This window comes from Paroedura picta, chromosome 9 (assembly GCF_049243985.1).
Source record: "Paroedura picta isolate Pp20150507F chromosome 9, Ppicta_v3.0, whole genome shotgun sequence".
In the NCBI taxonomy this organism is placed as follows: Eukaryota; Metazoa; Chordata; class Lepidosauria; order Squamata; family Gekkonidae; genus Paroedura; species Paroedura picta.
In genome coordinates, this window is record NC_135377.1 from 4,194,988 (window position 1) to 4,333,304 (window position 138,317).

Here is a 138,317-nt window from a genome sequence, read left to right on the forward strand (position 1 = left end):
TAACATCACTACTCTATTTTATAGCTTACAAACTACAAGGCCGGGGCAAGCAGGCGCCAGGCCCAATCAAGCAATATAACTGACATGGAGGAACTCAGGCTAATTTATGACAGAGATTCTACAATCCTGACAGGGGAGAGGAAAGGGAAGGCGAATGGAAGCCGCTTTGAGACTCCTTCGGGTAGAGAAAAGCGGCATCTAAGAACCAACTCCTCTTCTTCTTCAGTCATATCAGGGCTCTCTCAGCCTCCCCTCCCTCACAGGGTGTCTGTTGTGGGGAGAGGAAAGGGAAGGCGAATGGAAGCCGCTTTGAGACTCCTTCGGGTAGAGAAAAGCAGCATCTAAGAACCAACTCTTCTTCTTCAGTAATATCAGCGCTCTCTCAGCCTCACCCACCTCACAGGGTGTCTGTTGTGGGGAGAGGAAAGGGAAGGCGAATGGAAGCCGCTTTGAGACTCCTTCGGGTAGAGAAAAGCAGCATCTAAGAACCAACTCTTCTTCTTCAGTAATATCAGCGCTCTCTCAGCCTCACCCACCTCACAGGGTGTCTGTTGTGGGGAGAGGAAAGGGAAGGCGAATGGAAGCCGCTTTGAGACTCCTTCGGGTAGAGAAAAGCGGCATCTAAGAACCAACTCCTCTTCTTCTTCAGTCATATCAGGGCTCTCTCAGCATCCCCTCCCTCACAGGGTGTCTGTTGTGGGGAGAGGAAAGGGAAGGCGAATGGAAGCCGCTTTGAGACTCCTTCGGGTAGAGAAAAGCAGCATCTAAGAACCAACTCTTCTTCTTCAGTAATATCAGCGCTCTCTCAGCCTCACCCACCTCACAGGGTGTCTGTTGTGGGGAGAGGAAAGGGAAGGAGATTGTAAGCTACTTTGAGACTTCTTTGGGTAGAGAAAACAAAACAAGTTTTCTTTTTTTACTCACTCAGAAGTCCTCCATTTCACTGGATCCCATTTGGTTTCTGAGCCCACTCCAGTGCTGGTTTCGACCTACGAAACCTACCTAGGAGAAGCAGAGAGCTTCTGCCATTTGGGACGGATGGACGAGAACATGTTGAAAAAGCTTTCTCGGTGGCGGCATCAAGACCTCCCAACCCGTCCTATCCCCCACAAGGGCAAACCTTCCCCTCACGGCGGCCATTTCTCTGCTGGACGCAGAGAGGGAAGGTAGGCCTGCGCCTCCCCATCCCTTCCCCTGACTGTGGGACCAAAAAGGCTTCTGCGGGGCCAGCCCCGCAGAAGCCCACCCCACTAACGCCCGCTGTATTTTGGGTGCAGCGGGCTTTATTTCTAGTATACAATATAAAAGACGTAGGCCAAGCAGGTTATGGATAGGGCTGATTCCATCACTGCTGCATGACTATCTGGCAGGCACTCACCTTTCTCCCTGCAATTCTCAGGACAGACATCGGGGGGCAGCAACGCCTAATATTTCATATTTTCCAACTCTCTCCAAGCTGTTTTCCCAAGGCGTCTCTCTCCTGGCCTAGGATAAAAATGTGCCCTGAATAGTCAGACCAGCTGCACGACGAGGTGACCCAAGGCACTTGCCTCAAGCAGTGGGTTCTGTGGAGAGGCAAGCTCCTTGGTTGCCAGCCTCCAGGCAGGACATGGAGATCTGGAATGACGATTGCTTTCCAGTCTACAAGGCGGCTAGCGCCCTGTCTGTCCACACCTGGCCACAGTGATCCATGGATAGACTTCTCCAGAATGTATTTCTGTAACTCGCACTATGTGGGCGTCCCCTTGTCTTTGACCTGGAAACTGCAGCTGGTACAAAAGGCAGCAACTAGGGTTACCACTAGAGCCTATATCAGGGGCAGTCAAACTGCGGCCCTCCAGATGTCCATGGACTACAATTCCCATGAGCCCCTGCCAGCGAATGCTGGCAGGGGCTCATGGGAATTGCAGTCCATGGACATCTGGAGGGCCGCAGTTTGACTACCCCTGGCCTATATCTAGCTGAGGCTGAGGCAGCTGCATGGGCTTCCAGTTGTTTACTGAAAACTAAAATTACACTTTTGCACTCTTCCATGGAGCCCAACTGCCTGTTGCTATTTCAAATGCGAACAGATGTTTCTGCTTACACTTCCCTTCTGGTCTGGACCTTTTGCACCCCTGATTCTAAGCCCCTTAAGGGAACTCCAGAAGTTGTTTATTTCGGGCCATGACGACAAAGGTCTCTACATCTAAAACAAGAACGATCCCGTTAGTGCTCCCCGCCAAAACTTTGCTTCCGGAAATCCAGAGAACGCGACGCTCGGGCGATTCTGGCCCAGCAGGGGTCTGGCCCTTTTCACCGAGATCCGGAGCACACTTAGTTAAGGTCTCCCTGCATGCTCCCAGGCCTCTGATTCCCACGCCTCCTTGCTTGCCCTGCTTAGCTTGAAATCTGGATGTGCCAACGCCAAGGCGTTCCAAAGGTAAGTTGTACAAAATCTTCCCAGGACCGACGGAACACGTTTCTCAGTGGAACAGGCTTCCTCGGGAGGTGGTGGGTTCTCCATCTTTGGAGATTTTTAAGCAGAAGCTGGACAGCCATCTGACGGAGAGGCTGATTCTGTGAAGGTTCAAGGGGGTGGCAGGTGACAGTGGAGGAGCGAGAGGGTTGTGGGTGTCCTGCATGGTGCAGGGGGTTGGACTAGATGACCCTGGAAGTTCCTTTCAACTCTAGGATTCTGTGATTCTAAGCAGAGAAATTGAGCTTTGAAGAAGTGTGAAGAAATGTATTCGTTCCCCCGCAAAAAGGACTTGGGACAAGCAATTCTCTGCATATGACCATTACACTTTGTGATTCCAGATTCAAGTGAATAGCCGTGTTGGTCTGAGGCAGCACAACAAAGCAAAATCAGAGTCCAGTGGCATCTTTAAGACCAACAAAGATTTATTCAAGGCATGAGCTTTCGAGTGCTTGCACTCGAAAGCTCACACCTTGAATAAATCTTTGTTGGTCTTAAAGATGCCACTGGACTCTGATTTTGTTTTATTGTTCAGAGATATTTTGCAAACCGGCATTGTGGGTGCATGAAGAAGACATTATGACTCATTTAAAGCAGTGAAAACATTTTTTTTTTAATCTGGTCAACGTTTTGATGTTATGTGTTAGCTGGAATTGAAGACATTTCTTCTTCACACTTCATCGTAGCCAATCTGTCAGTTTCTCCGCTTACCCACACGGAGGCTGGCATCCTTCTTGTCAATCCTATGCATAGGATCCTACAAAAGTTTTCCATCACATCTACATGAGCTCAGCGGTGGGGTGTTGTGTATACAGAGCTTAGATCCTAGCGCTAGCATCGGAGATGCAGAATTACCATTGGCGAGCTCGCTATTGGCTGTTGCAGTTACCCAATCAGGGAGCTCCGCTTAGGGCCAATCACAGGCTTCGGCAGGAACCTCAGACCTGTATATAAGTTCCAGTGGTGGGCTGTTGTTTTAGTTCAGTTGTGTGCGATCAATAAAGAGATGGTGGTTTGTCACACACCTTCTTAAGCCCACTACTCAATAGAGGGCATCTCTTTCGAATTCTCATAGTCCAGGAAAAAAGAGAATTGTCACCGATGTGGGTTGTGTTTCCTAGCACAGGGTTTAAATTCCTGGGAATCTCGTATTTCCATTTTCGGCATGTGCCAATCTCTTGTGGAGATACCTGGCTGAAAACATGCAGGTAAAGTCAGCTAAGGTTTTCCTAAGGCAATGGGTCTTCTGTATGCTGGCAGAGCTGAATAATACCCTGTTTCTCCACCATGCCTTCAAGCTGCACCTCCCGTAGCCATTAAATTCCACCTGCCCTTATCTCTTCTGCTGTTCGCATATCAGCCCTGTCTCCAATTTCAACCTGTGACAATGGAAAGATCCGATTTCGAAGAATCTGCACAAAGATCATCCGAGGACCTCCGTTGACGCATGCAAAGAGTTTGACCTTTTTTGGATCAGTAATTCCTAAACATAAATTATGAGTACTTTGGCGACAATTACCAGCAGGCCTGGCTGGGCAAAATATAAACGTTTTAGTGGGACTTTACCTGGACCAGCCAGGCTAACCTGATCTTGTGAGATCTCAGAAGCTAAGCCCTGGGCAGCATTTGGAGGGGAGACCATCAAAGTATATCATAGAATCCTAGAGTGGGAAGGGGCCACACAAGTCATCTAGTCCCACCCCCCTGCTCAGTGCAGGATTAGCCTCAAGCATCCAGGAGAAGGATCTGTCCAGCCGCTGCTTGAAGACGGCCAGTGAGGGGGAGCTCCCCACCTCCTGAGGCAGCCCATTCCACTGCTGAACTAGACTCCTAGAATCCTAGAGTGGGAAGGGGTCACAGAGGCCATCTAGTCCCACCCCCTGCTCAGTGCAGGATCAGCCTAAGGCATCCAGGAGAAGGATCTGTCCAGCCGCTGCTTGAAGACCGCCAGTGATCAAGTTTTCACAGGACAAATTCCCATCTCACCCTTTTGTGGTATTTACAGGCCAAACGTCAACTTTCTAAGTATAGGAGAAAGGAAAAGGTTGGTCAGATGTGCTGGTGGTGGGGTTTGCTTTAGTCTTCCTCTGTGCAGCGGTCACACAAATTCTGGCACCTGGTAAACCGCATGAGTAGCAGACATGTTCAGTTCCCGTTACGGACTGGGAGCACTAGTCCTAAATGTTTTTAGCAATCCCATCTCCTTGACGGAAGCGCCTTCTCTGAATACAAACACTGGCTGTTTGGAAAACTAGGACCCTGTTACTACCAAAGTCATCTTTGGCTCACTGGGGGTCATACTTAACTAGCTTATATACAAGAGTATAAACCTCAAGTCCTAATCCAAGTGAGTTTGCAGACCACATTGCGCTGTGCAGCCTGATTTGGGCTGCTGGGTCTTTCGGAACAGCCAGTGAGGGATGGGACGGGGGGGGGCTTACAGGGACCGGGGAGGGGGGAGGAAGAAACATCTTGGCTGATTCCGCACCAGCTGTGCCACTGCAGGCCGCCATCAGTGCATTGCAGCTGAGCACCATGCTTTGCTGCTTCCTGTGTCCCCCACCTTTTACCGCAACGGACCCAGTCCACTCCGGATGTGTGTCCCAAGGATGCAGCCAGGGTGGATAGGTTCTGCAACATGGTGGGGGCAGGAGGATTACTTGAAGTAAGGTGGGATTGCCAGCTTGGCATAGTGGTTAGGAGCGCAGACTACTAATCTGGCAAGGCGGGTTTGATGCTCACGTCTCCTCCACATGCAGCCAGCTGGGTGACCTTGGGCTTGCCACAGCACTCATAAAGCTGTTCTGACCGAGCAGGAATGGCAGGGCTGTCTCAGCCTCACCCACATCACAGGGAGATGTGGGGAGAGGAAAGGGAAGGCGAGCGTAAGCCGCTCAGAGACTGCTTCGGGTAGAGAAAAGTGGCATAGAATAACCAACTCTCCTCCTTCTTCTATGTTCCTGCAAAATGCCCCATTCAGCCCTGTGGTGCTGCAAAGCACCACAGAGCCCACTGGGCACTTTTTATCCCTGATGGCATACCAACGGTGTAAAGGAGCTGGCCCTCAAAGCCCGGGCACTTCGGCATCCTCACGGGCCTGCCCATGGCTAGGCCCTGTTGACCCCCGCGGCAGCTAAGGGAATGCAGAAAATATCTGCATTCCTTTAACGTGGGGCAATGCAGCCCTAAAGCGTGCCTGGCCCTGGACGGGGCCAGGCCAGCGGCACTGCCATGTGGAAACAGGGATTAGCCTTGCTGCCATATGATTGCCTACCAGGCCTCCCCCCCTCCCCAATGCAGAATTGGCCCTTGACTGGATACCCAATCTCATCAGATCTTGGAAGCTAAGCTAACCTTAGCTATGCTATGCAGGGGGAGATGCAAGCAGTGGCATACCTGCTCTGAATGCCTCGGGCCTTGGAACCCCTACAACATGGATTCCCAACCAGGGGTCCACAGGAGCTCCAGAGGGGGTCCACGACCTTTCCCCTCCAGCCTTAATGGACTCATCCACAAGCGAAGGAACTGGACTCCCCCCCCCTCTCCCGGCAGAGCATGCATGACTAAAGGTAAAGGTATCCCCCTGTGCAAGCACCGAGTCATGTCTGCCCCTTGGGGTGACGCCCTCTAGCGTTTTCATGGCAGACTCAATACAGGGTGGTTTGCCAGTGCCTTCCCCAGTCATTACCGTTTACCCCCCAGCAAGCTGGGTACTCATTTTACCGACCTCGGAAGGATGGAAGGCTGAGTCAACCTTGAGCCGGCTGCTGGGATCGAACTCCCAGCCTCATGGGCAGAGCTTTCATACTGCATGTCTGCTGCCTTACCACTCTGCGCCACAAGAGGCTCTTAACATGACTACTCCTGGCTTTAAGTACTTCCTGCTTCTCCCCTCCCCAGTTCTGCCTGTTCACCCAGGTGGTAGCATCCCTTCAAGTGACATGTCTTTTCCTGGGAATGTGGCAGGGTGGTGTGGCCAGTTGACATGACTTTTGGGGCTCCTTGAAACCCGCACAATTTTTTCCGGGGCACTTCCATGGTCAGAAGGTCGGCTGCCCTCCAGGGTCACCATAAATCAGCTGTCACCTGACAGCACATTCTACCACCGAGGTAGCAGGAGAGGAACACAGACCTTGTGTCTTACTGGTGTCTGCACTCTGCAGTGTGCCTCCTCTCTCCTGCAGTCCCTGTTTTCGGAAGGACGGCCGCGCTCCCCTGTCCTGCCAGGCTTGGTAAAATACGTCACTTATCTCGTCTTCGTTCCACCAGTCTGACATTTGCTGGGAGTTGCACCCCCTCCTTTCCCATGAGACTTTCCCTGCCAAGAAGAAGGAATATTTGAGAAAACAGCACCACGCAGATGTGTTGATAATGGGTGAAGGGGAGCATGAATTTTTCACCGTCTGTGTTCGTACCACCTCGTCCTTCCCTACGCGGAACTTTACTATAAATATACAAGCCTGAGTGTATTCATGGGGTCCTTATAAGCATCTTCAGTCCCACTTGGCTGCGCTTTTAAAAAATTGCTCTTGTCAGAACCTGGTTTCTTAAATAAACCATTGGGCAGTTGCCAAGGAAACAACACCCTTCCCCTTCCCCTTCTCCCTCCACTTCGTCTTCAGAATTGTGTTGTTTAAAGGGGTTTTTTATTTTTAGGTGGTCTGTAGGACTCTTGTCAGGCTTAATACTGGTGTAGGTTAATACTGACATAGAAACCCTGGGTATCTAATGAGCTTGTCTCTATTAGATCATTTAATTCTTGGCAAGACGAAGAGCTGGGTTTTGTACCCCGCTTTTTATTACACAAAAGGAGTCTCAAAGCGGTTTACAATGGCCGTCCCTTCCTCTTCCCACAACAGACACCCTGTGAGAGAGCTCTTAGAGAACTGTTCCTGGCCCAAGGTCACCCAGCTGCCTGCGAGGAGGAGTGGGGAATCAAACCCAGGTCTCCCGATTAGCCAACGCACCATGCTGCCTTGCAAGAGGTACACTGCAACCATGTTTTTCGATTTGTCATGGGTACGGTACACGAGCAATGCTGTCAGAGAACCTCAGCTTCCATTTTATCATTTCATTCCACCAAAAGTGTTTGCATCTTTAACGCTGACTCACGCAAAAGAAAATTGCATGACCCCTTACTATTACGTAGAAAATGAAAGGAGAGCTATTAGACAAGTGCATTAAAATACCCTACCCAAAGTTAAGCAAGTCAAAAGCAAGGAGCCTCTTCTAAGAATAAATTCCTAATGGACCTAGACAAGGGATGGGTGTGAAGCAGGAGAATGTGGTTCAGTTCATGGTTCGTGGCATGTCTGGTTCGTGATCCATGAACCATGATGAAGAAGAAGAGGAGTTGATTCTTAGATGCCCCTTTTCTCTGCCCGAAGGAGTCTCAAAGCGGCTTCCATTTGCCTTCCCTTTCCTCTCCCCACAACAGACACCCTGTGAGGGAGGGGAGGCTGAGAGAGCCCTGAGATTACTGAAGAAGAAGAAGAGTTGGTTCTTTTATGCCGCTTTTCTCTACCCGAAGGAGTCTCAAAGCGGCTTCCAATCCCCTTCCCTTTCCTCTCCCCACAACAGACACCCTGTGAGGGAGGGGAGGCTGAGAGAGCCCTGAGATTACTGAAGAAGAAGAAGAGTTGGTTCTTTTATGCCGCTTTTCTCTACCCAAAGGAGTCTCAAAGCGGCTTCCAATCCCCTTCCCTTTCCTCTCCCCACAACAGACACCCTGTGAGGGAGGGGAGGCTGAGAGAGACCTGAGATTACTGAAGAAAAAGAAGAGTTGGTTCTTACATGCCGCTTTTCTCTACCCGAAGGAGGCTCAAAGCGGCTTCCAATCCCCTTCCCTTTCCTCTCCACACAACAGACACCCTGTGAGGGAGGGGAGGCTGAGAGAGCCCTGAGATTACTGAAGAAGAAGAAGAGTTGGTTCTTTTATGCCGCTTTTCTCTACCCAAAGGAGTCTCAAAGCGGCTTCCAATCCCCTTCCCTTTCCTCTCCCCACAACAGACACCCTGTGAGGGAGGGGAGGCTGAGAGAGACCTGAGATTACTGAAGAAAAAGAAGAGTTGGTTCTTACATGCCGCTTTTCTCTACCCGAAGGAGGCTCAAAGCGGCTTCCAATCCCCTTCCCTTTCCTCTCCCCACAACAGACACCCTGTGAGGGAGGGGAGGCTGAGAGAGCCCTGAGATTACTGAAGAAGAAGAAGAGTTGGTTCTTTTATGCCGCTTTTCTCTACCCAAAGGAGTCTCAAAGCGGCTTCCAATCCCCTTCCCTTTCCTCTCCCCACAACAGACACCCTGTGAGGGAGGGGAGGCTGAGAGAGACCTGAGATTACTGAAGAAAAAGAAGAGTTGGTTCTTACATGCCGCTTTTCTCTACCCGAAGGAGGCTCAAAGCGGCTTCCAATCCCCTTCCCTTTCCTCTCCCCACAACAGACACCCTGTGAGGTGGGTGAGGCTGAGAGAGCCCTGAGATTACTGAAGAAGAAGAAGAGTTGGTTCTTAGATGCCGCTTTTCCCTACCCGAAGGAGGCTCAAAGGGGTTTACAGTCGCCTTCCCTTTCCTCTCCCCACAACAGACACCCTGTGAGGGAGGGGAGGCTGAGAGAGCCCTGAAATTACTGAAGAAGAAGAGTTGGTTCTTATATGCCGCTTTTCCATGTTGGTCCATGGTCATCCCTGTATCGGCTTTGATCGTGTTGAGCCAGTGGATCCTTTGGTGACCACGTTTCCTTTTGCCATTGACCATGCCGAGCATTAATGATTCTTCTAGTGAGTTTGATCGCAGGATGTGTCCAAAATAAGTGAGCTTGAGCCGTAATATCTTCCCTCTAATGACAGAGTTGGTTTGCTCCTCTCTAAAACCATCTTGTTGGTAACTTTGGCCGTCCATGGGATTCGCAGCCTTCATCTCCAACACCCTAATTTGAAAGCCTCTATTCTCCTCCTGTCTTCCTTCTTCAGGGTTCAGTTTTCGCATCCAGAGGTTGTTATGGGGAAGACAACGGCGTTGACTAGCCGGTACTTTGTATTAAGGCTGATATCTTTACTTTTCCATATTCAGTTCGTGCCTAACATTGTGTTCCGGCCCAGTGTTATTCGCCGTTTGATTTCACGGCTGCATCCACCCCTCTGAGTGATCATAGAGTTAAGGGTTAGGGCAGAACAAATCTGTGCTAAACAATGTGGAATTATCACCCTGGCTTATGAAAATCTCTTCTGGATCGGACTGAGGTCCAATGACTTCTGCAGGAAGCCCGACCACCTTCCTCTGCCGGAGGGGACTTTGGTCCCCTGCAGCCTGCAGCCAACAGAAGGTTTTAAGAGGTTCAGACTTGGAGAAGCGACAATGAACCATCTCCTGGACCGCCTTGTAAATCAAGTCTAAATTGAGCGGGACAGCTTAATGCTGTGAGCGAGGTGGCCCACACTCACTTTTTTGACTTTGTTGTGTCTGTTTGTATCGAGTTGTAGACGCGCGGAGTGATTTATAGGCTCAGGGACGGGCTGGGACAAGGCCTCTGCCTGGCAAAGGGGAGTGTTCCCGGCTTGTAAATCTCTCTTCCCTCCAGGGTGGTGACCCCTATTGCCGAATTGGGCTCATGCAGGCACTGCTGTGATGTATTCAGATTTATTGTTTTATAGATCATTAGAAAATCACCTAGCCTTTTTTTAAAAAGAGGATTCTTATTTGGCCCACCCCTTACACCCTAATACTTTTACACCGGATCCCATATACAATTGTTCTTATTTCTTCGTTTTTTTATCCATTCATAATTGATTTTACATCTGCAATTTTATATTTTCAACTGGTTGGTCTATGACCGTAAATAATAACTGTTGGGGTTTGATCCGCCCACAAGCACCCAATTAGGGGTTTGACATAACCCAAGAGGGAATGCAAGAATCGTCTTCAGAATTCAAGAGATATTGGCCAAGCTTGGATAACCTGAGAGGGAGGGGCGGGGTAGAGCCAGCCTGCCCGGAGGGCAGTCTAAAAATCTAAGAAATAAATACATAAAATAGAAGGGTTTAAATATGTAAAGGAGCACGGCACTGGCTGCTTAAAGAATAGCCTTATTGTGTAAAGAAGCAACTTTGTAAAGAAAGAGGACAGGAAACAGTAACTGTTGTTCTTTCTGTTCATTCTATCTGTTGTGGAGGCAAGCAGAGAGGAAGTGTGCTCAGAGGCACAGGAAGTCTCCAACTGAGCCAATTAGGATGCTGGGGGCAGTGGTGTTTCTAGCCTATTCGGCACCTGGGGCAGATAACTTTTTAACACCCCTGTCAATTCACAGCTGACTTATGGTGATCCTCTAGGGCAGGGATAGTCAACTTGTGGTCTTCCAGATGTCCATGGACTACAATTCTCATGAGCCCCTGCCAGCAAATGCTGGCAGGGGCTCATGGGAATTGTAGTCCATGGACATCTGGAGGACCACAGGTTGACTACCCCTGCTCTAGGGTTTTCCAGACAAGAGATGTTCGGAGTTGGTTTGCCATTGCCTGCCTCCATGTTGACTTTGCTTAGCTTCTGAGGTCAGGCTAGGCTCGGGCTGTGTACAGTGCTCAGCAAACCCAGCGCCATTTTGGCAACGCCAGCTGACGTCAAGCACAAAATCACAGTCCAAGCAACAGTCACTTCCGGCTCCAACCTCCAAACCTCCAGGCCAGTGTCAAGACCCCTACAACCTGCCCCCCAAATCCTGGAGCAGCAGGCCAGTATGTTCCACTCTTTATGATTTTTCCCAATTGAACCTCCTGGAGGGAAGGCCGGGGGGGGGGACAGCAAAATTAATTTTCCTTTTCCTCCAGGCAGCCTTATTAAGCTGTTAGGCCGATCACAAATGACAAATGCTTCCATATGTTCCTTCGAACACTCTCTTTTAGAGCGTAAATGATCGAAATGGCACAGATCCACATTTTTTTCCCCTTTGATTTTTTTTGTTTTAAGTTTTCCTCCCTGAATTCTTCACCCAAAGGGACTGGACTTTTTGAGCAGCAGCAAATCCAAAATTCCGCAGGGAAAGTTTCGATTAAGAAAATCAGCACTGGGAACAGGTGCCCAAGGAGGCGCAGGATGATTCACAGATCTCCACGGGGAGTTCCCTGGTCCTTGTCGTCTTTTTAAAATATTGTGCTGCTCCTCTGCCTTAAACATCCCAGAAACAGGCAAGGGAAGCTTCTCGAGAAATTGTTCGCCTGCTGAATTCTGTGATTATGGACACAGGCAGTACAAAGAGAAGAAAAGAGTGACAGCAAATGGTGAATCAGTGACATGGTTTTATTTCTCCTTTGTTTTTGTGAACTGCAACTGAATTCCAGGGGATCGTTTGGCTGTTTTGACAAAGAATTATCATTGGCTGCATTTGGATGTGTGACACAGTTTACTAATTTAACAGAATTATTTTTTGCTATATATTCCCGCTGTCATGTAGGGAGTTCTTAGTCTGACAAAGAGTGCTTGTACTTGAAAGCTCACGCCTTGAATAAATCTTTGTTGGTTTTAAAGGTGCTAGTGGACTCTGAGAGAGCCTCTTGTGGCGCAGGGTGTTAAGGCAGCAGACATGCAGTCTGAAGCTGTCTGCCCATGAGGCTGGGAGTTCAATCCCAGCAACCAGCTCAAGGTTGACTCAGCCTTCCATCCTTCTGAGGTCGGTAAAATGAGTACCCAGCTTGCTGGGGGGTAAACGGTAATGACTGGGGAAGGCACTGGCAAACCACCCCGTATTGAGTCTGCCATGAAAACGCTAGAGGGCGTCACCCCAAGGGTCAGACATGACCCGGTGCTTGCACAGGGGACCTTTACTGGACTCTGATTTTATTGTGCTACTTCAGACCAACATGGCTACCCATTTGGATCTTCCCTGAATTTATTTTGAGGGGGTGGGGGACAACCTCTGAGTTAGGTCTTTTCTCCTCCTCGCCTGGTCCCAAGTTTTCTAACCGCTTTCTCACTCCTCCCACCTTAAAAGGCCCTTAGTCCCCCCACCCCCCTCCACCCCATCAGAACTTGTTTATGGCATCCCTGTAGAATTGTCAATAAAAGAGATGTGCAGAGATGGTTTGCCACTGGCTGCCCCTGTGGTTGCAATCCTAGCCTTCTTTTTCAGGTGGTCAGAAGCCATTGCTAGGCATGCCAACAACTGCAGGGGGGGGGGCATGTTACCCGACATGGCTCAGGTGTGAACGCAGCAGCTGAAGTTTTCATGGCAAGGAAGTCAATCATGCATGTATTGCATAAATGTCAGTGGAATCGGCTGCCCAGGGAGGTGATGAACTGGAGAGATACTTATCATGGTATGTTTTAGGCCGATCCTTCATTGAGCAGGGTGTGGGACTAGATGGCCTCTATAGTCCCTTCCAACTCTCTGATTCTATAATTCATGCTTCTTGGTCAATAACAGCCCCCTATGCCTCTGTTATTTATTTTTATTTATATCTTTTCCCCCAGTGGCGACCCAAAGCAGCTCACGTCATGCTCGTCTCCATTTTAATCTTCACAACAACCCTGTGCAGTAGGTTGGGCAAAGAGGGTGTAACTTGTCCAAGGTCAACCACCTTTCATTGTACAAGTGAGGATTAGAACTTCGGTCTCCAAGATGCTGAATCATCACTCTAAACACCACAACTTGCTAAGTGAAGGGGGGCATTTCCCCCCATTCCAGGTAGCTGACAACTCTAGAATGACTGAGGATGAGAGGCAGGTGACCACCAGGGCTGTTCTGCCTTCAGCTCCTAGGGTCTGTCTTGTAGGGGCAGGCAGAAGTCCAACTGATGAAGCTACCTCCTGTTTCCCCCATCCAATGCTGGTGTGGCAAAGGAGACAAACTGTATTATTATTAAAGTAAGTTATCTGTACCATTTCTGTTTTATGTGAACCGTCCTGAGCCTTCAGGGAGGGTGGTATATTATTATTATTATTATTATTATTATTATTATTATTATTATTATTATTATTATTAATAATAATAATAATAATAATAATAATAATAATAATAATAATAATAATAATAACAACAACCAAGGAAGTTTTGATTCTCGAATGCTCATGCTCGGAAAATCCTGTTGATCTCTAAGGTGCTACTGGATTTTTTTTTTAAGAGCTCGACCTGTTGAATGTCCGCCTGAGATGTCCCCCGCCCTGCCGAGTCCCCCTCAGCCTCCTCCCTCCCGCGCCTTCTCCCGTCTCACTGCCCATTGGCTCCTCCTCCTCACGTGACAGCCCTCCCTCCGCGAGGCCCGGGGAGGGGAGGCGTGGCCCGAGCCTCGCCCGCAAGCGGGTGGGCGGAGCCGCCCCGAAAAGGAGGCGGGAACGGGGCGCGAGAAACCCCGCGCTCGGATTGGCTTCCCGAGCCCCCTTTCCCCGGGCGCGCGCGCGCATGCGGCCTCCTCTCCCTCCGCTCTCCGGGCGAGCCGCCGCTGAGCCTCCCCTCGCCGCCGTCGCCGCTCCCTCCGAACGTTCGGGCGCGCGCATGCGCGTCGCCGTCCGTCCACTCTCTCTCGCCCGGCACGCGGAGCTCGCGCGGCTGCCCGGCTGGCGGCGGACGGAGGGACCAGGTCAGTGGGCGCGGCGCTTCCCGTGCAAGGGGCGATTGCGGGAGACCCCCGGGCACGCGCTCGCTGCGGCAGAGAGCGGAGGGGAGGGGGGGTGGGGTGGGGTGGGGTGGGGTGGGGGGAGCGCCGGCTGCAGAGGCGGGGGCGGCGGGGAGGGGCTCGCGGGGAGGGGCCGCCTGCGGAGGGTCGCGCCAGTCTCCCCCCGGGGGCTGCGGGGCGCATCTCCCGGGCATGCGGAGAGACAATGCGCGCGGGTGCGCTCGGTGGGCGGATGGAGACGGCTGCCCGTGAAGGGGGGTCTCCTCTGCAAAGCGGGTTCCGCCGGCATGGCTGGGGAGGGCGCAGGTGGATGCAGCCCGGGTGCCGGCCGGGCGGCGTGGCGCATTCCTCAGGCTGCCGTTGTCCAGAGGCGTTGCCAAGGAGAGCGGAGCATCGCTGCGTGCGTGCCAGAGGTGGGCAAGGGAGCTCTGAGAGAACGGCGGTTTCCTTGGGAGGTGGAAGCGATGGACCCCATTGGGAATGCCTGGTGGCTCCCTGCGGTTCGCCGGTCAGTTGTGGGTGGACGTGGGGACTCCCAAGGACTCCCACCCTGAATGGGATGGGGCAGGTGAGCCTGGTTGGCCCAGATCTGAGACCGCCAAGGGTGGCTAGGCAGGGACGGGCGATGGCAGACCGCCTCTGCCAGTTCCCTGCCGGGGTGGAAGATGTAGTGGCTGAGGAAGAGTGCCTGCACTCAAAAGCTCACGCCTTGAACCAATCTTTGTTGGTCGTCAAGGTGCTATTGGATTCTGTCTGTGTTGTGGTGACCTTGTGGGGCAGGGATTCCCAACTAGGTCCCCTTGAGAGCTCCCCAAGAACTCCCTGGCCTTTCCCCTGTCAGAGATGGCTCTCCAGATGTTCATGGACTATGGTGGCCCGGACTCATGGTCACTGTTCTCGTCCATGGACATCTGGAGAGCCACAGTTTGGCCATCCCTGTGCTTTAATGCAGGGGTAGTCACCTGTGGCCCTCCAGATGTCCATGGACTACAATTCCCATGAGCCCCTGCCAGCAACCTGGCAGGGGCTCATGGGAATTGTGGTCCATGGACATCTGGAGGGCCACAGGTAGACTACCCCTGCCATGTTTCTGGCCCGGTTCCGGGGCTCATCGAAGCCTGAAAAATATTTGGGGGGCTCCTCCACAGTCAGAAGGCTGAACAAGACCCCTGGTTGGGAATCCCTGCTTTGAAGACTGGTGTTGAATCCATTTTTCTTTGAGGATCCTTCGGGTGCGTGCTTGCCACAAGAGATCTGTTGTGGAGAGCCGGGACTGTGGGTCAGGAGTGGAATCTAAGTGGAAGTAGAATCTTCTTTACTGAGTCAGACCTAGTATTGTCTGCTCTCACAGGCAGCTGCCCTCTGCAATCTCGGAGAAAGGGCCCTGCAGACGGTGATTTTATATTTATTTATTTATTGTGCTGGAAATGCCTGATATTGAACCTGGAGTCGTGTTGGTGGCTACTGTGCCGTAACTGCTTCCTTGGCAGGAGAGGTCTTGAGAGCCAGTTTCAGATAGCCGTGAAGAGCTGAAGCCTCTAATATGGAAAAACCAGGTGCAGTTCTTCACCCTTGTGCATGCAGCCAGCAGGGTGACCTTGAGCTAGTCACAGTTCTCTCAGAGCTTTCAGCCCCACCTCCCTCTCTGCTGTGGGAAGGGAATGCAATTGTAAGCCACTTGGAGACTCCTTTGGGTAGTGAAAAGCAAAATACAAAAAGGCAGCTCTTCTCCTTGGTGAGTTTGGGGGGGGCAACAATGTCCTAGCCCAGAGGTCCCTAAACTTTGCGACTCAGGGGGCATCTTTGGGATTCTAGTTCAGGATCATGAACAAAGACAACTACACAGAAGAAGCTTCAGGTCTACTAAGACTCCTAGATCCTTTTGGCACACGCTACTGTCAAGATGAGTCTCCCCCATCTTTTATTGGTGTATTTGGCTTTTCCTACCTAAATGCAGAACTTTACATTTGTCCCTATTGAACTTCATTGTATTCAGTTTAGCCCACTTCTCGAGCCTATCAAGTTCATCCTGTATTCTGTTGCTGTCTTCAGTTGTGTTTGCCACCCCTCCCAGTTTAGTATCATCTGCACATTTAATAAGTATCCCCTCTAATCCCTCATCCACATCATTTATAAATATGTTGAACTACACAGGCCCCAGGACAGATCCTTGGGGAACTCCACTTGTCACTCTTCTCCAAGAAGATGCTGAACCATTAAGAAGTGCCCTTTGGTTACGATCTGTCAACCAGATCCATGCCAAAATTAGAATCCATGCCACATTTTACCAACAAGAATATCATGGGGAATCACGAACGTTTACAACTTTCTCATTTATTTGTGCATAGTGATTTGCTAGACGTGTCCAGTGTTGAACTGACGGAAGGGGTTGTGCTCTCTTTCAGCCGTCTGCATCTTGGGCTTGACTTTCCACATTACTGAGATGTTTTAAGCGTTCCGCTACAATGCCACGCATTATGCTAGGGATCTTTGGCTTGGAGAAATGACATTTGAGGGTTGACGTGATAGAAGTTTTCAAAATTAGGCATGGGATCAAGAAGTCCTATTCTCCCTTACCCACAATACAAGAACTCTGGGGCACTCTAGGAAACTCACGCGTGGTTAGCTTGGAACAGATCAAAGGAAGTGCTTCTTCTTGAAAAAGAATAAGCAACACATGGAATTCAGTGATGCAGGAAGTATGGACGGCTAGAGGTGTAGGCAGGTCCACAGGGGGACTGGGTAAACATATGGGGCAGATGCCCACCAGTGGCTCTGAGCCCCAAGGTACAGAGGGAACACTCATCTGGGGCAGTGATACTCTGTTTTCTTGGTGCGTGGGGGTCAACAGTGGGTGGGCTTCTGGAGTTCTAGCCTCACTGGTGGGCCTCCTGGTGGCTGCTGGGTTTTGGCCACTGGGTGACCCAGAGTGTTGGACTGGAGTAACCATTGGCCTGATCCAACATGTACTGCAGCCACTCTGTGTCTCCAGGATGTCAGCAGAGGTCTTTCCCATCACCTACTGCCTGGTCCTTTTTATTGGAGATGCTGGAGATTGAACCTTCTACATGCCAAGCAGGCACTCTGCCATTCACCCGTGGGCCTTCTCTTGCGGTAGCTGTGACGTTACGAACTTTTCCCTGCTGGTCGTGAAAGCTAACTGAGCGTTAAACCACCGCTCGGCTTCTCAGTGAACTGTTTGCTCAAAATTAACTTTTGTCCAGGCTATTTTGTTGAAACAGTTACCAAAAAGTTACACCAATTGCTTTTTAATAGCGGTTAAGACCTGAGAGCTGCTTATCCCGCTGTATCCGATGTAACTCATAGGCCCTTGCTGATGGAATCATTTGCGTGGTTATCTCATTTTTAGTCAAGATCCGAATTTGCCCCCTACATATTATCGGTTTTAAAGATTTAGCCTCTGGTAAATGGATCCTGGAGAAATCTGCTCATAGGAAAAGCCTTTTTGAAATAGTTTTGTCCAGATTCTGTACTTGGATGCAGAAGTTGCCTCTGATCACACCTTGCCTACACATTATGGAGATGCCAAGATTTGACTGGGAGGGGAGTTTTCTATGGCAGCTCTCATATCTCTGGAAACGCATCGTTTCACCCTTAGGAGATGGAACTTGTCATTCTAGTGGAGGCTTACAGTTGTGGTTATTAGGATAAATGAAATATTAGGATAAATAAATACATAGAAAATGCTGTGTCCACAGACTGTGCTGTGTCCACAGAGTCCCAGCTTATCAGGGTATTGGTTCTTTGGTCCCCGAAGAGTTATTAGCTCCTGATTGTTAAATCTCCTGTTTCTTGTGGGTTAAATCAATAAAATTAGCATCTGGCAGGGTAATCCCCCCTCCTCCCCCGTCTCTGAAGCAGGAAATCCTGTGCTGAAGTCCTTGGTGGCAGAATTCCCAGTGGAATCCGTTAAGAGATTGGCATAAACTGGGCAGCATCCAGCTAACTTCCCGTCCGTGTCAAGGGAAGCTGGATTTTCCATTCAGCGTGAATGACAAGAGTTAAAGGGATTTGCACATCTGGCTTAGGCACTTCATCCTGCTTTTGCTAATCCTGGGCAAAATATGGCCACCGAGTGCCTTAACTCTTCTGGAAGGCTCCAGAGTTAGATCTGCAGATGTGGACCTCATCTGGAATGTGGAGGTCTTGTGGGGGGGGGGGGGCGGTTTCTAACAATTACCAGCAATATTAAAGAACTGTGCATGCTAAAAGCGCTACCTAAAAGCTAGCAATAATTGCAGTGCTGGACAGAATTTCCCAGGGCTGATGGCTGGAAATTTGATTCAGTCTTCAAGTTTTAGAAGTTTCACTGGACGTTGCCTGACGCATTTTCACCCATGTCTTTGCAGCCTTGGAACTGGAAAACTGACTTTCTCGTTAAAAAAAAAAAAAAGATCGGGAAAGCTCAGAAATTTATTTGTTTGTTTATTATTTGAATTTATAAACTGTGTTTATATATTTAGTGTTTTTTCCCCCTGCACTTCTGTGACATTGTCATACGCACATTGCCCTGAGCATAGAATCTGGGATGTGCATCTTTGACGCTCATAAAATATAGGTGGAGGTTTTTCTTCCTTTGCTTAAGAGCAAGAATTGAGCCAGTGGCACCACGGAGACACCAAATTGTTTGGGGTACAAGCTTTTGAGATAATTCTTTTCATCAGATACCTTTCTAATTTTATATTTAGGTTTCATAGAATCATAAAATCTTAGAGTTGGAAGGGGCCATACAGGCCATCAAGTCCAACCGCCTGCTCAACCCAGGATCAGCCCTAAGCATCCTAAAGCATCCAAGAAAAGTGTGTATCCAGCCTTTGCTTGAAGACTGCCAGAGAGGGGGAGCTCACCACCTCCTTAGGCAGCCTATTCCACTGCTGAACTACTCTGACCATGAAAATTTTTTCCTGATATCTAGCCTCTATCGTTATACTTGTAGTTTAAACCCATTACTGCGTGTCCTCTCCTCTGCAGCCAACGGGAACAGCATCCTGCCCTCCTCCAAGTGACAACCTTTCAAATACCTAAAGAGGACTGTCATGTCCCCTCTCATACCTCCCCTTTCAGGGTTTATTTATTTATTTAGATTTATATACCGCCCTTCCATAGGGCTCTGGGCGGTTTACATATAACATCAAGGGGTGATGACGTAGAACATTGCAACAAATGCAGCAAATATAACAATCATAGCATAACGTGACAACCAGAACAGGAACACGGACGTTGACACAGCTTTGAGTTCGTCAGATTCTTTGGTCATGGGAGGGGGTGTCTGGGGGGGGCAGTGGGTGTTTTGGGGGCCGGTCAGCCTCAAGCACATGCCTGGTGGAGGAGCTCCCTTTTGCAGGCCCTGCAGAATTGTGAGAGTTCAGACAGGGCCCTGATAGCTTCAGGGACCTTGTTCCACCAGGTGGGCCCTGGTTGAGGTCTGACGTGCTTCTCTGGGGCCAAGGATCCGCAGCCAATTGGAGGTGGCAGAGCGTAAGGCTCTTTGGAAGTATAGGCAGGGAGGCGGTCTCTCAGATACACTAGGCCCAGACCGCGTTACTGACTCGGGACGGGTCACAATAGGTTAAAAGTTGCAGTCGTAATCACAACAGCTAAAACCACTGGGTCGGATCTTTTGGCTTGAGCTTTCAGAAAAGCAAAGCCCTAAAAATATAATAAAATCAGAGTCTAGTAGCACCTTTAAGACCAACAAAGATTTAATCAAGGCGTGAGCTTTCGGGTGCAAGCACCCTTCGTCAGAAGGGTGCTTGCACCCGAAAGCTCACGCCTTGATTAAATCTTTGTTGGCCTTAAAGGTGCTGCCGGACTCTGATTTTATTGTGCTACTTCAGACCAACACGGCGACTCATTTGGATCTATCCTAAAAATATAGTTAGTCTTCCAGGTGCTTCTGGACCCAAGTCGAGCTGTTCTACTGCAGACCACCCTGTAGTGCTCAGGGACCACCTTCCCTAGAATAGCTCCTGGCGTTCAGATCCTCCACGCCATTCGTTCACCTCTGCCAGCGGTTCCGGTAAGCGCCATTCGTGCACCGTGGGAGGGTGACAGACGGGTATCGTCACATGACTGTCTGAGCGGCAGAAGAGGGGTTGGGGAGTGGGCTTTGAAGTTCAAGAGCCTCTTGACAGCTGCCGTCTCTGTGCGCGGCCCCTTCCTCCGAATTCCTGGCGTGAGCCTATAGAAACGGCATTCCTGGCCGTTGGGTCGGCAGCTGCACGCTGTTTGTACTCCGAATGGTTCCCAGAAAGGCATGATTGGCCTGATGGGGCGGAGGGGGCAGCAAGAAGAGACCAGATCTGCCTCCCATGGCTACATCACTGACCTGGTTGGGCCTTCCAGTTTATTCGTTGTCACCCCGTCGGTATTCTCACACGTTGGTTTGGACAGGAAGCAGCTCTGGGTTTCTTCCAGACTTTTCTTTGTTTAGGCCCAGAGTTTGGAAACTGAGCAGGGGTCGGCCCCGGTGATAGCTTGGGCAGGAGACCACCAAGGAAGACCGGGGCCGCTGTACAGAAGGAGGCAAGGACAAATCACCTCTGCCAGTTTGGTGTAGTGGTTAGGAGTGCGGACTTCTAATCTGGCATGCCAGGTTCGATTCTGCACTCCCCCACATGCAGCCAGCAGGGTGGCCTTGGGCTCGCCACGGCATTGATAAAACTGTTCTGACCGAGCAGGAATATCAGGGCTCTCTCAGCCTCACCCACCTCTGTTGTGGGGAGAGGGAAGGGAAGGTGACTGTAAGCCGCTTTGAGGCTCCTTCGGGTAGAGAAAAGCGGCATATAAGAACCAACTCTTCTTCTTCTTCTTCTTCTTCTTCTTCTTCTTCTTCTTCTTCTTCTTCTTCTTCTTCTTCTTCTTCTTCTTCTTCTTCTAGTGGGATAAGAATCCTAATTTTATGCCCCTGGGTGTTTCCCTTCTACTCTAATGAAGCTGCTTATGACATGCATTGTACTTTTGCTTCATTCAGAAGCATTCTTTGCATCCCTCCCACCTTCTACTAGGATAGAAGGACTCGGAGATCTCCATTTTTACATACCTGGTGAAGAAAGATTTGACAGGTAAAACCGTGAAACTCTGAGAGCCAGTGTAGTGGAGGGGTAGTCAACCTGTGGTCCTGCAGATGTTCATGGACTACAATTCCCATGAGCCCCTGCCAGCAAATGCTGGCAGGGGCTCATGGGTACTGTAGTCCATGAACATCTGGAGGACCACAGGTTGACTACCCCTGCTGTAGTGGTTAAGAGCAACACCCTCTAATTTGGAGAACGATGTTTGATTCCCCTCCCCTTCACATGCAGCCAGCTGAGGGACCTTGGGGCAGTCCCGGTTCTCTCAGAACTCTCTCAGCTTCACCTACCACACAGGGTGTCTGTTCTGGGGACAGGGAGGAAAAGGTGTTTGTGGGCCGCTTTGGGGCTCTTTTTGGTGGTTAAAAGTGGAGTCCAAAACCCCCCAGCTCTTCTTCTTGATCTCTTAAGGTGCTGCTGGACTTGACTCTAGCTATTGTACTGCAAACCACCATGACTAGGAACTCTCTACCCTAAACTCAGAATACTTCCTGTAAGGTCAGAGATCCTGCGGCTTAGCCACTTAGCCAAGGACACAGAAATGCTCTTATAAAGTATAAATGCTTTTAAATAACTCTCCCCTCTTCTCCGTTTCCTTCAATGTTATCATCCTCTTAGATCACAAGGCTTCATTTGTTGCGTTGTCCAGATCTACAAGTATTACATTTCCGTAGGTGGCTCCGGATTAGAATCTAGGTTCTCAGGTAAAGACTGCTGAGTGTGACGGAAAAAAGAAGAGAAAAGGAATGGAAGTATCAGATCTCCAGAGTCTTGCTTCAGCCAATATTTTCTCGCATGGTTGCTGCCGGCCACATCCCAGGACTGGCACTTCTAGGAAGCAGGCTTGCTTGGTGATGCTCGTCCCCTCCTTGTTCACAGTGCAGTGGCTTCCCATGATGTGGTGCCGTCATGGTGTGATGCTCCCTTGCAGCTCTGCATGCAGATGAGCTCTTACCTCTGCAATATGCGAGGCCTGGTTTCTGCAGGGGCTTTGGCTCTCACTGGGCTTTTGAAAGCTGCATCTGTAAAAGCAGAGAAGATATTCTCCCCCCCCCCAAGAGGAGAGTCTGCCCCCACTCCCATCTAGGGTGGATCTAGGGCAAACTGCGGCCCTCCAGACGTCCATGGACTACAATTCCCAGGAGCATTCGCTGGCAGGGGCTCCTGGGAATTGTAGTCCATGGACATCTGGAGGGCCGCAGTTTGACTACCCCTGATCTAGGGTGTTTATCCCCCACTGAGAATGGCAGAGCCCAGCTGTCGGTTATAGCAGTCCGCCCGTTCGTTCCCGCTATGTGCAGTGGGTTAAATAGTCTACTTCTCTCTTGCCTCGGAGGAACAGACAGGAACCAATGGGATGAAATTAATGCAAAATAAATTCCCTCTAAACATCCGGAAGAAGTTTCTGACAGTTAGAGTGGTTTCTCAGTGGAACAGGCTTCCTCGGGAGGCGGTGGGTTCTCCATCTTTGGAAATGTTTAAACAGAGGCTGGAGAGCCATCTGATGGAGAGGCTGATTCTGTGAAGGTTCAAGAGAGTGGCAGGTGACAGTGGATGAGCGATTGGGATGTGAGTGTCCTGCATAGTGCGGGGGGTTGGACTAGATGACCCAGGAGGTCCCTTCGAACTCTAGGATTCTATGATTTTAATGTATGACGTCGTCCACATCCAGTATATCAACAAAAGGAGAAATAGTCAAAACAACGGCTGCTGGAAAAGATTCTGAGAGGTCTGGAGACCACGTCCCATCTTCATGTACTTGAAGGGCTGTCATGTAAAAGGGTGAGGTAGAGTTGTTTTGTGCTGCCGTAGAAAGTCAGTCCTGGACCAAATAGTGAAATTAATTCAAGAGTCTTTGGCGAAACATTAGGAAGAACTGATAAAGTGGTTTTTCAGTGGAGCAAACTTCTTCAGGGGGTGGTGTGGGTCTCCCCCCTTCTTTGGAAGTTTTTAAGCAGAGGCCAGACAGCCAACTGACAGAAATGCTTTTCTGTGTGAATTTAGCTAGATTGTGAGATGGCAGACAGGGCGTTACCTTTTCTTATATGCCTCGGATTTCACCGATCATCACTTCCGGGTCAGAAAGGAATTTCCATCCAGGCGAAACTGGTGAGGAATCCTGGAGGTTTTCTGCCTTCCTCTGAGAGTAGAGCAGAGGTCACTGGGAGAGCACATGAGGAAGTAACTGTGAATCTCATCCATTGAACTAGAATCAGGGGTAGTCAACCTGTGGTCCTCCAGATGTCCATGGACTACAATTCCCATGAGCCCCTGCCAGCATTTGCTGGCAGGGGCTCATGAGAATTGTAGTCCATGGACATCTGGAGGACCATGGGTTGACTTACCCCTGCACTAGATGACCCTTTAGATTCCTTCCAGCTCTGTGTTTCTCTGTCTCTACTCCTAGAGCGGGATGGCCAAACTGCAGCTCTCCAAATATCCATGGACTACAATTCCCGTGAGCCCCTGCCAGGGTATTGCAGAGAGCGAGCGAGAGTGAACGCAATAGATGGAACAGGTGGATCGATACAACCCACAGCTGGGCTCGGCCACTCTCAGTCCTAGAGATTCCTTGCGTTCTCAGGGTGCAAAGAGAGAGAGATGCTCTATTCTTTTCACAATTGAAATCGCCATTTGCAATAAGGTTGTGGGGGTGGTGGAATTGACCAGGAGAAAGAGGAAGTTGCTGGCCTTGCGCAGGAAGTGATGAAATTACACCAACAATTTCTTGTCGGCACTCTGATACTTGGACAAAACTAGCGTGATGGCGTCACTTCCTGTGTGAAGTCGCCGACGTGATGTCACTTCCTGCGCAAGGCCAGCAACGTGGCCTTGGCCTTCCTCTTTCCACTGGCCAGCTGATTAGCCAGGGGAGGGGTGGAGGGGGGGGCAGGGTCTGGCGGCAGGAGGCTCCCCCACCTCCCCTGGGGGGATCTGGCAACCCAAATTGGAAGTAATCACATGATGGAACCTTTGAAGCCGTCTCCGTCACTGACTATCTGAGAGGGTCTTTTGGGAAGCCTGAAATTTTTTTCTTCTTCCTCTTGCAGGGCTGGGCTAGGAAGAGGTGGAGAGGTCATTCCCTAAGGAAAAATAGCATGTTCGGATAAAGCGGTGCCTCTTTCGCATTCAGGCAGCTTTTTAAAGACGTCTCCCTGTGGGCCTATTATTTTTAAATTTTTGGGTTGGTTTTATTTATCTCCCCCACCCCTAATGCATTCTAATTCCCTGCTGGTTTTGCAGGGACTGTGATTGAGAGCAGCCTTGCATGTGGTGGGCGCATAATGTTCTTTTCGGAGCAACAGGCCATGGGTCCTGCTTGGGTTTTTGTGTGCGGCTCATGTGGTTTCCCCACCCTGAGGATAGCCTTGCAGTAGCTTGTTGTTATGCATAATAGTTTCCTCGCTCTCTAAATACCGTTTGTCCCACAAGCCTCCCACCGTTTTCCAATTGCACGCTTTTCAGTGTTGAATTGAATTTCATCTTCTGTTCCGTGTTCCATCTTTTTTCTTCCCCTTACAGCCTGGCTTGGTTTGCTTCTCGCACGCCTCCCTAATTTTTCATGGGTAGCTTTCAGGTGTTTTGTTAATGCTAAATAGTCAAGCAGGGCAGATAGCTTTGTCTGAGAGATCTATGCCCGGAATGCTTTCTAGGGTTTCTCCCAGCTCCCTTTAGGGCAGGGCTAGTCAACCTGTGGTCCTCCAGATGTCCATGGACTACAATTCCCATGAGCCCCTGCCAGCGAACGCTGGCAGGGGCTCATGGGAATTGTAGTCCGTGGACATCTGGAGGACCACAGGTTGACTACCCCTGCTTTAGGGTATTCTTTTCCTCTCCTCCTCTCTCTTGAGAATAAATTCCCACAGTGTCATTGCTGGCTGCTCATAATGAGATCTGAAGGTTTTATGCAGGATTTGGTATTTCCAAGTTGGGGGGGGGGGGCGGTATTGGAACAACCCATGTTGAATCAGACCACCAGTCTATTAGGGTCTACTCAGACCGATTGCGGTTGTCCAAGGGACCTTATGAGATCTTCCACATCAGCCCAAGCAAGCCCGATCTCTTGCTAGGACTTGGATGGGAGACCTCCAAGTATTTGGGTGGTAGGGGTCATGACACAGAGGCAAGCAATGGCAAATTACCTCCGAATGTCCCTTGCCAGTCCTTGGAGCATCTGACTACGCCTACCCAAATGCCATACAATAAATGAATACATGTGGCCAGGAGGTTGAACTTGGGTCCTTCTGCATGCTAGGCCAATGTTCGGCCTCTGAGGCATAGCCCCTTCCCAGAGTGGTGAATTCCAGAGATCTTCTAGAACTACTTTCCTTGTACATATGCTGAGAAGCGAGGTCACTCAAGTTGTGGAGGCAACTTTTCTGTGGGTTCTGACCCATGGCTTCTTCCTTTTTATGGCATGCCTCCACATGCTTTCCCTGCCATCCACAGTCCTGGTGTTAATTGCCAGTGACATCATAACCCCGCTCTCTCTTCCTGTCACATGACTCTGGGGTCAGGTGACTTCCTGTTATGCACTTGCAAATAAGGGCGTCCTGGGTCTGCTCCCAGGGCAAACACAGAACTCAGCCATCTTGTCACATAATAGCATCATATGTTCATGTTTGAGGATTTCGGTGCCAAAATGCAGCTCTAGTTGGTGGCGGCCATTTTCTTTCACATGTTAGTCAGCTGTTTAGTTTGGGCTTCCCATGCATAGCGCATCATGGACTTGGGAGGGGAAAAAAACATTTATTTTTGCATTTTTTGATGTGAGCGGGTTCTTAGAATCATAGAATCATAGAGTTGGAAGGTGCCTACAAGGTCATCTAGTCCAACCCCCCTGCACAATGCAAGTTATGCAGGTGAATAGCATTGTGGGTGCAGACCCAAAATGGCCACTGCAGTCACAAAATGGCTGCCGCATCTTACATTCAGTCCCACGATGAAGATCCCTACACTGTGACAGCGGTTGCCACCAAAGTGATGTTTTTAAAAATCTGCACAGCCAATCAGAAATCTGGCTGAGCGGGAGCTACATCTGGGCTCGCCCGTTTGCTTAAAACCCTTAGGATCCAGGAAAAGTCTTGGAAGATAACGTGGTACTCATGAACACCTCACTGGGGAGCCTTGTTCTGTACAGCTCGGAGCAAGGAGTGCCTGGGGTGGGGGGAGACCTGGCTTGAGCGGAAAAACAGCTTGAAAATGTCCTAAATCGGCAGGGGGAGTGCTCCAGGTGGGCCTTTGTGACTTCACCCCTTGCGTGCGGGCTAGCGAGGCCTAATTCTCTGCCTGCTTTTTTGAGGCCAGCCGTGTGGGAGGCCTGAGCATCTGCTAATGAGCTCAACTGATTAGGGGGCTCTGGGTGGGGAGGACGTGTTGGAAGCCCACAGACTCCCATTGAACTAGAAGAACCAGAGAGAGAGAGAGAGGTGGGGGGAGAACTGCAACTGATTCCTCGCCTCCTCGACTGGGAAGAGCTGCCACTGTGTTGGGAGAGGGAGGGCCAGGCGGTGGCCGCTTGTAGTTAGCTTGTATGTTTCCGGAACAGTAGAAAGAACGTGTTGAAATTTCTGAGCGGTCCCTGTGCTCCTCTTCCCCCGAAATTACTTGCTAACTCCAGCTTCTTACAGCTTCTTGGTCTCTGGAGCATAGAGTCCAGAGTGTGCTTGCATGGTTGGGACCCAGGGGTAGTCAGCGAAACTTGCATCTGAGTATTTTGTCTATTTAATTGGCAATCTCCAGTCCGCCTTTCTCACTGGGATTCAAAACGGTTGACGCTGAGATGCGCAATGGGCAGGGCAGCAAATTTAACTTTTTGAGCCAACCCGCCATCTAAAAAGAAGTTGCAAGGAGCAGACTGTCGTGTAAGGCAGGGGTAGTCAACCCGTGGTCCTCCAGATGTCCGTGGACTACAATTCCCATGAGCCCCTGCCAGCGAACGCTGGCAGGGGCTCATGGGAATTGTAGTCCACGGACATCTGGAGGACCACAGGTTGACTACCCCTGGTGTAAGGTGCATCTAAAAACATCCAGCAGCAAAACACGGCAATTTTTGGATGTTGTTGTTGTTGTTTTTAGAATTTTTATTTTTCATGCCGGATTGGTGTGTCCAATTAAAGGCCACGATAAGATGAGTTTTTAAAGTTCTTGAAATCGTCCAGTAAATAACAGAGCCACCAGGGAAGCTGATATATAAATATAATAAATTAAAAAAAAGATATCGCACTGCAACGCTGCAGTGATACATGTGCTGTCTCTGGCTGTATCGTACAGAATATGGCTCGTTAGGGAAGTGCGCACCTTCGAGCTCAGCCTCCGAGACGCTCATGGCTCATGTCTCTGTGTCCTTTAAATTTTGCCGGCCGACGATGACTTCCTTAATGGATTTATGTTGCGTAACTTTAAAATTTCACCATGGCTGCTGCATAAGATGTTTTTGCACCAAAAGCAGAATTGAAGCAAAACGTAAGTATTTACACAACACACCCAGTGATGCAAAATTAGAGTTGGTTCCTGCTTATAGCCCAGCTGTGCACAGCAGTATAGATACTAGTCCCTATTGATTTATCCAAGTATCTTTGCAAAACATTTACTCTGTTGCCCGCTTTAAAAAGTTCTGAATCATTCAGTGTTGCATGGCTTACAGAAACTAGGGGTGCCAGCCTCCAGGTGGGACATGGGGATCTCCTGGAATTCCAGCTCATCTCCAGGCTACAGAGATCCATTCCCCTGGAGAAAATGGATGTTTTGAAGGGTAGACTCTGTGGCCTGGGACCTCACAGAAGCCCCCAGGCTCCACCTCTGGAGGTTTCCCAACCTAAATCTGTCACCCCTAACCACCCTATCTCTCGCTAGTGGCTAGGCCATTCCACAAAGTGGTCACCATGATGGTGCAGAAGGCAATGCTTAGATGAGCCAAGCTCTCAGGGTAGACAGTAGGGAGAGAAGGAGTCCTACCACTATGGAGAACCAAGCTCATGAAGGGTTTTATATGCCATAGCCAATACTTTAAATTAAGCTCCCTAATGTGTGGAGAGACTGCAGTATGGGAGTAAAATGCACAGTCCATCTAGATCTTGTACAAACTCGCATGAAAAAGAAGAGTTGGTTCTTATATGCCGCTTTTCTCTCCCCGAAGGCGTCTCAAAGCGGTTTCCAATCACCTTCCCTTTCCTTTCCCCACAACAGTCACCCTGGGAGGTGGGTGAGGCTGAGAGAGCCCTGATATTACTGGTCGGTCAGAACAGTTTTATCAGTGCCATGGTGAGCCCAAGGTCACCCAGCTGGTTGCATGTGGGGGAGTGGGGAATCAAACCTGGCTCGCCAGATTAGAAGTTCGCACTCCTAACCACTACACCAAGCATGCCTATGGTCTTTTCCTTTCCTCAGTGACTGAGGCTATATTGATATTTCTCTTTGGCATAGGCATGATTTGGCATAGCCAGTTAGAAGGCAGACCTTGTGCTTTTTCTGGTTCTTTCTGGCCATAAGAAGAAGGACCAACTAGAATGTCCTTTTGAGTCCAGTGCAGCTCCCCACTTGTGCCTTCGCTGGAATGCATATGTTACTTGCTGTCAGTGAGTCAAATTATAAGTCATGCACTAATACAGCCAGCATGGTATACTGGTCCTCTAATCTGGAGAACCATGTTTGATTCCCCACTCCTCCACCTCACGCAGCCAGCTGGGCGACCTGGGGCTAGCCATAGTTCTCTTAGAGCTGTTCTTGCAGTTCTAACTGAGTTTTCCCAGCCCCACCTACTTGACAGGGTGCCTGTTGTGGGGAGAGGAGGGGAAAGGTGCTTGTGAGCCATTTTCGGACTCCTTCAGGAAGTGAAAAGTGGGGTAAAAACACCTAGCTTTTCTCCTTCTAATGCGTGTTCCGTGCTCTGAACCTACATTCATGCCTTTGGCCACTGCTAGCCGTAGATTTTGCCAGTGCAGTGGGGAGCATAGCAGAATCTCCCACCTTCACCAAATAGCATCTTATTTGGATTTCGGATCTGCGAGAACTCAGTGCGTCTTATTCGGGGCCAGTTTCTTCACAGGCTGTAGTTTCTCCAAATGGAGATGTATTTTTGGTTTGTAAAGTAAATAAAACCCTTTGGCTCTCTGTAAATCTCGAGAGGTTCAAAAGAGGCCAGACCTTTGAATGTGCTGCTTTGTTTGTCAGTAGGATTTTTATTTTATTTTATTTTGCTTTGCGGGACCTGACTGTCCCCCCCCCCCCCCGGGGTGACTGCAATATTTTTGGGTTCTGTGTGAACACTCCAAGCCAGGGGTAGTCAACCTGTGGTCCTCCAGATGTCCATGGACTACAATTCCCATGAGCCCCCTGCCAGCAAACCAAGTTTTATTCAAGGTATAAGCTTTCATGTGCATGCGCACTTGGTCAGATGCACTGAAATGGAAATTGCCAGTCTATATGTGTAGGTAGAGGATGAATGGCAAATTAGCATGCAACACAGTGGAGATGTGTAACAGACGCAAGGACCAAACTGGAATAACAAGTAGAAGAAGAGTTGGTTGTTATACCCCGCCTTTCACTGCCCAAAGGAGTCTCATCCTCTCCCCATAACAGATAACCTGTGAGGTAGGAGAGGCTGTGTGAGAACAGCATTATCAGGGCTGTGACAAGCCCAAGGTCACCCAGCTGACTGGAGGCGGAGGAATCAAACCCAGCTCACCGCTCTTAAGGACTACATTATGCTAGCTTATTTTATATAGTCATTTGTTTGGGTTTAATTCCAGGGAGAAACATAACGAAGGAAATAAATATATCAAAATTGGAGATTGATGGGCAGACATAGTCCATGGATTTCTGGAGAGCCACAGTTTGGCTACCCATGGAGTGCACCTTCCTGAAATGGCCATTATATCAAGAATGGGAAAGAACAGGGTTGGAAGGGGTTAAATTTCCATTACGTTCTAACCTTAAAGAAAATGCTTACTGAATGCTTTATAGGTGAGTTGATGCCAGATAAATAGTGTAACATTTATAAGACTCCATCAGGTAAATCCTGAAAGTATGAACAATATAAAGGAACTGCTTATCATATGTGGTGGACTTGTAGTCAAGAAAAGAAATTTTGGATACAGATGCATGCATGCATAGGATCGTGTAGCATTGAAATGAGTTCAGAAGCATTTTTTAGGTGTAACAGATAAAAATTTGGAAAATAGCTAAGGGACGTTTTTATATATAATAACAGCTGCAAAATTTGTATATGCTCAGAAATGGAAGGCTACAAGTATACCTGCAACAGGATTGGCTTTTAAAGACAATAGAATTCGTAGAGATGGCTAAACTGTTTGAGAGACAAGACAATTGCTTCCTTTATGACTAATTAGAAACCCCATATAGACTTGCATGGGGAAAAAAAGAAAACTGATGACTTTTGGTTTCACGGGCTAAAGAAAGTAATTTTTGAAATAATCTTAACCTTAATTTAAGTAAACCATCATCATCCTTCATCATATATAATAAATATCATTATCTATCTATCTATCTATCTATCTATCTATCTATCTATCTATCTATCTATCTATCTATCTATCTATCTATCTATCTATCTATCTATCTATCATGATGGGTACTTCCAATTATATGCCAGCCCTCTGATTGGCCCTGGAGGGGAGAGCCCTCCCCCTCCTAAGGGCCATCCTCAGGATCTGACACACTGTTGGGAAGTATCCCAGGGCCTCTGATTGGCCCTCAATGGGAGGGCTCTCCACAGCAGCTTTTCCCTCTATCCCTCTGCCACATCTCACATGCCACCATGCCATGGGCAGTGAACGGCGGTAGCCTCTTCTGCGGGAGCCCGCCCTCCTCGCTGGCCTCCCCACCTCTGCAGGGGGCGGAAAGCACCAGTGGCCTCCACCACAGGGCCCGCCTTTCTTGCCAGCCTCCCCGCCTCTGCTTTGAAGAACGGACTGTATGGCATTGCACCCGAATGAGGAGTCTCCCCTCTCCAGGTTCTGCCTTCTAAATCTCCAGGTATCCCCCAACCCAAGGCTGGCAGCCCTAGGGGCACGCGCTTTCTTCAGCATGTCTACCTTGCACAAAGTAGTGGCGGCCACTTCTGCTTGCTCGGTCTAAACACCTGCTGATTCTCATCGGAGGAGTTTTTGGAGCTTCGTAGGTGCAAAATAAATATTTTGGAGTGCTGACAGAAGAAGGGCATGAGTTCTGGGTTTCGGGGCGGGTGAGCTTCCCTGGAGCTACAGACTCATCCAGCCGGGATTCTTGAAGAACCTGCCGGCCCTGGTGAACGCAACTTCGGTCAGGTTTGCAAGCACGCTCGCCTGGCTTCTTTTCGTTTCGGCTTCTTCCGGCCCGAGGTGTCGCGGAATCGTGCATAAGCCTTCCCCCCGGGCCGTTGGAAGCATTGGCCGAGACCGTGGCCTCTTGGAGCGATAGTTCACGCCCGACTGATTCATGCCCGGCTCTCGTAGATGTGAAACTGCGCAATTGTGCTTGGAAACACAAACACACCTGTTGACCAACTGTGTCTTAGGGTTACGCGGTTCAGCTTCAAGCGGAAAGAGGATCTTGATTCTTTCCCAGCTGCCAGTTCTGTGATTAATCCGCTGGGTGAACTGTTTGCATGTCTCAACTGCTGACAACCCCAGTGCTGCGTCTCACACACACACTCACACACCCCACACCACATTTGGAAACTTTGGTTCTGTTAGTACTCAGGTTTTAAAAGAAGTGTACATCACAACGTGCTTCCCAAGAACTGGTAACCTCACAGGTGCTAAAATCCCGTCCCTAAATGTTTTCCACTGTAAATATCTCTTTTTCTAGCGGCAGAAGCAGATGCTGGTTTTCTAGACATCAGTTTTCATTACCTGAAGGAGTCCTCAAGCAGCTTACGAACATCTTTTCCTTCCTCTCCCAACAACCGGGACCCTGTGAGGTTGGTGGTGCTGAGAGAGCTCTAAGAGAACTTCTGTGAGAACAGCTGTGAGGGAACTCTGTGAGAGCAGCTTTAAGAGAACTGTGACTAACCCAAGGCCAATGCTGACCGCATGTGGAAGAGTAGGGAATAGAAACCAGTTCTCCAGATTACAGTCCACTGCTCTAACCCAGGGGTAGTCAAACTGCGGCCCTCCAGATGTCCATGGACTACAATTCCCATGAGCCCCTGCCAGCGAACGCTGGCAGGGGCTCATGGGAATTGGAGTCCATGGACATCTGGAGGGCCGCAGTTTGACCATCCCTGCTCTAACCACTAAACCGCTCTGCCTCTCTGTGTGTTTGGAGAGAACTCTTTAGGAGGGATGAAGATGGCAGACTTTGGTGATTGAAACCGTAGAGTGGATACCAGTAACTCTCTGAAACCCCAGTTGCTTAGGACGAAACGCCAGGGAGAATCTTCGACAGGTAGCTCTAGGAATCAGTGGTCCATCTAGTCTAGCATCCCATCTGGTGCAGCAGCCAGCCAGCTCTTCTGGCGGTTCAGCAACTGGGCACAGATGCTGCCTCTTGGCACTGGGATTCAGAGGTGGACTGCCCCTGAATGGGGAGGATCTCTTTAACCCCCATGGCTAGTGGTCATTTTATGCCCCTTGCCAGATGCCGCTGTTCTGGTACAGACGTCCTCGACATTTTTACCACCGAGAAACCCTTGAAACATTCTTCAGGCTTTGAGAAACCCCACAAGTGGCACCCCAGTGAAGACCCCTTCCCACCCCCTCCAGGCCCATCATTGGCCATTTTGGGAGGGGGGAATGGGTCGAGATGACCCTATGTGGGCAAATCAGCAATAAATATTTAAGAACAATTTAAAATATATAAAAATGAATTACTTCCCATCCATTCCGGCAACCCTAGCAGGGCCGTCAAGGAACCCCCAAGGTTTCACGAAACTCAAGAAAGCCAGTTGTAGGGCGTAGAACAGCTGCATGTTGACGCTTTTCTTAAGCTGTTGTTGAGGTTGCCCGTGTGTTGCAGCAGGAAACATCTGGCATGCCTTCCGTGTCTGTGGTGCTGCTACATGGCCCCAAGGCAGCCTCGCTTGGTCTAGCCAGGAATCTGACCTTCTACCTTGGCAACGAAGGTTGGTCCCTTGCCCCGGCTGGTGGCCGGGGTTGCCACCTCTCCTTAAAGTCATGCAGGCACACAGTAGCTGTGCAACCAGGTGCACAGAAAGTAGCAGTTGGCAGGAAGGGCCGGGAGGCATCGGTTGGCAAGGTTGCATCGCGCCTTGTCCTTTCCACGGGTTTGTCTTTTGGAAGAGGCTCCCTGATCAGGAACATCTGAGCTCTTGGCCTGAGCACCTCTGTGTGATGAGGTTAATGGTTTGTCTCATAAAATGTCTACATGCATGCATTTATTTTTTCTTCCTTTAACATGCAATGCAACTACGGTCTTGAATTCCCTGGAATCCTTATCATCCTATGGGAGTAGAGTGATGTGGAAATCCAGTCAGAAATATAAATAAATAATTAAATCTGGGGGTTTCTGCAGGGAGTTGTAGAATCATAGAGTTCTAAGGCACCTCCAGGGTCATCTAGTCTAACCTCCTGCAAAACGCAGGAAATTCACAACTAACTGCCCACCCGCAGTGAACCCCAATTTTGAACCCCAGTCTGGCCTGGGAGAAATGTGCCTTCTGATTCTAAAATGGAGATGAGCATTTCCCTGGGCATGCAAGAAAGGGGCACAAGAGCCAGTCCCTTCTGCCCACCCACTTACAATCTGCCCAAGTTCATAAAAATCAGCATTTCTGTCAGATGGCTCTCCAGCCTCTGCTTAAAAACTTCCAAGGAAGGAGAGCCCACCACCTCCCGAGGAAACCTGTTCCACTGATGAACTGTCAGGAACGTCTTTTGGATATTTAGCCAAAAGTTCTTTTGAACTAATTTCCACCCATTGGTTCTGGTCCGTCCCGCTGGGGCAACAGAAAACAACTCTGCTCCATCTTCTAAAAGACAACCCTTTGAGTACTTGAAGATGGCAATCCTATCACTCCAAGCTAGAGGGACCAGGCTCCCTCCTGGGTTGCTGACATCACTTCCTGGTACCCGGAAGCCTGAGAAATATGGCCAAAAGGTTGGAAAAGGCTGGTCTAACGAACATGCATCCATCCGGTGAAAGCGATCTCAGGGTGTGTAAATGTGACAACCGGCATGTTTTCTGTGTGTGCTGCTTCCTCAGCTGAAGACCATTTGAGAAACTTCTGTTAGCCAGCCTGTTTCCAGGGGATGGAAGCATGCATCCGCCCTGGCATGACACTTGAAAGACGCAAGCAGGCGCTGGGATATTGGTGGCATCTGTCATGCGCTCAAAGGAAGCCAGGCGTGCGTGCCTTACAATGAGGGTCGTCAAGGGAACAGACTCAGAAGGGACTACCCTGGCTTTGCCTGGTGATTTGAATTTCAAAAAGAGCCTTCCAACCACATCAGAAATGCCGTTCCAATAGCAGATGGGGGAGGGAAAGCAGGCAAGGCCCAGCAGCAAACTGGAATCTACTTTTGAAGAACGGTGGAGACCAAGGCAGGAATGAGGCCTTTGGGTGACTTTTAATCTTAAATACTTCCACATGAACTCGGTTGCTGGCTGATTAAGAGAGCTTCTTTCCGCTTTGCAGCTTCCCCAAGCCTGAACGCTCCCCAGAAGCTGAAAATGACTAAACAAAGACTGCTGCACGTCGGTCACATTCGGAGAAAGACGACAACGCTCAGGAAAGAGGAAGACCAAGCAGGCAATGGATTGGAGACAAGAAAGGAAGCCAGGACTGTCCTGTTTGCAAGACCTGAGCAAGAGTATTAATCATAGAATATGGAGGAGTTAATTCATTCACAAGGCCGCCATGGATTGGATATAGCTTGACGGCATGGAATGAACACACAAACACACACACGGTATTGCATGTTGGGAGGCAACCCTCCAGTGAGAAAGCTAAAACCATCAGGTGTTCATCTAGTTTTTCAAGATCTGTGGGTACCTATCCAGACTCACCTTTGTGTTTGTGGTTCGCCCCTCCATGTGGAAAAGTGTGGGGGGACTTGATGGAGCTAAGGCTTGTCATCTGCATGGAGCTTTAGTGCAGCCTTTCTCAACTTCTTTGCCGTGGAGAAACTCCAGAAACATTCCTCAGGATGTAAAACAGCTTCATGTGTTCGTGTGAATTTCTGGACGTTACAGGCAAGCTGTAAACTGCAAACGTTCTGCTGGAATAAAATCTGTGCTCTTTAAAATGCCGTGGGGTTCTGTGACTGCCACTCCTGTGGCTTCCCCGTTAGAATTACTGCCTTCAAGGCTGATGATTGGCGTAAAATGGCTAAGGAAGGGGGAAACTGTACATGGTGGTGCATTCCGTACAGGAAGCCTGTGACTGTGGTGTGCATTTTCTGACTTAAACATGTGGACGCAATCCTTGAATTTGCAACATATTTGACTATGTAGAATCGGCGGTGGCCAAACTGAGTCTCCAGACGTCTATGAACTACAATTCCCATGAGCCCCTGTCAGCACATTCAGGGGTGGCCAAACTAGCTCTCCAGCTGTTCATGGGCTACAATTCCTATGAGCCCATGCTGGCAGGAGCTCATGGGAATTGTAGCCCATGGACAGCAGGAGAGCCACAGTTTGGTCACCCCTGACGTAGAATTTGCTATCATGAGATGTGTTGGTGAGACTCGGAAGGTCAGGTAGCTTTTTAAAGGGGACAAGAAGACTTCTAGGAAAGGGTTAGAATTGTCAGTGGTAAACTTCAATGAGCGCGAAACCCTCAGAAGTACCCCCCTCCCTCAGTTAGTGCGGGCAATTAAAGATGCAGAGACACCCAAGAAATGCAGAGACTCCGGTGATCTTGGCCATTCCAAGAAGCTCTGTCCACCAAGGTATCACAGCAGTTCTTTTGTTTGCAGCCAGATATCTGCTCTTTTCAGGGCTGTCTCAGTTCAGAGCAGAAGAGCTTTCGAAATACATTGACCTGCAAAATTTAGAAACGCCACTGTCAGCGTAGTTGGTTTGATTTTGTTTTAATTTGTCTTCCATGTGACGTTAGCCTTCCTTTGGCCTTCAAGGCGGACCCTCCGTTAAGTTGTTTTGTGACTGTCAGCACGGCCAGGGATCAGAGGGCTCAGGATCTTTGGGCTGATCTTGTGTTGAGCAGGGGTTGGACTAGATGGCCTACAGGGTCCCTTCCCACTCTGGGATTCTGTGATCAAAGCATCATGTCTCCCAGCCTGACACGCAGGCATGTCCATACTCCGATGGGAAGCTGCTGGGGCAGAGCTTATGCTTGGAATCTGCCCGGGGACGCCCCGCTTGCGGTGAAGGCCCTGGCTTCTTGCCTCTGCTGACAATGCAGGACTTGCACCAGTGACCTCTTTTTCCCACATTTCTCTTTGCAGGTGGCAAGCAAATGACCTCCCAGATAAGGATCCTATTAGCATGGAGTCCTTCCCTATCTCTCTCATGCGCTGGGCCTTGTCGGTCTCCCACAGCAGCTGGAAGAACAGCAAGGCGCCAATCAGGAAGTTCTGGTTTCCCTGCCAGAGATGTCTTCAGGCAGTTAGGGGGGGAACCTTCCTTTCCCCCTGAGAATTGTGCCCTTCCAAGCCTCCCGTTTCCAGGCTGCTGTGAGTCTGTTGGTAAGTTAGAAAGGCTGGAGAGTTTGCCAGCTTGTCGGGAGAGTTGTCAGAGAAGCATCCTTCAGTAGCTACGTAGAGTTCAGCCACTTAGTTTTTTAGCTTCTCAGCATGCGTCACTGGACTGTTCAGGTGCTAAAACATTAGCTGATTTTTGTCCCTCCCCCTTAACTCCCTTGGGCAATAGACCAAGAGTGCTCTATAAAAACAGAGAAGAAGCCGTGTGAGATTCTCAGATCTGATGCCATGTGAGATTCTCAGATCTCTTGCTCGGTGAGATTCTCGCTTCTGATGCCACGTGAGATTCTCAGATCTCTTGCTCGGTGAGATTCTCGCTTCTGATGCCGCGTGAGATTCTCAGATCTCTTGCTCGGTGAGATTCTCACATCTGTTGCTGTGTGTGGTTTTCAGACCTGCCGTTTCCTGGTACTCTGGAATGCAAATGTTGACTTTCACAAGGTTTATACAACGCTGTGTTTTCTGGGCAACTGAAGAAACTTGACATTACCAAGCCCCACGGGTTACAGGAAGTGCATGAAATCATTGTGAAAAACGAGAGCTTGCCCACCGCTTTCTCAGGAGAGCCTGTCACCTATTTGCATCTTCCAAGGATTTTTTTTGCATGCAAATGGCCACAAAAATGCAAGCAGATGCTTGCTCACCTGCAAGGCTTCTAATATTCCAGGAGGGAAGGCGGGTAACTGATATCTCCCCCCTAGAGGTTTATGATAAAAATGGGGGAAAAGGGTTTAAAGGGGGGTGGTCTCCAAACTTGACAAAACTATGAATTGTTATATGCACGTTCCTTTGAGCGAGACAACTTGGGGTAGTGGTACAGAGTGGCAGCCTTTCATGTTGTCTGCCCATTGAGGCCATCGAACATAGCGGATTAGCACCTTAACATCCCAGACGCCAACAAATAAACAGACTATATTTATATGCATAGAGTGAAAGATTTCGGACAGATTCCCCCCCTCCCCTCCCAAGGATACCCGGCTTGGTCCCGTCAGATCTTTTGAGCTAAGTAGGGTCAGCCTCCTTGGAGGGGTGGCGTCCAAGGAATACCAGGGTCATGACACGGGAACAAGCTACTGCACGGCACCTCCGAACATCTCTTGCTTGGCAAGCTGAGGATCGCCTGGCCGCATCACACACGAGCCATACGATAAATACATGAAATTCCCAAGGAGAAAACCTAGCATTGGGAAGTTTTCAGGCGAATTCTCCATCCCTCATCACTGGAGGATTAAGAGGATGTGCCGATTCAGTGTGTGCTGCTAAAATTGGCGCATGGAGCGTGATTTGTGTGGCGCGCGAGGTAAAAGGTCAGCCGTTCGTGCTCTCCACTGGTGGTGATCTAAATGGTTGCTTAATCTTCTGGATTCCCCCGCCGGTTCAGTGTCGGAGCTTGCTTCCTGAACGTCAATTCATCTCCTGCTCTTTTTAAAATGCTCCCCCCCCCACACACATACACACACAAACTCCCCGCTGTGCATAGTAGGAAGCCCTTAAAAGGTTCTGCAGGAAGGCTTGGCTGCAAGGGAAGGCCAAAGAAACCCCAGGCTGCATGTTTTGTGGCTTCGTATTCTCACTCGGGCTGTTTGTGTCGTCTCCGCTGCTTCACAAAAAAGGCATTTCGGAAGAGGCAGGGAGCTCAGGCCACTGAGACAGTAACCTATTTTCTTTTTTCTGGTCGGCAGCCCAGATGGAGACCAGAAAATCTGCAAGCAGCCAGCGGTGGGTGAGCCGCAGCCAGTGACCCACCCCTTCTCTCCCCGTTTCCGATTGCAGGGAATTTCCCATTGGGCAGCAGGGAGGTGGTTTCAGTGCATAGCGCATTCCTTGCATGCGTCCGGAATGCGGTGGAGCTTGGAGCGAAATGCCACCGGGGTTTGACAAAAGGGGAGAGAGACACTTTGGCCTCATTAGCAAGGAGCTGGAATTCTGTCCAGGCTGCACGTCACCCGCCTGGCCTGCCTGGTGTAGTGGTTAAGAGTGGTGGCCTGTGACCTTGAGAACAGGGTTTGATTCCTGACTCCTCCTCCCTCTCATGTATCCAGCTGGTTGACCTCGGGCCAGTCACAGTTCTCTCAGAGCTCACTCAGACCCGCCTACCTTACAGGGTGACTTTTGCGGGGAGAAGAAGGGTAGGCAGTTTTGAGGGTAGTTAAAAGAGGAGTACACAATAGTAAGCTCTTCTTCTTCTTGGTAAACAGTGTTGGCGTCCCTCAAGCCAGAAATGCAGCGTGTTTGTAACAGCTTTTGTCCATTTGGCCTATGTCGGTGGGGTGAAGACACTCAATCCACTGTCAACACGCTTTCTCCCCGTACCCTTTTCTGGAGCAAATGCAAGCAATTGGGGAAGCAGGTATAAAGTATGTTTTTTAAAATAACCAATGGCCCACTCACCCCGTCTGAAAGTCTCAGCTGTTGGTGGGTAAAGTGCCCTTTAGTGGCCACCGACTGACCGTGACCCTGTAGGATTTTCCAGGCAAGAGATGCTTTGTTATGCAGAAGGTCCCAGGTTCAATCCCCAGCGTCTCCAGTTAAAAGTACCGGGAAGCAGGTGATGGGAAACACCCCTGCCTGACACCCTGGGGGGCCGCTGCCAATCGGAGTGGGCGATCCTGCCCTCGAAGGACTGGGGGTCCGGCCTAAGCTGATCCAAGATGCTGAACCAGCCTTTAAGAACCAGTTCTCAAAATTGCTGCTGCTGCTGCTTCCTCTGCCATTAACCCCAGGGAAATGTGCCGTGTAAGCTGAGAATTTTGAAGCAAGGGGTTTTCTTTTTAATTTGTTTTTTTATAGATTGTGCTGAAGTTCTGTCTGTTTTTTGTTTTTTTTAATGGTGTCACCATCCATCACTTGGATTTGCACAGTGGGGGGGGGGGCAGGAGAAAGCAGAACGTAACCTAAAGTCTAAAGGTTTACATGAAACAAGAACGAGGCAGGTCTTCACAACGAGCCTGCGAGGTAGATTAGGCTTCTGTGACTCACTCCACGCTGGCCTACCCTTGCACCAAACGCAGCAGCGAGGGTCCTCGCCGGTTCATCTTGGAGGACCCATATCCAGCCTCTGCTTTCTATGGCTTTGGGCCCCAGTTGGGGTCATTGGTCCTCCCCGGGCTCTACCTCCGAATCTCCAGGAGTTTCTCAACCTGCATCTGGCAATCTTATTCTCTCCCCCCCACCCAAATCCCCTGCTAGTGGCCAAGGGGCTTCTCGGATCCAACCCAACCCTCAGACCTCTCCACCACAAATTCCCTCGCGTTCGTACAAACAGCAGGGACATAGGCCCTTCTTGAGAACTTTCTTAAGCAGAGCCAAGCTGTCCAGTCCGCAGGTCCTTCAGGACACGGGCCCAGCCCCTCTTGCACTGCCCAGCCCCTCTTGCACTGCGTTTGACCTTCCACCTTGTTTCCCTTGGCGTGCCGAGCCAGCACATCCAGAGGGCGTGTTTGTGTGTGCTCCTCTCTGGTTTTATTTAATAGCCTGAGCGCACAGTTCTCTTCCCACCGCAGAGCAAGACGCCAGCGTTCTTTACCTCGCCTGACCCCTGGCATCCCTTCGGAGGGCTGCTCCGTTTAATAGAAAGCAGGGCTCGTGAATCTTTTAACGGCTGCATCGACTGGAGAACTCTGAGTTGGGGAGGAAGGGGCAGCAAGGGGAGACCACCTCTGGCCTCCTCAGCGGCCCGTGAGAGGGTGGGACATCGGCACCAAACGCATCGTCTCCAGAGCTGTTAGGAGCATTGAGCTGGGTTGAAATGGGCCAGCTGCAAGCTTGGCCACGGGTGGAGAGGTGACAGCTTCCCTTCCCCGGTTCCCTCCGTCCAGATTGGTGGGTGGTGCTGGAGGAACCAGGGGTAGGGTAAAGCCTTTGAATCGCCCTTTTCATATATTTAAAAATAAAACCTCCAATTAAAGGTGTAGCTAAGTTTGCAGTGCTGACCTGCAAAAGGTATAATTTAATTATACGTTCTTGGGTGCTAAGATATCATTTAAAAACCACATTCCCATAGTTCGGCAAAGAAGTACCTCTGCCTTATTCGAAGGCAAATGTCTAAACATAAATACAGGTTAAAAGGAATGTTTTTAAAAAGACAACAATACATTATAATATTTTTTTTTATTTCTATCCTGCCTTTCCATATCACTCGGGGAGGGTAATAACAATAAAACAATATAACAACGTTAAAAACAAAACAGAAGAAGAAGAGTCGGTTCTTATATGCTGCTTTTCCCTACCCGAAGGAGGCTCAAAGCGGCTTACAGTCGCCTTCCCATTCCTCTCCCCACAACAGACACCCTGTAGGGTGGGTGAGGCTGAGAGAGCGCTGATATCGCTACCCGGTCAGAACAGTTTTATCAGTGCCGTGGCGAGCCCAAGGTCACCCAGCTGGCTGCATGTGGGGGAGCGCAGAATCGAACCCGGCATGCCAGATTAGAAGTCCGCACTCCTAACCACTACACCAAACTGGCTCTCTTAATGCCCCCCCCCCCAACTAAAATTCCCAGACAGGGTTATCGGGCAGGGGCTGGTCTTCCTGCTTTCCTCCTCATCCCAGTGGGGACACCAGCATACTTGGTGGATGTTACCTTAGGCCTCGACCATGAGCCTGGTAGATTAACTTCATCCTGCTGGCCCCGTGGGACAGATTTAGGTCCCACAGGACCCTGATCTCCCCTGGTCACTCATTCCCCCAGACTGGGGCCAGGACCAAAAGGGATGTCCTGGCAGGGAGTCGTAAATGGACCAAGGCTCGGATTCATTAGAAAGCAGTTTCACGTGTAAACAAACCCCCTTAGTTCTGAGGCTCCCCGTGGTGAAAGGAAGTCAGGAAGAGGCACTGTGCGTATCGGGTTTTCTTGGGAGTCCATCAGCCTTACACTGCTTTGAGGGTCTCGGTTAATGAGGGGGCAGGATCAGCAAGCAGACTCCAACCCAATACGCCCCCTTTCCTCGCCAGCCTGCGACCCAACTTGGGTGCCTTTTAAGCTTCGGGTTCGTGGGCTGTGCCAGATACGTTTCGAAGCTGCGAAGCTTCGAGGGAGGCGGAGGAGGGTGGCTTGGCAAATATAGCTTGGCAGATGGCGAAGCAGAGCGGCCAGAAACGTTTTCGGTGTGTTTGCGTTGGCGCAAGCCGCGCTTGTCTGGAAAACAGAGCACTTGGCGTCCGGAGGGCTGGAATCGTTACGTGGCGTGTTGGAACACCAGTGCATGTATCGAGAGGCTGGGGTGAGGTGAGCGGGCGGGGGCGAAGGGAGTCGGGGGCTGGTGCCAAGGATTTTAAATGTCCAAGGTGGGATGTCCGGCTTTTGACTGGCGTTCAGGTCTCGCCCCAGCCTTGGATGCCGTGGAAGGAAACCCTGGAGACCGTGCCTCGGCAAATGTCAGAGGAGCCCTGCTGGATCAGGCCAGGAAGGGTCCATCTAGTCCAGCATCCTGTCTCACACAGGGGCCAGCCAGTTCCTCTGGAGGGTCAACAACAGGGCAGAGACGCTGAGACCTTTCCCTAATCTGTTCCACATAATATAGTTCTGGTAAGGCCTTAGAGCGTGTCTCATGGCTCAAGTGCCACTCGGCACTTAACACCCACTCAGGGCGGCTGTCCCGCCCCTGAGTGCCTCCTCCTCTAACTGGCTTGCCTGTCTGTCCAGGGGCCAGCCAATCGCCTTCTGTCCCCCACCCCTGACCACCTCCTCCTCCTTCCACTTCCCTCTGAGGCTCGGAGGCTGCAGATCCCTGCTGTGTGAGAGCTGCCCCTGCCGGTGAGTTCCCTGACAGCTGCCTGCACCCTTTCCAGGTCCTGGGGGGACGGAGAGGCCATCCGCAGAATTCTTTCTCCCCAACCTCCCAATCTAGCCCCCATTGTATTCCTGAATGCAACGGGCTTGGCCCCAGTACAAACATCAGAAGAGCCCTGCTGGGTCAGACCAGGTGTCTATCTAGTCCAGCATCCTGTCTCACACAGTGGCCACCCAGTTTGCCTGGAGGACCAACAACAAGACAGAAAAGTCAAGGCCTTTCCATAATAAATCTAAATAAATAAATAATAAAAACTTAAGAAGAGCCCTGCAGGATCACACCAGTGGACCCTTCAGGAGCCTGTCTCACACAGTGGCCAACCAGTTCCTCTGGAGGGCCAGCCACAGGGCATAGAGATCAAGCTTTTCCACTAATGTTGCCTCCTAGCTCTAGGCTTCAGAGATAGACTGCCTCAGAACATGGAAGTTCCATGGCCAGTAGTCACTGATAGACCTCTGTGAATCGGGGCAAGCTCCTTTTAAAGCTTTTAATGCTTGTGTCCATCACAAAAAAAACACTGGCAGTGAATTGATTATACAAAAAAAATTATAACTAGAATACCACTCTGTCCCACATTGGTTAATCTTCATTTGGAATATGGCGTCCCGTTTTGGACGCTACAGGTTAAGAAAAATCTTGAGAAGTTAGAACATGCTTAGGATGACTGGGATGGTTGAGGGGCTGAGAGAGTTGGGGGGGTGTTGCTTGGAGCAGTGGTCCCCAACCTTTTTATCACCGGGGACCACTCAACGCCTTTTACTGAGGCCCGGTGTGTGTGGGGGGGTAGTTTACTCTTCTACTCTCAACCACTGCCCTGACGCTCTCTGATCGCTATGGTAATGTTTAAACATCCCTTCAAAATAAGAGACAGACACGCCACAACAATGAACCTAAGGAACATTTTATTTTCATGGAAATTCTAACTCATGACAAGGACAAATCAATGGGAACCCTGAGCTTGTTTCTCTGCAATGAGATGGTCCCATCTGGGAGTGATGGGAGACAAGGACACCCAAAGTGTGTTGTAAAGGGCCGGGGGGGTGAAGTAAAGGGCCGGGGGGGGGAGAGAGAAGGTGTCCTTCAGGGCCCACCTCCAATTAGTCGACGGACCACCTGTGGTCCGCGGCCCACAGGTTGGGGATCGCTAGCTTGGAGGACAACTGTGTTGAATTGCACCAAGAACCTTGATTCTTCGTGTCTTCGTAGTCTTCAGGCACGGGAAGGGTTCCTCTGTGGGAAACTGGCATTGGGCCATTCTCTGCCTCTGTTGTTGCTGCCCAACGGATCCAGCCCGCGTTATGGGTGTCGTGTTTCGAGGAATGCTCTTGAGCGTTCCAGGTAAAGGCGTCAGCTGGGTGCGATGACTCAAGCACAGATCTCCACGTTTGCTTTGGTGGTTGCAACACAGGAAGGCCCAGAGGGAGAATTCCAGCCCATTCTCTTTTGGAGGGACTACGTCACCTGAGGCAGGCCCAAAGCCTACCCAGGTGGTTCTTGGCTTCTGGGTTGAAAACCCAGTTGGTGCTTTCTCCTTTCCATCTCCCAAGCTAAATGACTAATGCCAGCCCTGGCTCACCAAGAGCAGCTATGGGGAGTTTCTCCAAAGGGTCAGTGTGTGATCGGAGACAAGTCCCATATTCCTGGCGATAAGGCAAGCTGGAAGCTGTGGGTTCCTGAAACACCAAGTTGTGTGAACGCAGTCCCTTGAACCTAGAGCAGAGTTTCCCAGCCTGTGGGTCAAGACCCAAAAGTAGGTTGCAAATGAGTTGTGGGTTTGTTGTTGTTAGGTGCAAAGTCGTGTCCGACCCATCGCGACCCCATGGACAATGATCCTCCAGGCCTTCCTGCCCTCTACCATTCCCCGTAGTCCATTTAAGTTTGCACCTACTGCTTCAGTGACTCCATCCATCCACCTCAATCTCTGTCGTCCCCTTCTTCTTTTGCCCTCGATCGCTCCCAGCATTAGGCTCTTCTCCAGGGAGTCCTTCCTTCTCATGAGGTGGCCAAAGTATTTGAGTTTCATCTTCAGAGTTGTGGGTTAGCCCTCCTTAATGGCCACTCCGGTCCTTTCCGTTGCTTTCCTTTGTATTTTGGAAACCACGTTTTGATCCTGGAGATAGAATCGTCCTTGCTATACATTAGCTGGTATTTTTTCTTCCCTGCGTGTACATGCCGATCCTGATGGTTACTAGAGGGACTTTGCTAGGAATTTAGGTGGGATTAGAGGGCATAATGGAGAAGCAGGGGGTCAGAGGCTAGAATGTCATCTTCATATGCAAAGAAGTGAGCCGTGACTCACAAAAGCACCTAACGTCACAAATTTGTAAGGTACTCCTGGACTCAGACAGACTAACATGGCCATCGTTTTGGCCCATATGCAAAGGCTGCGTATGTCAGAATATCACTTGCCTGGGATTCACATTAGAATCATAGAGATGGAAGGGACCTAAAGGCCATCTAGTCCAACCCCTTGCCCTCACGGTAATGTCTATTGATTTCTCAAAAACATCTGAATAGCCACCATAGAAAATGTCACGTGAACGCGGGTGCTCAAGTCATAATTTGCCTGAGGTGCCAAAAAAAACCTTGGGCTGGTCCTGGATGGCTCGTCATGTCAATTAAATTCATTCTTGTGGGCTGCCGTACCAATAAGGACAGTATCGCTGACCTGGAGGTGGCTCTTTCACCTCCCTTTCGATCCTCCTTGACTGTGTAGGAAATATCTCGGGATCCCGACTCGTGTGTGCAAATCCGCAGCGGATGCCCGTTCCTGTTTTCCGCTTGGACGCTAGGCGCATGTAATCTGTTTTCCTTTGTGGTCGTCAGGATCGGCTGCCTACCTTCTGCCTCCCTCCAATTTGAGTCCGGTGAAGCCCCCAGCCCCCCATGCTTCGCACCCCGGTCCCCTCCGTCTGCCTCCTTCACTCCCGGCTCCTTTCTGCTCCAGGCCCTGGCCCTGTTCCCACCGGAGCTGGAAGTCCTCGGCTTTGTGAAGCTGCCAGTTGAAGTGATTATATTACGATTCCCCGTAGAGTCGGCCTCCCCCACCCCTCTCTTCTCTGGCTGTCCTTCTCTGAACTGGTACCGGAGGCTGCTGGTTGAAGGCAGACAAAACGGCTGGGGACAGGAGGGGACACACGAAATTGCCTACGCTCAGGTTGTGCAGCTACCTCTCTCACACGCACGCACACAAGAAGACAAACACATTTGCAGCCGCTTTCCAGGAGATAAACGTGGGACTGACTTGCTGCTTGAAGGTAGGTCTGGAACAGGGCTAGTCAAACTGCGGCCCTCCAGATGTCCATGGACTACAATTCCCATGAGTGAGTGCTGGCTGGGGCTCATGGGAATTGTAGTCCCTGGGCATCTGGAGGGCCGCAGTTTGACTAGCCCTGCACATTTGGAACAGGCAAGACGTCAGAGCCGTTCTTGGCCAGTCAGGATAGGTTTTCTCTAGAGGAGCTGAAGCTCGCTGCCTTTCTATCGCTGTCTCCCCTCCCTCCTGGAACCCCCCCCCCCACGCTTTTGGCCACTGCCATGATTTTCAGAGTTGAGGGAGTTTCTTCTGAGGACAACCTGAGACGTCGCAGCTGTTTCGCTTGGGGCAGCAGCGGGTGGGGGTGGAAATGGAGGGGATGTCCCAGGAAATCTCTTCCTCCTCTTTCACTCAGCCCCCCCCTCCCCATAATGAAGGGGGAAGGGATAGCATGAAGGCAGAGGAGCTCTACGCTGAAGGAGAGAGCTGCAGAGGAACCGAGGGCAAGAAAAGAAGCACCTTATCTGATTTCAAAGGGGAACTCCCCCCCCCCCAGTGCTTTGTCCTGCCTGATTGGATTTTAATTCTTGCAAGCTGTTGCAGTGGAAGGCGCTGTGGGGAGAACAGATCGTGCGAGGCAGAGAAGCCCTTCTCAAAAAAAAGGACCCCGATTTAAGCAGCGTGCCGGCTTCCACAATGTTCTGAGTTGTGTTCGTGGCATGTTGGGGGGCTACACAGAGCACAGATTGCTGCAGCTTTGCTCCAGCGAGTATCCTCTTCCCCTGGATGCCGTGAAAAGTGTCTGAGTTGATCGGTAGAGGGTCGTGTCATGGGGTTGCAAAGACAGGGTTGAGGGAGAGCTCCTGGGGGGGGGGAAGGGTCTCCCCACTGGGCTTCTTGGGAAGGAGAGGGGGTCACACATTTGATGCATCCTCATCACCAACTTTAATCTTCTGACCCACCCTTCCCTTAGGCTGAGGAAGGGTTACATCAATCATACTTAACACTTTCTTGGAGCTGTATTTACAGTCGCTTTGGCGACCTTGCAAGCTGCTCATTCGGGTCGGTTCTGTGAAACTAAGCAGGGTTAGTATTTCGATGGGAGACCACCAAGGAAGGCTCTGCAGAGGAAGGCCATGGCAAACCGCCTCTGTTCTCACTTGGCTTAAAAGCCCCTTGCAGGGGTCCCCATAAGTCTTGGGCAGGAGATCACCAAGGAAGGCTCTGCAGAGGAAGGGCAATAGCAAAGCACCCCTCGTTCTCACTTGCCTTGAAAGCCCCTTGCTGGGATCATCATAAGCCTTGGATGGGAGACCACCCAGGAAGACTCTGCAGAGGAAGGCCATGGCCAACCACTTCTGCTTCTCCCTTGCCTTGAAAGCCCCTCGCTGGGGTCAGCATAAGTCTTGGAAGGGAGACCACCAAGGAAGGCTCTACAGAGGAAGGCCATGGCCAACCACTTCTGCTTCTCCCTTGTCTTGAAACCCCTCGCTGGAAGGGAGACCACCAAGGAAGGCTCTGCAGAGGAAGGCTATGGCAAACCACTTCTGTTTCTCCCTTGCTGGGGGTCACCATAAGTCTTGGATTGGAGACCATCCCTTCCTCTTGGGATCTCAGAACAGCTTATTTGATTCTGTCATCCTCCCTTCACTCCTCACAACAACCCTATGAGGGTGTCATAGCAGAGCAGGAATTTGAACATACATCTCCAAGACGATGCCCAAACCTGGATCATTCAGACTGGCCCACTCCAGTCAGATCTCTGAAGCTAAGAAAGTTCAGCCCACCTAATATTTGGAGGGGGAACCTCTGAGGAATAACTAGGTGGTGACGCAGAGGCAGGCAATGGCAAACCACCTCGAATCATAGACTCATAGAGTTGGAAGGGGCCTCCTGGGTCATCTAGTCCAACCCCCTGCACCATGCAGGACACTCACATCCCATTCGCTCATCCACTGTCACCTGCCACCCCCTTGAGCTTTCGCAGAATCAGCCTCTCCGTCAGATGTCTCTCCAGCCTCTGTTTAAACATTTCCAAAGATGGAGAACCCACCACCTCCCGAGGAAGCCTGTTCCACTGAGGAACCGCTCTGACTGTCAGGAACTTCTTCCGGATGTTGAGATTGAATGTCTCTTGCCTGCAGAGTCACCATAAGTCATCTGTGACTTCAAGGCGACAACAACACCTCCAAGAGCATAGTCTGTCCCTCTTAACCACTCTGCACACTGACTCTTCACTCCCCCGTGCCCCATGGCCCCATATGTTGCTCGTCTACCAAGGAAATGTGTTTATTTCCCGTCCTTCTGTGCAAGGACTTCAGCCAAATCACGTATAGACCACCCATTAGCCAGAGGAAGTGAGGTGAGCAGTGGTGCGATGGGGGAAGGAGGGAGGAAAATGGCCAAACGTCCAGGGGCTTTTGACCGTCTGTCCTTTTTATAGCACCAACTGTTTCCTCTGGCTTCCAAATGCAGAAGCCCTGGACAGGGGGGCCTCTGTTATCCCTCCGGGGTGTTTCCTGTCCGGGCTGCAGATGGCTGAGCCTCTCAGTGGCTTTTGTTCATTGAGAAGAAAACTGTCCGTCTGGCCAGCGTGGCCGGACTTCCTCCACCCACCGTCTTCCCCATTTCCAGCAAAAGCCGCAGGCATGCAGTTGGTGGGTGGCTGTGTCTCCCCCCCCCCTTCCCTTCCACTGAGATCTTCCTGCTTTCCACACCCTTCCACCCACTGGGAATTGGGTGAACTTTGGATTTCCTGTTGCTCTTCTTTCTTGGGCAGCTTAGAATCAGTTTTTTGGGGGGGTTTTCTGGTGGTTGTTTTCAAGAAAGGCTCTTCCAGATAACCAGCGTAAATACCTGGGCATTTGGGGGATGGAGCTTGAGGAGGCAAAGTTTAGGGAGGGGAGGGGAAGGACGTGTGAAGGGTACAGCACCATCGAGCCCCCCTTCCTGTGGCCATTTTCTCCAGGGGAACTGTTGTCTCTTGTGTGCAGTTCAGTTGTAATCTTGGGAGACCTTCAGCCAGCACCTGGAGGCTTGCTCCTAAGAAGGGGCAAAAATTCTATTGTAATGTTGTAATGATTGTTTCAAGAGGCTTATCAATGTTGTTGTTGTTGTTGTTGTTGTTGTTATTGACTGCCCCTCTCTGCAAACTGGTTCGGGCAGTTTACAACATATCAAAATTCAATTTAAAGTACAATTAAAACAATAAATCTCTATGCTCAGTTTTCTCGCTTCTCCTCCATGTATTCAGTGGTGGGAAGCTCTGGAGAGGCAAGGTGGGGAGGCCGGTATGATTTTATTTGACCTCTACCATAGAGTTTTTGCCCGTATACCAGAGTGTCACCGTGACACGATGATGTCACTTCCAGGTCACATGTGCTATAAAGTAGGCGCACCACTACACCTCTGCAGAGCCCTCCCTCTTTTGAGGGGTATGATCCTCTTGCCAGCTGGGTGGTGGGGCTTCTCAGCGGAGGTCTCCGGCCTCCCCTAGTGGGTATGGCAACCCTCAGTACTGGATGCGAATTCAGATGTTTTACACGTGACCAGCACAGCTACCCAGCTGTGAGTCGTGTTTCATGAGAGGAGCAGTATGCTAGAGCAGAAGTAGTCAACCTGTGGTCCTTCAGATGTTCATGGACTACAATTCCCATGAGCCCCTGCCAGCAAACACTGGCAGGGGCTCATGGGAATTGTTATCCATGAACATCTGGAGGACCACAGGTTGACTACCCCTGTGCTAGATCATTTGGGGGGGGGGGATGTGTCTTGGTTAGCATCAGGCTAGAATCTGGCAGATTCTTGGTCAGAATCTTTTGTGGGGTCACCCCCGTTTCAATAGATCACCTTGGTGATAGATTCAGGGAGGTAGCTGAGTTGGACAGAAGCAATGGAACAAAATGTCAGTTAAGTGGCTCCTTTAAGGCCCACCAAGTTGTTTTCAGGGTCTACGCTTTCTTTGAGCCTCCTGGATGTATGACACACGATGACAGCAGCTCCATTGTATGGCGTTTCCCATTTGGAGCAGCAGACTGGGTTACTGGCTGTAAAGCGATGCAATGAATAGTAGATCGTAATGTAATTTGGAAGGGTAGGTTGGAATGTATTTCTCTGGTCCGGGGACAGAGGAGATCTAACGCTGCAGAACCAGTCACCCCACATTAAACACAAGGAGGATGTTAGTTATCTCCTTGCTTGACAAGGGAGGGCTGGAGCATAACAGCAGGGCTTCCGTTAATTACTCTCAGCATTCGGCAATTCATTTGCATGTCGGTCTGCAACGTAGATATATTTATTTGCTTCACTAAGTTTTCACCGGGAATTAAGCCCAAACAAATGGTGACCACATAACTAAGCTTGTTACTCCCATACGGTCCTTGCATATGTTAAAAGTCTTCACTCTGTTGTATGCTAATTTGCTGCTCACCCTCTACCTACATGTACGGATTGGTAACTTCCATCTCAGTGGATCCGAAGTATGCATGCACGTGAAAACTTATACCTCGACTAAAACTTGGTAGGTCTTACAGGGGCCAGTGACCTTGAGTTTACAGGAGATTGACCCTGGCTAGTGACTCTCCCCGTGTACTGACCTCACAGAGTTGTTTGTGGATAAAATGGGAGGGAGAAAGATGCAAATCACTTTGGGTCCCTCTTGCTGGGAAAAGCAGGGTATAAATGAAGTCGATAAATGATTGAATGCCCTTGAATTCCTTGGGGAATGGAATAGAAAAATGAGCCCATGAGTTCATCCATCTTAAATTAGATTCCATTAGCACCTTAAGGTAAAGGTAAAGGTATCTCCTGTGCAAGCACCGAGTCATGTCTGACCCTTGGGGTGACGCCCTCTAGCGTTTTCATGGCAGACTCAATACGGGTGGTTTGCCAGTGCCTTCCCCAGTCATTACCGTTTACCCCCCAGCAAGCTGGGTACTCATTTTACCAACCTCGGAAGGATGGAAGGCTGAGTCAACCTTGAGCCGGCTGCTGGGATAGAACTCCCAGCCTCATGGGCCGAGCTTTCAGACAACATTTCTGCTGCCTTACCACTCTGCGCCACAAGGGGCTCTTACTATTAGCACCTTACAGCAGCCCTTGTCAATTTTTTGGCCACGGGGATACCGCTAAAAGCCTTTGATGTACTAGGAAGTGATGTCAGCTGGCCACCCCTTCCTGCCACACACATACATGGAAGTGGGTGGCACAGGCTGTCCAGGGGTCCTCCCCTTCCCACCCACCCAAAGTCCATCATTGGCCACGTTGGGAGGGGGCGGGTCAGCCTGCCCAAATAAGTGTTGACATTTAAAAAAAATTAAAAATCCTTTTACTTTCACAGGGCGGGAGGGCTCTCGCCGCCATTTTGAACCCCCCCCTGCCCACACACACACACACACTGTGGTACTATTGAGGGGCCTTAGTGTATCATACAGTATCATAGGATCATAGAATCATAGGGTTGGAAGGGGCCATACAGGCCATCTAGTCCAACCCCCTGCTCAACGCCCTAAGCATCCTAAAGCATCCAAGAAAAGTGTGCATCCAACCTTTGCTTGAAGACTGCCAGTGAGGGGGAGCTCACCACCTCCTTAGGCAGCCTATTCCACTGCTGAACTACTCTGACTGTGAAAAACCTTTTCCTGATATCTAGCCTATATCGTAGTACTTGTAGTTTAAACCCATTACTGCGTGTCACAGTATCCTGGTTGAAAAACCCTACCTTAGAGACTTGCACAATGTCCAGGGTGCGGGTTTTCAAGAGTCAAAGTTTCCTTTGTCGGATGAAGTTGCCTTTATGCTCTCCCCAAATTTCGTTCATCTCAAAGGGGCCGTTGCCACATCCCTTTCTGCAGCCCGGCTCAGGAGGGCGTTGGCAGCGTAGGAGTGGGAATGTGACTCCTTGAGGGAGTTTGTCCAGATGCCGCAAATATGCACACCTGCTGCGGTAAGGGGTATCTGATAGAAGGAGGCATGAGGACACGTGCCCTGACTCACAGCTCGTATCTCTCCGGAGCAATCTGAGATTCTCGGATTTTGGTTAATTCCTCTCCATACATGGGCGAGGCCTGGCACGGACCGGTGTGGCAGCCCCTCCCTTCTCCACACCTTTTTGTTTTTGTAGCAGACTGTGGTTCTGCTCACCTGGATGGCACGTCATCTGGTTTGATCTGCGGGTTTACATTCCTGCTAAGGGCTTATATGTCCGTGCGTGTCGGCCTCTCCTTCCCCAAGCTGTTGTTACTGCAGGTTTAATATTGAGGCATCAGACCAAAAGTCCCTCTGCACCCCAGCTATGGGGTCATGAGCCCCTATGGAGCACCTTTGTGTGGAAGGGGGCTCATGGTAATTGTAGTCCAAGGACATCCAGAGAGCCGCGGTTTCGCCACCCCTGCCCTACCTCATGCTAGCTGTCAACATGCAGCTGGAAATGAAGCGTGTTCTGCCTTAGATTTCAGGAAGGCCTACTCAGCGGGTGAACCTGGAAATCTGTTTTCAGCCAGGCTGGTTGCAAAAGCAGGAGATGCTATGCTTTGGTCCCTGCGCATGCTGTTACTAAATCATGCAGGACTCCCCAGTGTGTTGCCCAGGTCCCACCTGGCGGCCAGCATCCCTGGACCTCCGCATGATACGATGCCCCCAAGCCCACCAAAGCAGCCCTGTTCTCCAGGGGGACTGATCTCTGTAGTCTGGAGATGAGCTATAATCCCAGGAGATCCCCAGATCCCACCTGGAGGCTGGCATCCCAGGTGGGGGTCTCTTGCCTAGCACAAGTTTAGGATGCTTTGGGCTGATCCTGCGCTGAGCAGGAGGTTGGACTAGATGGCCTGCATGGCCCCCTCCAAATCTATGATTCTGTGAAGTTCTGATTGGCCATTGGTGATGTGAACACCTGTGCAGGTTAAAAACAACCCTGATTTGGCAGCGTCCACCATTGCTCAGTAACACTCCGAAGAACCCTGCCAAGTGGGTCATATAGCCGCAGATTGGGGCAGGGGGGACGGGATGTCTTCCCTGCCAGTGTCTTGGCAAGGGTGAGATTAGAACTATGGGCTTCGCGCTCTTAGCAACTCCGCGTTGGAGCTGGGAAACCCTGGCTTTTCCTCGTTAAGATGAGTCACCAGGATCTTTCAGTGGTGGTTCTTCTTGTTCCGGCCACCGCTGAAGTCCGGGGAAGTCGTCTTCTTTGTTGGCGGCTCATGGTGTGTGGTCCTTAAATCTTTTTGGAGCTTTAAGCAAATCGGCTTAAGGCTTAGTTAGGCTGCAGGCCTGTGACCAGTCTTCCGTGCTGATCTGCATGATCTCATCTCTCTTTTTCTGCTGTTCTGACCGTCCTGTCCTCCTTCCTGGAGTGGTTTGTTAAGCCCCTTTCCGGGATGGGGTGAGCGAGTTTCTTGTGTGGCTGAGACAGGGAATTTCTTGGAACTTCTGTGATCCTGGAGTTGGAAGGGAGGGGAGCATACATCCAGGATTATTGTATACTAGGGGCAAAGCCCGTCGTATCCCAAAATAGGCGCTAGAGCATGGGGGTGGGAAAAGTAAGTGGAGACGTGTCCAGTCTGGAAGGACATGTGCCTGCAGGGGTGTGTTGTGTGGGTTATGGTGGCGTGGCCGGGAATGAGCGGAGGTTGGACAGGGTTGTTGTGCAGAAGAAACGTTTAAGGCATCCCATGCAGGTTGTTGTGGAGTTGAAACACTTGAGGCCTACTGCAGAAGGTTGTTGTACAGATGAAACAGGAGGCAAAAGAACCTCCGCAACAGCATCCATTTTCATCTACATAACAACCCTGTGTGGTAGGCCTCAAATCTACAGAGAGTTACGAAGAAGAAATCCACACGGCGTGGCTGTGTCTTTCCTCCAGTAGCGAGGCTGGCCACAGCGGCATGTAAGTGAGAAGGTGCTTTTCTGTAGAGAAAAGTGGCATCTAAGAACCATCTCTTCTTCTTCTTCAGTAATCTCAGGGCTCTCTCAGCCCCCCCTCCCTCACAGGGTGTCTGTTGTGGGGAGAGGAAAGGGAAGGCAATTGGAAGCCGCTTTGAGACTCCTTCAGGTAGAGAAAAGCAGGATCTAAGAACCAACCCTTCTTCTTCAGTGATATCAGGGCTCTCTCAGTCTCACCTCCCTCACAGGGTGTCTGTGGTGGGGAGAGGAAAGGGAAGGCAATTGGAAGCCGCTTTGAGACACCTTCGGGTAGAGAAAAGTGGCATATAAGAGCCAACTCTTCTTCTTCCTCAGTAATCTCAGGGCTCTCTCAGCCTCCCCTCCCTCACAGGGTGTCTGTTGTCGGGAGAGGAAGGGAAGGTGACTGTAAGCCGCTTTGAGACTCCTTTGGGTAGAGAAAAGTGGCATATAAGAGCCAACTCTTCTTCTTCCTCAGTAATCTCAGGGCTCTCTCAGCCTCCCCTCCCTCACAGGGTGTCTGTTGTCGGGAGAGGAAGGGAAGGTGACTGTAAGCCGCTTTGAGACTCCTTTGGGTAGAGAAAAGTGGCATATAAGAGCCAACTCTTCTTCTTCCTCAGTAATCTCAGGGCTCTCTCAGCCTCCCCTCCCTCACAGGGTGTCTGTTGTCGGGAGAGGAAGGGAAGGTGACTGTAAGCCGCTTTGAGACTCCTTTGGGTAGAGAAAAGTGGCATATAAGAGCCAACTCTTCTTCTTCCTCAGTAATCTCAGGGCTCTCTCAGCCTCCCCTCCCTCACAGGGTGTCTGTTGTCGGGAGAGGAAGGGAAGGTGACTGTAAGCCGCTTTGAGCCTCCTTCAGGTAGGGAAAAGTGGCATATAAGAACCAACTCTTCTTCTTCTTCAGTAATCTCAGGGCTCTCTCAGCCTCACCTCTCTCCGACCAAAGCTTTTGGGGGAACCTCAATGTGTGGGCTTTGCTTCGAAGAGGGCTTCAACTAAAGTGTGAGCTTTTGAGACACTGCAAGAAGGGCCGACTGCAAATTAACTAGCACCTGAATTCATCTGGAACGCCTGAAGCTAGGAGTAGCTGCTGTTATAACGACCTTATACTCTGTCTAAGAGACATATCTTTACTTATATGAAGTTTGTCTGAAACACTAATAATTTAATGTCCCTTGACAAAGCCAGTGGGCGAAACGTGGGACTGCTTTGTACAATAAACAATAAGGAAATAATAGAAGATTCAAGACTCTGCAGAAGTGTACTTTGGATATTGTGCTTGCCACCTTGGTATCCCAGTGCCTCTATACTTGTATTTGATCCTTCACTGGGTCCTACCCCTCTTAATTCACATCAAAATCACATCAGTATCACAAGATGTCATAGTCCCATTGTATACGGCACTGGTCAGACCACACCTGGAGTACTGTGTGCAGTTCTGGAGGCCTCACTTCAAGAAGGACGTCGATAAAATTGAAAGGGTACAGAGGAGAGCGACGAAGATGATCTGGGGCCAAGGGACCAAGTCCTATGAAGATAGGTTGAGGGACTTGGGAATGTTCAGCCTGGAGAAAAGGAGGTTGAGAGGGGACATGATAGCCCTCTTTAAGTATTTGAAAGGTTGTCACTTGGAGGAGGGCAGGATGCTGTTCCCGTTGGCTGCAGAGGAGAGGACACGCAGTAATGGGTTTAAACTACAAGTACAACGATATAGGCTAGATATCAGGAAGAAATTTTCACAGTCAGAGTAGTTCAGCAGTGGAATAGGCTGCCTAAGGAGGTGGTGAGCTCCCCCTCACTGGCAGTCTTCAAGCAAAGGTTGGATACACACTTTTCTTGGATGCTTTAGGGTGCTTAGGGCTGATCCTGCGTTGAGCAGGGGGTTGGACTAGATGGCCTCTATGGCCCCTTCTAACTCTATGATTCTATGATCATTTTTGTTCATGAGCGGTTGAAGCACCTTCCCTAGGAGGAAAGGCAGGAGCTCTATGATTCTATAACCATTTGGGGCCCTTGCACCAGTCCTGTCTGTCTGGCAGCAGCCCACGTCAACCTCTGGAAACACCATTGGCCAGGAGGTACCGGCGGCGGAACCAGCGACCTTGGGGCCGATGCAGCCAGTGTTCTGCCCCAGAGCCCACTGGGGCCACAGGGAAGCCCCGCTTCCGTGGCTGGCGAGTCGTGACCTTGGCTCCCAGGAGCATTTTCGTAATCAGGAGCAGACGTGCGCTGCTTCACATTCCTGGCAGGAGAGGCAAAAGCGGTCTGTGCAACTTGCAGCCCTGCAGGGCTTCCTTACCAACCAAGGTATGCCACCTGTGGGTTAATGAACTTCTGTTGCTCCATACCTGCTCGCCATGCCAAAAGGTGGAGAATCGTTTTGTCGGGAATTGTTCTGGAGCGGTGGAGCTGATGCCTCCATTTTTGTCTGACGTAACAGCTTTGCTTAGCATGCATGCAGGGCGCTTTAAGGACTTCATGCAAACAGGGTTGGATCCCCCAAATCCGTTCAAGAGCCGGAGGCCCCTTCATCCGACCTCCCATGCTTTGTTTCCCTGTGGCATCACTGCTTTCTGCCCTATGAGTGGACTCCATCTACTTAACATTGGTTCTTAACTACAAACGCCCAACACTCATGCAGCTCAAGCCCCCCCTACTCCGTTTCGGCTTCCGGGAATCTTCCCCAGTGGGAATCTTCAGGCGAGTCTCGCCTTGCAGTTATGCCCCTGGAGCTGTTTATTTGCACGGTGGCATGAAGACAGTTCTGCGGCACCTGTGGACTTGCGTGCCAGTTCCTTTGGGAGTGAAGTCATCTGCCCCACTTCAGTTTTTCACTGCTGTTCTCATCATGGCAGCGTATCATTGTGTCACGGGGAGTCTTCCACTGACTCTGGTCCCACTACTGAGTCCCCTTGGGGAGGAGCTGTGGCTCAGTGCAAGAGCCTCTGCTTTCCTGGCAGAAGGTCCCTGGTTCAATCCCCATCATTTCCCGTTAAAAGGGACCAGGCAGGTGGTGCTTCGAAAGACCTCCGATTGAGACGAGGATGATCTGGTGCCTTGGGGGCCAAGCCCTGTGAGGGATTTGGGAATGTTCAGCCTGGAGAAGAGGAGGTTGAGGTAGTCACTCGGAGGAGGACAGGGAGTGGTTCTTGTTGGCAAGAGAGCAGAGGACCCGTAGCAGTGGCTTTATAATACGTGTTAGAACGGTACCGGCTAGATATCAGGGGAAATTTTTCATTGCCAGATTCAGTAGCGGAATGGGCTGCCTCAGGAGGTGGGGAGCTCCCCCTCACTGGCCGTCTTCAAGCAGCGGCTGGAGAGATCCTTCTCCTGGATTCTTGAGGCTGATCCTGCATTGAACAGGGGGTGGGACTAGATGGCCTGCATGGCCCCTTCCCACTCTAGGATTCCATGAGTCTAGTTCAGCGGTGGAAGGGGCTGCCTCAGGAGGTGGGGAGCTCCCCCTCACTGGCCGTCTTCAAGCAGCGGCTGGATAGATCCTTCTCATGGATGCTTGAGGCTGCATTGAGCAGGGGGTGGGACTAGATGGCCTGCGTGGCCCCTTCCCACTCTAGGATTCTAGGATAGCTCAGCAGCGGAAGGGGCTGCCTCAGGAGGTGGGGAGCTCCCCCTCACTGGACGTCTTCAAGCAGCGGCTGGATAGATCCTTCTCATGGATGCTTGAGGCTGCATTGAGCAGGGGGTGGGACTAGATGGCCTGCGTGGCCCCTTCCCACTCTAGGATTCTAGGATAGCTCAGCAGCGGAAGGGGCTGCCTCAGGAGGTGGGGAGCTCCCCCTCACTGGACGTCTTCAAGCAGCGGCTGGAGAGATCCTTCTCCTGGATTCTTGAGGCTGATCCTGCATTGAACAGGGGGTGGGACTAGATGGCCTGCATGGCCCCTTCCCACTCTAGGATTCCATGAGTCTAGTTCAGCAGTGGAAGGGGCTGCCTCAGGAGGTGGGGAGCTCCCCCTCACTGGCCGTCTTCAAGCAGCGGCTGGATAGATCCTTCTCATGGATGCTTGAGGCTGCATTGAGCAGGGGGTGGACCTAGATGGCTTCTGTGATCCTTTCCAACTCGATGAGTCTGTGATTCCAAACCCTGGAAAATCATTGCCAAACTGGGCCAGCAATACCAGCTCTCATGGACTATGAGTCTGATTAAGTATAAGGCAGCTTCATGGAGTGTGTTCATGAGCAGGATCCAAATCGCCGTTGGGCCCCCGATAATATGGCAGATGTTGCCTGATACCATTAACACTGGGAATTTAGCTGATGACGTTCAAACATGAGAACCAGAAGAAGAGTTGGTTTTCATACCCTGCTTTCCGCTATCTGAAAGAGTCTCAAAGTGGCTTACAGTCGCCTTCCCTTTCCTCTCCCCACAACAGACAGAGGTAGGTGGATCTGAGGGAGCTCTGACAGAACAGCTCTGTGAGAACAGCTCTCTCAATACTGCAACTGGCCCATCATCACCCAGCTGGTTGCATGTGGAAGAGGGGGGGAGAATCAAAACCAGCTCTCCAGATTAGAGGCTGCTGTTTTTATCCACTACACCCCGCTGACTCTGGGGGCGTACAGAGTCAAAGTACACAATACAAAGTCATCATTAAAAAAAAATAGTCTGATAACACGAAATGAAGACTTTACAGCCCAGAAATTGCAAAGGACAAGTGACCCAGAGGTGTGCAGTTACGGATTGGACAGAGTCTGTTCAGCTCAGCCCATCACCTTTTCATCCTTTATGACAGGGGTAGTCAAACTGCGGCCCTCCAGATGTCCATGGACTACAATTCCCAGAAGCCCCTGCCAGCATTCGCTGGCAGGGGCTCCTGGGAATTGTAGTCCATGGACATCTGGAGGGCCGCAGTTTGACTACCCCTGCTTTATGATTACGGCTTGTGCCAAGGAGTTCCAGGAGTCCCGCTCCCCGTGGGGGTGAAGTAGCTTTTCCTTTGGCCCAAGGGCCACTGTGGTGGAATGTGTCGGGTCTCAGACTAGGATACAGGAAATCCAAGTTCGCATCGTTACCCTGCCAGGTCGTTTCGCCAGGTGGCCCCGGGCCAATGCTGTTTTGTCATCCTAGCCTACTTTGCAGCTCCCAGACACGTTTCCAAAATTCTGGAGAGCTCTCACAAGTCCTGCAAGAGAGGTCAGCTAACCCCCCCCCCCTCCAAAAAAAGATGTGGCATCTGTTATCAATTGCAAACCCAACAGAGTCTTTAAGAGCTGTAATTTTTAAAGAAATGGGTAGAACTCTGGTATTTTGAGAGCCAGCATGGTGTGGTGGTTCAAAGAGGCGGCCTCTAATCTGGAGAACTGGGTTTTGATTTCTCCACTCCTTCGCATGGGTGACCTTGGGTTATACCCAGTTTTAAACGATTGGGGCCTGCCTCGGACAGGCCATGCTCACTCTCCGCCCACTTAGCCCTTAGCATGTTATTATAACAAGAGCCCACTGTTACAGATTGCTGTATTTTTGTTCTTGGTTTGTAAACCGCCGCGAGCCAGTTTCTGGGAGCAGCAGTATAAAAATATAATAATAAATAAACAATAAAGTTCTTCAAAGACGAAGGCCACTAATGGCGCTTTCAAAGTAACGAGGAAGCTACAACGTTCAGTCCAATCAACCAGCCTCCCCAGCATGTGCCAAAGGCTGGGCAGAAATCCTGTGAGAATTCTTAGATGCTTCCTGCCTATACATCCCTCATTCTGCCTTTCCCTTTCGGATGCTGCCTTGTGTGCTGACAGTCTCCTGCCCCACTTGGCCCCCTCCTAAAGCTTTCTTCCGATCCGCACCCCATCCGTTGGATCCCTTTTTCCTCCGTGGGATCTTCCGCTGAGTATTCTGTTGGGGGGGGGATGTTCTTGGGGCGAGGAGCAGGCGGAAAGTTCCAAAGGGGGCGTTTTAATTGATGGCGACGTTCCTCGCGTCTCCCACTGGCAGCAGCTGTTTTGGCTGGGCCACCGTCCGTCCCAGGATCCCACATCTGGTGCCTCCTGGCATTCCGCCAGGAATTTTAAACACTTTGTAAAAGGCTTGAAATCCACACCAGCTTCAGTTCCTGGTCCCCCGTGCCTGTCGCTTCTGCCGGATTTCCTCCCCTCCCCTCCCATCCCCTCCCCTCCTATTTTCCGGTCTTCTTGCTCTCCCACATGGCCCCTCTGTTTGCCTAGCCATCCTGCTTCTGTAAGAGCAGCAAGCTCTAATCTGGAAAATCAGGTTCGATTCCCTGCACGAACATGCAGCCAGCTAGGTGACCTTGGACCAGTTACAGTTCCTTTAGGGTCATTATTGCAGAGCAGTTCTCTTAGAGCTCTCACAGGGTGTCTGTTGTGGGGGGAGGAAGTGAAAAGTATCTGTAAGCCACTTTGGGACTCCGCCTCTTTTCCTACTCCTTTTCCTTCTTCTCTTCCTCCTCCTCCTCCTTTTCCTTCCCCTCCTCTCCAAGGGGGTGGGACTAGATGGCTTGTTTGGCCCCTTCCAACTCTATGATTCTGGGATTCTGTAACAGGCCTTTGTTAGAACACTAGAGGAGCCCTGCTGGATCAGACCAGTGGTCCATCCAGTCCTACATCCCATCTGTCACATCTCCAGACATGGCCCGGGAGTGGCATCCTGCCAAGCAGCTGGTTTCAAGGGGAAAAAAACACACAAATTCAGAACACAAGCTGTAGGTCAGAGCCGAAATTGTCACTCCTCCCCCTCCTCTTGCTTCCTCCTCTTCCTCCATCTTGCCTTCTCTCATTAGAAGTTAGGACTCAGCCACACACTTGGGTCTTCCTTCCCCAGAATGTCTGCGCAGTTGCATCATAAGCTAAGTGGGCCCATCTGGGTGGTCCCCCTTCTTCCCACTGACCATCTTCCCAGGGTTTTTTTTTTATGGAGAGGAGTGGAATCAGGAGAAAGAGGGACCTAGCAATTTGCAGAATGTGAGGTTCAGGGAAAGAGGTGCACTATTTTCCGGACCTCTTATCTATTGAATAGAGAACATGATTTTTTTGAGCACCATATATCCATTTTCATTTTTGTTGTTGTTGTCGTCCTTGTGCACTCTGAATGTCCTCTCCTGGGGTTCTGTGGGCAGCTGCACCAGTGACGTCTCCTCACCCTCTTGCACTTCAGTAGCTTTCAAGTTGTCCGAAGCGAGGATCAAGTCAGTCAAGAGCTTGGCCTCTCTGTGTTCGTGAAATCCTTAACGCTCCCTTTGTCTGTGCTGTGCGGAGAGAGCTGCCAGAAGGATAACAGCTTGGCAGGTGGTGAGCTCATGTCACCTCTGGTTCTGTGTCTTCGCCCACGTGCACGGTCAGTTTTCTGGCGGTGCTGATTGGTCAAGATGGCACTGCTTTGGAATGTTTGTGGATATTCCGTAATTGTTCAGGGAGCAATCTGTCAGCAGTGCAACAGGTGCTTGGCCGGTCTGGCTGTGGTTAAAACTTTGCACAGGCTCTGTGGAAGGAGGGAACGGGTGTCAAGTAGGGTATCGGCTGGTGCCTTGGTGCCCACCAGCACCACATTGGGGACCCCTGTACTCGACAAGTTTGGGGACCCCGTTCTGGTTTATGTCTTCATGTTCTCCGTCCGTTTCCTGTTGTATGTAATGTAAAATAACCCAGTGCGCATTATTTAAGGTCCTCATCCTCTCTTCCCCAGTACTGATGTTGGCACACTGAGTGCATCTCTGCCTGTATCCTCACTACGTGCCATTTGCAATGTCTTCCGGTGAACTGCGCATGCCACAAGTATGTGTGATTCCCTCACGTGGCTCTCCACATCCGACTTGGCTGCACTCTTCCCTTCCTGCACAGAAGTGTTTTTCCTTGTTGGAAATTAGGCCCATTTTCGACGGCTTGGGTGTGGTTGTGCTTGCTCTTCCTCTTCGTGTGTCTTTGCTCATGCCAAAGAAGCTTGTGTTTAGGACACCAAACCACCCGGGAACGGCCGTGGCTCAACGGGAGAGCATCAGTTGGCAGGAAGAAGGCTCCAGGTTCAACCCCCAGCATCTTCAGTTTAAAAGGACCAGGCAGTCAGCAGTGGGAAAGCCTGAGGCCCTGGCCAGCTGCTGACAGCCAGAGGAGACAACACTGACTTGAAGGGACAGAGAGGGCCTGATTCAGTATAAGACAGTTCCAAGTGTGTTTATGTGTGTACCGGCTCACAGTTAACTCTGCATAAGCCAAAAAGTTGCGAGAATGGGATTGTTTTGTAAGAAGTATGCGGAAAACATCAAACATTAAGTATTTGAAAGGTTGTCACTTGGAGGAGGACAGGATGCTGTTTCTGCTGGCTGCAGAGGAGAGGACACGCAGCAATGGGTTTAAACTACAAGTACAACGATATAGGCTAGATATCAGGAAAAGGTTTTTCACAGTCAGAGTAGTTCAGCAGTGGAATAGGCTGCCTAAGGAGGTGGGGAGCTCCCCCTCACTGGAAGTCTTCAAGCAAAGGCTGGATACACACTTTTCTTGGATGCTTTAGGATGCTTAGGGCTGACCCTGCGTTGAGCAGGGGGTTGGACTAGATGGCCTGTATGGCCCCTTCCAACTCTATGATTCTATTATTCTAGTTCAGCAGTGGAATAGGCTGCCTAAGGAGGTGGTGAGCTCCCAGTCACTGGCAGTCTTCAAGCAAAGGTTGGATGCACACTTTTCTTGGATGCTTTAGGATTCTCTGGGCTGATCCTGCATTGATCAGGGGGTTGGACTAGATGGCCTGTATGGCCCCTTCCAACTCTATGGTTCTGTGGTTCTATGATTCTATTAAAACTCCGTACTTTCCCAACATTTTTAATTCAGTTTTTTTTAATGTCAGATTAAAGATTTCAACAAAACCATTGTTTTTTAAAGTTTGGAAATTGTCCAAAAAAACCCAGTGATATCCCAAAGCAGTGCTTGGAACATGATGCTTGCTGCCTGCAGCAGTAGCATACAAGTTCCGGCTCACGAGGGAAGTATGCATCTCATGCTGGCCTCCTGGATGTTTAAATTTTGCCGGTTGACGATTACTTCTGTAACAGATCTCCGTTGCATTTTTCATGGTGCTTCTTACAGATTTACCCTGTGGCTGCCGCATAAGATGTTTCCACATAAAAAGAAATGGATTAACCTGTCATTCAGCTTGTGTCATCACCTGTTCTTCAGTAACTGATGTGGAAATTCTGTATTTTTGTCCAAGGGCTAGTCAAAACTATTTTTTACTAACGTCTGGACAAAAATACAGAACTCCTAGGCTATGTTTGTTCACCCAAGAGGCTATTGTTGCTATAATGATGACCCAATATTTTTCCTCACACATTTAGCCTATGAATCCGTCCAAGCTTAGAATCATAAAACTATAGAGTTGGAAGGGGCTATACAGGCCATCTAGTCCAACCCCCTGCTCAACGCAGGATCAGCCCTAAGCATCCTAAAGCAAATGGGTAAATGGGTAGAATATTTTTTTGCGAGCCAGCATGGTATAGTGTTTAGGGCAGGGATTCCAAACCAAGGGTCTGTGGACCCCTGGGGGTCCGCAGTAGCTCTGGAGGGGATCCCTCTTCTGCCTTGATGGCCACAAACTAGAGAACTGCCCATCTCCACCCAGAGGGCTCCGTGGGTAGACCGTGGAGGAGTCATTTGTGGCAAGGCATGGGGGGGTGTCCGGGCTCTCTTCTCAACACCTGGCCTTCATTCTGGCCTACATTAGTCAGAGCCTCAGTAATAGTAAGTAGTAAAGGGGGAAGAGGAAGTGAAAGGAGGGTTTGGATGGTGATATCACTTCCGCTGATGTCACTTCCAGGGGGTGTGACATGGAGGCGTGGCCAGCTGACATCACTTCCGGGGGTCCTCAAAGCCTGCACATTTGTTTCAGGGGTTCTTCCACAGTCAAAAGGTTGAAAAAGGCTGGGTTAGGGTGTTGGGTCTAGGATCTGGGAGACCCAGGTTCGAATCCCCACCTATGCTGTGGAAGCTTGCTGGGAGGACCGTGGTGGGCCCGTTATACTTCTCAGCCTAACCAGCGTCGCAGGGTCATCGTGCTGATAAAATGGAGGAGGGGAGGAGGATGTAAGCCGCTTTGGCCCCCCACTGAGGAGAAAGGCAGGGCCCGATCCGATAAATGAACGGATTTGTGCGCTCCGTTCGGGTCGCTCTCGGCTCACTGCAGCAGGAGCACATCCAGGAAAGAAGTCACCTTCTTCTCCTCCCCCCTCTCCCCAGTCGGCTTGCTATTTTAAAACTCCCCTCTCAAAAACAAAAGCCAGATGCATTCACAGCAGTTGCTAGGCAGGTGTCTGTTCGAAAAACGGAGGCTGCTCCATTCGTCTCACGGTCAAGAGAGCTTCTCAGGGGGATGCGCCTTCCAAAGCCCCCCCCCCCTCCACTGAGCGGCTGCATCCTGGCTGTGTTAATGTGATTTGGGGGCTATAAATACACCTCCAACCAGCCGCCCTCGATCCCAAGAGGATACTCTGACTTCTCTTTAACGGCTGCTTCCTCCAGGAGAGAGGAGGTACTTTATCATGCCGGTGTTGGCAACGGGACAAGGGATGAAAACATCCCTTTTAAGTTACAAAGTAGAAATAACACTCAGAGCTATGGGTCAGTGTCCTGGTTATGGGGGAAGCAGCAACTTGTACACTGGCAGTCTTCAAGCAAAGGTTGGATGCAGACTTTTCTTGGATGCTTTAGGATGCTCTGGGCTGATCCTGCGTTGAGCAGGGGGTTGGACTAGATGGCCTGTATGGCCCCTTCCAACTATTTGATTCTATGATTCTATGAAGCCGGTGATACAAATTGGAGCTGGGTGCATGGTCGCTTAATTAGGGTCGGCAGCCCTAGGTTGGGTAATTTTTGGTGCTTCTCATGTACTATTATGCTATGCTTCCTCCAAGACATTCAGGGCAGCATCTGTGATTCCCCTGTGCTTGTTTTTATCATCAAAAGAACCTTGCAAGGTAGGTGAAAGCAGCTGACTACACAGAGAGACCTAGTGGTCTGATTTAGTATAAAGCTGCTTCATGCGATTGGTGTGAGGTCACCCAATGCGGTCCATCTGAAGTCTCCCACATCCAAGATTGGCACTAACCTCTGCCCCACACAGGCTGGCCATCTGGAATCATAGAGTTGGACGGGGCCTCCTGGGTCATCTAGTCCAACCCCCTGCACTATGCAGGACACTCACAACCCTCTTGCTCATCCACTGTCACCTGCCACCCCCTTGAACCTTCACAGTATCGGCCTCTCTGTCAGATGGCTATCCAGCCTCTGCTTAAAAATCTCCAAAGATGGAGAACCCACCACCTCCCGAGGAAGCCTGTTCCACTGAGAAACCGCTCTGACTGTCAGGAACTTCTTCCGGATGTTTAGATGGAATTTCTTTTGAATTAATTTCATCCCATTCGTTCTGGTCTGTCCCTCTTGGGCAAGAGAGAACAATTGCTGCTCCATCCTCCACATGGCAGCCTTTTAAATACTTGAAGATGGTTATCAGATCCCCTCTCCGTTGCCTCCTCTCCAGGCTAAACAGACCAAGCTCCCCCAACCTTTCTTCATACGTCTTGGTCTCCAAACCCCTCACCATCTTTGTTGCCCTCCTCTGGACACGTTCTAGTTTGTCAACATCCCTCTTCAATTGGGATGTTGACCAAAACTGAACACAGTACTCCAAAGCAGTAAAGCAGTACCATCACCTCCCAGGATCTGGGCATGATACTCTGTTTGATACAGCCCAAAATCCCATCTGCCTTTTTAGCCACTGAGTCACATTGCTGACTCATGTTCAATGTATGGTCTACTAAGACTCCTAGATCCTTTTCGCACATGCTCCTGCCAAGACCAGTCTCCCCCGTCCCCATCCGAATAGCACCCACTGAAATAAAGCGTTTCCCTGGGCAGAAAGCCTGTACCCATGGGCTGAAAACGTTTGGGTTTTTTTTTGGGGGGGGGGGTTGCTGTCTCTGCAGTTTCAGAGAGGGGGAAGAAAGTGGCTGGCAAGGATCCCCCCCCCTTCTCTTTGCCCTGCTTAGTTGGTTCCTCGTTTCAGTTTACTTATGTGCTTATGTTCTATTTTGAGTCTTTGGCCACGCGGATGCTAAGCAGTCCGTGACCCTGCCGAAGGTAAGCGTTGCAAAACAAGTTCGGCAGATAACGCTGACAGCTTTGCCGTTTGGGGAGCGGGGAGCTGGGCAGAAGAGCTAAAATTTGCCTGCTGGAGGTACTTTGCCATCCTTAGGAGGCCGTTCCTCAAGAAGGTAAGCCTGCACGTCGCATCTTAAGCGATCGTCAGAAGGAATGGAATCCATAAGCCCCTTTTTTTTCTGGCAAGGAAGAGTAGGGGCTTCAACGGGGCTTGTGTTGCTGGTTTTCTTTCTCCACTGCTCTAGCTGGAATATCAGGGGGGGAAATTTTCACAGTCAGAGTAGTTCAGCCGTGGAATAGGCTGCCTAAGGAGGTGGTGAGCTCCCCCTCACTGGCAGTCTTCAAGCAAAGGTTGGATACACACTTTTCTTGGATGCTTTAGGATGCTCTGGGCTGATCCTGCGTTGAGCAGGGGGTTGGACTAGATAGCCTCTATGCCCCCTTCCAACTCTAGGATTCTATGATTCTATAACCCCCTGCTCAACGCAGGATCAGCCCTAAGCATCCTAAAGCATCCAAGAAAAGTGTGTATCCAACCTTTGCTTGAAGACTGCCAGTGAGGACGGGCTCACCACCTCCTTAGGCAGCCTATTCCACTGCTGAACTACTCTGACTGTTAAAAATTTTTTCCTGATATCTAGCCTATATCGTTGTACTTGTAGTTTAAACCCATTACTGCATGTTTAAACCCATTACTGCAGGTTGGACTAGATGGCCTGTATGGCCTTCCAACTCTATGATTCTGTGATTCTATGATTCTATAACGTTGCATTCCATGGCTCTCTTTTTGCAATTAGTAGCCAAATCAATGTGCTGGCTTACTTTCTGTGCATTGCATGGGTAGGAGGTGCCCCGTGCGAATCCAGTCGCACCTCACAGAGTCCTTGTATCTCCGTCAGAAGGTGGGAGAGGGCTGTTGCAAAGAAGGAATTCAAGATGCAGAGGCACCATAAACAATAATAAGTTTGACTGAAGCAGAGAGGAAAAGCCGAGGGGCGGAAAATTAGCCTCTGTCTCTGAGATGATAATCCTTTGTGTCCCTTTCCAGGTGTGGGAAGGGGGTCCCTAGTTCCTAATTTGTGAATGAACTCGAATTCTGCATTATCACAGTGTAATCTCCCCTTGAAGCTCTGTTCAAGGACCGAAACTGTAACGCAGCTGATTTCAGTTCACCTCTCTGACTCACACAGGTAGTTAACTCTCTCACAGAAACATCCAACTGAGTAGCCGTGTTGGTCTGAAGTAGCACAATGAAATCAGAGTCCAGTGGCATCTTTAAGACCAACAAAGATTTATTCAAGGCGTGAGCTTTCGAGTGCAAGCACTCTTCCTCAGACTATGAACTTCCATCATGACAGGGGGGATATAAAGCAAAAATTAATTTTGTTAAATTAGTAAACTGTGTCACACATCCAAATGCAGCCATAGGATAATTCTTTGCCAAAACAGCCAATCCGTCTTACAGAAAGGATGTGGAAAGACATTTCTGAGCGGGTTCAAAAGAGAAGGGCCACAGGAGGGGGGGGGGCTTTTGGAGCATCAAGCTGACCTTGGCAGTGCATTTGTTCCAGTGCCACAATCCTAAAAACCATCGAGCTAAACTACCCCACAATCAAAATGTCTCTGCGTCATCAGGAACAGACGTCTTTGCAGCCCCACATGTTGACTAGCTGGAGAGCTCAGAAGGCGAGCAGCCGTTCCCTGGACTGCTGCCCAACACACCGCGTGGTGTCGGCCCTGAGAGACTGGAGGCACACCTCCACGGATGCCTCGTGGTGCCCGACCTTGGCCGCCCAAGCCAACTTGTGGCGCTGGCAGCGATCCCACTGAGTTTCCGACTTGGCGTGTTTTGAGTCGGCGGATGCGTGTCTCAGCTCAGCAGTGCTGGGAAGGGGAGGAAATAGTTAGTGACGAATGGCCTGCCGCAGCCAGCCCCTCTGCAGGAAGGATATGCAAACCTGATGTTTTGCCTCTGGTTTTTTCTTGCTACGTCGCGAGCGTGGTGTTCTCCGTCGCTGCGGGAGGGGGGTGCGCACACGCAGGCGTGCGCTCCTGGAGGGCAGTTCTTGCGCCACGAACTTGCTGGCGAACTGGCCGCATCTTCCGAAAGAAGAAGCAGAGACCGGGGAGGAGAAATGCTCCTGAGAAAGTGGGAGAAGCTATTCCGCACCAAGCGAAAGTGACGGTGGAATATTTCGAGCCTCTCTCTCTTCGAGGGTAAAACTCTTGGCAGTCCACGTCGTAAGGATTTGAGAGTTCGGATCTACGGATCTCGAGTCTTGTTGGTTATTCAGAAATCGAAGGTGGCTTGGTGTTGCATTTCGGGGGATTAACCCAGCCGTGCGTTTTGGGGGGTTCCGGACTGAAAAGGTGAGTCTGCCGCTTCCACCGTTGTTGGCATAATGCGTTTGCTCACATTTGGTGCAACTTGTTGCGCCAGGTGACTGGTTGCTGTGAGAATAAATGGCTGGGGAGCCCTTAACGCCGTGGGAGTTTTCTCAAAGTGAATCTTAAGCAAAAAGAGCTCGGTTTTTAGCTGATTTCTCAAAACTCTAGGGAGCTCACTCTTTCCCACTTAAGCTTTTATCATTCCTATGCCGCCTCGGAGTTGTTGTTGTTGTTTCTTTTGGGGGGGGGGGTATCAGATCGATTTGAGTGCGGTAGCCCCTTAGACAGCCACAACAGATGGAGAACAAGAAGAGCTGGTTTTTATACCCCACTTTTCTCTCCCCTAAGGAGTCCCCAAACGGCTTACAAACAGCTTTCCCTTCCTCTCCCCATCACAGACACCCATGAAGTAGGTGGGGCTGGGAGAGCTCAGATAGAACTGATCTGCAAGAGCAGCTCTAAGAGAACTGTAACTAGCCCAAGGTCGCCCAGCTGGCTGCATGTGGAGGAGGAGAGGGGAATCAAACCTGGTTCTCCAGATTAGAGGCCACCACCTTTTACCACGACATGGAATTGGCTGTCTACGGTGGGGCAGGGAATATGGGCTAGGGATGCCAGCCTCCAGGTGGGACCTGGGGCTCCCCTAGAATTGCAGCTCATTTTCAGACTACAGAGGTCAGTTCCCCCAGAGAAACTTTGGGGGGAGGGGGGACTCTGGGCCCCACTGAGGTCCCTGTCCTCCCCAGGCTCCATCCCCAAATCTCTAGGGCTTTCCTAACCAGAATCTGACAACCTTCCCTCTAACCCCACCCCCCCTCCAGTGGCAATCGGGGACCTGCCAACCTTAGTATGTCAACCTTTGGAGAGTCAAAACTCATCCATGGTCCAAACTTGACTCTCCAAGTTTCATCTTCTGGAACATCTTGTGGGTCTCTTAAGGAGCTACTGCTCTGACCAGGATCCCGTCATAACTTAGGATTTCGGCAGGGCTGGCTCTGGTTATATCCCCAAGGACACCCAGGGTCGTGACACGGAAGCAGGCAGCAGCTAACCACCTCCCAGCGTCCTACTGGGCTTGACTCTAGCTCTTCTGCTCCAGACCAACAGGCCTACCCTCCCTCCCGAGATATCTTCAGGTCAGTCACGAACGTATGGGTTAATTCCTGATTGGGCCGCCCCATCTGGCCAATGTCCAGCAATCCATGTGCTCAGTGCCAAATCCCTCGCACGCGGACACCATAAGTTTAGTCGGATGACGCTACTGTGGAGGGAGGAACGGGCTTTCCGATGAGGATTCGGCCTGCACTAACAAGAGGCAGGACGATTCTGCTGAAGGTCATTTGAAAGCCGCAGAGGGTACGGGAGAGAGAGGAAGGTCCGTGATTGCACCTATTCCCATCCGCTGGAAGCCTTTGCAGTTGGCCAACGTTGGTGTAAACCAGTGGCTCTCAACCTTCCTAATGCCGCGACCCTTTGATACAGTTCCTCATGTTGTGGTGATTCCCCAACCATATACCGTATTTGTCGGCGTATAAGGCGACTGGGCGTATAAGACGACCCCCCAACATTTCTTCTCAAAGCCGTGAGCCCAGTGGGGGGGGGGAGCCGCCGCCCGCCGCCGCTCGCCGCTCGCCGCTCGCCCAGTGGGGGGGGGAGCTACCGCCGCCGCTGCTTGCCGCCGCCGCTCACCCAGTGGGGGGGAGCTACCGCCGCCGCCGCTCACCGCCGCTCGCCCAGTGGGGAGGGGAGCTACCGCCGCCGCTGCTTGCCGCCACCGCTCGCCCAGTGGGGGGGAGCTACCGCCGCCGCTCGCCGCCGCCGCTCGCCCAGTGGGGAGGGAGCTACCACCGCCGCCGCTCACCGCCGCTTGCCCAGTGGGGGGGGGGGAGCTACCGCCGCCGTTGCTCGCCGCCGCCACTCGCCCAGACTGAAGTGCACCCGGCGTATAAGACGGCCCCCCCATTTGGAGGCATGTTTTTTAGAGGAAAAAAGCCGTCTTATACGCCGGCAAATACGGTAATTATAATCACTCCAATGTAGGCTATACGATCAATTCAGGGGAGAACTTATATCTTCCCTACAGAATAACCCCAACTCAGAGGCAATCACAGACATGTTGTCAGACAAAAGCACAGAAATAACTTCTGTTGTGGCCAGATTTGCTTGGAGAGCAATCAAAACAAGGAAGAGCTGGTTGGATTCGGAGCAACTTGGGTAGAGATAGTCTCAATTGCTTGAGATAACGCTTGTGAGTTTTGAAACCAGAATGATTCTTATAGCTGGAATGTTTTTATCTTTTATAATATTTAAGTCGTCAATGATTCTTTTATCTTGTTAATGCCAGATGTTTTTATGTACCTTGTAATTTGACTACTGGTCTAGTACCGTAATAATAAAGACGTGACTTGACATATAATTCTGCAAGTGTTCTTTCACAGAAATGAAATGGAAACTGACCAATGGCATGATGATTGTATATAAATTGTTTTTTCCCGGGGTTTCTCAGTTCAGTTCTGCCTCTTGTCCCACCATGCCGATTTCGCTCTTTTCCGCTGCTCCAGACAGACGAATGCTCTATCTCGATCTACCCCCCAAAGCCGTGTGCAGGCCCCCTCCCTGGCCAAGTGGCTCGCCCTGTGCAAGGGTCATTCGACCCCCAAAGGGGTCCCGACCCTCAGGTTGAGAACCACTGGTGTAGACCAGGGGTAGTCAAACTGCAGCCCTCCAGATGTCCATGGACTACAATTCCCACAAGCCCCTGCCAGCATTCGCTGGCAGGGGCTTCTGGGAATTGTAGTCCATGGACATCTGGAGGGCCGCAGTTTGACTACCCCTGGTGTAGACTCTGATTCTTCCTTGGCCGTTACCAGCCACGTTCGCACTCAGACAGAAGAAAAGCAGCGTTTGGCATACCGGAGGAGGGAAAGAGACGGGGCTTGGGAAACAGTTGTTCATCAAAGCGCCCGAAACAAGGGCCCCTCGGCTCATTCGTCTCCCATGAAAACAGCAAACATCGGCGTTGCCCTTAGAAACGGTTGCATCTGGTTCTCGTTGCCTGCTTCCTTCCCAGGGAAATCTGGGTGCCTTCTATTAGAGGCAGGACTCTGGGTCAAAGGACAGCCATCCCTGTTTTATTAAAACGTAAGTGAAACCATATCCGTACGTGGTCTAACGGAGCCGTGGCCAAAACCCTGCGCTGTAAGGCAGCGAGCCAGTTGCCTCCCTTCACGATCCAGAAGGCTTGTCACGGAAAATGCCACGTGTGCCCCTGGTCACCCCAATTCAAGCCCACCCTTCCGATCCCCTGGCAGTGGAAAAACCTACTCCCAGCCCTTCCATCCCATCAACAGCCCCCAAAAGCCTGGTGGGAAAGCTCCATCCTGCAGACCCTGCAGAACTGTACAAACTCCAGCAGGGTCCTCAGCTCTTCGGGAGCTCGTTCCACCAGGTTGGGCCCAAGATCAAAAAGGCCCTGGCCCTGCTTAAGACCAGCTACACTTCTCATGGGCCGGGAACCACCAACAGGTTTTCATCCTCAGAACAAAGAGCCCTGCGAGGGGCATGGCTGAGAAAAGGGCATTTGCTTCCTCAAGATAATACATAGTTCAGGATCCATTCATGCTATCAGATTTATTACCGGATAACATTGCTTGCTGGACACTCCAGGGATGTGAAAATGGTTTGCTGGTTCACCTGCTTTTTCAGGCAGAAGGTCCCTTCACTTCATTGCCCAACACTTCCTTGGCAGATGCTAGAAAAGACCTCGCTCTGCCTGAGACCATGGAGATCTGTTGCCAAGCAGAATAACTAAAACTGAGCTCTATGGTCTGCTAGAGCAGGGGAATTGTAGTCCATGAACATCTGGAGCACCACAGGTTGACTACCCCTGTGCTAGAAGGCAGCTTTGTTGTGTTAAAAGCCTTTTCTCCACACCAAGCTATCCCTCAGCTCTCGATCCCTTCTACGATTGTGTTTTATATCAGACCATTGTTCTTTCCAGGACAGGCTCCAGGGTCTAGTGCCAGGTCCTTTTAACAGGAGATGCTAGGGATTGAACCTGGGACCTTCTACACACCAAGCAGATGCTCTACCCCTGAGCCATTGCACCTTCCCTTCTCACAATCTTGCTCAGCCCTGACTAGTTAAGAGGGTGGCCTCCCCCCTATTGTGACCTCATTGCCTCCCTTATTGTGACAGTCACTTTGTCTGGGCCACTTCAAGCTACCGGTAGCCAGCTCTTTTAAAACAGGCCTCTACTGAAGAAGCAAGGAGAGGAAGGTACTAGAATAGGATGCACGTGGCCCACTTTGCAATGCTTTACAATGGAAGTCAAGGTGGCCGCCATTTTGTTGTGTGTTGTTCTGTGACCCTGGCTGTCCAGTCCCATCCGATCAGAAGCTGAGCATGGTCAGCCCTGGTTAGTAGTCGTATCGGTGACTGCCAGGGAAGTCCAGGGTTGCTATGCAGAGGCGGGAAATGGCCAACCACCTCAATGTTTCTTGCTTTGAAAACCCTACTGAGTGGCCATAAGTCAGGGGTGGCCAAACTGTGTCTCTCCAGATGTCCATGAACTACAATTCCCATGAGCCCATGGGGCTCATGGGAATTGTAGTCCATGGACATCTGGAGAGACACATTGACCACCCTACGTTGTCTATGATTTGGCCACCATTCATCTTACACCACCTTTAATGTCAGTTTCAGGCTACTCCTTCTATATTTACTTCGGTTGCAATGTGATGTCAGGTAGTAACCGTTAAGGTGGAAAGATCAGCCAGTCTGCAGAACCCGTGACAAAGAGATCGATTCCTGCTGCTAGTTCAAAGTTGGAATCAAGATGCCAGCGGGCTGTTATGGATTTTCTGGGCTGGGTGGCCATGGTTTGTTCGGTTTAGTCCCTGCTGTTTCGCCAGGAATTGTGGCTGGCATCTTCCAAGGGACGACACAGCAATATGGGAATTGCTCTGTGTCAAAGTGCGAGGTGCCAACTTTTGTTCCTTAAATAAAATGGCAACCTTAAAAAAAAATTGTTCAACAGTATTCTTTTCCTAATCTAACTAGCGCTGATTCTGTTCCCTTAGTAATTTCTCTGATACTATGAGAACTTGAACCTTGGTGCTTTAGAGATACGTGGATGGATGGATGGATGGATGGATGGATGGATGGATGGATGGATGGATGGATGGATGGATGGATGGATGGATGGATGGATGGATGGGCTGTCTAGGGTACAACCCCACCTTGAAACCAGCTGGGGGAACTTGGGCTCGCTACAGCAGTGATAAAGTTGTTCTGACCATGCAGTAATATCAGGGCTCTCCAAGGGTGTCTGTTGTGGCGAGAGTAAAGGGAAAGGGATTGTAAGCCACTTTGAGACTCCTTTGGGAAAAGGAGGATATAAGAACCAGCTCTTCTTCTTCTTCTTCTTCTTCTTCTTCTGTTCATGCATAAGACAGTTCTGCACAGAGCTTAGCTTCTGATATAAATTTCTGTTTATAGGCACATGTAAGGGCTAATCTGCTACCTTTCAACATGGCATTTGGATCTTGAGACATTTTGAGAGAGAGCCTGTGACTCAGCGGAAGAGTCTCTGCTATGCAGGAAGAGTAGACCTGGATAGCTCAGGCAAGCCCGATCCTATCAAATCTGGGAAGCTAAGCAGGGCTGACCCTGGTTATTCTTTGGATGGGAGACCTCCAAGGCTTGTGGTAGTAGTTCCTCCGAGGAACACGAGGAGTCATGACACGGAGGCAGGAAACGGCAAATCACCTCCAAACGTCACTTGCCTGGCTACTCTGCACACGCTGTACAGTAAATAGTAAATAAATGCAGGCAGGAGGTTCTCCCTGACATCTCCAGTCAAAAAGACCAAACTGGAAGTGATGGGGTGCTGCTGTTGGTCAGAGCACCCAATACAGAGCTTGATAAGACCATGGCCTGGTTCGGTAGAAGGCGGTTTCAGGTGTCGGAGGCTGACCAGAATCTCTCTCCTCTCTTCCTTCAGGTCGTCTTGCATGCTGATCCGCTGTGGATTTATGGAGGGGCTCGGGCGTACCTTTGAGCACTGCCACGCACAACATCCCGCCCGCTGAACCCAGAACGACGACGCCCCGCCCTCACCTGGCTCTGAGCCTTCGGGCTTAACCATTCAGATCTCCCGTGCATGGCTCTTGAAGCCCAGGGAGGACTTTTCCTGGCTGCCGCCCCAGCCTGAGCTGCACCGGGCTTCCATCACTGCCCCCAAATATTTCACATATCCAGATGGGGTAACGTGACGGCACCGGAGGGGACGCCAGCTGGTACAACCGAATGCAGAGGCCTTTCCAGAGAGGGGAGAGCAAAGAAGGGAAGCCGGACGCCGCCGAAGGACGACTCCTCTAAAATTATACACGCAAATTGACACTACAAAAGGTTTTTTTTTTTTTTAAGTATTATTCGGAATTCAAGCACAGGGTTCTTTTTTTCCGTGTTGGATGATTTAGAGAATCCAACAGACCTTCCCCCCCAAAACAGCTGGGAATATTTGCACAACACTGATTTTAGTGAGGGAGAAGTGTCTTGCCAAACTCTTGGGAATTTCGTTTTCCGTTTTGTCCTGCAAATTGTTTTTGTTTTGGGGTGTGCTTTTTTCTTTTTTCTTTTTGGTTTGGCTCGGTTTGGGGAGTTCTTGGCCGGCCCCCAAGCTCACTTTTATTTTTCACCATGGCCCGAATGAACCGGCCTGCACCCGTGGAGGTCTGCTACAAGAACATGAGATTCCTGATAACCCACAACCCGACCAATGCAACGCTGAACACTTTCATCGAGGTAAGTCTAGAGAGGGCAAAACATTTTGTCAGGGGGTAAAGTCTGCAAAAGTTAAATTTAAACAACATTCTAATAATTTTTAAATAGTGATTTTCTTTTCAAGCTGACGAGCATCTTGAGGTGAAAGTTTACAGTCTTACCTGTTGAGGGGCAATATTCAAGTGGATAGCTGTGCTGGTCTGAAGTAACACAACAAAATTTGAGTCCAATGGCACCTTTAAGACCCAAGATTTATTCAAGGCGTGGGCTTAAATAAGGTGCAGGGAAAGTTTACCATCTGGTAATGTCCCCTTATCGGTCTTGCTTGGCCAGGTGGCCATGTGGCTGGTTTTATATTGCGTTTGGTGGTGCAAGCACATGTTCAGTCAGGCCTCAGGAGACGCTTAGTGAGAGGCAGACCCAAAGAGAGTGATGGTAAAAGAAAAACAAAAAATAGCAATGTCACCAACATCACTGTGTCACTTCCGGGTTAAACCTGGAAGAGACATCAGGTAGGTCTAGGAATTGCTGGAAACTTTATGGTTTTACCCTAGATCTGGCAGTTCTAGAAGCCTACCCTCTGCCACTAACCAGATTTTCCCGGAAGGGGCATAGAGACATTGTCAGCGTCATCACAGCTCTCCCGCCAGTTACCAGGTTCTAGACTACCAAAACTCCGTAAGAATATATTGCACCCTCTGGAAAGAGTTCACCAATCCATAAAGGTAAAGGTAAAGGTAAAGGTATCCCCTGTGCAAGCACCGGGTCATGTCTGACCCTTGGGGTGACGCCCTCCAGCGTTTTCATGGCAGACTCAATATGGGGTGGTTTGCCAGTGCCTTCCCCAGTCATTACCGTTTACCCCCCAGCAGCAAGCTGGGTACTCATTTGACCGACCTCGGAAGGATGGAAGGCTGAGTCAACCTTGAGCCGGCTGCTGGGATCGAACTCCCAGCCTCATGGGCAAAGCTTTCAGACAGCTGCCTTTACCACTCTGTGCCACAAAGAGGCTCTCACCAATCCATAGGCGGGCCTAAAGAGAGGTCTGGCCAGGCCTACCAGCCCTGTTGCCTACAGCCACTCAGAACAACAGTGGGGGAAGAGTAAAAAACCTGTGACATGGCTACATTTAAACCCGGACGTGACATTAGGTAACTCTAGGAATTCCCAGAAATTCTAAAACCATAGTTTCTGGTGATTTCTAGAACTATCTTTTGTCGCTTATGGGCTTTACCAAGAAGTGACCCAGCCCCATCTCCCTGCCCCTAGTTTCCCGGCTTGGGTTGTTAACCCTAAGCCTAGTATAATTCAGGGATATCCAAAAGACATGCTTCTCTGCTGACAGGCTTGTAGTGCAGCAGACAGGCAAGGCTTAGCAAGAACCCAGGGGACATGGTTACCTAGTCCCTTCCAGAAATTATTCTCCCCAATTCTAGATGAGGCAGAACTTCCCTCCGGAAACCCAACTTCAGGCACAATTTAAATCTGCACAACTGCTGCAGAAAGCTAAACCAAATAAGCCAGAAAGAGGACTTTGAAATTTCCTGAAAGATTTTTCCTTCAGGGGCCAAAGTAAGGTTGCAAGGTCTCTTTTCCGGAAAGGGTTCCGTGCTCCATGGGTAGGCCTAAAGAGAGGCCTAGCTAGGCCTGCCCGCCTTGTTGCTTGCAGCATCTGGCAGGGGTGTGGGTGGGTGGGGCTTCCCAGGAACAGGAAGAAATCCCAGCTGATAGCGTAGCAATGTGCCTACGAGTAACCCAGAAGTGATATCATCACACTGGAGAGACACGCTGGTATTTGGGCAAAAACTCTATGGTAAATTTGGCTTCTGCCATAGAGTTTTTGCCAAATACCAGCATTGCCCCAGTGTCATCAACATGATGATGCTAACTAACACAAGGTTATCACTTTACATTGGCTGGGCCTCCCCCTTTTTTTAGGTATGTTCTCCCCTCTGGCCAGTTGCTTGGCAACGGAGAGGTGAGGCCTGGCAACAAAGGATCCCCACCTCTGCTGGGGAGTCTTGGGACTCTAGGGGCTCATGGGAATTGTAGTCCATGAACATCTGGAGGGCCACAGGTTGACTACCCCTGCTCTAGGCCAAAGTCAAACATGGAGCAGTTTATTTTTTATTTGTTTACGAATTGTATATCCCACATTTCTCCCCTCCCCCCAAGGGCCACCAAGGCAGCTGACAAATTAAAACATACAAAATAAAAAACACATTTTTAATCTGTTGAAAATCCCCTCACGCACAAACATGTGTTTGTACATCATTAAAACAATTTCTTTTTAAAGCTAAAGTACATACAAAGACATTTTTAAAAGTATTGGGCAAGAAAGGGAGAGGGGAAGAGTCAAAGAACCCAGGGGCAGATTTGGTCGAACAGACTAAGTCTTGCAATCCTAAAAACGCTTTCCAGAGAGTAAACCCCATTCAATAAATCAGTGCATACTTGTAAGAAGACCTGCTTAGAATGGCTTCCTATAACAATGTATTGAACTTGTGTGGATGGATAAGTATGTTTAAAATCTTAGGCTTGGCATCCGTGCAAGATATTTGCGAGAGACAAAGAATGTATCTTCTCAGAAGTTGCCTTCCATTTTTTAAATTAACATTTTCCATTTAAAGGAAAAGAAAAAACCTCAGCCAACTCCCCAAGGCCTGCTCTGAGTAAGCATTGCGGATGGTTGCAATAAGTAATAAGTGACGCGGCCTCTTAGTAGCACCTGTAGAAACTCAGCCCTGTCTGCTTCTTGCAAAAGCGGTTATTTTGTCCTGCAGGCTAGCGGCTCATCACAGGCCCGGAATCCTTTTCAGCTGTCTTGCTCCAGGGCTCCAAAAAGTAGGACAAGGAGAGTCACTTGGCAGCCGATCAGGCGAAGATCAGTCGGTGTTTGGATTAGTTCCCGCAAGAAGCTGCTGAATTGCTTCAGTCCCGTTGGGGAGAGCCTGCGGTCAAATTGCTCAGCAGATATAGCTTGGCTGCTGGGAAGTGTCCTTTGCGTGTGTGGTGTGAACCTTGGCACCCAGCTCCAGGCTGATACTGGGGGCCAGTTTGGTGTGGCAGTTAAGAGCAGTGGCCTCTCATCTGGAGAACCGGGCTTGAGTTCCCCTTCCTCCTCCACGTGCAGCCAACTAGGTAACCCTTCGATCAGTCCCAGTTCTCTCAGAGCTCTCTCTGCCTCACAGGGTGTCTGCTGTGGAGAGAGGAAGGCTAGGGGATAGTAAGTCGCTTTGAGACTCCTTTGGGTAGTAAAAAAAGGGGTTCCCGGCCCCCAGGTTGAGAACCACTGCTCTTACCCCAAGGAGGCTCAAAGCGGCTTACAGTCGCCTTCCCATTCCTCTCCCCACAACAGACACCCTGTGAGGTGGGTGAGGCTGAGAGAGCCCTGATATCACTGAAAAAGAAGAATAGTTGGTTCTTATATGCCGCTTTCTCTACCTGAAGGCGTCTCAAAGTGGCTTCTAATCGCCTTTCCCTTTCCTCTCCCCACAACAGACACCCTGTGAGGTGGGTGAGGCTGAGAGAGCCCTGATATCACTGAAAAAGAAGAATAGTTGGTTCTTATATGCCGCTTTCTCTACCTGAAGGCGTCTCAAAGTGGCTTACATTCACTTTCTCTCTCCCCACAACAGCCCCCCTGTGAAGTGGGTGAGAGCCCTGATATTCCTGAAGAAGAAGAAGAGTTGGTTCTTATATGCCGCTTTTCTCTACCCGAAGGAGTCTCAAAGCGGCTTCCAATCGCCTTCCTTTCCTCTCCCCACAACAGACACCCTGTGAGGTGGGTGAGGCTGAGAGAGCCCTGATATCACTGAAAAAGAAGAATAGTTGGTTCTTATATGCCGCTTTCTCTACCTGAAGGCGTCTCAAAGTGGCTTACATTCACTTTCTCTCTCCCCACAACAGCCCCCCTGTGAAGTGGGTGAGAGCCCTGATATTCCTGAAGAAGAAGAAGAGTTGGTTCTTATATGCCGCTTTTCTCTACCCGAAGGAGTCTCAAAGCGGCTTACAGTCACCTTCCCTCTCCCCACAACAAGACCCCCTGTGAGGTGGGTGAGGCTGAGAGAGCCCTGATATTCCTGCTTTGTCAGAACAGCTTTATCAATGCAGTGGTGAGCCCTAGACCACCCAGCTGGCTGCATGTGGAGGAGGAGCGGAGAATCGAATCCAGCTGGCCATAAGTCCGCACTTATTACCACTACGCCAAGCTGGCTCTTTGTGGCAGGCAAAGAGGGAGAGCCAGTGGGAGATGGATTTATTTCCTAAATAAACCATGGCAAGGCCGTTAATGATAGAGCAGTCTGAAAGTCATGAATTCTGAAGATCGCCAGAACTCAGAAGCGTCTCGATGCCCCTCAACGCATGCCCACACATGCTTGAGAGATGCGGACTAAGATGTAAGCCTAGCCTGGAAGGGTGATTTCTCCCTGCCAAGAGCCATACCCCAGTGCCTTTCTGCTTTGTCTGACCTATTCTTCCACACCATCAAAGTTTTAATGGTCAAGAGGGGGTTATTATAACAGGTCGTAACAGTTTTTATGATCCAGCCTGCTTGGTTGGATCAGAATGATGTTCATTGTGTTATTATTTTTTTAAGTTTTGCAAATTAGAACACACTTAGATTCAAGTCCAGCAACTTCTTAGAGAACAACAACTTTTCAGGGTATGAGCTTGTGGGGGCCAATGGTCCTTTCATCAGATACTCAAAAGCTCATTGCCCGAAAGTTCGGTTCACCTTTAAGGTGCTACCGAACTTGAATCACAGAATCATAGAGTTGGAAGGGGCCATACAGGCCATCTAGTCCAACCCCCTGCTCAACGCAGGATTAGCCCTAAGCATCCTAAGGCATCCAAGAAAAGTGTGTGTCCAACCTTTGCTTGAAGACTGCCAGTGAGGGGGAGCTCACCACCTCCTTAGGCAGCCTATTCCACTGCTGAACTACTCTGACTGTGAAATATTTTTCATATCTAGCCTATATCATTGTACTTGTAGTTTAAACCCATTACTGCACGTCCATTCCTCTGCAGCCAATGGATCCAGCTGTCCTTCTGCAGACCAACATAATTCCCTGTGCAATGACATTCTCGTTCAGGGATAGTCAAACTGCGGCCCTGCAGGTGTCCCTGGACTACAATTCCCATAATCCTCAGGCAGGGGCTCATGGGAATTGTAGTCCATGGACATCTGGAAGGCCGCAGTTGGACTACCTCTGTTCTAGTTTGTCGCTGCTCCTTCTCGTTCTGTCCCTCTCCCCCCATTGCCCTTTTTTAGCCCATCTAGTCTAGAGCTCATAAACATTAGCTTGACACATTTTTTCACCCTCCTGAATACCTGGGCGTTTGGCCAGCGGGCGCTGTTTTTAGCAGCACCGTCTCTCCCCCTCCTGGCCACCCCGTTCCGAATTGAGACTGTTGTCCACAGATGTTGATCTGGTTACACGGGCAACTGGTTGGCTTTCTGCATACCTGTGAGGATTTAAAAATAAACGCCTTGTTTACTCTCTGGAAGGAGCAGCGGAAGATAGCCGGCCTTCCCTGGCTGCGGTGAGCTATTTCTAAAGTGCATTGAGTGGGGATAATCCTATGGCAGGAGGAGGAATAGCTGTCCAGATTCCCCAAGAATCGCCTTAGGGGCTTGCTTTTCATAGGAGGAGAGCTTCTCTTGCCTCCCCATCCCTGCAGTTGGCATACCTAGCCTAACACTTCCATTAGTGCCCTAAACCAGGAACACCTTGGCAATTTTAGCAGTCAGGAAACCGTCACCATCTTCTCTGCAGCCTAATTTAAATGATCCTGTCTAGATCTGCCTGAAATGTTCGTGAGAACGTGAGCCGGCAGACCAGAAGGTACCCAGGAACTTGAGAGTGAGCGGGAGAAATAAAATCCAGCTGCTTCCGTGTTCTCGTCTTGGCCGGAGGATTAGAGCGGGCGTAGTCAAACTGTGGCCCTCCAGATGTCCATGGACTATAATTCCCATGAGCCCCTGCCAGCATTCGCTGGCAGGGGCTCATGGGAATTGTAGTCCATGGGCATCTGGAGGGCCACAGTTTGACTACCCCTGGATTAGAGAATGCCGAGACCTGAATGGTCTCAGGCTAGCCCAATCTCATCAAAACGTGGAAACTTAGCAGGACGAGTACTTGGATGGGAGACCACTGAGGAAATTGAGGGTTGTTGTGCAGAAGGAGGCAGTGGTAACCGGCCTCTTTCTCATGCCCTGACCTGGCTAGTCCAGTCTCATCAGATCAGTATTCTGCAAACAGCATCAGCTGACAAATGGAGGCTGCTTAATGGTAAAATTCAGTAGTATAATCAGAGTAGGATAACCATAGGTACTAAAAGTCATGCAGTATTTGGGTTCTTCTTTGAAACAAGGTCTTTCCCATTTAGGTATAATCAAACATATCAGGATTGAGATACAGATTATGCAGTCCCTAACTGGTATATAAGAACCTCTTGTGGCACAGAGTGGTAAGGCAGCAGACAAGCAGTCTGAAAGCTCAGCCCATGAGGCTGGGAGTTCAATCCCAGCAGCCGGCTCAAGGTTGATTCAGTCTTCCATCCTTCTGAGGTTGGTAAAATGAATACCCAGCTTGCTGGGGGGTAAACAGTAATGACTGGGGAAGGCACTGGCAAACCACCCCGTACTGAGTCTGCCATGAAAACGCTGGAGGGCGTCACCCCAAGGGTCAGACATGACCCAGTGCATGCACAGGGGATACCTTTACCTTTAACTGGTATATTGCCTCTGACATGGTGTCAACGGATGACCTCTTAGATAGAACACTGCTCTTGAACCCTGACTCCCCCATCTGTAACCAAATAGTGGAGGGTCTGTGTTAATGCCAGTGATGAAGGCAGCAAAACTGGATCGCCCAGAAATGGAGGGGAGGTTTCTACATATTTGGGCAGGAGGCTGTTTGGCCCCTATCCATCTGCAAGCAAAAAAACACTCGCGCACCCTTATGACGGCCTGAGCATGCCACGGGAGGCATGGAATTTGAAGAGCAGCTGAGAGTTACGAAAGAGAAGTGCCGAAAGCTCGCTCTGCCCACGTCACTGAGAGCTTGCAGAAATCGAGAAGGGGGAAATTTAGGAGTGCGGGTGGGAATTTAAAGATATTCCTGTACATCAGGGTTCCTCAGCGTTGTACCTAGGTCTCTTCAGAGAGGGCCACCAGCTCAAAATGCAGTGATCCACTTCCTAACGATAGCTGGATGCTGGAGACATATTGCCTCTTCTGTGCCAGCATCTCTACTAGTTCCATTTCGGTCTTTTGGGCAGTGTTCAAAGGGCTGCTTCTAAACCGTGTGGGACTCTTTCTACCTGCTATTGTTATTGTTTATTACTTATTGCATTTATATGCCGCCCTTCCCTGATGGAAAACGCTGCAGTCCACCATGTGTGGATGACTTAGAGCAGGGGTAGTCAACCTGTGGTCCTCCAGATGTCCATGGACTACAATTCCCATGAGCCCCTGCCAGCAAACGCTGGCAGGGGATCATGGGAATTGTAGTCCATGGACATCTGGAGGACCACAGGTTGACTACCCCTGACTTAGAGAACGATTCACAAGGGATAACACACAGCTAAGGGGAATGCCTGTGCACCAGAGAACCACAGGAGTCAGAACTGAAGCAATTTCTTGAAATTGTGTGCCTTTGTTATTGTTATTATTTATCTATTTATTTGATTTATAGACCGCCTTCTCCAATCAGGCACTGGGCACTGTGCAATAATTGTGATACAAAATCCTGATAAAAACATTACAAACAATAAAAAGTAGAACAATATCCTAAGTGCTCCTTTTTTATTCATTTCTTGGTCCTTGTTTCTATCCCATCTTTCAGCATCCAGGGCTCAATTAATAGCCCTTTTTTAATAATTGAAAGAAGGAATGATATCCTTCTTCATGGAATTCGGTTCTACCCCAGACAGATAAATATGCTTTTTCCCACCACTTAATCCTTGCAGCAAAGGGGAATTGGGCCAGTGTCAACCACCAGCCTTGATGGCCAGATGGCCATCCCAAATCCTGAATTCCACACTTAACTTCTGCACCATGCTGGTTCTCCACAGCATTTCTTGGGCTGTTTTCCATATGAGGGCAGGTGAATTAAAATCCTTTTTCTTCTTCTTCTTCTTCTTCTTCTTCTCCTGCACAGGATCTGAAAAAATATGGTGCAACGACAGTAGTAAGAGTGTGTGAAGTAACCTATGACAAGACTCCACTGGAGAAAGACGGCATTACAGTAATGGTAGGCACCCTACATCTTCTTTCCCTATTGAGACAGCCCCAACTGGGCAATTCACAGGTATGTCTGCTAACTACATTGCTTCAGCTCAGCCATAGCAGTCAACAAAACACAAAAAGAAGGAAAATACCATAATATTAATATCAAACTGTTGCGTCAGTGGATCGGCGAAACAATAATGCAAATCAATATAACCCAATCAATAAGTCTAAATCCATGGAATCCATCCAATCATCTAAAGCAGCAGTCCGCAACCTTTTTTGCGTTGCAGACCGCTGCCAAGGGGTGCGGGGAGAGGGCGGCCCAGGGCTCCGCACATGCGCGGCAGGTCTGCGCATGCACGTTTGCTTCCCTTTCCACCACCACCCCCCTCCCGTGGCAAGAAGCTTTCTGGGCCACAAGCTAATCAGCCGTTTCGGCAGCCAATTTGCTCGCAGCCTGGCGAGATTCTCGCTGCGGGGGGGGGGGGGCGGGGAGAGGGAGCTGCGGCCTGGTGCCAACGCCTTCGTGGCCCGACACCAGGCTGGGGCCCGGGGGTTGGGGACCACTGATCTGAAGGACTGCCTATCTGAATATGTCCCCAGGGGGCATTTTGCTCCACAGTAGCAAATCGCTGGTAACCCCTGGCCTAAAAGTCTGACTGGCCTCAACCAGGGCCAGGGCTTTTTTGGCCCTGGACCCGGTCTGGTGGAACGAGCTCCCTGAGAACATCAGGACCCTAACTGAACTAACACAGTTCCGTAAGGACCGCAAGACGGAGCTCTTCTGCCAGCTGAGGCTATAGAATCACAGAATTATAGAGTTGGAAGGGACCTTATAGGTCATCTAGTCCAACCCCCTGCACTATGCAGGAATAGAATCATAGTTTGAGTGACCAAAAATGCAAACAATAAAGGACCTTCCCATTGTAACCTAATAGCTCATTGCCTGCCCCAATCATAAGAACAAATTGGGGATATCTCCAATCGTGGGTAGGTTAACATTTATTTATTTATCTATTATGTATTGTATGTATATACCACCCTCCCCAAAGGTTCAGGGCAGTTTACATGAAACAAGAAACGATACAGGATATCTGTTTTAATAGTTTTTAATTTATCCTAACTCTTGTTGTATTTTTAACAGTGTTAAACCCCCCTGAGAGGGCAGTGCCGATAAGGGCGGGCTAGAAATTCAATAATAAATTTTAAAAAATCATATAGAACAGTGTAATAAATCCTCCCCAAAGGATTTTATTAAATAAATGTATTTATAAATGTAATTTACTTCACTCATCAACTGTATCTTGATAAATGATGCTGCAAACTGCATGATGATCATTCTGTCCTTATGTGCCAGTGACTCAACTAATGTATTTTGCTCTGACCTCCATGACAAACATTGTAAAGTATTATTCATTCATTCATTCATTCATTCATTCATTTCAATTCATTACCCGCCACTCCCAAGTGGCTCATGGCATAAAACACAGAGATCCATAATCACAAATCAAGAAAAGAAAACATTCCAACATTTAGCAGCCATGGGCATCAAAACGTAACATTCACAGGTGTGATGAACTTCCATCCAACAGAAACGTAGGGTATCGCTTGCATGTCTGAACCCTCACCCCAGAAACCGTGCTTTGTTCTGTCCCCGTTGTGATGCCCCTGCTCTCTGTTAACAGAGACTGAGATGTGGATTTCCGTGGCCGTGGCAAGTTCAGGTGACAGACCGTTCCGGTCCTTTCCCATTCCGATCATCAATCAATCAATATTTATTCACGGTCATTCAGACCAAAACCCATTCCGATCTGATCTGCTCAGTAGAACTTCTGAAAGTTTCAAAGTGGGCGAATGCAAATTATTGAGAGGGGTTTCGCAGATGCCCGAAATGTTAACAATGATGTAGGAGTTTTGGCCACGTCGAATGCAAGAATGGATGAATTAGGGAATGTGTATATGTTCACTGAGTCATCCGTGGCCATCAGAGCTTCCCCCAAGAGGTGGTCGTTTGAGCATCAACATGTCGGTAAACTTTTTGCAGATCGTGGTAGCTAGAGACTATGATGGGATGGAGAAAGGACTTTGCTGTCTCCTACTGCATATGGCTTGATTAGCTTTCTTAGTGAATTGAAGGGCTATGTTTCTGCTGTCAATCCCATCTAGGGATTGTGGCATTGGTTGGGTCCATTGTACCTCCGCCACATTCACTGTTTGTGGGGACGGTACTCCTGGGCACAGTCACATCAGTGGCTTGTTGTATGATGTTTTTTGTAGTGGATGTGGCATTTGGGGGTTGAAACACACCTGATGAAAGAGGATCATCAATTCAGGAGGAAAGGCCATGTGGTGTTCTGGCACAGTGGAAGAATGAAACCCCAAGTAATTTTTTAAACAGACATTTAAGCAAAAACCTCACTAATAAGGCCACAATATAATTTTATTAGCCACTTGGCCACCACATACTCCTTTAAGACATGTGTGTCCTTTGAAGTGGAGGGAATTACTTTGAATGGGCAAGAATTTCTGTGCCTGGTTGCTTGGAGAGAGTTGATGCTCACCGTAGGCGACCAGCTGGGTTCAAAAAAGCTTGTCTAATTGCAGGTTGTTGTCTTGTATGACTCAGTCTGAGGGCGTGGAGAGGGTGATTCTGTGATTCCTTCAAGTGCACACAATGGCAGATGCCAGTTGTACCTTTGGTGGCCTGCAGGAGGCAGCATTGGGAATCCTGGAAAAGAAGGTGTCATAGTCCGGGTTGTGTTAGGAGAAGTGCAGAGTTCTACATCCAGGTCACAAAAATCAAAAGCTCCCCCTCACTGGCGGTCTTCAAGCAGATGGACAGATCCTTCTCCTGGATGCTTGAGGCTGATCCTGCATTGAGCAGGGGGTGGGACTAGATGGTCTGTGTGGACCCTTCCCACTCTAGGATTCTAGGAGTCTAGTTCAGCAGTGGAATGGGCTGCCTAAGGAGGTGGGGAGCTCCCCCTCCCTGGCCGTCTTCAAGCAGCAGCTGGACAGATCCTTCTCCTGGATGCTTGAGGCTGATCCTGCATTGAGCAGGGGGTGGGACTAGATGGTCTGTGTAGCCCCTTCCCACTCTAGGATTCTAGGAGTCTAGTTCAGCTGTGGAATGGGCTGCCTAAGGAGGTGGGGAGCTCCCCCATACAGGTGGTCTTCAAACAGCATTCGGTCTGATCCTGCATTCCCCTGAGCCTTTCCTCATTGGGTTTGGTCTCCAGGCCCCAGATCATCTTCGTCGTTCTCCTTCCGCACTGACTTATTGCCAAGCATGTTAACTGCTTTTTAATTTCCGATTGGTCCTAAATCGCACTGAACTTCATCTAAAGTAACCAAAGGCTATATAAGTAAGAAGAGTTGGTTGCATCTTTGCACTGCCGAGTTGACTTCAGCAAGCCCTATAGCACTCTGTAGCCCTGACCCAAATGGCCCCACTAATTGAATCTCCGCAGATCTCAGAAAAGTCCTTGGATGGCTTGCTCTGCAGAGGCAGGCCAAGGAAACCACCTCTGTTCGCCTCTTGCCTTGGAAACCCTTCAGGGTCTCTCGAAAGCATCTGAGAGTCGACGGCATTTTCCGCAACCATGACACTTGCTCAAGGGTGAAATGGAAGTTCTGCATGCCCTGTGCTGAGGTCTCCTCTTTGGAAGCAGGTGCAAAGGGAAATTCAGGGCAGGCAGCCCTGACTTCTGCCGGGAGCCATAAAGCATTTTTTTTAAAGGGCTCTAAAAGTTCTTTGCTTGCATGAGTAAAACCAGCTGCTTGTGTTAACCCCCTGAGATTATCTCATACGGAATGTATGAAATTATGCGGCCCAGTTCCCTGCTTCATAGTTGGCTGGCCTAGCCAAAGCTGTTGGGGTAGGAGGAAAGAGTGCAAGAAGAGACAGCTCCCATAAACACCAGCTCTGCCTCTGTCATTATAAATAAGTAAAGGCAGCATCAGCAAATGCTGGCAGGGGCTTGTGGGAATTGTAGCCCATGAACGTCTGGAGGATCACAGGTTGACTACCCCTGATGTAGAGGATGGAGCAGAGTTGTTCTCTCTTGCCCCGAGGGACGGACCAGAACCAATGGGATGAAATTAATTTAAAAGAAATTCCGTCTAAACATCCGGAAGAAGTTCCTGACAATCAGAGCGGTTTCTCAGTGGAACAGGCTTCCCCGGGAGGTGGTGGGTTCTCCATCTTTGGAGATGTTTAGACAGTCTGGATAGCCATCTGACAGAGAGACTGATTCAAGGGGTTCAAGGTTCTAGGGAGTGGCAGGTTACAGTAGATGAGCGATGGGGTTAGAATCATAGAATCATAAAGCTGGAAGGGACCTCCTGGGTCATCTAGCCCAACCCCCTGCACCATGCGGGACACTCACAACCCGTTAGGGTTGTGGGTGTCCTGCATGGTGCAGGGGGTTGGACTAGATGACCCAGGAGGTCCCTTCCAGCTCTATGATTCTATGAGAGGACCACTTGACTGCTGCCAGGGCCAAGGTCTTTTCCACTTTGGCCCTCTCCTGCTAGACAAGGTTTGAGCCATGCAGGACTTTCTGAGATTCTGCTGGGTTTGCAGTTCAGTCTTGTTCAGGGAGGCCTTTTCCTGAACTTGTTCTGATCGTTTCATTTAAAGTATTTTTAGGCAAATTTAATTTTTAAAAAAGATTAATACAAAGGAAAAAAATAATTTAATTGTTCCTGGCCGTACGGCCCTTAGACTTCTTTGCCAAATTGCGTCCAGGCAATATCTACATTTATTGCTGATTGGAAACCTTTTATAGAGTTTTTGCAGAAAAACGGAAAAACAGTTTAAAAGGATCAAAGGTACAGAAGAGAAGGATTAGAGAAGGAAAAAATACAAAAAAATTAAAAGAAAAGGCTTCCGGTATTCTCTACGAGAAATACACATTACGAATTTTTCACTTATTCTACATTCACAAATCATGAGTTTGTTCATTTTCCCGTTTTCATCCCAGTTACTAGCTGTGCCTCTTCTTGGGAATTTGTTGTTTTTTTTGGGGGGGGGGATAAAAAGAGCAACCCAGCAAAAGCCTCCCCTCTAAGGGTGCCAGCTCCAGACTGAGAAATCCCCGGAGCTTTGAGGGTGGAACCTAGGGAGGGTGAAATCCGGGGAGGAGAGGGGCCTCAGAAGGTATAATACCATGCAGTTGCACAGTCAGCCAGGAACCTGGGAGTGATTTTTGATGCCTCCTTAATGATGGAGTCTCCAAGTCACAGGAGTAGTACAGCAGGCATTTTCCGACTAGCCCCCTACCTGGCCCCGGAACCCCTAGCCACCGTGATCCATGCAGCAGTCACCTGCAGACTGGATTACTGTAACTTGCTCCACATGGGCCTCTCCTTGACCCTGCTCCGGAGCTTGCAGCTGGTCCAAATGTACCTGCCCAGGTCCTAACGTGGATGCTGTGAAGACCCCCCACATAAGACCTGTGATATAGCAGCTGCATGGGCTTCAGAAGAGCCCTGGCCCTAAAGACATACACCTGGCCTCAGCCAGAGCTATGACCTCTTTGACGCTGGTTCCTGCCTGGTAGAACAAGCTCCCCAGCGATATCAGGGCCCTGAAGGAATTTGGTAACTTCCTCAAAGCCTGTAAGATAGAGCTCTTCCGCTTGGCTTAGGGTTGAGGCCAGTTGGAAGTCATCCGCAAGAATAAATCAGGCTTCCCCCCATCCCTCCCCCAACTCCTACCTACTAGTAACACTCTATGCTAGTGAAGTTACCAAAGCAACTATTGGTTGCTGTATCAACTATTGATTGCTGATAGCTGCTTAATTTACTGTTTTAATGTTTTTGAAAATGGTTTTATCGGTTGTTGATAATGTATACATTTTATTGGATTATAAATTTTACTGTTTGTCACTGATGCACATGGTCGTTCACTGCCCCAAGATGGCGAGTCCGAGAGGGGTGGTATATAAATTGATTCCTCAATCGATAAAAATCGTGCTGGTTTGACTAAGCAGTTCTGTCAGAGCTCTCTCCACCTCGCCTACCTCACTCTACTTCTACAGACTAACATGGCTACCCATCGTACTCTGTAAAAATATGTGCGAGAGTAGTACGTGTGTTTTTGTGTGTTGTGTTTTTAACACACCACCCCCCCCCCACCCCGAAATAAACATTGTCTTCTGCCCCCTTCTTCTAGGACTGGCCGTTTGATGACGGAGCCCCCCCACCCTCCAAAATTGTTGACGACTGGCTGAATCTACTGAAGACCAAGTTCTGCGAAGACCCTGGCAGTTGCGTGGCCGTTCATTGTGTGGCTGGCCTGGGACGGTACGCAGGGGACCCTCCTGTATCTCCCTATGCCTCCAACCCTGATTAATATTTTGCTGTTATATACATTACATAGTGAGCTCGGAGAGGAAAATCGGCTTTAAAGGCTCACGTGCACGTGTGAATCAGCCTGGATTTTCTGGGTATTGAGGCTCATCTCTAGTCACAAAGTTTCCAAATAAAACTAGTTTCATTGTTGGACTTTCTCAGTTGTGTAATAATAATTTCACACGACCAAAAATTTCAAGCAGAGCTGAAGGCCTCTTAGAAACAGATTGTTTTCAAGAGGCCTTGAGCTCTGCTTGAATTTTTAATTTGTGTGAAATTGTTATTATACAACCGAGGAAGTCCAACAACGAAACTAGTTTTATCTTGGATACTAGTCTTCGGCTGTTCTGATGATGATAATCGATTATTACGATTAAAGATTCTGGAGACAAGAACTTTTCTTCATGCATAACGTTGACCCCCAATGGAATATACAAATTCTTCTGTAACTTGCAGGATTTATTGAGCCACTTTTTTCCCCCCCTTGTTTGCATGCATCCTGTCATGTGTATTTCCACTTTGTTATCGGGGAAAAAACACCCCTACAGTTAAAGATCTGAAAAGAACTCTAGATGCTCAAGCATCAATTACAACCAAGCCCTATGAAGATAGGTTGAGGGACTTGGGAATGTTCAGCCTGGAGAAAAGGAGGTTGCGAGGGGACATGATAGCCCTCTTTAAGTATTTGAAAGGTTGTCACTTGGAGGAGGGCAGGATGCTGTTCCCATTGGCTGCAGAGGAAAGGACACACAGTAATGGGTTTAAACTACAAGTACAACGATATAGGCTAGATATCAGGAAAAAAAATTCACAGTCAGAGTAGTTCAGCAGTGGAATAGGCTGCCTAAGGAGGTGGTGAGCTCCCCCTCACTGGCAGTCTTCAAGCAAAGGCTGGATACACACTTTTCTTGGATGCTTTAGGATGCTTAGGGCTGATCCTGCGTTGAGCAGGGGGTTGGACTAGTTGGCTTATATGGCCCCTTCCAACTCTATGATTCTGTGATTCTGTTGTTTTTCCATGGGCAGGAACTAGACCTTTCAGAAGATCTCTAGGCCAATCCTTTTTAATAGGGCAGGCAAGAGCGTTCCCACCAGACGTACTTATTGTTCCCTTCCCCTCTCTTTTCCAGGGCTCCTGTTCTGGTGGCTTTGGCCCTGATTGAGAGCGGGATGAAATACGAAGACGCTATTCAGTTCATTAGACAGTAAGTGCCCAGCAGGCAGTAATCGTCCAAGCTGCCTGCTGCTAACCCGAAGACAAACGGCTGGGTGTTTGCAGAACAGCTCAGCTCTGGAGCAACTTCAGGCACGCCGAGCAGGAAATGCTGATGGCTGCAGAGGCGGCAAAGCCTGGCTGTAGTATAAAGTCAGCAGCTGAAAGCTCAGGGTTCCCTCTTTTCCACTCCCTCTTCTCCCTGCATATTGCTCAGCAGATTTCTCAGTTTTCAGGCTTTGGGTGAAGAACTGCATGTCTTGAACACAAAGGGTGCTGCTTTAGACTGCGTCAGACCATTGATCCATCACAGTCAGTATCGTCTGCTCAGGTCTGATTTGCCTGTCTGCTGCAGGTATTTGAAGCAGCAAAGGAAAGGACCAAGAAAGTCTTCTGAACACTAAGTACAAATCACCAGCGGGATGCAGTGGTTAAGAGCGGTGGCTTCTAATTTGGCAAGGCGGGTTTAATTCCCTGCTTCTTCTCCACATGCAGCCACCTGGGTGACCTCGGGCTACTCACAGCCCTGATAGTGCTGTTCTTACCGAGTAGTCCTGTAAGAGCTCTCCCAGCCTCACCCACCTCCCAGGGTGTCTGTTGTGGGGAGAGGAAGGGAAGGCGACTGTAAGCCGCTTTGAGACTCCTTCGGGGAGAGAAAAGCAGAGGATAAAAACCAAATTATTTTTCTTCTGTCCAGACACCAAACATGGAAATCTGCACTGGGAATTTTTTTTTTATGGAGGGGGGCAAAAAAAAGTGACTTGCCAAATAAACAGTTGCACAATCATCAGATCTCCCAGCCTAAAATATCTTTCAGTATTTCTCCTCCACCCCCAGTGCACAAACATCTGAGTTTTGGCAAAAGTATGTCTAGGAGTGGGCGCAGGCTGCATTTTTACAGTTAGGTTCATGGTTCGTGGCGAAACCACAAACCCATATGAACGGGGAGTTTAGTTTGCAAACCAGATTTCTGGGGGATTTGCTTTCAGATTCTTGTTGGTGTCTAAGATACTGCTGGACTCGGATTTGAGTCCAACTGTTCTGCTGCTAGCCAGTTCAGCTACCCTCTGAAATCTTGCTTTCCTATGGTAGGGTATATAAGTGGGAGAGAAGAAGAGCTGTTTTTTTATAACCCGCTTTTTACTACCCAAAGGAGTCTCAATGCGACTTACAATCGCCTTTCCCTTCCTCTCCGCACAATAGACATCCTGTGAGGCAGGTGAAGCTGAGAGAGCTCTGAGAGAACTGTGACTGGCCCAAGTTCCCCCCCAGCTGGCTGCATATGGAGGAGTGGAGAATCAAACCAGTTCTCCAGATTAGAGGCCCAATGGCAGTCTAAAGTGGTACAGCCCAGATGGAGGACGGCTGGTTCGTCTTGCAGGTGGGGAGAATCAGGCTGTGGTCATCTTGTCACCAGTGACACCTTTAAATTTTCACTAAACTCCATTTCATAGCAGATGACGGGAACTGGGTTTTATCCTCCCGTCACCAGGTTATCCGGGGTTCAGGAAGGACTGAAATGAACCCTAGGATCCAGCGAAAACTGGCTGGGTAGAATGGCAGAGGATTACATCCCATCTGGCTGCCAAGCTTGACTTGGCGAGAACAGCTGCGTGTGCTGTGCCTTGGAGCCAATTGTGTTGCCAGCAGCAGTTCTCTAGTGTTGGCTGTGAGTCCTTCCTCTAATCTCCTTAGCACATTCTGCTCAGGCTGCTGAAATGGGGCTCGTTTGGTCTCTCGGGTGCATTCAGTTGAGGCCTGTGGGCATCGTAAAGATCCGGGGGAGTTGTCCGGTAGCATCGGGGCTCGCTTCTTCAACCAGCCCCAAAGGAAGGGGGAGGGACTATGGCTTACCAGCAGAGCATCTGCTTGGCATGCAGAAGGTACCCAGTTCACTCCCCGGAGTCTCCAGTTAAAAGATCAAGTAGTAGATGATGGGAAAGACATCTGTCCATGACCTTGAAGAGCTGCTGCCAGTCTGAGGAGACAATATTGACTTTGGTGGAGCAACAGTCTGACAGGAAACACTGTGTGTTCATGAGGAAAGGTGGAGTATAAAGACTTGACAAAGTTTTTAAAATCCCACCTGGAACCTGGGCAATTCGGGTCTTACCAGTAGCCTCCTTAGGTTTCCCACCTGAGGACCATCATTGGGTCTCTGCTGGCTCTTCTGGCACCGGAAGCAGGAAGAGCTGGTTTCTGGCTCCGGAAACCTACAATAGCAGGCAGAGACTCCGCTTGAGAGAGGGGTTGGAGCTCAGTGAAAGAGACTCGACTTTGCATGCAGAACATTCCAGGTTCAATCCCCAGTGAAAAGGATCAGGCGGTTGGTGATGTGAAAGACCTGGAAAATCTAGGTTCAGGTTCCCCATAGGTCGTGAAAGTTTGTTGCGCGACCTCGGGCCAGTTGCACACTCTCCGCTTAACCTACCTTGCGGGGTTGTTTGTTTATATTTAGATTTATATACTGCCACTTGGTGGTTTACAATAAAACAATACAATACAATACAGTATAAAACCTCTACAAACCCCTTAACATACTAATCAGATGACAATACCATCAGCGTTTCCATCTTCCACCCCAACCCCCGTTCAGCGCATGGGTCAGATGAGCTCTCTCACTTGGAGCGAGGGTCCTAATCTAAGACAAGCATTGCGGTATCCCCCATTTGTAACACCGAGACCCCACTCTGGCCTCAACCATACACCTGGCGGAAGAGCTCTGTCTTACAACCTCTGCAGAACGCTGACAGCTCTAGCAGGGCCCTTACCTCTTCTGGGAGCTCATTCCACCAGGTTGGGGCCAGGGCCGAAAGGGCCCTGGTCCTGATCGAGCCCAGGTGGATATTGTGAGAATAAAATGGATGCAAGGAGAACAGCATAAGCCACTTTGGGTCCCCGGTGGGGAGAAAGGCAAGAAATGAATGAATGAATGAATGAATGAATGAATGAATGAATGAATGAATGAATGAATGAATGAATGAATGAATGAATGAATGAATGAATGACCACTTCATTTTTTTCCCTCCCTCCTCAGGAAGCGTCGAGGGGCGATCAACAGCAAGCAGCTGACATACCTGGAGAAGTATCGGCCCAAGCAGCGTCTCCGTTTCAAGGACCATCAGAACCACAAGAACAAGTGCTGCGTCATGTAACCTCAGTAAAAGAAACTGCCTCTTGCCAAAACAAAGAACACACGATGCACACAGACACACGTACAGGGAGGGCTCGGCCTCGACCCCGCCCTTGGGAACCCTTAAAAAGTATTGCAGTATCCATGACACTCTTTGAAGCCTAGGAAGAAAGACAGCAGACGCCCCTGACCCTTGAGGTTCAGAGACTAGGGGCTTCTCCTTGTTTTCTTCCCCAGACGCTGCCTATAAGCTAATTTCTTGGCAATGACAGGGTAACCCCGTCCCCTTTCCCATCTGTTCAATAACACCTCTTTTCTATTGCTTTCCTATGGCCCAAGTAGGTACGTTATCAAACTAGCAGGGATCCATCTTGGCTGCTTGTGCACCTCCCCACCCCTGCTGATTTCATGGGTCCTCTTGGGCCACAACAGTCTTTTGTGGGCCAAGTAGGGTGTAGGCTTTGCCCTGCCCAGCCATGCTTTGAGAAGAACACGATATGTCTCTCCCCCCCCCCCCACTCAACCCTTCCTCAGACATCCCCTCCCCGGGGAGAGAGAACACGATTGAATGCCCCTCCATACTAATTGCTTTGAGTAAGGTGCTCTTCCCTCTCCCATCCCTGTGCATAACAAAATATCATCTGTGCTTTCTGACATGCAAATGTTCTGTGTGCAAGAGTTGGGGAGTGGGGAGCACCCGATAAAGGGGACAACCCACTCATAGCAGTGAACTCCAGGGGCAGGGAGATCTTGCCTGGGGAGAGGTCGAGAGAGTAATGTGCCGAGGAATAGACTTTACATGCCCGACAGCTGAAGCCAGGTATTTTTAAGCAACCTGTGCCAACATTGGGCCCTTTGGGGGACCGTGGTGGTCCTCCAAGTGCTGAAAGGGAATGGACTGTGCATGAGAAAATGTGGAGCTGTTTCAACAGTTGGAGAGGTCAGGAAGTGAGGAAAGGATGAGGCAAGGGTCCCCAGTATGGAGTCTGTGAGCACTGTGGTTTCCACCATTACCTTCCCTGGCACCGCCAGGTCTTTTTAGAAAGCGAGTGGGGCCAAGTGGGTTTCTGTTTCTCAGTTTAGCAGCAGCTGCCACCACAGCACAAGGGCCAAAACCGTTTAACTGAGGTAAGCTGAGGCAGCCATTTTGAGGCTTCCAGTGGTGGCCATTTTGTGGCTGTGCCCACCATAGTGGCTGAGAATTCCAAAAGTGCCCACAGGCTTCAAAAGGTTGCGGAACGTAATAAGCCTGAAGCATTTCCCCTTCCCCCCCCCCCCCCCCCCCCGCCTCCATTTCGTGGGACCTGCCACAAGCTGCTCTCTGCTGGTAATTTTTTGGAGGAAAGTAGGCGAATGAATCTCTTCTCGTTCTTCGTAGGCTGTGAAGAGGAAGCCCAAGACTCCCAGCGTGCTGCACTTTTCTCTTCCCTTGAACATTTTAGCTCCGCCTCGTTCATGGCTGCTTAACTTTTTTTTTTCAATTAAACACAGTTATTATAATACGATGAGTTATTATAATATAATATAATGACCCAGCGGCCGCGCTGGCCAAGGCGGCTGGGAATGGCTTTCTCCTCCCCTCCTCCCCTCACCCCCGGGCTGCAGGTGTTCCCAGCCGCCCTGGCTGGGTGGCGAGAAAGGGCGCTCCCCTCCGAGGCTTCCCCCCTACCCAAGGCAAGGACTTGGGGGTGAGAAAGAAGTAGGGCCAGCGCCTCCCAACTCTTCAGGTCTGTGGCCAGTGGCCAATTGGTCCCTTTTCACCAGACTGATACGCGGAGGGCCCAATCAACAGGCGCTTTCCGCCTGCCGATTGGGCACCCCGCTTGTCATTCCGGGGGAAGAGTCCAATGGCCGCCCTTCCCCATCCCGGACATGGCCCTCCTCAAGGGTCCTTACTGTTTTATTTATACTGCTCCTACGGAGCGGTTACAGATTTTTACCGCCACCCTCCCATCCAGCAAAATCATGAGAGGTGTTTTCAGCCGCTTAACCAGGCATGCAGGTTGGCTGATGCCTCTGCTGAGCCTGTCAGCTCACCAGCAAAAGTGTCCTCTTTGCTTTTCCAGCATGGTGTAGCGATTAAAGAGCGGAGAAGTCTAATCTGGAGAACCGGGTTTGATTCCACGCTCCTTCTCCTCCACATACAGTCAGCAGGGTGACCTTGGGCTTGTCCCGGTTCTCTTAAGGCTGTTCTGTCAGGGGAAATACTCTTGAGTTGGCTTCCATTTAAGACCCTCATTGGATGAATAAGATGTCCCCTGACAGAGGTGGTCTGCACAATGAAAGCTTGGAGGTGGGTGCATTAACTCGGCTTAGTGGCAAGGAGTCATTGGATGCCGCCATCTTGATCCCAGAAGTACCCCCCTCAAAGTCAAACTTCTTGGGGTCATCCAACCTCGCCGGCTTCAGCAAGCCATTTGGTAGCTTCCGAACTTCTCTTTTGCTTGGACAGTGGCCTTCTGCAATTTTCATCGTTACCAAAGGCCGTTGTCCCAGCGCGCAAAAGTTCAGCCTTTGTTCACTACAAAATGGGTGCTGGAAGGATGGTGTTCAGTTGTGATAGAAGTTGCAGAAGGCATCTGTGCTGGTGGGCATGGCCAGGCTAGACCTCTGGTGGCGTACTGTGCACATTTTTTAAAAACATTGGTTTGTCAGCATCTGCTGTCACAGCCCAAAAAACTTCACAGCATCCCTGTAGGTAAGCCACAGTGGCCATTTTAGGGCTGGCTCCGACTCCTTTTAGCAGCCATTTTGTGGCTGTACTCACTCTTGCCCAGCAGAGCTGCTGACTGGCCACTGAAAATCCAATTGGGTATGGAAATTAAATTGACACTGTTTCAGCAGCAGCTGCCTTGAAGTGTTGGTTTTGTCCTCTCTTCTTTCCCAGTGTATTTTAAAAATATTTTCCACTCTTCTCCCCTGCATTTCAACTCCTTCTGTAGTAGACATGTCATGACTGTGACCCCCCAGAGTACAGAGAGTAAGGCAATTTTTACCTCTTCCACACGATAAGAGTATTAAGGTAAAGAGGCATGGAAACAGTAAATTTTATCCTGCTCTCCACCAAAAATGCTTAAAAAAAAAAAAAGACATTATTCCCCTCTCCCCCTGTTTCAAACGTGTCTTCTAAAAGCATCGCTTCGCCCCGAGTCATGTCCTTTGGCAAAACTCTCCGTGTTTAAACATTCACAGCACCAAGAAATCTCTTCTGAATACCGTTTCAGCCGGACACAGACATACCAGCATTTTAAATAGCCTTATAGTATGGAAGTCTTGAAGTTTTAAAGTAAAATAAAATCTTGCGTGTATAATTTAGCCGAAAGAAACTTGTAAAAAGAAGGAGTGGAAAAAAAAGTTGCAATGCCTCCAATGTGTTTGTGTGTGTGTGCGTGCGTGCTTGTGTGTGTGTGTTTTCCAAATATTTCAGAGGAAAACGATGAACTTAGTCAACAACTTTGTGCTCTGAAGTCCCAAATGTGGGATTCGGAGTTTTTCAATGTCTATTCCTCTTCAGTCTGGTTTTGATCCGGCTCACAACAATATCTAGCAGTGTAAATTTGCAAACTGACAAAATGCAGTGGCCATTCTCCTTGTTAGTGTTACGAGGTGACATCTGTTACATTTTTCAAAGCCAGCTCTCCCCCACCCCCCAAAAAATAGGGAAGCCATGAAGAAACTTTTTTCCTGCTAAATGAGATGCAAGTTCTTCCGTTTAGAAAGTAACTTATTAATGATAGCCATTGGGAGCAGAGAGTCATCTTTCTGATCCTCCTTTCCATACACATGTCCAGGCCACAAGGTGAACTACTTGTGTCTATCTTCCCCAAGAGAGTCCTAAGAGAGAGAACCCAATTCTAGTTCCATATGTGGATGATATAATAGTCCAAATGCAATGAGAGAGGGAATGCACCAATGCTTTACCCATCTCCTCACCCCAAGGAACCTAATTTGGACATACGCCCCTACAACATCTTCATAAAATCTAGACAGGCCCTCTAATTATAGCAGCAACATTGGCTTGAGAGAAGCAAGGCCACCAAGCCCCATCGCCGCTTCCTGTGGCCTGTTGAGTCAAAAGGAAAGTGACCCTACGGTGTACCTAAGAGGATGAGCTGTGATTGGTCAAAGTGCCTGATTCAAATCTTCTCTCTGCCAGAAACTTGCTAGTTAAGCTTGTTCCCAACCTCAGACCTCATGGATATTGGGGTTCTAGTACTGGCCCGCCTTAAGGATTGTGACAAAATTGTCTGGAAGTGCTACATAAGTGCTAAGTATTGAGTATTCACTAAGACAGGACAAAGGTTTCTGGGGAAGAGGAAGGTGATGGTGTATTGCAAGAAATCAAACTGCCTCCCCCTCCTGGTTTCATCTTCAACCTCATAGAACCAATTCTTCTGGTGTCAGCCAGATGATGAAGGCTGTTCTCCTGTGGCTTCATCCTATGTTCTCTTGGATCCTCCTCACAAGGGCTGGATTTGAATCCAGTAGCACAGTAATCCAAGGTTCCCAGGGATCTACGTTTCCGAGAGTCAAAGCTGCTGTTGACATATATGAAACCTGATGGGCAGAGCTTTAACTCTTGAAAGCGTATTGCCTAGGGAAACTTAAGGTGCTACTAGATTCGAATCCTGCTCTTCTGCAGGTCAAGCACGGCTACCCATCTGAAACTATCTTCTTAGGGGGCGGTTATTGGTCATTGCTGGACCTATCATACCACTAGTGTGTATGCGTTCCCCCTGTGGAAGTCATACCCAACCGTAACACTGCCGAAGCAACTGTTAATAGAGCTGAAGGTGAGCTCACTAAGCCACTGGGTCTAAATAAGTTTCTTGTCCTCAGTGGAGGCTTCCAGGAGGCATTGGAGAGTACATAGATCAGCCTGGGTTCCGCTTTAATAGAAATCAGCGTGGGACATAAACTTTTTTCATAGGAACAGTTTGGTTTTCTTCCGCTGTAGGGCTTTGTGTGTCCCTTGCCCTAATGAGCAATCACAGTAGCACATTGCTGAAGATGAGATTGGGGGTGGGAGGAGAGAGATCCCCCTTCCCTGAGCCAGAAATTGTTATTATAACACCTAGTGCTTTTATAACAGGCAGGTATCATTTCTGGCATAGGCCAAGGACGTTTAGAATCTTGACACTTTATAACAGATTTTTTAAAAAAAATAAAATAAAACCAGTCTGTTTAAGTCATGTTGTAAAACTGTATGCCTTTTTTTAAAATCAGTTTTGAGGTTGTCTTGTTTTTCTTTTCTGTTTTTCTTTTCGAGCCGTGAGAGATTTCCTGAAAGTGTATTAAGGTGATTTGGGGAAGGGGGCGTCCAAAAGGCAATTTAAAAATTAAAGAAACCTTCGCTGTTTCATATGAGGTTTTGTGTGGCAGTGGATGTGTGTTTTCCATTGTGTATCAGCCTGACGCTAGTGACTTGCCTGACTTTTTGGTATTCGATTTCAGTCCTGCAGCTCCAGCTGCTGAATGGGGCGGGGGGGGGGGGGGACAGTATTCTTCCCATATGCTCTGAGATGATCTGCTTCCTCACCCAAAGAAATTGACATATAGAATTCACTGCCACAAGAAGTGGCACCTACAAGCAGAGACAGCTTCAAGAAACATGTAGAGCAGAAGTTCATCACTGGCCAATTAGCCACAAAGACTAGATGGGGCACATAGCCTGTAGCACTCATGCTCTGTATTCTTGGTTCCTGGGGGGGCTTCAGGAATTCTTGCCCCACTGGTGGACCTCCTGATGGCATCTGGGCTTTGGCCACCATGTGACACAGAGTGTTGGACTGATACAACCTGGCTCTCCTTATGACCCCACTGGTGGCACCTGATAGAGCTCTTCTGACGAGCAGGAATATCAGGGCTCTCTCAGCCTCACCTGCCTCACAGAGTGTCTGTTGTGGGGAGAGGAAAGGGAAGGTGACTGTAAGCTGCTTTGAGACTCCTTTGGGTAGAGAAAAGCAGTATATAAGAACCAATTCTTCTTCAGTAATATCAGGGCTCAATCAGCCTCACCTCCCTCACAGGGTGTCTGTTGTGGGGAGAGGAAAGGGAAGGAGATTGTAAGCTGCTTTGAGACTCCTTCAGGTAGAGAAAAGCAGCAGATAAGAACCAACTCTTCTTCAGTAATTTCAGGGCTCTCTCAGCCTCACCTACCTCACAGGGTGTCTGTTGTGGGGAGAGAAAAGGGAAGGCGACTGTAAGCTGCTTTGAGACTGCTTTGGGTAGAGAAAAGTGGCATATAAGAACCAACTATTCTTCTTCCAATTTGATGGAATCAAACACACTCAAAAGTTTTACCAAAATAATGTGCATATTCCTTTAAGAGTGCAAATAAAGTCCAGTCTTGCAGAAACTGTTGCATCAACATATCAGGTAAGACCCGTTAAACCTCTGTTTCACCATGCATGGCTTCCTCAGCAGACCCACAATCTCAGAAGGATAAGTCTGAAAAAGAGGATCTCAGAGAAGAAGAAGAAGAAGAAGAAGAAGAAGAAGAAGAAGAAGAAGAAGAAGAAGAAGAAGAAGAAGAAGAAGAAGAAGAAGAAGAAGAAGAAGAAGAAGAAGAAGAAGAAGAAAAATTCACAATTGCAAAAGGCTATGCAGCTCAAAGAAACATCTGTAAACCTGGGGAAACATGCATGACCCAGAGTGATGAGGCAGTTTGCAGAGTGACCTTTGCTAGTTGTGTATGGACCATCACACTGTATCCCCCCCTACCCCCCACCCCCAAAAAAATTGTCTTTTTGGCTAGCCTCCAGATGGGGCCTAGAGATCTCTTGAAATCACAACGGATCCCCAGACCACAATGAGCAGCACCCCTGGAGAAAACGGCAGCTTTGGGGGATAAACTCTAAGGCGGGTGGCCAAACTGAGGATCTCCAGATGTCCATGGACTACAATTCCCATGAGTCCCTGCCAGCACAAATTGTAGTCCACGGACTTCTGAAGAGCTACAGTTTGGCCACTCCTGCATTCTAAGGCATTATGCCTCACCTGAGGTCCCTCCCCAGACTTCACCCTGCCAAAATCTCCAGATTGGCAATCCAGAATTGGCAGCACAACAGGTGTGGAAGGAGTGGATGAGCAATCTGGGCAAGAACAACAGAGGCTCCCCAAGGAATTGACATTTTGGATCCTTTTCAGCGCCGCTGCAGCTAAAACTGAAGGGGCTGCGAGATTTCGAAAGGGGTGTGGGCGTCATGGTGGGGGGGGGGAGGTTGAAAGAAGAGGGCTAGGTGGAATGTACTGTAGGCCAGGGTGGAACGGGATTCTGCACTGACTCATTTGCTTGCAGGAAGAGAAAGGGCATGGAAGTATCCGGGCCTTTGCAACCCTTCCAGGCAACTGAGCAGAAATGGAGATGGTTATCTTTTAGCCCCGGCTCCTGCACCTGGGCTCCTTCTCAGCCGGCAGGAAGTTGGGCAAGGCTGACTCCCACTCTGGAGGCAGCACACCTGGTCTGAGTGGCTGATCCCCCTCACCCCGTCATCACGGGGGAAGGGGGAAGACTATTATCCGTGGAGATTGCAGTGCATCGTGTTCATGTGAAGCCCTGGCATGCCTCTGCCCAGGTCGAACCAAAAGAGGAAGCAGTGCTGGGAGATTGGTACCCCACTTTTGCTACGCAAAGGAGTCTCAAAGCAGCTTACAATCTCCTACCCTTCCTCTCCCCATAACAGGCATCCTGTGTCTAGCAAGCCAACCTCCCCCCCCCCACACACACACACACCCTCATCGTCTGCTGATGGCTGCAGAAGAGGGAATACCTGGCACCTGACTAGCAATTGAATGTGCTGGTTCATCAGCAACAAGAGCCCTCCAGAGACTCTGGGTCCTCTTAACCACTACACCAAGCTGGCTCACCCTGGCAAACAACGTCTGAATGTCTCTTGCTTTGAAAACCTTGACAGCCCTTTTGTTGGAATTGCAATGAGCAAATACTTTGGTGAAGTCAGCCTTAAAGGGCCATGGTTAAGCTGTTTAAGCCTCTGAGCTGTATCTGTGTGCTCACTAGTGCATCAAGTGGTCACAGCTGAGGTTGCTATGGAAAAACCCAAGAACACACTCTGTGGATTCCTTTGTTTAAGGTAGGCTCCCGCCCACGTCCTCTTTCTTCATGAAGAAGATCAGGGTATGTGTGCTTTGCTGAAGCAAGGAGCAGCAGCCATTAAGGCTCTCAGTTCTCCATCTAGTGATGTGTGAAATGTAGTTCACCAGCAGCCCAGCCATAGAGGCTTGCAATGTGCTGCTTTTGTAACCACTCTTTGAGCCTTTGTCCTCTGCTTCAGGAAGGAGACTGAAGCAGATGACTGTGTATTTTTTCAGTAAAGATTTCCCTCTTTTAAATTTCAAAGTGCTGTGAGTGGATCTGTGCCTCATCCACAAACTAATAACTGCATACTTTCAAAATGCTGTTACTCTGCAGCTCTATTGTTCTAGAGGGACTTAGGACCAAGACTAGTCACAAAATTCCAACACCTTTCCACCACTAAATGCTGACTTGTATAGATATCCTTGCAAAAAAAAGAAGAAGAAGAAGAAATGAAACCCAAATTGCATGACTAGCTTGCAGAATTTGCCTAAATTTGCATCCTCCTCCCAAACGTGCATCCTTTGCAAGTTTTTTAGAGCTACGAGTGACAGCATCCATTGTGATACGTGTCATTTCTTGCCCAGGGTAAATTGTGATCCACTGGGAATGCCAATTCTCAATAACACACCCTCAGAATTCTGCTCGACAAAGCAGCCCAAGTCCAGGTGAATCATTCATAACCAGCACCGTGAAAATTGACATTACAAAAAGCTGGATGCAAATTGACTGTTGCAATACGTCGGAAATCCCCCACAAACCGCAATGAAGGTGAAGTTTTTCCTGTCTCATAGTTGGGATATCCAGCTTTTGGATTTCCACAGAAAGGGAAACCATACAATGCCTCCATGGGCAGCAATCAGGTTTAGCAGCCTATCTCAGGAGATCCACCTCCAGAGGCAATCAACCTCGGAATCCCAGAGCCAGGAGGCAACATCAGCCTTGACTATGCCCCACGTTGGCCATCCAGAAGAAATGGTTGGTCACTACATGAGACAGAATGCTGGACTAGATGGACCACTGGTCTGATCCAGCAGGGCTCTTCTGATGTTGTTTTCATGGGAGAGCCTCTGTCTCTCTGATCTCCAGAGAAACAGGTTGGACATTGTATGAGACAAGATGGATCACTTGTCTGATCCAGCAGGGCTCTTCTGAAGTTTTCATCGGGGAGGACCTCGGCCTCTCTGTCCTGTTGTTGGGTCTGCAGAGGAACTGGCCGGGCATTGTTTGAGACAAGATGCTGGACTATATTGACCACTGGTCTGATCCAGCAGGGCTCTTCTGAACTTTTCAACTCATGACAATGACAAATCAATGGGAACCCTGAGCTTGTTTCTCTGCAACGAGATAGTCCCATCTGGGAGTGATGGGAGACAATGACACCCGAAGTGTGTTGTAAAGGGCCGTGGGGGGGGGGATGAAGTCAAGGCCCGGGGGGGGGAGAAGGCGTCCTTCGGGGCCCACCTCCAATTAGTCGATGGACCATATGTGGTCGGCAGCCCACAGGTTGAGGATCGCTAGTTTAAAGCATGTTTGTATTCTGAGTAAAAATATCATTCATTGGGTTTTCCTGTGTCCTTTATAAAGGTGATATCTCCAGTACAGGGCATTACATCTTATGGTCCACCCAGCCCTGCCCAACAAACTGACATCCATGTCAGATCTGACCCTCATAACAAAAGAGTTCGGCACCTCTGGTAGAGTTTGCTACGGGTTGGATCCCTTTGTGAAATTTCGCATTGTTGAGTGTGTCCTCCTGACTCTTAAGCCTTGATTCAGGTCTGTTTTTCGACTTCTGGCTGGTTCGATCACCCAAATCCAGCGCATCTGGTTATCCTGCCAATTATATCAACTTCCCCTGTGTAATCCGCCTTGAGTCCATTTGCAAAAAGCAGATTATAGAGAAGGAGAATAAAAATAAATAAAAACCTTTCGGGGCTCTACAGCAATAGATTTTGAGTCTGAGAGCAGATCAAATGTTATAACTTTTTTTTTTTAACTGTGGGTGTTAGACCTGGCTTTATAATGATCTTTAAGTGTTGATTTCCTGAGACCTGGGGAAGTGGGACATTGTTGTTGTTGTTATGTGCGAAGTCGTGTCCGACCCATCGCGACCCCATGGACAATGATCCTCGAGGCCTTCCTGTCCTCTACCATTCCCTGTGGGACATTATCTTTTCTAATTTTCTGGGGTTTTAACGGGGGGGGGTTAATTTGAGATTGTGTTTATTTTGTATGTAACCCACCACGAGCCAGCTTGTCTGGGAGTGGTGGGTAATAAATCCAATAATACTAATTATTATTATTAATATTAATATTTTACATTTTTAAAAGGACTTCACTGTGTTATCAGCAAACTCCTCTCCGTGACCCTGCCCTTCTGCAGACGGTCTCTTGGCTTTGCTTCCAGATGCCCTTCTAGGAGGAAGTTCACGGTGACCTTAACGTGAATTCTGGCAGGACCAAGAACCATTTCTCCAAGCCGTGATTCCAGGGAAGCTCCGAGAGGAAGAGAAGGTACATCCATCAGGAGTCAGCCTTGAACAGAAGCCATGAGAGAGAGGAGGAATGTTCCACCCAAGCCTGACCTCCGATGGTCCATTAGAAGCTGCCAAGCTAAACAGCATGATGGACCCGGATTCTCCCTGATTATTCCTTGCCGAAGGTGGCCCCTCCAAAGGAAGCCTTTTTCCTCCCCTCCTTTTCAGAAGGGTCAGCTCGAGCACGTCTCCGACAGTTTCTACTCCATGTGGGCCGCTCAGCTCTCCCTGTCTGATGAAGAAAAGGGAGAGACGGCTCCTGCCAAGAGGAAGCAAAGCCGGCATTCCTCCACCCCCTGCAGCCCCCGTCCAGAATTTCACATCTGTCGAAGCTATCCAAGGGTGGAAAGCAGAAGTCGCATGGAGGTGAACTCTCAGCTGGAGCCCTGTATTCCTCCGGCGAGAGGGTAATTGGAGCAAGCACAAGGAGGAAAAACGAGAAGCGTTTTCTCTTGGCCAAGTGGTCTTGAGCAATCTGGTCTTTCTGGGGAAACTGGGCCCAAGGAGTGGATTGCTATTTTTGCGGCCCACATGATTCCTGGAAGGTGCCCTGCCACATTCCCATGGCCACTGAAACATACTTTATTTATTAATATTTATTGACTGCTGCTCTCAGTCTGGCCAGTTTACAGCGGTTTACAACGACAACTATAAAATACAATACAATCCCCAGAGTTCCCACCCATGCACCCGCCTCCTTCTCCCTTGTTCCCGGGGACGGGGACGTCTTTTTAAAAATGCCTGGAGTAACGAATAGGCGTACAAGCATCCAGGCAAAGCCAAAAATAAACTTTTCCAAAAGTTGTCACCCAAAGCATGCCTCTCTAAAGCCCCCCCCCCAAAAAAAAACCTAGGAAGAGGATTATTTTTCTTAAGTTTCAAGACACATGATTCCACAATGGCTGGCATTCAAAAAGCACTATGCATCTATGATTAGATACAAAGGCCATTCATCTATGATTAGATGCATAGGCGTTTCAACTGAGATGGTTTGAATGTTTTATTAGTGGGCATCACGGGCCTTTTAAAACATTGAGAAAGGGGATTGGTTTCCTGGTTTGATTGACAGGCGGAAGAGAGTCATGTGTAAAGTACATTGCTCTCTTCCACCATTTCAAGCAGGCATGCGGAGTATAAGAAGCACGAATCTAGACAGAAGCAAGACAGGAAGAAGGTGAAGAATGGCCAGAGGTGTGATAATTTTTAGTGCTACACCATTGCGCTGGCATCACGGTATTTTTTTTAGATGTGAGGAAGTGCCCCTGGTTTTACATTAGTTTCTGGCAATCCCTACATCGGCCCTTTATCACTTCTGAATAGTTCTAGGAATTGGTAGGACCTCTATGGTAAGAAGAGCCTCTTGTGGCGCAGAGTGGTAAGGCAGCAATATGCTGTCTGAATCTGTCTGCCCATGAGGTTGGGAGTTCAATCCCAGCAGCCGGCTCAAGGTTGACTCAGCCTTCCATCCTTCCGAGGTCGGAAAAATGAGTACCCAGCTTGCTGGGGGGTAAACGGTAATGACTGGGGAAGGCACTGGCAAACCACCCCGTATTGAGTCTGCCAAGAAAACGCTAGAGGGCGTCACCCCAAGGGTCAGACATGACTCGGTGCTTGCACAGGGGATACCTTTACCTTTACCTATGGTAAGAACCTGTGAGGGTGTTCACTGCTACACACACACACTTAACTCACTGGATGCCAGGCAGTGAGAAAGCCTGTAGGTCCTTTCCAATTATGAGTGCCAAAGAGAACAGCACGGGTTCCCTCACGGGACGGTTCAGCCTTGCCACCTTCTGGCCATTTGGAAAGCTCTGCTCAAGAACAGCTTCCAGAGCATTCCGAAAGAGAGAAGGCGAGAACAGCCGTCTCTCTTCCTTGGAACCCGGGAAGAGGCTCAGTTCGCCACCCAGTCCAGAACAGCGATGTCACCCTCCACATGGGACCTGGGGATCCCCCAAAATGACACCTCACCTCCAGATCACAGAGATCAGTTCCCCTGGAGAAAGCAGCTGCCTTGCAGTGTGGGCTTTATGGCCTTGTGCGCCAGGCTCCCTCCCCAAACCCCCAGGAGTTTCCCAACCTTCATTTAAGCCACCCAATCCGTTCATCTCCTGCCAGCATCCAGGGGAGAACTGACAACTCCAGGAGCTCCTCTCCTCCCTCCCTCCCTCCATCCCCAGCCCTGAAATCGAAGAGCACCATAATCCAGGGATTAAACAGATTAAAGAAGACCGCAGCCCTCGTTTTAAGTTCATGTTTGTTCCCACGAATGGCATCAACATGCACTTCTTCTGGAAGCATTCTTCAAACATGGAGTGCCATTCTGGAGGGCGATAGGGCGTACGTTTTAGATCGTCTAGGACTCATTCCGTACCCGTCTGTCCTCTCAGGCAGGCATGCTTAAGTAGGGGATTCCTGCTGTCGACCTTCTCAGTGCATGCTTGCGGGTCTTGTGGAGATTCTAACTGGGGATGCCAGCCTCCAGGGGGGACCTGGAGATCCCCCGGAATGACAGCTCACCTCCAGACTGCAGAGATCAGTTCCCCTGGAGAAAATGGAGACCACTGAGGTCCCTGCCCCCCCCCCCCAGGTTCCATTCCTAATCTCCAGGATTTCCCGAGCCTGGAGGTGGCAACCCTACCCTGGTTCTGAAGCAGGTGGCCTCCTTCTTCAACCACCTGATAACCAGTGTCCATACCAGTGTAGTGGTGAAGAGCATCGGCTTCTAAGCTGTTGAGCCGGGTTGGATTCCCCGCTCTTCCTCATGCAGCCTGCTGGGTGACCTTGGGCTTGTCACAGCCCTGATAGTGCTGTTCTGAGCAGTTTCTCTCTGAGTTCTCTCAGCCCCACCTCCCTCACAGGGTGTCTGTTGTGGGGAGAGGAAGGAAGGTGACTGTAAGCCACTCTGAGACTCCTTCGGGCAGTGAAAAGCAAGGGGTAAAAACCTTCTTCTTCCACCACTCCACCTTCTCAGCCAGCCCTGTGATCAGGTATGCTTCACACACCTTTTCTGGGTTTCAGGACTCTTGGGAATTCTGACACGGAGTAGTGGACCCTCCCACAAAATGGCTGCCACGGGAGGTGGGGCCAAATACAAATAGAGCTGTGGTGGAGCTATATTTGGAGCCAACCAGAAAAACGTCACTTGAAACCGACGTTTTGTTTAATGGTCTTTTCTTGCATGAGCACCGCCTACCTTTCATAATGGAGTGAGGACCCTTGTGAAAAAAAGTTCCCTGTCAAAAATCTTCACTGCCAATCAGATCTCCTGTGGCCAATCAGAAGCCCTGCTGGGGAAAAGTCCTACCTGGCCCCATCCACTTTCCAAAAAACACTTGGTGGGTGCCGTTGGTGTCCAGGGGCACCAGGTTGGGGACCCCTTGTACTCTGGCGCTAGAGTCATAGAAGACCCCTCAAATGCAAACTTTAGCTCCAGCTCCTCAAACCGTGTAAGCGGAAAGCCAAGCAAGCTCTTCTAAAAGCAATTTAATCAGTAATAAAAGGCTGTTTCCTAATGAGGAAGTACAATAAGCCCAAGTTGAGCCATAATTACATCTTTTGCCTACCAGGAAATCAGTCTTTATAAATTATGTAATGCTCAGTTATTGCTTAAATCTATATTTGCATCTACATTGCTGGAACAGACTTTCTTCTCTGGTAGGAGTTGAATCTTGTTATTGCTGATTTGCATAGATGCCTTGAACTTTCTGATGAAGTTTCTCAAATTGCTTTCCTTGTTGCTCCTCTAAAATCGGGGTGGGAGGGGAGGATCCAAGGCACACCAGCCCTTGTGGGGCTGCAACCCGCTGCTGCTGGGACGGCTTGACTCAGACCTAGCTAGCTCGATGAAGTTGTTAAGAGCAGCAGCCTCACATCTGGAGAACTGGCCTTGATTCCCCACTCCTCCACTTGCAGCCAGCTGGTGACCTTGGGCCAGTTTCAGTTCTCTCAGAGCTCTCTCAGCCCCACCAACCTCCAGAGTATTTGTTGTGGGGAGAGGAAGGGCAGGTGATTGTTAGCTATTTTGAGAATTCTTCGGGCAGTAAAAAGTAGGGTCCAAAAATAGCTCTTCTTCTACATCTAAGAAGATAATTGAGCTCCACCATTTCATGTCACCAACAATTTATGGTAACCATAGCAAGGGCTTATCATGGAGAGTAAGAAGCAGAGGTGGTTGGCCATTGCCTTCCTCTGCAGAGCCTTCCTTGGTGGTCTCCCATCCAAGATTTATGGTGAGCCCAGCAAGCGGCTTTCAAGGCAAGGGAGAAGTAGAGGGGGTTGGCCATGGCCTTCCTCTGCAGAGCCTTCCGTGGTGGTCTCCCATCCAAGATTTATGGTGAGCCCAGCAAGCGGCTTTCAAGGCAAGGGAGAAGCAGAGGGGGTTGGCCATGGCCTTCCTCTGCAGAGCCTTCCGTGGTGGTCTCCCACCCAAGACTTATTCTCTCCTCCATGTCAGTCCTGCCCATAACTCTCCAGCTTTCCTCATCCCTTGGCTTCTTCCGGCTGTCTAGGGGTGCCAGCCGGGTTGGCAGATTCTTGGGTTGGCAGATTCTTGGAGTTTGGGGGGAGGGCCCTGGTGAGAGTGGGGCAGGATAGGAACCCCAATTGATATAATGTCATAGCATCTGCCCTTCAAAGCAGCCCTCTTATCCAGGGAAACTGATCTCTGTCGTCTGAAAATCAAGTGTAATCCCAGATCTTTCAGGCCCCATCTGGCCCCCATGAGACCTTAGAACACGGGTGGCCAGACTGGCTCTCCAGATGTCCATGGACTACAATTCCCATGAGCTCCCGGGGTAGAGTCACCTTGGTCACTCCGCGGAAGATGCCGCAGGAGCCTGGCACAGAACTGTAGTGTTATTCCAGATAAGTCCCACTAGATGGTGCCATAGCACTGTTATGTGGGGAAAGAATCTCGAGATGAAAATGTTTCACACACTGGATATTGTCTTTAAGAGTCCATGATTATTTCTCTATCCCTTTCTGGTGGATCTTGTTCACTTTGCATAGTGGAGAGCCAGGGTGGTGTTGTGGTTAAGAGTAGCAGCCTCCAATCAGGAGAGTTTCAGAAACGACAATGATAACACGAAAAAATCACCCATGGAGGGGTTAAACGTGTTAATTGGCTTTTGTGGAGTAAATTCACTAGCATGTGCAGAGAGCAGAAAAACAGTGACTTTTTAATGGGTTTTCACCAACCTGTCTATCATGCAAATTACCCCCAGGTTTAATTTCCTCGCTCCTCCTCCACATGAAGCCAGCTGGGCGACCTTGGGCTATCTGCAGTTCTCTCAGAGTTCTCTCACCCCACCTCCCTCACAGGGTGTCTGTTTTGGGGAGGGGAAGGGAAAGGTGCTTGTAATCTGCTTTGGGACTCCTTTGGGTAGTAAGCAGTGGGGTACAAAAAGCCATCTCTTCTCTACTGTAACAAAATCTCCTCTGCTGTAACGTATTAAAGAAAAGTATTTCTACAGTTCTGTCAGTCCCCCAATAAAACAACCGGTAAGGTTGCCTACAGTACTATGTTATTTATGGGGAAAACCAGGAAGAGAGAGTTCTATGAATCACCAGAAACTCTATGGGAAGTTTTACCACAGAGTTTCTGCCGAATCCTAGAGCTACCCTATGTCACTTCCTGGATTTCCCCAGAAATTACATAGAGCTGCAGCCAATGTCAGTCCCGCAAAAAGCGATTTGTTGTAGCGCTTAAAGGGAAATCGGGAAAAGTGGATTCACCCTCCGAAAAGCGCTACACTCTTGCAAACAATCTGCAACACTAGCGAAAAAGACCTGTGCGTTCTCATTGTTGCGGTTCCAACAAAGTCCCTCTCCCTGGCTCTCTCCTCTGAACTTCTGGCGAAGCGATCGCCATTTTTTTTTCTCGGAGCGAGCAGAAAACAACGAACCGGCGAGCCTTCATTCACCCAGCGAGGCTTCTCCGGCTACAGTCCCTCCACATAAGTGCTTTAAAGCTCCCCTAAGCCCCCAAGCACAACACAGCCCCGTTTGCAAGTTCCCTTAATTTTCGGCCGAAAATCGCGCCCGTGCAGGGGAGGGGATTTTTCTTTTCACTCAGGGGAGCGTGGCAATGATGAATCGCCAGCTCACACGCCAGCTGCCAGCTAAATGGGGCTCTCGTTGCAACGAATTAATGCATATTTGTTGCAACGTTTGTGTGTGTGTTTTTTTTAACTTTTCTTAAAGGGAAAGGGGCTTTCCCGGAGCATGATAACAACCACCCATTGGCTGTTTGTTTGACTGATGGCCAGGGGTGGGACAAAGCAAAGGAAAAATTGCTTCCTGTCTAGTGATTTTTGCAAGACCGGAAACCTGTGGGAAACGAATGAAACGCTACTGGATTCCACTAAAAAAGCAGGTATGCGTAACGCCGGGATTGCACTTTTAAAAATAGCGTTTCTGCTTTGTGGGACCAATTGGCAACATTGGCCCTTGTGCGGAAACACCCTGTGACTTTAAAATGGCTGCCGCAGGAGGCAGAGAGAACCGCAACATGTCAGGGAGTCAAGTCATACATATCTCTGATAGTAACAATTCAGCATTTTAAACAGAAGCACCTTTTAAAAGGAGAATATTGTTTAAGTGTACTTTTAAAAGGAACATATGGTTGAAATATGTTCTCAGAGACATTTGTGTTGTGGAAGCCGTTGCTGCCAAAGTAGCGGTTTTAACCCTCTGCACAGCCAAAAAAAATCCACAATGGGTATCCCCAATCAAAAAATGTTTAACAACATTTTTAAAAATGTATTTAAAATTAATTAACTCCCACCCATTCAGGAAGCCCTTCGAGGGCCATCAAGAAACCGCTTGATTGACAGGCGGAAGAGAGCTGTGTATAAACCGTGGTGATCCACAAAGTGGCCAAACCATGCAGAGTGACCTTGATGGACCATAGATCTCATTCAGTCTAAGCCACCTTCATGTGTGCAGAGACCTATTTTGGAAACGCAACCTCCAGAGCTATATGTGTTTTGTTTAAAAAGAGGAGGCTGGATGAGGAGTGCAGAAACTCATTCTTGACAATATCATGAAGATTTACACCTCTTTGTGTTGGGGCCAACCATCACAATTCATGCCTTCGTGTTCTGCTCTGTGTTTCTTCTTGCTTATTTTTTTTTTTAAATACACAGAGACATAATTTATTGTCACCACATTTGGACAGGCGTTAGGGCCGGATGTTTAGCTTTGCTGGCCGGTTTCCACACTCCCCCCAGTCCTGTTTCTCCTGACACCATTCAGGCTGGTTAAAAATAACTCCTAAAAGCCTTCACAAGTTCCCTTTAAAGAGCCCAAGGATTTAGGGAGTCGGAAACATAAGAACATAAGCATTAGAACGTTAGGGAAGCCATGTTGGATCAGGCCAGCGGCCCATCCAGTCTGACACTCTGAGTCACACAGTGGCCAAACCCGAGGTGTCATCAGGAGGTCCACCAGCAGGGCCAGAACTCCAGAAGCCCTCCCACCGTGGAATATTGAGAATCACAGGATTGATGGGCAAAAACTTAGTAGACCAGGCAATAGCTAGTTCACTCTAAGGCAGGCTTGGTGTCGTGGTTAGGAGTGCAGACTTCTAATCTGGCGAGCTGGGTTTGATTCCGCTTTCCCCCACATGCAGCCAGCTGGGTGACCTTGGGCTCGCCATGGTACTGATAAAGCTGTTCTGACCGAGCAGGAATATCAGGGCTCTCTCAGCCTCACCCACCTCACAGGGTGTCTGTTGTGGGGAGAGGAAAGGGAAGGAGAATGTAAGCCGCTTTGAGACTCCTTCAAGGAGAGAAAAGCGGCATCAAAGAACCAGCTCTTCTTCTTCTTCAGTAATATCAGGGCTCTCTCAGCCTCCCCTCCCTCACAGGGTGTCTGTTGTGGGGAGAGGAAAGGGAAGGGGATTGTAAGCCACTTTGAGACTCCTTCTGGTAGAGAAAAGCGGCATATAAGAACCAACTCTTCTTCTTCTTCTTCTTCAGTAATCTCAGGGCTCTCTCAGCCTCCCCTCCCTCACAGGCTGTCTGTTGTGGGGAGAGGAAAGGGAAGGCGATTGTAAGCTGCTTTGAGACTCCTTCGGGAAGAGAAAAGCGGCATATAAGAACCAACTCTTCTTCTTCTTCTTCTTCTTCTTCTTCTTCTTCTTCTTCTTCTTCTTCTTCTTCTTCAGTAATATCTGGGCTCTCTCAGCCTCACCCACCTCACAGGGTGTCTGTTGTGGGGAAAGGAAGGGGAGGCAACTGTAAGCCGCTTTAAGACTCCTTCAAGGAGAAAAAAGCGGTATCTAAGACCCAACCCTTCTTCTTTCTCAACAAGGGTTTTGTGAAACCCTGGAGTTTCTTGATGGCCCTGGTAGCGTCTTCCAAATGGGTGGGTTTTAATATTTAATATATTTTTTAAAATGTATTATACATTTATCAGGTGATATGGGCCTGGAGTGGAGGTAGGGGAGAAGTCCTGGGCATGTCCACAGCTATTCTACCCTGCCATATGTGCACCATCATACCCCTTCTGGGTTTCTCAAAACCTGAAGAATGTTTCAGGAGGTTCTCAATGGTTAAAAAGTTGAGAAAGGGTGGTCTAAGGTTGAAGAAACTGCTAGACAATCGTCTTGTAGCCTAAATAATAACTAGCCACTCCTGCCATTTGTTGAGACAGAGTGAACGGTGAAGAATATGCAATGCTAATGTTAGGAAAGGCAAAAATATCTGTGAGGGGGGAAAAGATGAGAATTAGCACATCTCTGACTGCTGTTTATCATTTTTCACTGAGATTTATTTATATCCTCCTCCTCCAGTTTACATTGCTACCGGCAAAAAAGTTCCAATGCGAAAACAAACAAATGTTAAATGACAAAATCAATCATAAACAGTGTAAAGCGATGGCCATAAAAATGTCAGCAGCTCTAAACACGACCAAGATTTTGGACGTTGCCTGGACAACAAAGTTCTACAGCTCTTCAGGATGGAATGACAACAACCCTTATCTAAGATTTTTTTCCCCTCACCATCTCCTGAATCATAGAGTGGGAAGATGCCATAAAGGCCATCTAGTCCAGCCCCCTGTTCAACGTAGGATCAGCCTAGAGCATTTGTGGCGGAACTGATTTTTTGCTTTGCAAGCCCGGTTCTGCCTTGTCCACCTCCTCCTCTAGCTGGTTGCCAGTTTCAGGAGGGCTGCAAAAGGGTCTTCTGGGTAATAGCCACTATCATGTGGTTAATGTACAGGGCTGTTTGCTGGGAGGACCTGGACCTGATCCTGGGTCTTCACTTTGCATTGGACTAGTGTTTCTGAGATGGGGGAGCCCGACGTGGGTCAGAGAATGACTACCAGCTTCGAATGTATAAAGCGTATCTTTAGCACAGCGCAGAGTTTTGCAAAAGAGTCAAGTTGGCTGACATGTAATCCTTCTGTCCCTCTGCTAAAATATACCCTACCTGATGTTGAATATAAAGTAGGAGCCGTGCTCACCTGGTTCCAAATTCCTTTTGCATGTTCCGCGCTCACCTGGCAGCCGCATGGTCCAAGATGGCTGCTCACCTCTTCTCAGATCAGAGTGACCCTTCAAAGGATAAAGTTAAGGAAACTTCTTAGTAACAAAAATCGACAACTATATGCACTGGTAAATTTGGTGGGTCTGCCATTAAATCACGTGGTGTATATGTAGAACAGTTTCCTGACGAAGGGTGCTTGCACTCCAAAGCTCACGCCTTGATTAAATCTTAGTTGGTCTTAAAGGTGCCCCTGGACTCTGATTTTAGTTTCCTCTTTAATGTAACCTAATAATAGATGTTTAGCCAATGCTGTTTCAAAGATGAGTTTTGATCATTACATGTATTCTGTTTGTGATGTTAAACACCCCCCTCTTTTGCGTTCATTCGATATTTTAACTGCGTATTTAAACTTTGGCCCGAGTAGCAGTAAATAAAATCTGAATTTGAATAACTAATTTCTTCTGTCCCCTTCTGTCACCATCTCCCACCAGCGGGTTAAGAGTTCTTTTGTTTTCTTTGGCCTTCCTCCTGCCTACCCAAAGTCCGAATTGCTGTTTTTAAAGTCTTTGTATGGCTCTTAGCTCTGTTTTAAATCTCATTTAATGCTGTCTTTTTGGGTGGCGGTTGACTTTAATGATCTCAAAATGCGATTTTTGCACGTACCTTTTAAAAGGTTAGCTGCCTCGGTGGTCCTTGCGAGGACAGAGAGGTCGAACATAAGCTCTCTCCTGAGCCGGTTCACATTTCTCATTAACTGCAATTGTCTCCCTTTCTGTGTTTGTGTTTATAGAAGTTTTAATCTTCGGATGCGTTTTACTGAATTAATTCATTGCCTTCTTTTCTGACAGCGGGAGGAGAAGAAGAAGAAGAGCTGGATTGATGTACCCGGCTTTTTACTATGCAAAGGAGCCTCAGAACAGCTTCCAGTTGCCTACCCTTCCTCTCCCTCCAACAGGCACTCTGTGAGGCAGGTGAGGCCGAGAGAGCTCCAAGAGAACTGTGACTGGCGCAAGGTCACCCAGCTGACTGCATGTGGAGAAGTGATCCCGAGAATATCAAATGGGTACTGAGATATTGAGGATTTAACATGGTGATTTATGGTTTTTAAGGTTTTTAATAAAGGTAAAGGTAAAGGTATCCCCTGTGCAAGCACCGAGTCATGCCTGACCCTTGGGGTGACGCCCTCCAGCGTTTTCATGGCAGACTCAATACGGGGTGGTTTGCCAGTGCCTTCCCCAGTCGTTACCGTTTACCCCCCCCCCCGCCCCCACAAGCTGGGTACTAATTTTACTGACCTCGGAAGGATGGAAGGCTGAGTCAACCTTGAGCCGGCTGCTGGGATTGAACTCCCAGCCTCATGGGCAAAGCTTTCAGACGGCTGCCTTACCACTCTGCGCCACAAGAGGCTCTTAAGGTTTTTAATAGCCATGTTTTATTTATTTATTTATTCATTCATTCATTCATTCATTACATTTCTAGTCCACCTTCTTCTTTAGACTCAGAGTGGATTACAGGATAAAACCCCATAAAAACATCATCTTAAAGCCAAAAACCTCAGATGGCAGAAAAACCTTCCAGTCCTCCCCACAGTCATCAAGAGGGTTGTCTGATGATATAACCGCCTGAGAGAGGCCCAGTGATCTTAAGATCCTAAGAGACACGGCCTCGACCAAATACCTGGTGGAAAAGTTCTGTTTTGCAGGCCCTGCAGAACTTTGTTAACTCCATCAGGGCCCTCGGCTCTCCTGGGGCCTCATTCCACCAGGTCGGGGCCAAGCGCAGAAAGGCCCCTGGTCTGGGTCAAGGCCAAGAGTACCTCTCTGTGGTCAGGGACCACCAGCAGATTAGTACCTGCAGAGTAAAGGGCCCTGCGGGGGGTATAAACAGACAAGCATTCCCTCAGGTAGGCAGGGCTCAAGCAGCGGATGACCTTGAAGGTCAAAAGCAAAACCTTGAACTTGATCTGGGCCAAGATTGGCAACCAATGCAGCTGTCTTAGTACAGGCTGGATGTTGGTCCTCCACATTTTATTGATGTGAATGCATGTTGTACACTGCCCTGAGATGCCTGGGAGGGCGGTTTATAAATTAAATTAAATAAACAGAAGGAACAAAAACTCTTCTCATTTGTGCCTAGAGATACCATCTTGCAGGTGGGGCCTGGGGATCCCCTGGAATTTCAGCTCATCTCTAGAGGACAGGGATCAGTTCCCCTGGAGAAAAGGGCTGCTTTGGAGGGTAGACTCTGTGGCCTCATGCCCCACGGAGGTCCCTGTCCTCCCCAGACTCCACCGCAGATCTCCAAGAGCTTCCCAACCTGGATCTGGCATCCCTAATTGTGCCCTTCTGTTCTTGCTGCTCCAGCTTTTCTATTCCTGTTTTCATTTTCTAATTCTTTGCTTTCTACCCATTTTCTTGTCATCAAACATGTTTTTTGCAAGAACATCGAGAAGGGGAAGGCAGAATGAAAAGGCAATTTGTTTTTGGCCGAGAAGGCAGCAAACGAATGCTTGAAATGGTAGGTCATGGCTATTCCACATTTCTTCAACGTCTTGGGTACGGTTCGATGGAACAGCGCTTTAGGAATTTTTACAAATCGTTAAGTTCAGCACATGCAGCCCTTACAAAGCTCTCTGTCATGAAGTGGGGCAGCAGGGACACATTGTCCAGCTGTACTGGCAGGGAATTCAGCCATCTGCTAGTTTGATCCCTCCCAGGTTAGGGCAAAGCTGGAATACATAAGGAACAAGTGGAGACCTGCAAGGAACTTGCGGGAAGGATACATCCATCCCACCCACCGCTCTTTGCTTCCTTCCCCCTCCCCTCTTCTCCAAGAGACGTTCTACGCTTTCTATGCCGCCCCTTCTGTTGGGAACTTTGGACTTGGCTTGGTCCTTGGCTTGGAAATAAACACTTTTAAAAAGAGGGTGAAAAGGTGTTGGAATTTCACCTTCATGGTGAAAAGGTGCTGGAATTTTTGGACTAGTTTTGGTCCTAGGTCCCTCCAGAAAAATAGAGCTGCAGAGTAGCAGAGCATTTTGAAAGTATGAAGTTATATGTTACCTTTGTGGATAAGGCACAGATCCACTCACAGCACTTTGAAGTTTAAAAGAGAGAAATCTTTACTGGAAAAAATTACTTACAAATATATATCATAGTCTATGTTGGAATTGCGACCAGCAAGTAATTTGGTGAAGTCAACTGTGAAGGGCTGTTAAGATGTTTGAGCACCTGGGTAGGTTGACAGATAAGGGGAAGGGGAGAAAGAGAGAGCTGTGGGTTGATAAAGATATACAGATATATGGGAATGTATATCTTAATAGGAGCCATAAAACTGAACTGCACAACCTGGATATTCCCTTTTTTGCTCCAGTTGGAAAAGCCATACACATTCATGAATAAAGCAAACCCCTCTGGATATTAATTTTAAACCTAGTCATCTCTCTATATTCGGCCTATTCATAGGCAACTGCACTGGCTTTCAATCATATTCCGGATCAAGTTCAAAGTTCTGGTTCTGACCTTCAGGGCCACACACAGTAGTGGGCCCAGTGTACCTGAGGGACTGCCTACCTGATTATGCCCTCCAAAGAGTCCTCTGCTCAGCCAGCCCTCAAGAAGTACTTCTGGCCCCTAACTGATTTAGGATGCTTAGGGCTGATCCTGCGTTGAGCAGGGGGTTGGACTAGATCAGGGGTAGTCAAACTGCGGCCCTCCAGATGTCCATGGACTACAATTCCCAGGAGCGTTTGCTGGCAGGGGCTCATGGGAATTGTAGTCCATGAACATCTGGAGGACCACAGGTTGACTACCCCTGCTCCAAAGTGTCCATTTTCTCCGGGGGAACGGTTCTGTAAATCTGATGCCATTTTAGGAGAACCCCAGGCCCCACCCGGAGATTGACAACCGTAAGAGCAATGCATAAGATTTCGAAGTGCGAAGTGCATCCAAGGCGACCGCTGTCAAATACTGGGATGGATCGCATCCAAGAATAGAGAGCTTTCACAGGGAATGTGTGGAGGACGTGGGAATTGAACCAAAGGTTTCCTGCCTCTCTTCAGCCTCAGGGCTTACCCACCAATTGCTCAGCCGTATTTCCCTTACATCTCTCAGGGATTCGATGCATTTGGAGTCCTGGATTCCCCCACCCCAATTCTCCCCCCCCCCCCTACTCATCTTGTAGAGCACCCAGTGCGTGAGCCCCTTTGACCCAGCTCTCTATTGTTCTCTCCCGCGGCCCCTTCAGCTCTTTCGGGCCGTTCCCACTCCATGCTATTTCTTCCCCGTTTCCAGGAATCTGCTATCCTCTCTCTGATCAGATTACTATGGTTCATTCTAAAAAGGTGGGAGGGCTCCTTCTTCCCACTCCTTCTCTGGATTTGAGGAGCATTGTATGCTGCCCAGAGGGGAGCCATCTCCCCCCCCCCCACTCCCTTCCCCTCATAAAACTGGATTTACTGCCCCTCGCCACCACATGGCTGCCGACCCGGCCTGCTGGGATTTGTCCATGACAACTTGAATGAGGTTCCAACCAGGTCAAGGTTCCAGAACTGGCCTGCAAAAATACAAGATGGCCAATCTCCAGCCCGGGGCTAGAGATCGTCCAGAATTACAGCTGGCCTGCAGGTTATGGGAATCGATTCCCCTAAAGAAAATGACAGCTTTCGAAGGTGGACTTGGTGGCCTAATACTGCACATGTCCCTCCCCTGCCCAACTCAGCCCTCCTCAAACTCCATCCTCTAAATCTCCAGGTGGTCAGGGGGGACCTGCCAACCCTACTGTGAGGGTTGAACAATGGGGGCAATTGGCTGGTCCCCTCTCTCACACACACACCCCACTCTGCTTCCCCAAATCTACAATCCAGAGCAGCAAAACATCCTGGTCCTTAGATTGATTCCTAGACTCTCCCATCATCCCTTCCTCTCTAGGCAGCTCATTCGTCATCTTGGTTGCCCTGGCAGTTGCCTGCCGAGGCACCCAAAATCACAACGGTGCTCCCCTGTAGGGAGTCAACCTTGTGAAAGTTTGGGAAAGCTTATAAGGTAGCAGTTGCCAATATTTTTGAGCCTGTGGGACCTTGGACTTTTTGACGCAAGGTGCTGGGCACCGCCCCCAGATGGCTGTTACAAAATGGCCGGTGGAGCTGGCCACAAAATGGCGCCTGCATGTTCCTTTCAGACACACAGTGAAGATTCGTGTGCCGGGCTGGCAGCCAATGCCGAAGCACCATTTGTAAAACATCTGCATAGCCAATCAATTCCCGAACGGCCAATCAGAAGCCTTGCTGAGCAAAAACCCCACCTGCCATCTCCCAGGGTCTAAAAACATTTGGCAGGTGTTGGGAAAGGTGTCCATGGTTGCTATGCTGTCTTCATAGTTGCCTCTGGATTTTGTTGGTTGCCACGGAGGATATTTTTTGCCAGAGCCAGCATTAATTATTTGTGGGACTAATAAATTCAATTTCTGGTTTGGGGAGGGAGGGAGGGAGGTTCATAACCCTAACCCATGCTTTAGGATGCTTAGGGCTGATCCTGCGTAGAGCAAGGGGTTGGACTAGATGGCCTGTATGGCCCCTTCCAACTCTATGATTCTATGATTCTATAACCTCACATTAGTTAGGTTCAAAATACTACGAGACAGGCGAGCCCAGATCCCCACAGCAGAACATTTCAGAAATCAAAGCTTCCCTGCTGTTGTCTTCTTTTGCTGCAAGTTTGTAGGCCAAATACTAGGGTCTGGAGGGGAACTTCCTTTTCAGTAGGTTACGATGACCCTGCCTGGAGGAAGAAGAGAGCTCGAACTTTGGAGGGGAAAGAGGCCGCTTGCATTCCTGACTGTTGAAAACCCGTTCCCTCCACACATTACGTCTTGTCTAACGGTAAATATTGATTTCTACCAATATTTGAATTGGGAAAAAAATGACAAAATCTTTGTGAAAGTTGATTAACTCGCACTAGTTTCCTGGACAGAGTTTATTCAGAGAAATGAGTCCCTCCCTATATAGATCCTGTGTGCCGGTCATCTGGGCAGGAGTTACCCCCCCCCCCCAAGACAGTGGTTGGAGGCTGGGGGTGATTATGGTCGGGTGCATGAAGAAGGGAGGGGAGGATTAGCCTAGTTTTTATCACCAGTTGTATAGGATTGTATATTTATATCTGTTTTAATGTGGTTTTATCATTCCATTGTAAACCACCATGAGCTGGCAAGGCCTGGAGTGGCGGTCAATAAATGCAATCATTAAAAAAATGTATAAATGCCAGGAGACAACAGCCCTTCCTTGGCTATTTCCTTCTTATTTGATAATAAACTATTTAGTCTTCCTTAGTAATAATATATATATATATATGACTTACACACCAGTAAAACGTTCAAACATAAAGCTGCAACTGTACCTTTCTTCTGCGGTAAAACTGGTTTTAGAGATCTTTTCCTGTTTACATCAAGTCACAATTTGGTTCTGTTATACTGTTTCCTATTCACGACATAAAAGCAGAGGTTATTTTACATTTTCTGACTGACTTATAAACATGACCACAGAGACTCACTTTAACATTCACTCTCAACAAACAACAAAGCCACTCATTGTCAAAGCTAAAAGAAACAGAATTCTCCTGTCAGGCATTGCTTCAGTGTCGTTGAATGCGCATAAAGGTAAAGGTATTCCCTGTGCAAGCACCGAGTCATGTCTGACCCTTGGGGTGATGCCCTCCAGCGTTTTCATGGCAGACTCAATACGGGGTGGTTTGCCAGTGCCTTCCCCAGTCATTACCGTTTACCCCCCAGCTAGCTGGGTACTCATTTTACCGACCTCGAAAGGATGGAAGGCTGAGTCAACCTTGAGCCAGCTGCTGGGATTGAACTCCCAGCCTCATGGGCAAAGCTTTCAGACGGCTGCCTTACCACTCTGCGCCACAAAAGGCTCATTGACTGTGTATGCAAGGATACAAGAACAAGAATTCCAAGGATCGGTTCTTCTGCCTATTCTCCTGTTAGATCTGTGGGTTCATGGAGGAAGCCAGGACATTGGGCGTAAGTACGGCACTTTATTTTGATTTCAGCATGGGTGCAAGTTGCTAGTGAAACCAACAATCAGACTGAACACACACACACATACACACACACACACTGAAAACCCCAGTATATATACACAAGGCACACAATGGATCTTCCTGCCAGTGTGTACGATCGGTTAGATCAGGGGTAGTCAAACTGCAGCCCTCCAGATGTCCATGGACTACAATTCCCAGGAGCGAATGCTGGCAGGGGGCTTCTGGGAATTGTAGTCCATGGACATCTGGAGGGCCGCAGTTTGACTACCCCTGGGTTAGATCAAGGTTTAAACCGATTGGATCCAGCAGACAGGATCTGGTGGTGCATTGGTCAGTTGTGCATCTGCTTGGCTCCTGCCTCAGACTTTAAGCTCAGCCCTTGGCAGATCCACAAAAACACCTCCCCAATAATGTTGGCTGATATGCAGGGCCGATTTATCCAAGTAGTACATATAGCACATGCCACAGGTCCCGCACTTCCAGGTGCCTTCCCCCCATGGATCTGGGCCATAGCCTCTTTCTCACCGGTCCCATTTTCCTTCTTACTTGGAGTGATACTCCTTTCCATGGGTGGGGGCTCCTCTACCTGTAGTCTGGCTGTTCTCACCACAATTGTACTCTTCTAGTGCCCCGCGAATCCTTAAACTGCATATTCCAGCCAATTTCAATATGTATTTATTCAATATCACTTTCCTGCACCAATCACCTTTCCCTTTAACCCAGTTCTCTGCAGACCTCCTTTCAGTTGCAGTGATATTGAATCTAGCCTGTGCTGCCTTTAACCCAGTTCTCTGCAGACCTCCTTTCAGTTGCAGTGATATTGAGGGCCATTTCGCACGGAGATCTTTGTTGCAAATTGGTCACTGAATGAAAAATCGCCATTTAAAATAGTGGAATTCGTCGTTTTGCACACCTGGCTTTGTAGTGGAATCAGTTGCGTTTTTTAGCGTTTCCCACAGGCTTCCGGTCTCGGCAGAAATCGCTAGAAAGGAAGCGCTATTGCCAAGCTCGTTCCGCCCCTGGCCGTCAAGCAGCCAATGGGCAGCCGTTAGCATGCTCCCAAACAGCCCCTCTCCCTTTAAGAAAGGTTTTTTTTTTAAAAAAAAACAGACCCATAGCAACGAATCTGGGTAGATTCCTTGCAATGGAGAGACCCATCCAGCTGCCTAATGTGAGCTGTCGTTTTATCATGTGATCGTTGCCACGCTGCCTCGAGTGATAAAAAAAAATCCCCCCCCCCCCTCACGGGCCCGATTTTCGGCTGAATTAATGTGTAAAAAATAAAGGGACTTTATTTCAGCAAACGGGCTTTTATGTGGTTTGTGCTTAGTGACTAAAGGTGAAGGACTGAAGCCAGGGAAGCCTCTAAACAGAAAGAGGCTCGCTGGTGCGTTTATCCCCGCTCGCTCGGAGAAAAAAAAATGGCGATCGCTTCGCCGGAAGTTTGGAGGACAGGCTCAGGAGGAGGGACTTTGAAGAAACCGCAACAATGGTAACGCACAGAACTTTCCCGCTATTGTTGCAGATTGGTTGCAGGAGTGTATCGCTTTCCGGAGGGTGAATCCACTTTTTGGGATTCCCCTGAAAGCGCTAAAACGAAGCGCTTTTTGCTGATCGGTTTCAGGAGTGTTGCAGATTGTCTACGACGTCGTGGGTAATGCCAAATTAGTAGCGTTTTCAATTAGCAACCATTGTGCTATTTTTAAGCCGTGCGAACTGGCCCCGAATCTAGCCTATGCTGCTTTTAACCCAGTTCTCTGCAGACCTCCTTTCAGTTGCAGTGATATTGAATCTAGCCTGTGCTGAACACTTTGCATATTTAAACTCTGCCAAAAGTAGAGGGAAGTAGACTGCGGAACCCCTCCCACTAGGAAAAATGCTAGTGAGTTCTTTTGAGTTCAGTGGCAACTTAAAGACTTCCTCAACCATTAAGCAGCGTAACGGTTGAGGAAAGCCTCTTTCAACGTACCTGACAAAGTGTGCATGCACACAAAAACTTATACTCGGTCGGTCTTAAAAGTGCCCCTTTGTTGCTTCAAACCAACAGGATGACCCACCTGAAATTAGCTTTTTTGTCCGTGGTCTGAAGTTAACTGCAACAGCAAGGTAGCAAAATGTTCTGATGAAAGCTCTTTAATCAGGAGGGCAAAATAGCCCAAGACATACACTGTCTTTTAAACCTGACATTTCCGAACCATTGCATTTCTTTCCTCAAACCCTCTCTAGACCGGCTGTAAAATCTTATCGTAGCAATCAGGGGAGCATCTCCTGACAATTAACAAGCCTTGTGGAACATCTGCAGAGCATTCTGAGTCATTAACATAACAAAGGAATGGACCACCAACTGAGCTGCAGGTGAGAAACAAAAGCCAGATGTCATTCCAAAGCCTTGAACGGCTAGCATGGATGCTAATACCTGTATTCCTTCCTGGGAGTTCAGCCTGTCCAGCCATCATGTTCATGCCCATGAGTTAAAACAGTAATTCTTAATGGGGGCCTTATGGCTTCCTGGTGGGGAGGGGGGTTGGGCTGGCACATTTGAAGGCAGCCATGGACTAAAAATGTGACAAGGGGAGACCAAAAGGTTTATGGGGGGCTGAAGATGGAACCAATGAAATACGTCAAGCATAGTTAATTCACTCTTAGCTTAGGCCTTTTGTAGCCTTGTTTATTGTGCAGATGGCCAGCCTGCTGCAGGGGGCCAAGAGCTCCTAAAAGGGCCATGTCCAAAACAGGTTGAGAATGGCTGATTTAAAGACTCCATGACTGTGTCTGCACTAGCGATATTGTTCAGATCTGCATTTTTAAAGGGTTGACTTTTTAATCCGTTTCCACACTGAAATCTGCTTCTTCAGCCGCAGATCCGAATTGCCCCCTCATTTGCCCTTGTTGTTGTTATGTGCGAAGTCGTGTCCGACCCATCGCGACCCCATGGACAATGATCCTCCAGGCCTTCCTGTCCTCTACCATTCCCCGGAGTCCATTTAAGTTTGCACCTACTGCTTCAATGACTCCATCCAGCCACCTCATTCTCTGTCGTCCCCTTCTTCTTTTGCCCTCAATCGCTCCCAGCATTAGGCTCTTCTCCAGGGAGTCCTTCCTTCTCATGAGGTGGCCAAAGTATTTGAGTTTCATCTTCAGGATCTGGCCTTCTAAAGAGCAGTCAGGGTTGATCTCCTCTAGGACTGACCGGTTTGTTCGCCTTGCAGTCCAAGGGACTCGCAAGAGTCTTCTCCAGCACCAGAGTTCAAAAGCGTCAATTCTTTGACGCTCGGCCTTCCTTATGGTCCAACTTTCGCAGCCATACATTGCAACTGGGAATACCATAGCCTTGACTAAACGCATTTTTGTTGGCAGGGTGATGTCTCTGCTTTTTAGGATGCTGTCTAGATTTGCCATAGCTTTCCTCCCCAGGAGCAAGCGTCTTTTAATTTCTTTGCTGCAGTCCCCATCTGCAGTGATCTTGGAGCCCAGGAAAATAAAATCTGTCACTATCTCCATTTCTTCCCCATCTATTTGCCAGGAATTGAGAGGGCCGGATGCCATGATCTTAGTTTTCTTGATGTTGAGTTTCAAGCCAACTTTTGCACTCTCCTCCTTCACCTGCATCAACAGGCTCTTTAGTTCCTCTTCACTTTCTGCCATTAGAGTGGTATCATCTGCATATCTGAGGTTGTTGATATTTCTCCCTGCAATCTTGATCCCAATTTGTGACTCCTCTAATCCCGCATTTCTCATGATGTGCTCTGCATACAAGTTAAATAGGCAAGGCGACAGTATACAGCCTTGCCGAACTCCTTTCTCAATTTTGAACCAGTCAGTGATTCCATGTTCAGTTCTCACTGTTGCTTCTTGACCTGCATATAAATTTCTCAAGAGACAAATAAGATGCTCTGGTATTCCCATCTCTTTAAGAACTTGCCACAATTTGTTGTGCTCCACACAATCAAAGGCTTTAGCATAGTCAATGAAGCAGAAGTAGACGTTCTTCTGGTACTCCCTAGCTTTCTCCATGATCCAGCGTATGTTGGCAATTTGATCTCTAGTTCCTCTGCCTCTTCGAAATCCTGCCTGTACTTCTGGAAGTTCTCGGTCCACATATTGCTGGAGCCTAGCTTGTAGGATTTTGAGCATAACTTTGCTAGCATGAGAAATTAGTGCAATGGTGCGGTAGTTTGAACATACTTTGGCATTGCCCTTCTTTGGGATTGGAATGTAAACTGACCTTTTCCAATCCTGTGGCCATTGTTGAGTTTTCCAAATTTGCTGGCATATTGAGTGTAGCACTTTTATTGCATCGTCCTTTAAGATTTTGAATAGTTCAACTGGAATGCTGTCACCACCACTAGCTTTATTGTTGCTCAGACTTCCTAAGGCCCATTTGACTTCACATTCCAGGATGTCTGGCTCCAGGTCAGTAACTACCCCACTGTGGTCATCAGGGATGTTAAGCTCGCTCTTGTATAGTTGTTCTGTATAATTTTGCCACCTTTGTTTAATCTCTTCTGCTTCTGTGAGGTCTCTACCATTTTGGTCCCTTATCATACCCAACTTTGCATGAAACGTTCTCTTCATATCTCCAATTTTCTTGAAAAGATCTCTGGTCCTCCCCATTCTATTGTTTTCTTCTATTTGTTTGCACTGTTCATTTAAGAAGGCATTCTTATCTCTTCTAGCTTTTCTCTGGAATTCTGCATTCAATTGGGTGTATCTTTCTCTTTCTCCCTTGCCTTTCACTTCCCTTCTCTCCTTAGCTATTTGTAAAGCTTCCTCAGACAGCCATTTTGATTTCTTGCATTTCTTTTTCTTTGGGATGGTTTTAGTTGCTGCCTCTTGTACAATGTTGCGAACCTCCGTCCATAGTTCTTCAGGCACTCTGTCTATCAGATCTAATTCCTTAAATCTATTTGTCACCTCTACTGTGTATTCGTCGGGGATATGATTTAGTTCGTACCTGAGTGGCCTAGTGCTTTTCCCTACTTTCTTCAATTTAAGCCTAAATTTTGCAACAAGAAGCTCATGATCTGAACCACAATCAGCTCCTGGTCTTGTTTTTATTGACTGGATAGAACTTTTCCATCTTTGGCTGCAGAGCACATAGTCAATCTGATTTCTGTGTTGACCGTCTGGTGATGTCCATGTGTAGAGTCGTCTCTTGGGTTGTTGGAAAAGAGTGTTTGCTATGACCATTGTATTCTCTTGACAAAATTCTACCAGCCTGTGCCCTGCTTCATTTTGTACTCCAAGGCCAAACTTGCCTGTTATCCCGGTTATCTTTTGGCTTCCTACTTTAGCATTCCAATCCCCCATGATGATAAGCACATCATTTTTTGGCGTTGCTTCTAGAAGGTGTTGTAGGGCTTCATAGAACTGATCAACTTCATCCTCTTCAGCAGCAGTGGTTGGGGCATAGACCTGGATCACTGTGATGTTGAATGGTTTGCCTTGGATTCGAACTGAGATCATTCTGTCATTTTGGGGATTGTATCCCAAGACTGCTTTTCCTACTCTCTTATTGATTATGAAGGCTACTCCATTTCTTCTGCGAGATTCTTGTCCACAGTAGTATACCTGATGGTCATCTGAATTAAATTCACCCATTCCTGTCCATTTTAGTTCACTGATTCCTAAAATGTCGATGTTCAGTCTTGTCATTTCTTGTTTAACCACGTCCAGCTTGCCTTGATTCATGGATCTGACGTTCCAGGTTCCTATGGAATAAAAATCTTTACAGCATCGGACTGTCTTTTCGCCACCAGTTACTTCCACAACTGAGCGTCCTTTCGGCTTTGGCCCAGCCGCTTCATTCATTCTGGCGCTACTCGTACTAGCCGTCTGCTCATCCCCAGTAGCATATTGGACACCTTCCGACCTGAGGGGCTCATCTTCCAGCGTCATATCGTTATGCCTATTGGAACTGTCCATAGAGTTTTCATGGCAAAGATACTGGAGTGGTTTGCCATTTCCTTCTCCAGTGGATCACCTTTTGTCAGAGCTCTCAGCTATGACCTGTCCGTCTTGGGTGGCCCTGCACGGCATAGCTCATAGCTTCACTGAACTACGCAAGCCCCCTTGCCACAACAAGGCAGCGATCCTTGCCCTACAGCAAAATAATCCCTAGAAAACCCTATTTAATCTTTTAAAGTGGGCTCTAACGGGGTCTAATTCGGGGCTGTTCATTGTGGAAGTACATGCATTTGGGGTTTTTGCCACGCCTACCCTTTTGAGTCATTTGGGTGCACTCCTCCCCTCATCGCCATCCTCCCTCCCCCTCCCCTTTCCTCCCTCCAGTCCAAAATTCTGCCTTTTTTATTAAAAGGGGTGATCGTGTTACAACGCTATTTCTAAGTTGTTGTTTTTTTTAAGCAGTCTTGCAAGGTAGTGTTTTAACATTATTATGCAGGGTTAAAAAAATACATTCAGGACACTTTGGGGGAAGGGGGGAGGCAATCAAGGGTGCAGGATGGAAGGATTAAGGGGTGCAATGAAAACAACGTTGCAAACAATTTTGTACAAAAACACATATTTTTTTGAAAAAGGGAAGGGAGCAAAGCATGATGGGAGGCTGCCTCCCTCAGACTCAGTGAGAAAAACATGTCACGAATTTCAGCCTGGGAAACGAGGAGAGAAAAGCCCCAAGGCAGAAAGACTGGAGTCAACTATCAGCATCCAAAGAGAATCCTAAGTGAGGCTAAAACAAGGTATGTCTCCTAAAGTGGAAACGGTTCGTATGAATTACTCAAATTCACATATGTTGTTAATGAAGTTCGAGTTTGGCCACCACCCCTAAGACCAATTCTGGATGTAAATAGAGACTGAGAGCATGTCTAGAGGCAGACTCCTTCAGTCACATGGAAACAGATTCCTTTAAATGTTACATATAGATGTGTGTGGGGGGATGATATTTGCCAGGAAGGGTTAATTAAACTTAAGATGCATTAGGAACCAAGTAATCAATCCAGCTAAGATTGGAATAAGACATTTGGTAAGTCATGTAAAGAGCTGCGAATGGGCATTCAGGTAATAAACCAGTGGTCCCCAGCTTTTCTTCTACTTGAAAAACATCAGGAAGTGGGCCGCGGCTCCTTCTTCCCTCCCCCCCCCCGAAGTGAGAAGCTCACCAGGCCGCAAGCTAATCGGCCACTTTAGCGGAGGGGCCGGGAGGGGAAGCCGCGGCCACCGGCATGGCGGCGGCGCAAACGCGCATACGCGGACTGCTGCGCTGGGGCTGCCGCGCATGCGCGGGCCCCCGGGCCGCCCTCTCCCACCACTTCGCCGCAGTGGTCCGCGGCAAGCAGAAGCTTGCGGACTGCTGTAATAAAGGACATCTCACATCTGTTTGTGAACTCATGCACCTGTATGCTAATCTACTGCCATTCACAGATCTTAACTGCTTTAATCCAGCTCTACTCAACCCAATTTACTGCCCCCCCCACCTCATACTCTTTAGAATCCTAGAATCATAGAGTTGGAAGGGGCCATACAGGCCATCTAGTCCAACCCCCTGCTCAACGCAAGATCAGCCTTTCTACTGCTATGTAATTGTTGAGGATTCAAATGGGCCAGGGAATCCCCTGATGACTGGGGAGGGGGAGCAGGGGAGGGTCAGCTTAGCATCTCAGCAAGGGCTACGCAGGTGCCAAAAGGGATGCCACGGCCTTGCTGGCAACACAGGGGCACTCTGACATTTGGGCAAAAACTCTATGATAAAAGCAGCTTCTACCATAGATTTTTTGCCCAAATGCTAGGGTGTCCCGGTGTCACCGTTGCTGAGGCACCAGGCTAGGCCTCTCACACTGGGGCTAAGTTCTCATGCCAACTCGGGTGGGGGGTTGGGAGAGAGGCCCACGAATGGGGGTTTCCCCCCAATGGGGGCCCAAAATCCATAAGATATAACATTGTGCAGTCCTTAGAGGATGGACAATGTACAGCCGTAATTAAAAGCTGCATCTTTCTTTCTTTCTTTCTTTCTTTCTTTCTTTCTTTCTTTCTTTCTTTCTTTCTTTCTTTCTTTCTTTCTTTCTTTCTTTCTTTCTTTCTTTCTTTCTTTCTTTTACTGGCTATCTATGTGGTCACATCGTCTGCTCATCCCTTGTTTTACTCCATCTCCTCTTGCGCAAGAAGACAAGAATGTGTCCTGCTCTCTGTTTATTCAAGCCAGGGCAAGACTCATCTCAACAGAGATTACAGCCAAAGTGAAGCCTCCGACCGATGACAGGAAGCAAAAAGGGGCCCTCGCTTTGTAGTTCTTGCGGTTAATCTGTATAAACCATGTCAGCGGCTTCGCGGATTCCCTTTCCCAAATAAAATAAACTCACACTGCCTGAACTGAGAGGAAGCCGCGGTACTCCTCTGGCCTGCGATTTCACAATGGAGCCGAAGAAGCGTGACCAACAGAATTTTGGGAAACTTACACTCTTTCCCCGGCCCTTTCTGCACCGGACTGTAGCAGCTTTGGCTTCAAAGTCCAGTTGCTCAACAGCAGGTTTTCTCAACCAGGGGGTTTTCTTGCCGGCCCTGGTAGGTATATTGATTAAAGAGCGGCAGCCAGTAATCTGGAGAACCAGGTTTGATTCCCCACTCCTCCTCTACATGTAGCCAGCTGGGTGACCTTGAGCTAGTCACAGATCTCCCATGACTGTTCTTATAGAACCCCCCCCCCCCAACTTCATCACCGAATTGCTAAGAGTTAGCAATATTTTCCTTGGTTTCCCACTTTGGGGCCAGCTTTTCGCGTGTTGCTGAGTCAAGTCACAATTTTACGAGGCGACGCAGTCCATTTGGAAAGCACCACGAATCCTGCCTCGTCTTTGCATGTTCTGACGCTTGGCAGCACAAGCCTCGAGATAGGAATGGAGAAGAAAGGTCTAGGGCAGGGGTAGTCAAACTGCGGCCCTCCAGATGTCCATGGACTACAATTCCCAGGAGCATTCGCTGGCAGGGGGCTCCTGGGAATTGTAGTCCATGGACATCTGGAGGGCCGCAGTTTGACTACCCCTGGTCTAGGGAGTCCTTGGGTCAGGCCCAAAAGAGAATGCAATGCAGTGTGATGGATGCGGTGTTAAGAGAGAAGATAATTTTCTTCTCTCCATAAAGTTTTGTGAAGTAGCTGGGTTCCCCCCCGCCCCCTTTCCTGGAAGTACCAGACAGAACAACAGCAAGTGTGCATGATTCAACCACATATGAAGAATATCCTACAAGGGGCATCAAGGGGAGATGTGCTTTTCGCATAGTTAATTTAGGAACTTCCTGATGTTTTTCAAGTAGAAGAAAAGCTGTTTTTTGTAACCCGCTTTTCACTACCCAAAAGAGTCCCAAAGAGGTTTCCAATTGCCTTCCCTTCTTCTCCCCACAACAGACACCCTGTGAGGTAGGGGAGGCTGGGAGAGCTCTGAGAGAACTGTGACTGGCCTAAGGTCGCCCAGCTGGCTGCATGTGGAGGAGGAGTGGGCTTCTCCAGATTAGAGCCTACTGCTCTTAACCAACCTTTCAGCACATTTCCTCCCTGCTCACCTCCAGAACAAGCAGACAGAATTAATGAGGAAGACAAACAGACAGACTATTCTGATTCTCGCTCCTCTCCTATTCACAAAGTCGTTTATCTTCCAAGTAAAACTATACTTTTTCTTTGAAGCAGCTTGGTGCTCTACTCTCTTTCATATTTATACTCTCCCCCCCTATCTTGGAAATGGGGACAAGGTCAGACTGGGATTTGCCTGGACAGCAGCCTTTCCTACTGAATCTGATTCCTGGTTGTGTGAATCCTGAGGACATAACTACACGCTACGCTGTTTCCGGGTCCTTTCAAACCAGATCTGGACTGTGAGTTTCATGGGGCTCTGGTGGAGGTGGGGAAAAGAACCTCTCTTCTGCCATCACGGAAGAAAAAGGTCAGGAGCAGATGATGTGAAACACCTCAGCCAGCAACCTAGGAAAGCTGCTGCCAGTCAGAGCGGACGATACTGAACTTGACAGATGGAGGATCTAACTCAGTAAGTAGAGCAGTTTATTGAACTTACCATGTAGGGTTGCCAGTTCTCCTACTACAGTAGGAGCCCCCCTCCCCCACCACCACCATAGGCACCCCCCCCAGCCCCCATCACCGTTTAGAAGATGGGGTCCTCTTCGTGCTCACCTTCCCCCATTCTTCTGCTGGGTGCCCCATTCTTCCACTGGCTGGTAACTCCAGTTTCCCAGTTTTAAATTCAATTCTCAAAGCATTAAGACTGATGATTAAGAAGGAACTTTGAGCCCTGCCTTCAGGGCTCCTCCAGGATTGTATTGCTAGACATGGATTTCTAACATTAAATAAATGTTCCTCTTTCGCAAAGAGGGAATCTGCGGCATGTTTCTTGCAAAGCTCACCCCTGGGTCAGAATGCCAAGATACTCATGGTTTTAAACGGTCACTCATCCCTCGGGGAAATGCGATGGGGAAATTCCACAGCAGAAGAGAAGGTGGGAAATTCTGGGGAGATTCTCAGGAGGGGCATATAACAGTCTTACAGCATCTTAAAGACTGACAAATCAATGCAGCTTTCATGGACTTCTGCCCATTTTTTTCAGATCACAGGACAGCACTTTCACTAGAACCTCTGATTACTTAAGTCATATGCCTGCCAATGGGTTTCCCAGCTCTGTAGCCCCAGTGGGGTTGGATTCTCCTTTCACGCCACTCCACTCTGTTCACAAGCCTCCTTGCTTAATCTTCTAGCACCCATCTCTCCAGGGTTCCTGGCATTCCCTTCAAATGAAAAGGTCAATATACCCTCTCCTCCTTTCTGAGAGCCTATGCTCCTTCTGTTTCCACCCACCAAACAATCATTTAGTTTCTTTTCCCCAAACAACTGTACCCAAGCAACAGGGGAGAGCTTGGGAAAGAAATGTTAATTGATCCCTTTCCATCACTGTTACATCAAAATGCTGCTGATTTAAGCTGATTCCAGGCATCTGTCTTTCATTGAGGTCAGCCAGTGTATGAAATTGCTGTCCACCAGAGGGAGAGAAAATTCCCAGCCATGTGAGAAAAGGAAATCACTTTGATTCGATTCTCTGACATGTGGTTCAATCTGGTCTGCTTCACATATAAGAAAAGTGCCCTGCTGGGTCAGACCAGGGGTCCATCTAGTCCAGCATCCTGTCTCACATAGCAGCCAACAAGTTCCTCTGGAGGGCCAAGAACAGGGCAGAGAGGCCGAGGCCTTCACAAGAACAGTTAGTTAGTTAGTTAGTTAGTTAGTTAGTTAGTTAGTTAGTTAGTTAGTTAGTTAGTTTCGTTTGTTTGTTCCTTTGTTGAATTTGTTCACTACCTCTCCCGGCCAGCCAGCTCAAGGTGGTTTACATCAAGATTAAACCATACATGAAATAAACAAAAATACAACATCAGAAAAGCCCTGCTGATTCAGACCAGGGGTCCCTTTGATCTGGCATCTTGCGTCACAGAGTGGCCAACAGGTTTCTTTGGTGGTTCAAGAACAGGCCATTGAGGCTGGCCAAGTCCTTGAACAAGTCCTATCCGAGGCCTACACATTCATTACCTGAGATCTTTAGTGCTGGGAGTGCCCTGGAGGAGGAAGCCTCCGGGAGCAATATTGACACCCCCTGGCTTGAAATCTGGAACATATGAAAAAACGGGGGGCAGACTTTCAAGGTGACCCTTTTGTCTGCTCTCACCCAGGTTTCAGTCACTCATGCTAGATCCACCTCATGTTCGGCAAAATATGCCTTCAAGGTCAAGGATTTCTTGTTAATTGACCTGGTGTTACACAACATCAGTGTCGGAGATAGGCTGGTCACCCTAGCTGGTCATCCCTGCATTTCTGGGGATGGGACATTGATTAGAAGGGGTGTGAGCATAGCTGCATGGGGCCTGGCCTCAGGAAAGCCAAGGCTGGTTGCTGTTCAGTCAATCATATCTCCCACCTCTTCTCTTATCCAATCTCCCCCCACTGCTTTACTTCCCATCCCCTCCTATTGCTTTAGGATGCTTAGGGCTGATCCTGCGTTGAGCAGGGGGTTGGACTAGATGGCATGTATGGCCCCTTCCAACTCTATGATTCTATGATTGTTCTACCATAGAGTTTCAAGAGGTTCCTAGAGAGAATTGATGTCAGTTTTAGTTTTTTCCCCCGAAGAGATGTCACAACATCGGCGACAGCTATTGTTTTTTCTTCTGCCAGCTGCTAGAGTGCCAGTGGGCAATGGCTGCTGGGGGAGGGGGTGAGCAATCCCCTGCCTCCATTGGGCATACAACAAAACTTACCCCTTCCTTCGTCCCAGTCTGTTGCCTTCTGCAGGTGCCAAATTTTGCAGCTTTTTCTTGTTCTGTGTACGAATCAGAGATGGAATTTCCAGGTCACCCCGAACAATTTACATTACGGACAGCAGTTTACTGTAGTGTATTTTAAACCAAAGACATATGCGAAAGAATGGCAGAGATGGATGGAGGAAGGGGAAACAGGAAAGCTTTAATTTCCAAACACCTGGTCCACTGTCAAAGACAAACCTATCCCTGCCTAAAGAAACAGCGAGTCTTATGCTGGGAGGGATTTGCACAGCCCCCCATGGTCAACTCAAGGTCTCTTGGAGTCAGTGATGGAAATGGCTCTTCCTTTACACAAATTCAGCTGCCCCCTCTCTTATCCACAGTCCAGGGACCTGGCTCATCGCTCTCACTGAAGGCTGCTGTCAGCAACTCATGCTTTTCCTCACTCTTCACAGAGGGAAGCTCTCCCCATTTCTGCTCTGTGTATTCGTGACCTCTGATCTAAGCAGGAAACAAAAGAAAACACAGGCATCGGGCCATTCGGATGCACACGGGCTGTGGCCCCAAAAGATGAAGCCCAAACTGACAAGAGGCCATTGTGATGTGGCTGAATTGCTCGGGATACACCTGAAATTGTTCTCTTGCTGTTGTCAGTGAAGTTGTGTGAGGCTCCTGGCATCTCATCTGAGCAGCTAAAAGGGGCAGAAAGCAGTTTCCTCCTTGTGTAGTCTCAGAGCCGCCTGATTGCCACGTGACTCTGGAACTTCCTTGGCAGGGAAATTCTTCTGCCTCCCTCTGTGGGTGTCTTCTGCTGGTGGGTGAAGACTTTTTATTTCGTGTGGCGTATTTATTTAGAAGAATAAGGAGAGTTGGTTTTATACTCCACTTTTCACTTCCTGAAAGAGTCCCAAAGCGGCTTACAATTGCCTTCCCTTTCCTCTCCCCACAACAGACACCCTGTGAGGGAGGGGAGGCTGAGAGAGCCCTGATATTACTGAAGAAGAAGAAGAGTTGGTTCTTATATGCCGCTTTTCTCTACCCGAAGCAGTCTCAAAGCGGCTTACAGTCGCCTTCCCTTTCCTCTCCCCACCAACAGGCACCCTGTGAGGTGGGTGAGGCTGAGAGAGCCCTGATATTACTGAAGTAGAAGAAGAATTGGTTCTTATATGCTGCTTTTCATAACTTGAAGGAGTCTCAAAGCAGCTTCCATTTGCCTTTCCTTCCTCTCCCCACAACAGACACCCTGTGGGGTGGGGCTGAGAGAGCTCAGGTAGGACTGATCAGTCAGAACAGCCCTATCAGGGCTGTGATGAGCCCAAGGTCACCCGGTTGGCTGCATTATTTTATTTTATTATATAACAATATTAAATTATGTGGAGGAGCAGGGAATCAAACCCGGCTAACCACTACACCATCCTAGTGAAAATAAATAATAAATAAATGTCCAATAGCGGGTATTGACCCTCCTCCCTGGTTCCGGTTTTGTTTATTATTATGATTTTAATGATTATTTTAATTGTTCTCGTGTTTATGTCTGTTAGCCTGGGGGACCCTGACTGGGTGGAAAGGCGGCATTAAAATGTTTTAAATAAATATTAAACTAAATAATGTGTGAAATGGTACTCACAGGACAGGACTTGGGTTCCTTTCATAATAAGGCTTTCTCAAATTCTCATTTTCTTGTGTGTTTCTGTTGCTTCTGTGTGTGTGTGTGGGGGGAGTCTGTTCCACATGTGCTTTGTTCCTCTGGTGGTTGATGCAGTATTATATCACTTTATGTCCAGCACATCTCCTTGCAGATTTAAACTGGAAAAGAGTTGTTGTTTTTTATATCCCGCTTTTCACTTCCCAAAGGAGTCTTAAAGCAACTTACAATCAGCATTCCCTTCCTCTCCCCGAAACAGACACCCCGTGACGTATGTGGGGCTGAGAGAGCTCTAACAGAACTGCTCTGCAAGAACAGCTCTGAGAGAACTGTAACTGGCCCGAGATCACCCAGCTGGCTGCATGTGGAGGAACGGGAAATTAAACCTGATTCTCCAGATCAGAAGTTGCCATTATTTAAGTACTACGCCACGCTGGCTCTCTGCATTTTTCTTATGCTGGACATGAATCAATGTAATATCGAACTGACCACTAGACCACTAGAATTGTATTCAGAAGAAATTGGAAATGAGAATGTGGAATTGCTCAGGAATAACAGTGTGTCTTTTATTTCTGCATTAAAATGGGACGGGAAATGTACTGGCACAAATTCCTTTTAAAGGAATAGAAAAGGAGATGTTAGAAAAGTTCCCCTCCCTTCCCCAGCATCTCCAGCCCCCCCCCCCCCCCCCCAATGACTAGACCAGGCGTCTGAAGGGAAAGCATCAAAAGCGGGCATCTCCTGTCCCTCTGCAGCCACTTATCTATCCATCTTCTCGGGAAAGACATTACGCAGAGCCTACGGTGGAGATTTATAGGTTGAAAATGATAAGAGTGGAAGGCCAACGGCATAGAGGGAAAAGCCGGTCGAGGGGACGCAAGCCTATAAAAAACGACAGAACGTAGTCTTCGTGAGCCAAGAACATTTGGATCCTTAAATCAACAAAGCAAAGCTCCAGAAAAGCCCGGACAGAGGAATGCTTCTCGACTGTGTGGAACAACAAGTCACCTTAATCGGTTGGAAACGTGGCGAGGTCTGGTCGCCTGTGTGCATCTGTCCCTTGGTGACCCCGTAGCATCACTTGATGGCTTGCACGTGCAAATGAACCTCCACAGGTCACGTGAACGCTGGTGGCCCTCCGTTTGCACATTCTACTGTGGGCTGTTATGTGTTATTCTGTACTGGTCAGGCATGCATCAGCCAGCATGTCAAGGTGGAGCCAGGAAACTAGCATTTCTGTCAAAACTAGAAAGCTAAAAAAATACAGAATCATAGAATCATAAAATCATAGAATCATAGAGTTGGAAGGGACCTCCTGGGTCATCTAGTCCAACCCCCTGCATATGCAGGACACTCACAACCCTATCGCTCATCCACTGTCACCTGCCACCCCCTTGAACCTTCACATATGAAAGATGGTTCACAAGGGTTGCCAAATTGTGACTCTCCAGATGTCCGTGGACTACAATTCCCATGAGCCTGTGTCATCATCTGGGAATTAGAATCATAGAATCGTAGAGTTGGAAGGGGCCATACAGGCCATCTAGTCCAACCCTCTGCTCAATGCAGGATCAGCCCAAAGGATTCTAAAGCATCCAAGAAAAGTGTGTCTCCAACCTTTGCCAGAAGACTGCCAATTGTAGTCCATGGACATCTAGAGAGCCACAGTTTGTCCACCTCTGTATTAGAGTCAAAGTTTTGTACTGGGAAAGATGGCAGGGTTGGGTAGTGTGCATGGTTCAACTGCAGAAGAATGCTCTGCTGGGGACATCAGAAGAGCAAAGTTAGATTAGGAACTTCCTGGTATTTTTCAAACCATCTCTTCCTGCATCCTGATTGGCTCAACTGAAGACGTCCTGCTTCTTTGAGCACCCTTCCTCCCTGCTTGCCTCCTCAACAGAAAGAATAAGGACAACGGAACAGTTAGACAGTGAGCATTCTCTCTCTCTCTCTCTCTCTCTCTCTCTCTCTCTCTCTCTCTCATTTTTTACCAAGTTATTTCTCTTCCTAATAAAGCTGGTGCGCCACACCTTTGCCTCTTTAAGCACTGCCAACCTGTCCCTCCTAACGAAGCCAGGTTTCCTCTGCCCCTTGTAGGGAAAGATGCAGAATGGGAGGGGTCTCCCTCTGTCCACTCTGTTATTTTAACTGTCCTCAACAGCCGCCTTCCCACTGGCAGGGAAGCGATGGGAAACTTTCTATCTTGGGCCGAGCAGGAATGTGCTCCAGTTTTGAGCTCTCTTGCTATGGCCCGGCGAGGTTGGCAAGTTTGTCAATGTTCAACCCCCACCCCTGGCGCAGTGTAGGCAGTAGATTCTTTCAGCCAAGATGAAAGGTGGCTTGTCATGGGAGAAACCAACATTTGGACTTTGGCCATCTTTCCTGCATGCTTCTGGCAGCTGAAGAAGGCCCAAAGGCATTTTGTGTGTGTGTGTTTTGTTTTTTTTATATGCTGCAATAAATATACCGTGGTGTATGAATATACCAGGAGAGGACTGCATGGTTTTGGCTGGGTTTTTAAAGGGAGGAAACAAAAATCCTGGAAGATGGCTCTCAGCTATGGCAGGTCCATGGAACCTCCATGTTCAGAGGCAGTGTACCTCGGGTGCCAGAAAACTTCTTGTCTGCGCATATCTTGCGGTGTGTACTTCTGCCTAGCTGTCTGGGCTCCCGCCTGGAGGTTGGCAACCTAACGCAGCTCACATGCCACCTGGATTCTAAAGGCTATTCTATCATTTCATTCTTTTGCACTCAGAAACAGGTTCCCTTCTTACTCCACAGAAGAGCAAATGTTTAAATATTAATTAATTAAAAATAATATTAAATATTAATTGATTAGATTTATAAACCTCCCTTCTCTAGAATAGGCTCAAGGTGGTATACTGCAGTTTAAATCTCCTCCTAAAAATAGTTCTGATAAAACGATTAAACAGTAAAAACAATAAACCAATAAACTCTGAATGCCCCACCATGCCTGAAAGTATTGATTTGCTTAGTGTCTCTTCTCAATGAAGTCATTGGTGAAGCTTCTTCCTGTCCTTAATTGCTGGTTCATCAAAATTCCATTAAGAAAGAGTCTGCCATGCCTAGGAATCTCTCTCCTGGCTCAAAAGTCAGATGTGGCCAACAACTAGGACCTGCTACACGGCGTTACTTTTATTTATTTACTTATTTTATTATATTCATTTCTAGATTACTCTTATTGGACCTGACGTCAACAACAGGGGTCTCCTGATAAACCCATGAGGGTCTCTTTATTTAAGAAAAATTGCTCACGCG

At 49.0% G+C, this 138,317-nt stretch overlaps 1 protein-coding gene across 5 annotated transcripts; it reads left to right on the forward strand.

Annotated features, from left to right (window-relative positions):
- Window positions 1-13,830: 13,830 nt before the first annotated feature.
- PTP4A3 (protein tyrosine phosphatase 4A3) lies at window positions 13,831-99,318 on the forward strand. Of its 5 annotated transcripts, none has more exons than XM_077351419.1 (6): window positions 13,840-14,020; window positions 74,228-75,030; window positions 83,178-83,270; window positions 89,427-89,557; window positions 90,736-90,810; window positions 93,856-99,318. In XM_077351419.1, exons 2-6 carry the CDS (start codon window positions 74,926-74,928, stop codon window positions 93,971-93,973), a joined length of 522 nt encoding a protein of 173 aa, XP_077207534.1. In that variant the 5' UTR covers window positions 13,840-14,020; window positions 74,228-74,925; the 3' UTR covers window positions 93,974-99,318. The 5 variants fall into 5 exon arrangements, with proteins under 5 accessions (XP_077207538.1, XP_077207534.1, XP_077207535.1 ...); XM_077351420.1 differs by lacking the exon at window positions 13,840-14,020 and adding an exon at window positions 65,830-65,948; XM_077351421.1 differs by lacking the exon at window positions 13,840-14,020 and adding an exon at window positions 67,859-68,205.
- Window positions 99,319-138,317: the final 38,999 nt, after the last annotated feature.

Excerpts from the sequence above, each read along its gene's own strand:
- PTP4A3 (XM_077351419.1), top strand. The coding sequence starts at position 74,926 with ATGGCCCGAATGAACCGGCCTGCACCCGTGGAGGTCTGCTACAAGAAC. Across the intron at positions 75,031-83,177 it reads CGCTGAACACTTTCATCGAG|GATCTGAAAAAATATGGTGC; the intron begins GTAAGTCTAGAG and ends TCTCCTGCACAG. Across the intron at positions 90,811-93,855 it reads GCTATTCAGTTCATTAGACA|GAAGCGTCGAGGGGCGATCA; the intron begins GTAAGTGCCCAG and ends CTCCCTCCTCAG.